The sequence below is a fragment of the Mesocricetus auratus genome, unplaced genomic scaffold (genome assembly GCF_017639785.1).
Source record: "Mesocricetus auratus isolate SY011 unplaced genomic scaffold, BCM_Maur_2.0 Super-Scaffold_100004, whole genome shotgun sequence".
Lineage (NCBI taxonomy): Eukaryota > Metazoa > Chordata > Mammalia > Rodentia > Cricetidae > Mesocricetus > Mesocricetus auratus.
In genome coordinates this window covers 54438152-54577381 of record NW_024429189.1, presented here as the reverse complement: position 1 = coordinate 54577381, position 139230 = coordinate 54438152, and the positions used below count along the sequence as shown (strand labels likewise).

The 139230-nt window shown below is 35.9% G+C and overlaps 12 protein-coding genes across 12 annotated transcripts; 9 read left to right on the top strand and 3 right to left on the bottom strand.

Annotated features, from left to right (window-relative positions):
* The first annotated feature begins 23238 nt into the window (after window positions 1–23238).
* On the top strand, window positions 23239–24189 carry LOC101833559 (olfactory receptor 8K1). The gene has a single exon (XM_005065048.1). The coding sequence runs from the start codon at window positions 23239–23241 to the stop codon at window positions 24187–24189; it is 951 nt and encodes a 316-aa protein (XP_005065105.1).
* A 9508-nt stretch (window positions 24190–33697) lies between these two features.
* On the top strand, window positions 33698–34624 carry LOC101833810 (olfactory receptor 8J3-like). Its single transcript, XM_013120545.1, has one exon. The coding sequence runs from the start codon at window positions 33698–33700 to the stop codon at window positions 34622–34624; it is 927 nt and encodes a 308-aa protein (XP_012975999.1).
* Window positions 34625–43597: 8973 nt separating this feature from the next.
* LOC121140417 (superoxide dismutase [Cu-Zn]-like) lies at window positions 43598–44209 on the top strand. The gene has a single exon (XM_040745727.1). It carries the CDS (start codon window positions 43662–43664, stop codon window positions 44124–44126), a length of 465 nt encoding a protein of 154 aa, XP_040601661.1. The 5' UTR covers window positions 43598–43661; the 3' UTR covers window positions 44127–44209.
* Window positions 44210–47905: 3696 nt separating this feature from the next.
* LOC101834065 (olfactory receptor 1044-like) lies at window positions 47906–48892 on the top strand. The gene has a single exon (XM_005065049.2). It carries the CDS (start codon window positions 47911–47913, stop codon window positions 48868–48870), a length of 960 nt encoding a protein of 319 aa, XP_005065106.2. The 5' UTR covers window positions 47906–47910; the 3' UTR covers window positions 48871–48892.
* A 7142-nt stretch (window positions 48893–56034) lies between these two features.
* LOC101834328 (olfactory receptor 1044) lies at window positions 56035–56979 on the top strand. The gene has a single exon (XM_005065050.1). The coding sequence runs from the start codon at window positions 56035–56037 to the stop codon at window positions 56977–56979; it is 945 nt and encodes a 314-aa protein (XP_005065107.1).
* An 8334-nt stretch (window positions 56980–65313) lies between these two features.
* Window positions 65314–66267, top strand: LOC101834597 (olfactory receptor 5AL1-like). The gene has a single exon (XM_021233871.2). It carries the CDS (start codon window positions 65323–65325, stop codon window positions 66265–66267), a length of 945 nt encoding a protein of 314 aa, XP_021089530.2. The 5' UTR covers window positions 65314–65322.
* A 9545-nt stretch (window positions 66268–75812) lies between these two features.
* Window positions 75813–76754, top strand: LOC121140196 (olfactory receptor 5AL1-like). The gene has a single exon (XM_040744893.1). It carries the CDS (start codon window positions 75813–75815, stop codon window positions 76752–76754), a length of 942 nt encoding a protein of 313 aa, XP_040600827.1.
* An 11335-nt stretch (window positions 76755–88089) lies between these two features.
* LOC101834862 (olfactory receptor 5AL1-like) lies at window positions 88090–89031 on the top strand. Its single transcript, XM_005065051.3, has one exon. It carries the CDS (start codon window positions 88090–88092, stop codon window positions 89029–89031), a length of 942 nt encoding a protein of 313 aa, XP_005065108.2.
* A 3186-nt stretch (window positions 89032–92217) lies between these two features.
* On the bottom strand, window positions 92218–93177 carry LOC101835116 (olfactory receptor 1038). Its single transcript, XM_005065052.2, has one exon. The coding sequence runs from the start codon at window positions 93175–93177 to the stop codon at window positions 92218–92220; it is 960 nt and encodes a 319-aa protein (XP_005065109.1).
* A 25869-nt stretch (window positions 93178–119046) lies between these two features.
* LOC101835377 (olfactory receptor 1038-like) lies at window positions 119047–120012 on the top strand. Its single transcript, XM_005065053.2, has one exon. The coding sequence runs from the start codon at window positions 119047–119049 to the stop codon at window positions 120010–120012; it is 966 nt and encodes a 321-aa protein (XP_005065110.1).
* Window positions 120013–132632: 12620 nt separating this feature from the next.
* LOC101835643 (olfactory receptor 5M9) lies at window positions 132633–133577 on the bottom strand. Its single transcript, XM_005065054.3, has one exon. The coding sequence runs from the start codon at window positions 133563–133565 to the stop codon at window positions 132633–132635; it is 933 nt and encodes a 310-aa protein (XP_005065111.1). The 5' UTR covers window positions 133566–133577.
* Window positions 133578–137487: 3910 nt separating this feature from the next.
* On the bottom strand, window positions 137488–138432 carry LOC121140195 (olfactory receptor 5M3-like). Its single transcript, XM_040744892.1, has one exon. It carries the CDS (start codon window positions 138418–138420, stop codon window positions 137488–137490), a length of 933 nt encoding a protein of 310 aa, XP_040600826.1. The 5' UTR covers window positions 138421–138432.
* Between the last annotated feature and the right edge of the window lie 798 nt (window positions 138433–139230).

The window sequence follows — 139230 nt, the reverse complement described above, 5'->3', positions numbered from 1 at the left end:
GGTTCTGGCTATTACAAATAATGCTGCTATGAACATAGTTGAACAGATGTCCTTGTTGTATGAATGTGCATCCTTTGGGTATATGCTTAAGAGTGGAATTACTGGGTCTTGTAGTAGACTGATTCCTATTTTCCTTAGGAATAGCCATACTGATTTCCAAAGTGGCTGTTTGAGTTGGCACTCCTACCAGCAATAGAGGAGTGTTCCCCTTTCTCCACATCCTCTCCAGCATAAGCTGGCATTGATATTTTTGATTTTAGCCATTCTGACAGGTATAAGATATTATCTCAGAGTTGTTTTGACTTCCATTTCCCTGATGGCTAAGGATGTTGAACACTTTCTTAAGTGTTTTGCAGCCATTTTAGACTCCTTTATTGAGAATTCTCTATTTAGTTCTGCACCCCTCTTTTTAATTGGATTATTTGGTGTTTTGGTGACTAGCTACTTTAGTTGTTTTTATATTTTGTAAATCAGGCCTCTGTCAGATGTGAGGTTAGTGGATATCTTTTCCCATTCTTTGGGCTGCCGCCTTGTCTTGTTGACTGCGTCCTTTATCTTAGAGAAGTTTCTCAGGTTCAGGAAGTCCCATTTATTAATTGTAAATCTCAGTGCCTGTGCTACTGGAGTTATGTTCAGGAAGTGGTCTCTTGTACCAATTTATTCAAGGTCCCTCCTACTTTCTCTTCTAAGTGGTTCATTGTGACTGGATTTATGTTGAGGTCTTTGATCCATTGGACTTAAGTTTTATGACAGATATGGATCTATCTGTAGTCTTCTACATGCCAGCATCCGGTTATGCTAGCACCATTTGTTGAAGATGTTTTCTTTTTTCCATTGTTATAATTTTAGCTTCAAAACTAATTTAAAAGGTTAAAAACAATACTAAACAAAACAATGAAACCACTTTTAACTTTTTTAGTGAATATAAATATAGGCATTGTTACTAAACAACAGAAATAATATAACAATGAAAAATCAGGAAAAGATGACAATCCCCAAATCAGTATATTAGAGCAATGACATGATAAAAGAGTTTAAGATCTGTGGTTTATACAAGCCAAACAGTTACATTAATTATTTCTCAACTGATTTGGGGTGTCTAACTGGCATAGACAGTAATTTTTCTTGATAATCTTTCTTACATCATTCTTCTAAGTAGATCCTTTGGGATAGTGTCACTGTTAAAAACCTGTATTTTGTTGCTGCCCAAACGTCACATGCAGAAGAAATAAAAACTCCTGCTTTTCAATTAAGCTCAACAAACATGTTTTGACATTAATTCTTCCTTCCTTCCTTTCTTCCTTTCTCAGCATGAGTATTCAACCCATAAGAAAATTTCACATCTATGCTTTAAGGAGGAGCTTATCTCTTATTTTATATTTCAGTATCTTAGCCAAGCAATTCAAAATTAGAAACAATATCACCAGTGCATGCCATTGCCCTAATGTAAACACTAGCCTTAATTTTAATGCTATATTATCATTATAATAAAAATAGAGCAGACATGCCAGTGCAGACAGAGGGAAGCCACCAAGGCCTCACCTCTATAAAAAGGAATACGGGTACCTAAATAATGCTGAAAGTAGGAGACATAGGCTCCCCAGTGTCCCGCGCTACCATCTCGCCAGCAAGAACGACGCAGGACACTCGGATCCTTCTGCAGTAAAGCTTTAATACATCTTGAGAGATAGATGATCAGCTTCTGAGAGGGAGACCCCAAGCTAAGAAACCCAGCCCCTTATATAAGCCTAGGAGCTCCGAGTGAGATGTGTAGAGCCGGGATTGGTGGTTTGCTCATCACCCCAGATGACGCCACGGGAGAGGCACAGCTTAAACGGTGAACTCCAACTGACAGCGGATGTCAGCGCCATCTTCTAATGGCGATAGCAATAGCAAGGGCGGCTCCTCACACCCCAGGAAACATCACACAAATTGGTTATCCAATAGCAAATACTTAGTAATGAAAACATATGCACAAATCATATTGTACAGATTTCAAAGGTTGTATTTGTGTATTCAGGAATATAAATGTATAATTATATATGCATATAACAAAAATTAATACAAAGAGAAGCCATAAACTGAAAAAGAGCAAGGAAGTCTATATAGGAGGTATTGGAAGGAGAAAGAGAAATGGGAAATGATATAATAATGTTAAAATTCTAAGTATATAATATTCCAAATAAATGTATAACTAGATATTGTGTAGCAGAATTAACATGTCAAGAAAGTCTACTAGTGTAGAAAGGATCAGTGATTTATCTAACTTATGTGTATTTTGTGAGGAACTACTGAGACTCTGTGTTATTGAAACACTAGGAAAAGATAGGACATTTGTATGTCTTTCTCTGAAGATGATATATTTTTATGGCTTTGATTCAGTATTAAAATATGCATATGTTCAAGCAAATACATGTGCAATTATGTAAATATATGCATATATATACTTCGGCACAGGACTAGAAGTTCAAAGCAGTCTGGGTATAAGGAAATGTGATACGGTATTTCAGAAAAGCAATAAAATAATCACCCAAGAAAACAGGAAATGGTTAAAGGGAAGCCAAGTACATTTGTGTTCCTAGAGTTGGTGGCAAGACTGACAGGCCTGGGGTGGAGAAAAGAAAAGAGCTAACAATGCAAAATGAGATCCTATGAGATGGTGAATATGCTGCACTTTTTTGGCAAAGAAAATAGTGAGTTCAGTAATCTTTCAATATTTGGACAACCACATCTCTATATATGAGGGTATAATTTTGGACATTTTCATTTTGTTCTGTGGTAACCTTTTCTCGTGTTTTCAAGACAGTGTTTTTCTGTGTAGCCCTAGCTGACCTGACACTCAGTTTGTAGACCAAGCTGTCGCCAAACTTGCAGAGATCTGCCTGCCCCGGCCTCTTGAGTGCTGGGATTAAAAGAGCATGCCAGCACTGCCCTGCCTGTTGTAGCTTTTAATACGTTTGCAACACTTGTTTATGGCTTAAAATATCCTCATACTACCAACAGGCAGATTTACAAACTAAAGCAAAATTTTCTTTTTCTTATTTGAAAATGTTTCCTTAAATTGAAGACTGATCTTCATTTATTCATATCAGAGCAAAAACATATACGACTAAAACTTTTTCTCCATGTATTTAAAAAATTTATATTCCCAAGCTTAATGATGGCATAGAATGAAGCCCTTGTGTGTGTGTGTGTGTGTGTGTGTCAGAGAGAGAGAGAGAGAGAGAGAGAGAGAGAGAGAGAGAGAGAGAGAGAGATTGTTGTGTGTGTGCACATGTTGGTTAGTATAACAAGTGTGTATAATTGTGAAGGTAAGAGATCACAACTCTAACTTCCTATCTGTCCTATTTTGGGACAGATTCTTCAAAAGATATGTTTCAGTTACACTGACTGGCCAATTAGCTTCAGGCAGCCTCCTGTGTCTGTTCAACCAGTACCTGGATTACAGGTGAATGCTGTCACTGTTCCTGACTCTAATGTGGGTGTTTGAGTTTTGAACTCAAACTTGTCTACTTGCTTAGCCAGCAAGTACTTTAGGCATTGAGCCATCTCAAGAAACCCTATAATAAAATTCTTTGTATAAAATATATTGAAATTGAAAATAATTACCCAAAATGTTGTACTTGCCCTATAAACATCTCAAATTAAAACAGAAATAATTTCATTGTCTGAAACACTTAAATACGTTAGTCAAAAAGAAAATTGTTACAGACTATTAGTTGAAGATGTACTACATTTGTTTATGCTGTGAAACTTTTCTTTAATTATGAAAGATGTATTGCATTCTTTTATGTTGCATTTCTTTAACTCTGTGACAATGTAATACTTTACTTTTTTAAAATACCTAATTGGTCTATTGATGGGCTGAATGGCCAATAGCAAGGCAGGAGAATGAATAGGCAGGACTGGGATGTAAAGAGAATGAATAGGAGGAGAAATTTGGGGAAAGAGGGGAGAAATAAGAAAGAAGAAAAGCAAACACCAGGGATCAGCCACCCAGCTTCAGAGCAAACCATAAAGTAAGAAATAAAGAAAAGATATACAAAAAATAGAGAAAGGCAAAATCCTAGAGGCAAAAGGTAGATGGGATGATATAAGTTATGAATAGTTGGCTAGAAACGAGCCAATGTAAGGCCACTCATTCATAAATAAAAATAAGCCTCTGTGTATTTGCTTGGGAGCTGAGTGGCAGGACAACCAAGACCAAAGAGTAAAAGTAAAACATAACCAATTACAGAAACCAGAAACTGCTAGTAGTTTTTTTGTATAATGTTTTACAAAAAATGCTATCTATAGAGCTATTAATGTATTTCACAAATTTGATTTAATTTTTCATACAGAGAAATATATTAAATTATGAGATTTAGTACCAAGAAAAATTCTGTATGTTATATTACCTTGTACATAGGAAATAGTCTAAAAAGACAGGCAACTATATGAAGACACAGCACTTAAAGTACAATACTGGTGAAATAACATAGATATACCTTGTGTGTCTGTGTGTGTGTGTGTGTATGTGTGTGTGTGTGTGTGTGTGTGTGTGCACATGCATACAAAGAAAGTGTCGTCATCTAAGTAAATTGACATAAATCCGTTGGGAAGCAGTAGTCCTTTTTAATAAATTATTTTTAAATGCATAAATTCAATGAGTGTGAGCATGTAATGTATCTCACATATGAAGATTACTATAACTATCTCACACAAAATCTGATATAAATATTTTATACATACAATGGTAGGAGTTACTGGTACAGATACTCTAAACACCTTTGATTCATTGTCTATGCTGTTATCATAGTCTTTTCCTCCCTTCTGGGCATCTTTCTTAATTTTTATTTGTTTTTTTTCTTTTGTTGTTTATGATTCTGTTTTTTGAGACGACTGAGTATAAATCAGCCCAGCATGTTCTTTCTATATAAACCAGGGTAACTTTCATTTCCTGATTCCTGCTACTTTCACTTCTCAAATTCTGGGATTACAGTCATACATCACCATCCTTGAATCTTTCCTTCTGACTATACTTACCTTTCATTTGTACATCATCTGTACCCTTCTTATTGCTCTGCCTGGGGAGACATGCAGCCATAATGAATATATATTCATGAGATGTTCTCAACTTTCTTAAAAAGCCTGTTTATTAATTCCAGCTGTCTAATCTCACTTCAGATACTGAACCTTTTCCAGAGTCTTCTCTTTCATTTGTAAAATGGATATTTCACAAGTAGAGTTTAAAAGCCTAATATAGTGTCTAACATCATTCTACCCACATGCATTTATAAAACTATTACAAACATTTGTAGGTGACTGGAAACTGTAGGATGAGGGTCCTAAACAGTGTGGTGTCAAGAGGAATGATACAGGATTGAGAGATAAAGAAGACAAAACAGTAGCTGGGAACAGGGCCTCTTGCAAAATGTGATGACTTACTCCAAGCAAGTTTATTAAAACATACAACATCTTGTGTACTGTTTGAAGTAGAAGGAATGAGGCAAGGGCAGCAGAAAACTAAATTAAACAAGTTGCCAAAGACAATCCTGTATGCTTCAGACACAGTTACCTCAGAACTGATAACCACAACCCAAGGAAAAGAGTCAGTTTCCAGAAAGGGAAGCCTTTAGTCCTTCCAGGAAGTGACTTCTGGCCTATGCTGGGCTTCTCGAGTTTGCTTCTAGATAAGGACAAAGACCTAAAGTTCACTTTGTCCTTTTAATTGGGCCTTTGAGAAAGCATGGGATCCATCTGACTCCCAACATGTCATTGGCTGTCATAATTTCTTCAGGGTATATAGTAGATGTAGAAATGAAGAAGAGAATTCTGTATGTTTTCTACAGAAGCGAAATGTAGCTTGTGTCATATAGTTATGGTGATGCCATTAGAATAGATTGTGGGGACACCAGACCTTGAGCAGAAACACACTTCCCCTTCGGCCTGGGAGCAGGCAGCTGTGTAATGTTTACTGAAAGCAATTCAGTGCTATAAAGCTCTTGATAGGGCTCAGATAAGGGCTTGCTCACTGAGATACCATGACTTTCACACCCCCCTATGGCTAGATGCCTCTTCCTGTTCCCCTGCTGTGTCTCCCCGACTGGGGCCGGAGATTAAACCACCAGCCAGGAGGGTGAGAAGTCTGGAAAGAATTGTATGTAGATGGATGGCAGAAGTCCTTAAAAACTATGTGGAAGGATTTGGCAATAGGGTGGGAGGGAGGGGGGAAGGGGAGTGCGGGAAGAGGGGAGGGAGAAGGAACTGGGATTGACATGTAAAACAAGCTATTTAAAATTAAAATAAAAAATGATAAAATAAAAAAAAAAGGGAAGCTCTTTTTTCTTGGAGAGACTTCTCCAGAGAGACTTTTCTCTCCTAAGTGGACTTGGAATCTCCTCCTAAGCTGACTTGGGAAGCATAAAGTTTTTCTTAAAGCAACCAACCGGTCTCTGTGTCATCTATCCCAACCACCTCGCTACATTCTCGGATGCAGGCCGCACAGCAGGTGCGACAATAGATTATTTTTTGGATTAATGTCAACACTTTGTGATAAATATTTGTATTAAATATTTAAAAGATTAATGTTGAGTTGTAACTAAGAAGTACAAACTTCAGGAAAATACTAAACCAGAGAAGTGCATTTTATCCTGATATGAGTTTAGTGTAAGAGAAATGTCTCCAAGAAAATACCTCCTCATAATCATCTCTTGCTCTTACTCCAAAATCGTTAATCAACTTACAATTCAACTATAAATTTATGTTAAAAATTCAATATGTTTCACTATATTAAGATAATACATTCTTGTCGAATATTGCATACATTCTTTTCTATTGATTTGCACATAGATTTTGTGAAGATTCATGGCTCATATAAACTGCAGTGCCTCAGATGCTGAGCTACCAGAAATGAAAGAAGCATAGCTACTAGATGTCCAAAAGACCTCTCTAAGGTGACTTTGCCAGTAATTATGACAGGAAGGTCAGCAACACGGAGGATCCAAGCCAGTTCCACTGCACATAAATGGGAACCTATTCCCATGAAATAATTGAAGGAAATTAAACAAGCTATGGTGGCTTATGGGGTTCACAGCCCTTATGTTAATGAGTTATTAAGCACCTGGGCAGCAAACAATAAAATTTCTCCCTCAGATTGGAATAACTTAATATCAGCGGTGCTGGACCAGTCTTCCCAAATACAGTGGGAAGCTTTGTGGGGACCCAAATTCAAGACCCGCGAACTTCAAAGTTTGAAGGATGGTTTTGAAGCTTCCCAAAGTAAGATTATGAGGGAGGGAGAATTTTCTGACCCACAAGTCCAAGCTGGCTATGATAAGCATACATTTCATTTATGAAAAACAGCAGAACTGAATGCTTTGAATAAGGTTCGTGAACCAGGAGAAAAAGTTGAATAATATTCAAAAATGATACAGGGTCTGAGAGAAAGATTCTCTGAATTCTTACAAAGATTATGCAGAGCTATAGACTTACAGATAACTGATCCAAATATTACAGAATCTTTGGCCTGTGAGAATGCAAACCCACAATACAAACAGATACTGTGGCCATTAAATATCAGATCAGCACCATTGGAGGAATGGGTCTTGTATATAACTAATATTGAGTATGACAATCCAGAGACAGGAATCTGGATATGAGAGTCCATTTCTAAAGGATTTAAGAGGAATCAAGATGAAAAATGGTCTAACCATGAGGAGATACAGACTTGGGTTGGAGAAGCAATCTCCAGAAGTTTCAAAAGACATTAAAACCCTAGATATTTTAATTGTGGTAAACTAGGGCATTTGAGTAGAAACTGTAGACAAAGCATTTCTAGAAATATTTCAAACAGAAGGCCTCAGCCTTCTGGTCTCTGCAAGAGTTGTGGTAAAGGCATACACTAGACTAAGGAATGCTGGTCAACCACAGACAGACAAGGTAAGACTTTGCAGCCAGGGATCGGGTCCAGGGACTTCCCCATACAGGACCCCAGATCAAAGGTGATTTGGTCTTTCCTAGTAACAGTGGAGGACAGCCTCTCTCAGGACAATTAAAAAATTCACAGTCTATTATAAAGGCTAATGTCACTGAGGATAACAGATTAGTTATTGAGGAGGAGCTAGTTGGTACTGGAGGAAACAAAAAACATGTATTCTGGCAAACTTCTGTACAAGATCACAGACCCAAATTACTAGTAATAATGAATAAGAAAGTATTTTACGGGGTCCTAGAAACTAGAATGGGTGTAACAATAATTCAGAAATACTGGCCTTTAGGTTGGCCCTTAAAAGAAGTAAATGTTCAATTTCTAGGAATCGGGACCTTATCTCATTTGAAACAAAATGCCAGATGGATAGGATGTATTGGACCAGAAGGGCAGAGAGGAAGTTTGAGGCCATATGTTGCACATATGGCTATGGATCTCTGGGGTCATGATTTATTACAGCAATGGAATACCCAAATTAACATTCCTCCTGTATCAGACATGAATCATAGACAAGCTCTTGATAGTAGAAAAATATTGTAAGGCAATACAGTAACCAGCTACCAAACATACAGGCTGTACAAAAACAGGATGCTAATGTCAAACCTACAGAGCAACCAAAACCTCTACCCTTAAAATAGCTAACAGATTAATTTGTCTGAGTAGGTCAATGGCCTATGACCTCTGAGAAGTTAGAAGCTTTAGAGAAATTAGTTCAGGAACAGCTAGATGCTGGACATATTGAAAAATCAACTAGTGCATGAAATTCACCTGTTTGTTATCAAGAAGTAGTCTCAGAAATGGAGAATGGTTACTGATCTCAGAGCCATTAACAAGGTAATTCAGCCTATGGGCTCTCTAAAACCTGGGATGCCACTACCTTATCTAATACCTAATGATTGCCCAATTATATTCATATATATAAATAATTGCTTCTTCACCATACCATTACAAGAAAGAGACAGAGAAAAGTTTGCCTTCACTGTACCTTTATATAAAAATTCTCAACCAGTACAGAAATTTCAGTGGAGGGTATTGCCACAAGGTATTTTAAGTAGCCCAAACTTTGTGTCAGAATTTTGTGCATAAACCTCTGGAAATAATTAGTAAACAATTTCCACAATCATTAATATATCATTATATGGACGACATATTACTGGCTGATTCAAATAAAGATACTTTGGAAAAGAAGTTTAAAGCAGTAAAGTAAACTTTACCTCACTGGACATTACAAATTGCCCCAGAAAAATACAAAGAGGAGATTCTATTAATTATTTAGGTTATAAAATAGACTCAAAAAAATTAGATGGCAGAAAGTACAGATCAGAAGAGATCGTTACCAGACTCATAATGATCTTCAAAAATTCAAAGATAGGAGAAATCTCTCAAATATATACAGTTATTGGAGTAGAAGGGCATGATTTAAAACATCTGAAAATGGCCTTATAAGTAGATAAGGGCCTAAATAGTTCATGAGTACTATCAGCTGAAGCTGAAAAGTAATTAGAATGGGTAGAAAAGAGAATATCAGAAGCACATATGGACCATGTAGATCCAAAACTGGACTGCATTCTGGATAATTTATTATCTAGAGAATACCCCTCAGGAATATTAATGCAGAGGGAAGGCATCATACTAGAATGGGTATTTCTGCCACATAAACAGAATAAAAACTGAAAACATGTATAGAAAATATCACTGATTTGATATTAAAAGGTAAGTTAAGACTTTGTCAACTGACTGGAAGAGACCCAGCAGAAATTATTGTACATTTAACTAATGAGGAAATATCCTCTTTATGGAAAGACAATGAATATTGGCAAAGGGCTTGCAGTGAATTTTTGGGAACGATAAGTAACAATTATCCCAAAACAGAGAGAATCAAATTCATAAAGAAAACAACTTGGATTCTTCTGCATATTGTAAGAAAAATGCCTATTTCTGGAGTTCTTACCTTCTATGCGGATGCAAACAAATCAGGTTAGGCAGGGTATAAATCAGAAAATATAAGTAAAGTAGTTCAAAGCCCTTACAACTCTGTACAAAAGGCAGAGTTATATGCCATTCTCATGGTACTTAAAGACTACACAGAGCCTCTAAATACAGTCACGGATTCTCAGTATGCAGAGAGAGTTGTCTTGCTCATTGAGACTGCCGAACCCTGAATTGGTTCATGATGGCACTTCTGGGTGTTTCACTTCCCAGAACTTGGCAGTTTTAAATATGTACACCGTACCATAGACACATTCTCAAGCTTCCAATGGGCTACTGCTCTCAGCTCTGAAAAAGCTGATTCTGTTATCACTCACCTCATAGAGGTGATGGCTGTTATGGGTATACTTGCACAAATAAAAACTGACAATGCTCCAGCTTATGTCTCCAGCAAACTGGAACAGTTTTTCAAATATTATAATATAAAACATATAACTGATAGAGAGAATACCTTACAATCCTATAGGAGAAGCAGTAGTTGAAATATCTAAGCTAACCTTGGAAGAAATGCTTTATAAACAGCCCGGGGGAACAAAGACCCCCAAACACAGGTTATATAATGCTTTACTAATGTTGAATTTTCTTAATGCTAATGAGAAAGGACAAACAGCTACAGAAAGACACTGGACTACAGAGAAAACTTCTGAGCTGAACCAACTGGTGTATTTTAAAGATGTTATAACATCAGTCTGGAAGCCAGAGTATGTGTTACACTGGGGAAGATGTTTTGCTTTTGTTTCCACAGGAGAAGAAAAACCTTGGATTCCATCAAAATTAATCAAGATTCTATCTGAACAGACGAACCCTCAGGAGGAAGAAAAATGACAGCACATCTATAAGGTCATATTGTAGTATATGCTACTATATTTAAGGAGACCTCATAAAAAAGGAAAGGGAAGTGTTTTGTTTTTGTCTTTACAGGAAAATCAGGTTCAAAGAGCAAAAATAAATACTGGACTTAGGGATACCTGAAGAAGAAAGGATAGCTACCAGGGGACCCATCAAACATGCAATAATACAACATGTGGTATCAATGTCCAAATCTCTCTATCTTGTGATTATATTTTCCATTTCTCTTTGCTTCTTAATATGCTTTGGTTCCAATTCATTTAATTGAAGCTGGCTTTGAGTTGTATTGGCTCTCCTACTTTAAACCCAAGCATATTGTTAAAATACAATTCAGAATTTCTGTATTATATCAAAGAGCCATTGATATAAGACAGAAGAAAACAAAATTAGGGACTGTCATCTGTATATACTCAGTTCCTTTTCTGAAAGTCTAATCTCCTTCATGTTTATTATCACCTTTAGGGTTGTCTTTCCCAGTATGCATACATATAAAAGTTGAAAATTTCTTTGCTAACATTATGTTTGAGTTTTCTAGAGAACAAGGAAATTCTTGACAGCAAACACTTCGAAAAAAAATGAGATCCCATGTTGGAGACTGCTAAGAACCTTGAACAAAATGGAGTCTGTCAGCCATTTCTTGGCCTTTTGCCTACGTGACTGCAGGCACACATGCCCTTGAGACAAAGGAAATAGCTAACCACAAAAGTTAAATTTACACAGGGCAGCCCACCTGCCTAGCCAGGGGCAAGTAACCCTTATAGAACAATTGTCTTTGTTAACAAAAGGTTGATGAGTTCCTTTGAATGCTTTTTATCCCTCCCTATTTACTGCACCTGGCTTATGCTGACAAGCATTTGCAGGATGCAACTGATGGAAAATTACAGCTTCGTCTTTACCTTATTTGGTGTATATTTGAGTTGAGATTTGATTGAAATGCTTGTACCGCCCCCTGAATTGCTCTACTATAAAAACTATTTCACCTCCAAGAGCTCTTGATCAGCAAAAGTTATCTTGAGCCTGTTTCCCTTAAACTCTTGAAGTTTGCTTTTTAAGATTGGATCTGCTCGTGAAGTCCCACCAAATTAGTAGCAACCCTCATCACTTCATCCCTGCGGGTCGGGGGTCCCCTCCAGGGGTCGCAATCCCACATCATAGACCACATTCCAGCCCTCCCACCCAATCCGCATATCATTCACCAGGAAGGGTGAGGCCCTCCTTGGGGGGATCTCCAGAGTCTGACATTTCATCCAGGGCAGGACCTAGGCCCTTCTCCATATGTCCAGGCTGACAGACCATCCCAATAAGTGGAATGGGCTCTCAAAGTTCATTCATATGCCTTGGTAAACACTGATCTATTATCCAAGGCCCCAGAGATTTCTGAGGCCTTCTCACTGACACTGTATTCAGAGTCTGGATCAGTGCCCTGTTGGCCTCTCAGCCATCAATCTGGGGTTCAACAGCTCCCCCTTTTCCAGTCAGCTGTCTTTGTAGGTTTCACCATCATGGTATTGACCCCTTTGCTTATCACTTCTGCATCTCTGTCACTAGGTTCCAGGAATTCAGTTCAGTATTTAGCTGTGGGTATCTGTCTCTGCTTCCATCAGTCACTGGATAAAGGTACTAAGATGGCATATAAGGTAGTCATCAAGCTTATCATCAAGGAGGGGCTGTTTTGTTTTTCTTTTTCTTTTTTCATTTACGAGACAGGGTTTCTCTGTATTGTTTTGGAGGGTGTCGGTCTAGCCTGGCCTCTAACTCACAGAGATCCGCCTGCCTCTGCCTGCGGCGCCAGCGCCACAAGCAAGTCCAGGGTATCAGGAAAAGAGAGACAAGACATCCATTTGTTTGTACTAAGAGAATGCATGGGTAGCCTTTATTGCCAGGAGAGTGTGTGTGTGAGTGTTCATTGCAAGTGCTAAGAGGTCTCTCCCTTGTAGGAGGGAGGAGTTTTTTATACAGATTTACAGCACAGTGGAAAAAACCCCAGGTAGAATAGATCATTGTTTTCCTCCTGCTAGATGTTGATGTCAGAGGGTCAAGGCCAGGGCAGCAAGCCAGGACTAGAAAACAGGAAGCACTTGGACTGGAAAACAAGTTGCACTCGTAGGCTGACCAGTGACTCACAGAGACCCCATGGGGCTGGGGCCCAACATCTGCCTCCCAAATGCTGGGATTAAAGGCATGCATCACCACCACCCAGCTAGGAGGAGCTGTTAATGTAATCTCTCCACTGCTTAGTTTGCCAGTTGGTGTTATCATTGCAGATCTCTGGAGATCTCACTAGTATCAACTCTCTCCTCAAATTGAAAGACCCTGGCCCAGTTTAAACAGGCAGCTGAGGCTTATGGAGAATTCCGTTCCCCCACAGCTGCATAGTCATTGCCTATCAGAAGGGAGCTCAGTCCCAAGGACACAGGCTGCTGGGTATCTGCAGGTGGCCGGATGGCCAGCTCAGCAGGATTGAGCAAACACAGAGACTAATTGTTCCTCAGATAGGGCCAAAGCCAAGACTTGAGTTCCAAGAAAAACCTCAATTGCCCGCGCTCTGAGCCCTAGCCTCATTTAAATTGCCCAATCAGGGTCCTGTTACTAGGCTTCTCGCTTCTGTACTGCGCTTTTTGCTATAAAAGAACCCCTGAGTCCCCAGCTCGGCGCGCTCAGTTCCCAGAGACTGAGACGCCCGGGTACCCGTATGTCACCAATAAAGCCTCTTGCTGTTGCATCCAAGCTCGTGGTCTCGTTGTTCCTTGGGTTCGGGTCTCCCTTCCGTGAAAGTATCCCTGCTGGGGTCTTTCAAAATCTATAATGACTCCATCTATCATGGTATCTCTCATCCTGCTCTCCTCTATTCTTACCACAACTCAACCTTCCTGCTCCTGCATGCCTTCTTCTCCTCTCTCCTTATCCCTCTCTCTTTTTCCTGGTTCCCTCTCCCCTCCTCAGATATTTCCAATCTGCTCAGGAGATCTTGGCTCATTCCACATCTCTGAGATCATTTCATATTTATCACAGGTAAAACACGTTAAGATCAAGTCTCAGTTCTAAATGTCTATGCACAAATACAAGGGCATCCACATTTCTAAAAGAAACTTTACTAAAGCTTAAATCACACATCAAATACCACATACCAATATTGGGATACTTCAACACCCTACTCTCACCACTGAACAGGTCTGCCAGACAGAATCTTACCAGACAAATAAAGGAACTAGCAGATTTTATGACTCAAATGAACTTAACAGACATCTATAGAACATTCCACCCAAACATAGAAGAATATACAATCTTTCAGCACCTCATGGAATCATCTCTAAAATTGACCACATACTCAGTAACCAAAAAATCTCAACAGAAAAAAAATGGAATAACCCCCTATATCTTGCCAGATAACCATAGTTTAAGTTAGAGTTCAACAACAAAATTAACTGCAGAAATCCCACAAACTCATAGAAATTGAACAAAGCTCAACATAATCAATCTTGGATCAAGGAAGAAATAAAAAAGAAAGAAAAGACTTTCTAGAATTCAATGAAAATGAAAACACAACACACACAAACTTCTGAGACACTATGAAACCAATGCTAAGAAAAAAGCTCATAACACTAATCGCTTACACAAAAGAACATGGAGAAATCTTACACTAGTCACTTAACAGCAAACTTGAGAACAGAAATCAATAAAAGGAAAACAAAGAGAACAACACAAATGATCAATTACACAAAGATTTGGTTATTTGATAATTTCAAGATAGATAACCCTTTAGCCAAACTAACCAAAAGGCAGAGAGAGAATATCCAAATGAACACAATCAGAAATGAAAAGGGGAACATAACAACAGACATGGAGGAAATCCAGAAAATCATTAGGTCATAATAGTTCATAAACCTATACTCAACAAAAGTGGAAAATTTAAAAGAAATGGACAATTTTCTGAATAGGTACCTCATATGAAAATTAAATCAGAATCAGATAAACAATTTAAATTGACCCATAACCCCCAAGGAAATAGAAGTAGTCTTCAAAAGTCTCCCAACAACAACAACAAGAAACCCAGGGCCAGATGGCTTTAATGCAAAATTATATACAGAGTTCTTAATTGGTCTAAGAAATAAAAACTGAGAGTGAGCCAGATATAGAGGAAAATACTGAGAATACCCAATGATGTGGGATAATGCTCTTTAGCACTGTAAAGACTTGTCACTCATATTGGTTTAACAAAACACTGACTGGTCAGCACTGAGGAATAGGAGAGTTGTGTGTAGAGGAACGCACAGAGAGATTCATTAGCCTGATACAAAGGAAGCAAGATGAGATTTTGCCATATTGAGAAATGGTATGAAGACAAGTTGTTAACATAGATAAGAAATATGGTTAATTTAAGTTGTAAGAGTTGTTAGTAATAAGTCTGAGCAATAGGCCAAACAGTTTATAAGTAAAAGAAAAAAAATAAGAAGAGTACATATATGATAGTATGAAAAGGGCACATTATTGAATCTACTATGAAAAGAAAAAAGGGAGGATAAAGATATCATAAGATCTAAGCAATAGCTGAGTGTTGGTGGCGCATGCCTTTAATCCCAGCACTCGGGAGGCAGAGGCAGGCGGATCTCTGTGCGTTCGAGGACGGGCTGGACCAACAGCCTCCAAAACATTACAGAGAAACCCTGTCTCATAAAACCAAAAAAAAAAAAAAAAGATCTAAGCAATAGTGGAGAGGCTACTTTTAATGCCCTTCCCCTATAATGAGATTGATGATTACCTTAAATATTATCCTCGAGCCTTCATCCTGTAGCTGAGGGAAACAGACGCAGAGAACCATAGATAAATACTTACCTGAACTCCTGGAACCCAGTTGTAGAGGGAGAGGACTGATGATCAGGGAGTCAAAACCATGCTGGGGAAATCCACAGAAACAGCTAATCTGAACAAGGGGAGCTCCTGGATCCCAGAATGATAGCTGGGGAACCAGCAAAAGACCGAACCAGGCCCTCTGAACATGGCTGTCAGTTAGGACGCACGGGTAGTATATGCGTCCTCTAGCAATGGAAACAGTATTTTTCCCTAGTGTACCAATGGACTTTAGGAGACCATTCCCTAGATACATTGGGGAGGGCCTAGGTCCTGCCCCCAAAAACACTGACAGTCTTTGATTATCCCCCATGGAAGGCTTCACTGTCCCTGGGGAATGGTTGGGGTTAGTATGGGAAGGTCAGTGGGGACATGAGAGGATGGGAGAGACTGGGAACTGGGATTCATATGTTTCTAACTTAAATAAAAATTTGCATACAAAAGATAAAAAGGCAGATTATTGAATACACTTTTAAAAACAACTACTAGCATTAAATATTTTACATTGGATTGTATTTTTATACATTGTATGCAAATATTTATTGATAAAATATTGATATTAATTTTGCTAAAACATATAGCATATAACTTTATATTGTTCATGGTATTATACCTATACAACTCATTTAGCAATGTGATTAAATTTCTAGTCCTTAAAAATTATTATTATCAACTATATAGGATAGTAAGGAAATATAATTTAGTAATTAGTCAAGTATTACAATTGAAGTTGTAATCATATTAGCTATGCTTATAATGTCAAATGCTTCAGAATTCTACAGAATATGGCATTAACATGTTTTAATAACATATTTTTTCTTTTTTTAAGTTAGAAACAAGCTAGTTTCACATGTCAATCCCTGCTCCCTCTCCCTCCCCTCCTACACATCCCTCCTCACCAGGCTCCCTAGTCCCCCACCAAATCTCCATTTTGATCCCCAGAGAGGGTGATGCCCTCCATGGTGGATCTTCATAGTCTGTCATTTCATTCAGGGTAGCAACTAGGCCCTCCATTAAGAGTCAAGGCTGAGAGAGCATCCCTCATTGATGGGGTAAATGATGTAATTACAATCTCAAAAAATATTAATTTAAAAACAAATTTTAAGCAAATATAAGCATTTAATGAATAAGTAAATACAAATTGATATATGGAAGCGACTTGTAGGAAGAGTTGATTATAAGAGTGGGAGGGTGATTAAAGCGGGACATGGATCATAGTTTCATAAATCTAAGAAATTATCAAAGAACAAGATAATTTAAGGTTGTAAAAGATTTCAAGATCAAAATTAAAGTAACAGTAAAATGAAAGCAAAATGGCTCCTGATAGTGTGGAACTAGTAACCTGATAAAAGGAAAGCCATTTAGTTCCAAGTGCAGACTTTTTTAAAAGTTAAACTCTTTTCATTGAATCCCCATGTGTGTACAGAGTCATCCATGAATAATAAAACCATTTCCAATTGATGTGACAGGAAAAACCAGAATCTACATGATATTAAGACTGATTATCATCTTGTTGCTATTGTATTCTAGGCTATTTGTACAAAATAAGATGGGCAAAAGCACTTCTATGAAACATATCCAATTGCATTTCACAATAAGGAGTATTTTGTGATTTAAAAATATTGTATTATTCTTAATTTTAATATTCTCAGTGAACAACTTTCATCTGTACACATTATATTAATTGAAGAAAGGGGCCTCTTGGGAAGGAAGGAGTGGGGTTGATGGCAGTTAAGAAAAACACAAGGCAACAGATCCAGGATGCTGATGTAGAAAGCTATGAGCAGGTAGGAAAAGAACTAACTGGAGATTAATTTCGAGGATCTGTGAGAGGTACCTATATAGAAAACAAAAGTCCAATATTTAAACGACTGAGATGTTGAACATGTGTACATGTTCAATGACTCAGTACTCAGCAAGTAGTTACCATTCCTACTTAGGTTGGTTTTGATATCTTACAACACAAAAGTCAGGCTCACTGATATACACATTCTCAAAGGTCCTTGTAATTAGAAATGGTCCACATTTTTTCATGGTCTTTGGCTATTATAGAGGAACTGTTTCAATCACAGCTAAACATCTCTTTTCTGTATGTTGAGATCTAGTTTTGCATACACTCATTTTTATGTTTTGGTTTATTATAGAAGTCATGATCAGTTTTCTGGCTTGTTTAACTTCAAGACACACTACATATACACAGCAAAACAGAATTATTCAATTGATTTCCTTGAGTCTTAAGATCTTTGACTGATGTACCATCTTTGGCAATCTTTCAGTTCCCTTGCTAAGTGTATTTTCCATGTAATATAAAAGTGCTTAATAGTGTAATAGTGGAAAAAGCAAATGCTTTATCAATCAGTTGGGTATATCAAACATAAACCAAAGTTCCTTATGCAACATTAACCAATATGCTCATTGCTCTCAAAACCTTATAAAACTAATCACAGTCTTTGAGAATTAGCTAGGTGCCTTAGAAATAGAAACCAATCTCAGAATTGCCACATGTTGAATTTCTACTTAAACTGTTATGATTTCAATTGATTGACTCCATTTCAGTTAATTTATTTATTTTTAAAACAATCTTTTTTATTTTACATACCAATCCCAGTTTCCCATCCCTCCCTGCTCCCACTATCCCCATCTTCCCCAACCCCACCCCATCCACTCCTCAAAGAATCAACAAAATATGTCACATCACATAGAGGCAGGACCAAGGCCCTCTCCACTGTATCTCAGCTGGGCAAGTAATCTCTCCATAAGGAATGAGCTCCAAAAAGCCAGTTCATGCGATAAAGCTTGGTCCCATTGCCAGTGGCCCCATAAACCACCCAAGCCACACAACTGTCACCCCCACTCAAGGGGCCTAGTTCAGTCCAATATAGGTTCCCCAGCTGACAACCCAGTGTCAGGAAGGTCCAACTAGTTCCTCAATCAACTGTTTCTGTGGGTTTCCCCATCGTGCTCTTGAACCCTTTGCTCATATTGCCCCTTCCTCGCTTCAATTACACTTGCAGCTCTACACAGGGCTTACTTAGCTGTTGATGCCTGCATATGCTTCCATCAGATATTGAATGAAGGTTCTATCATGGCAATTAATATAGTCATCAATTTGATTACAAGGGAAGACCAGTTCAGGAACCCTCTTCACTGTGGCTTAGAGTGACAGCTGGGATCACCTTTGTGGATTCCTGAGAATTTCTTAGTGTCGTGTTTCTTAATAGCCCCATCATAGCTCCCTCTATCAAGATATCTCTTTCCTTGCTCTCCCTCTTTTTGCTTCCCACAACTTGACCATCCTATTCCTTCATAGACTCCTCCGCCTCCCCTCTCTCCTCTCTTTTGTCCCCCCTCCCAAGCTGCTCATTGACTCAGGAGATGTTGTCTATTTCCCCTTCCCAGGGAGATCCATGTATATCAACATTAGAGTCCTCCTTGTTACCTTGCTTCTCTGGGCTTGTAGGCTGTAGGCTGGTTATCCTTGCTTTATGTATGGTATTCGCTTATGAATGAATACATACTGTGTTTGAATTTCTGGGTTGGAGTTACCTACTCAGGATGTTTTCTTCTAGTTCTATCCATTTGCTTGCAAATTTCTGGATGTCATTTTTTAAACCACTGAGTAGTATTTCATTGTGTAAATGTACCACGTCTTCTTTATCTATTCTTACATTGATTGACATTTAGCTTGTTTCCAGTTTCTGGATATTACAAATAATGCTGCCATGAAAACAGTTGAGCAAATGTCCTTGTGGAATGATTGTTCATCTATTGCATCTTGATATTGATTGAGTCCCAATTTTCTGAGAAACCACTATACTGAATTCCAAAGCAACTGTACAAGTTTTCACTCCCACCAGCAACTTTTCTTATATTCTATTCATTTAAATTATTTGGTGGAACGAAAAGCCAACTAATAGAGAAGCAAAATGTGGTATCTCTTTTCATATACAAGAAAATAAAAACACGCTACATATTGGCCAATATTGACAAAATTATGGTGTCTATTTGTTATAAAATACTCTTTCCTTTCATGAGGACTGCATTGTTAGATCATGAAAGTATTCCATGCTGGATCCAAATCACTGCCTAATTAGTCCTAATTACAAAATGCATTTGTATCAAAATATTAAGTTTGAAGTTGTTGATAAATACAAAGTGAAACATAACATAATCTGTTTTGACTATATGTGTGATATATCTTGTTAAAAATTCCTAGGTAAGATGATTTTTACTTCAATAGCAGACACTAAGAAACTAATCAGTAATGTTTGTATGTATAATTTAGCATTTAAATCTCAAGTTAATACTCATGATCTAAAAAGGTTTCTTTTTGTTCAGTAAAATGAAACAAACAAAACCAAACACAAAAACAGTGGCTTTCCAAATGTTAAATTACTACCCATGATCCTACACTATGTATGATATTAAATTTAATATATCCCTTTTAATAAAAAGCTAAGAATTTTTATGATCATTGATTGAAATGTCACAGTATATACTAGGTATATAGTCATAAAAATTTGCAAATAAAAATAAAAAAGAATAATGGATGACATTTTAGATTAAATTGTTAGCACTGTGCATGTGTTTTTGTATGTATTGTGTATATGAATGCAGGAATAAGTGCAATATAACATTGTGTGCTTATTATAAAGTTCATGGAAGGTCATGAGACAGTCTCTGTTTCCTTGCTTGCCTTCCATTGTGTTTAAAAGAGGGTCTTTTTGATGGTCACTGCTGCATATGTCAAGTTAGGTTGTCTGGGAATGAATCGGAGGTTCTGAGCTAGTTTGGGTTCTGGAAATTTAATTCAGAACAGTACTTATTTAATATGGTTTCTTGAGATTAAATTCAGTTTGCTACACTTGCAGAACAAGCAATTTTATCCACCAACTCATTTCCTAGTCCTTGTTAGAATTTCATAGGCCCTACTCCAAATGACTTAACAGAACTTAATGATCCCTCAAGGAAGGCTTTTACCCGTCCTGAGAAGTGGATAGGGGATGGAATGGGAGGGAGTCCATAGGGGGTATGGGAAGATGGAAGGGAGTGGGATCTGGGATTGATATGTAAAATAAGATTGGTTCTAATTTAAATAAAATGTATTTAAAAAGTTTTACATGTGTGTTAAACTGTTATTAGTCCATAGATGTGTTATCATTTTTGTATCCCTGATTGCTTTATAAAAGTAACATTGGCAATTATACTGCTGCTGGAAAAAAATTGCTTCATTTACATTTAAAAATAGAGAGGAATTAATGTTACTTCATTAAAAAATTGGTGAAATTCAGTAGTTACAACTATGGAAAAAATCAGGGTAATCTGAAGAACATAGCAGTCTCCCTAACATGGGTTTAATAAGTCAGACAGGAAAATGTGAGAAGAAATGTTGGCTAGAGTTTTATTATTTTGTAATGTATTTTTAATAGAAATACATCTACATATCAGCAAAGCTAAAGTAACTCCAATAAAAGTTTAAAAATGAAAATACAAGCAGGTGCATCCAAACTAGTTTTTCTGAAAATCACCTTTTCATGAAATATGTTATAAACATATGAGTCATGATTCACCATTATTCCTATTGAGTTATTATTAAAATCAATATATCTCACAGGATGTTTTTCCATACCAACTCAAATTTATGTATCTATAATATATGAATGTATTATTCTTTTTAATTGAGGTTGTGAAAGTATAGTGCAGCTAGTAATTCTATTATTATAGATACTGGTAAGATGTGCCTAAGATGCTAATAAAGTTCTATTTGTGATTTTTAACATTTAACAATATTGTATGGTTATGTATGTATGCCTGTATTACCTTCAGGCATGAAGTATTTACTTTTCCTAATAGTATATTCACAGAACAATTAATAGATGTACAAGACACTACCTCCCTCAGGAAATCATGTACAATTTGTTTACCCATTTGCATTTGAACCTCATTACAATGAACCTCATGGGACTAGATATGAAAAGTTTTATAAATTAAAATACGTTAAATCCATTCAGTTAAGAACTAAGAAGATCAAAACAACTGGATTCTTAATCAGGGTCTCCACACAGGTAAGAAGACTTTGAAAATTTTTAAGATAAATACATGAACTCAGCTATTACCCCCCAAAAACCTAAATATAACTAGTATTAATAACCAGGCAAGAACTTTTCTTTACTCACAAGGCTAGCTTTAAACTTGCTGCCTTGCTCCTCAGTCATCAATTTTAACATGAGCCTTTTTCTATCATATCTGATATTGTCTCTGTCTCATATCTCATGTTTACTCCCGATGTACTTCCTGGAGAGGCAGAATGATATAGCATTTTTGAGACTATATTCATATGTTAGATGAAGTATTTGAATCTTGACTTTACCACCTATATTTGAGTGACAGTTCATTAAATATTGTAGCCCTTTGAGCCTCAGTTTATTTGTATCCCATAAGCATACAGTAGACATGACTACCTACATCTTACTGTATTGTGAGGGTCATGAGTTCAGGTCCATAAAGAGCTTAGAAGTATATCCAGCACACAATAGTTTTCCTCTTTCTCTACTCATTTATATTCTTTCTATTGGCTTATTTCCATACTTCTACATAGGTGTTTATGTACAGCCAGGATTTTCAATTTGGACCTTGTTTTCACACAAGAGAGATGCATGGTTCAGAGATCATAAGAAATAGTGATTCATCATGAAAAAAAACAAATAAGTGGCAGAAATAAGACTGAGATGTTAGGAGATTCTGAAGTAAGTCTCTAGAATCAGGTTTTCAACTTTAGTAAACAACCTGAGATGTACTGAAACATGGATCCTTAGCCAAAGACTTAAGTAATAGTGAATAAAACTAGTGTGTAAAATAGTTGTTATTGCTTCTTTAAGCAAATACTCTAGTTGATATGAAAAGGTAGATTTCCAAATATATACATTCATATATATATATATGCACACACACATTCATATTAATATAGGTAATATTGTGTGCATATGTGTGCTTATGCATGCATGTGCATGTGTTTGTACATGTCTGTGCTTTAAACAGAAATAAAATATTTTTTCACATAATTCAAAACTTGGCAACAAATAAAGTAGGCATTTAAAATTTAAATTATTTAAAATATTAATATTAAAATAACTACTTTATTGCTAGATGTGATGACATGTACCTGTAGTCCCAGCTCTCATGAGATAGAAGTAGTAGAAGCTCTAGGTCATCCTCAGCTACATAGTTAATTTGAAGCCAGACAGAGCTACAGAACACTCTGTTGATGCAGAGAGAATACAAATATAAATTCCATGTTACCCTGGACTTCATAGCATGACCCAGCCTCAAAACAGAGAACAAAACAAGAAAAGAGAATCAAGACCATTCTTACACATTTATTATTATGCCATTTCAAAGCCCATGCCTCATAATTTTTGGAATACAAGTATTTTCATCTACACTTTTGAGATGGAGCAGAACAGGTGATTTCAAGTGAAGAAGCCATATCATCTATACCATGCTATAATTTCTCTGACATGCATCATTTAAAAACTGACTATTGTAAAACTTACTCCCTACACAGGTTGCCACTATTAAGACCAATGGAGAAACTCAACCACACTGCAAAGACCCAGGTTACTGAGTTTATTCTCTTAGGACTCACAAACAGCCCCAGCCTCAAGGCACCACTCTTTGGAATATTTTTAATCATATACTTGGTCACACTCATGGGCAATCTGGGCATGGTTATTCTGACTCATTTGGACTCTAAACTTCATACTCCTATGTACTTTTTCCTGAGACATTTATCAATCACTGATCTTGGTTACTCCACAGTTATTGGTCCAAAAATGATGGTAAACTTTGTTTTGCAACAAAATACCATTTCTTATACATGGTGTGCTGCACAACTGACATTCTTTGAGATTTTCATCATCACTGAACTATTTATACTTTCAGCTATGGCCTATGATCGCTATGTAGCCATCTGCAAACCTCTTCTCTATTTGATCATCATGTCAGGGAAAGTACGTTGGGCACTGGTACTGGTTCCCTATCTCTATAGCATATTTGTGTCACTACTTCTCACAGTTAAGTTATTTACACTTTCGTTTTGTGACTCTAATATAATCAGTTATTTTTATTGTGATTGTGTCCCTCTGATATCTCTCCTCTGTTCTGATACACATGAATTAGAACTGATAATTTTAATTTTCTCAGGCTGTAATTTACTCTCCTCCCTCTTGATTGTTCTAATATCTTACATGTTCATTTTTGTGGCAGTTCTCAGGATGAACTCAAAAGAGGGGAGGTCCAAAGCCTTCTCCACATGCAGCTCTCATCTGACAGTAGTAGTTGTATTCTATGGAACACTGCTGTTTATTTACCTGCAACCTAAATCAAGCCATACTTTTGATATTGATAAAATGGCCTCTGTGTTTTATACACTAATCATTCCTATGCTCAATCCATTGATCTACAGTCTAAGAAACAAAGAAGTAAAAGAGGCTCTTAAGAGAACTTTTGCCCATGGATTCAGAACCCCCACTTAATACCTCAATATTTAGTCACAAAGTTTGCGTACTTTGTAAGATCATGAAACACATGATATCATCAAATTGTAGAAACAAACAGCAAGCTAAAGTCTCTTCATAAAGAATTCCTTCTATGAAAACTCCAGCTTTTCTTCCAACTCAAAAGAATAGAACACATAATATTAACAAAGTAAAATCTTTGAATGTTATTAAAGATCACACCGGAAAGTATGGTATATAAATATGAGAAAAGGGTTGTTTTCTTGATTTAGCTTAGTATTGAAAAAGGAAAAATAATTTCTAATTAAAATGGATCAATGCAAGCTATATACTTAGTAGTATACATACAGTAGTCATTGAATATTAAAGTTAAATAAGATTATGCCATGAAGAATATGCTAGCTAAATAAGGAGGCAAAAAATAACAGAAGAAAATCAATATTTAAAATCTAAACTAAGTGCTAAATAAAGGATTAGCCCTCATATTAAAGTTTCTACCAACTAAAGATCTTATTTCATATATTAAGGATAAATTGTACATCCAAGAAGATTTTTTATTGGACATCATGGCAATTTCTCATGGGTAAGTTTGGGTTTATACACTCTTGATGAAATTCTTTAAAACTGAAAAACCTCAAATAAATTATGGTCATCTGACCACATAATGCTGTACTATGATTATGTACGGAAGATAACTGGTACTTTAGAAGTCCTTGTGTAACCATCCTATGTGTCTTATTTCTATAGAATGTTTACACGAAATGGAATAGACTCTGAAACACTGGTTCTTTCATCAGGATAGCCTCAGCTCTTATCTCACAATTTCTTAAGTCATATAGTAATATATTGTCTTCCTTTATGCATTTTTCTCAAACACATCTAATTTTCTGCATGGAATAGGAAGACATTTAGGTATTAATCTACTAAACACAAATGGTTAGGCAAGCACAATTCTGTTAAGACTTTATACTAAGTATTTACCTGGTTCATCCCTTAAATCAATAAAGCATGTTTGAAATCCAAGTTTGTTTTACTGTATAAATTGGTTTTAATAGTCTTGTAAAAACTACTGTCACAGGTGTTCACAGAGAATAAAATCAAAACTGCTTCTTTAGATTACAGAAAAGTGCTGGGAGTTGTGTACCACAGTTTCCAACCAGTATATTAGTTCTTATCCAATGGATGTCAAGAAGCCCATGTCACCCATGGCGACAATCTCACTCAGTAAGGACCAGGACCAGAGGACTTTGGGACAATGGGGAATACTGTTGTGATTATGTGGCCTACATTCTCTCTTCTCTCTGATATCCATCAATCTCTCGGCAGATTCATTGTATAGATGTGATCATTCCTGGAAACCCCACTTTTTTTCTCAAGTATCTTTCCCTAAAATTCTTTGGGAACTGATCCTTCTTGGGTTTCTAGAAACTCCTATTGGACAGTCTCCTACACGAAGTCAATTTCACTCCCTTCTTCCCCTTTCAATTAAGGCATTCTTGTCTGGGCATGCCATATGTCACTTCAGACCCCAGAAGCTGTCCTGATTCAGTGCTGACAGGATCAGAGACAGAAAACCCATAGTTCTGCAAATATGTTCTGAATGGGATTATTGTTCTTGAAAATATGTGCCTATGTCAATCACCTTTTAGTTGTAAAGACATGATATACCTAGCTCAATATTTGGGCAAGGTAGTAAAATGGTAAGTGTTTTTGGTTTAAAGATGTTTTGATGTAAAATTTGGGAAAAAAACTTATTTGACATATTTGTTTTTGTCAGAGGTTAACACTGGAGGATAGGAAAACATGTTTGTTAATATGGAAAATCATGCTTGTTTTTGGTGTATAAATAAAGACAGCGGGAGCTATTCAGGTTCAGTCACTGTGTGAAGCTCATCTGGTGGTAGGACAGTTCATCTCTTCACACCAACATCCCTTCCCTGTCTCAGACATGAACCAAGGCTGCAGGAGGAATGCAACAAAAAGATTCATAACATTTAAAGCAGTCTTAATTAATAACACAATCAAAGGACTCAAAGATATACCAAAGCTTCATTGCACAAGATCTGACATTTTAAATGAGACACAAAAATGGCAAAACATAATATTCCCAAATGCATGTACATATAGGGGATCTGTGGATTATCTAAAAATAGAATAATTAAATCATGCCTAACATGCTTATATCTTTTTACTTGTATGTATCTGTTTTACTAGGCAGAGAATAAACATGTTCATTACATTACATGCAGGTATACTCAAAATAGTATATAAAATATAAACTAAAATATATTCATGAAATGAAACACTACTCAGACAACACAAATTCAGTTATCTACATATTCACACACATAGATTAACACCAATATCATTAAACACCATGCTATATTTAGATTAATCTGTAAAACAATTAAATCAATCTATTATTACCTAAATTATGGTATGACAGAATTTATTATGAAGAAACACTGGGGTCATTTTAGGGTGATGCAATATTCTGTTTGTTGGAAAATGGTTTTCAAATTCCATACATATATACTAGTCATTTTTAGATATACTTTATAACTTTTAAAGTATTTTCATGAGTTTTTTAAAATAATTTTTACATGTCCTCTTCCTTTAACTCTTCCCCTGTCTATCTACCTTCATTTCCAAAAAGTTTGTGTCACTTTAAGGCTAGTTTCTGCTGTCTAAATATTCCTGGATATGTGGTCTTCCACTGGATCATGGTTGACTTATAAGGGGCTACAATTTTTGAAAAAACTAACCCTTCCTCTACCAGAAGCTGACATCTTCCAATAGCTATGTTATTAGAGGAAGAATTTGGTGACTAACTCGCTTTTTGATGCTAGGATTTGGCCTGTTTGGGGTTTTCACAGGTTTTGTACATGCTGTACTAACTGCCAAGTACTCAAGAAGTGTCTAACATTGATTTGTGTTGGTTTCTAGGCCATGTAATAAATGATATACATTTTCTCTAGTAAATATTTAAAAATATGTTTAAAAAATTGAAAACAAAATAATAAACCAAGGTATATGTTTATAACTTACTCCAAAAATTACAAAGAGAGAGGATGTCTGAAAAGCTCATAAGGAATAACACTATTAACTGTCTAAAACTAACCATAGTACAAGTAATTATGTATATAAATGCACAGGTACAGTTTAAATAAAAGTTTTTCATCTGAACTGACAATGTTCCCTCTACGAGACAAAGATAATGTAACAAAAACACCATTATGAGAAGCCCTCTTTGAGTTGTTGGTAGGGACTCCCAAAGCATATGGCTATTGCTCTCGAATGCCCCGGGAGGGGGAAGGTATGCCCCTATTGTTGAAGACATCATGTACTTTATAAATATTGCCCAGAAATTCCTTATCAGGAATTAACTCAAGTGACTCCTCCCTGAGAATTAGCTTTCAGGGTACTAGGAAGCAGTATGCAAGCTTCCAAAGAAAAGAAGAAATGTGCAGTCCCACCCAGCAACGATTAATAGGAGCCACAACAGCAACCAGCATGGAATGATAACCCTGAGGGTACAGTAATTGTAAGCACACACTGATGGAAACAAACAGCTCTCTCAAGATTCATTCAGCTCTAGGGAAACTATGCCTGGTACTGGAAATCTAGCTAGCTACTCAGAGATCGTAAAGTCGTGGATCTTGCAGGAGAGTCTAAAACTACCACTTTGCTAAATGAGCATAATCTGTAACAACAATCTAAGTATTATTCTTTACACACAGGGATAAGTATAATTCCCATCCCTCTTCAAATAAACCTCCCTTTGCAACAGAGGAGATCATTAGAGAAAACTGCAATCAATCACAATACACAGTTGTAAGCCCCACTTAGTGAATACATCTACAGAGCATTCTTGCACCTAAGGCTCAAGGAGCCTTTTAAAAGAAGAATGAGGAAATTGTAAGAGCTAGAGCATCATGAAACTGGCTGTGAGACTGTGCTTCCTAGTAATGTCATAGGTATACCTATAAAGACTTACGAACATCACTATCTAAATATTAATATGAAAAACAACAATAGGCATGCCAAATGAACAGGAGAAAATCCAAGAGACCTCAACCCTACAAAACGAAGTATAGGCAACTAAGGGATCCTGAGAGTGGGAGAAATAGTCTTCTTCATGAAAGAGCACAATAAATGGTTATCCAGTGGTAAATGGTCAACCCTGACAACATACATGCAAATAAAATTATACAGACTGGGCAGATTATATTTAGTAATATACACATGTACTTATATGCCTTAAATACTAATTAAGGAAAAAAAGCAAGCTTGAATTTGAAAGAGAAGAAGGAAGATAATACAGGAGTGCTTGGATGGTAAAAAAGGAAAGTGAAAGTAATGTAATTACATTATCTCAAAAATAAAGAAAAAAGTAAATAATAAAATAAATAATAAAAGTAAATAAAATGTGTACATATAATGTATTACATAAAGTTTCAACATTATTTTGTCTTCCAGTATTTCATCATTCTAAATAATGTTCCTACTATAATTTTTATTTATGTATTTTAAAACCTACATTGCTTTTCTAGAATAGATTTTTCAAAATCAAGTTTCTACATAAGGAAGCAGCCATATTTTTAAATTAGGCTTCAAGTGTGAAATTCAGAATAATTTGCATCTTTATTTCACTCTGTTATCTCAATTGGTCCATTAATGTTCTCCTTTGTATTTATTTTTGATGCATGAATTCGTGTTGTATCCCAAATTTTCTAAACTTATATATTAATAACTTAATCCCTAATATATCATAATGTAAATGCATATGGGAACTGAACCTTTGAAAGACAGTTAAATTAAAATGGGTTCATTGTTTGTTCTTAAAATAAGAAGCTCCTCTCATAACTCAGGTCCCCAATGGGAGAGGAGGCAAAAACAGTATAAGAGCAAGAGATGATGGAGGACACCAGCAGAACCAGGCCCTCTAAATCAACTGAGCAAAGCTATTATAAACTCAGAGAATGAAGCAACAATCACAGGGCTGGTGCACGACTGCACCAGGTCCTTTCAGTTATGTATTACAGATTTTAGCTTGGTATTTTTATGGGACTCCTGAATGTGTGAATGAGTGGGTGTCTGATTCTTGTGACTTCTCTTCATGCTCTTTTGCTTCTGTAGGCTTGCCTTGTTCAACTTTTATGTGATGGTTTTTGTTTTATCTTATTATATATTTTATTTTGTTATGTTTCATTTATAGAAATCTATTGTATTATAATGAGAGACAGAAAGGGAAACGATCAAGATGGGAGAGGAGGTGGTGAAGAACTCGGGGGAGTGAGTAAATGAGAGAAAACTATAATCAAGATATATTGCATGAAATAGGAATCTAGTTTTAATAAAACAGGAAAAATAAAAAGAAAAGATGAAAATTAATTTAAGCAAGAGAAGGCTGTCAGACATTTAATAATCTTGCTTTCTTTGCCTTGGATTTTTTCACATTGTCTGTAGACACAGATGTCTCCTGTTTATCCAGCTTCAATGTACTTTTCTTGAGAAAAATCACTTATAGTTAGAGGTCCAAAAAATGACAATGTTAATATTTTGGAGGTATATGTTTGAGAAGCTGTCCATTGAACTTTCCATAAATCTGTTCCCACATAAATCTAGATCTTTTCACTTCAAAATAACAACAGCAACAATAAAAGTGGCAATGAAAACATTGGCATCTTTTTTATAATAATTTTTTATTTAACTTTTTACCCATATTTCTCCCAGTTCCCTCTCCCTCCACTCCTCCCCCATCCCCCCAGTGTCTCAACCCCCACCCCACTCCATTCCACCTCATTAGGGTAGGACTTAAATCTAAATTGAAAAGGAAGTTGTTAGAGTATTACTCAGTGGAAGTCCATGTTTGTTTGTTTTTATTTTAAATAAAATAATAATATATTATAAAAAGAAAAAGAAATTAGGGCAAAAAGCAGGAGACATACTCAACACATAATCAGTCCAAGTAAGAGGATGTGAGGATTTTGAGAGGGCAGCTCTTTGCAAGACTGAGAATAAAGCCAACCCGAGGAGACCTATGCCTTTGAACTTGTACAACATGAAAGAATATGTGATTTTTCAATCTATAAGTCTGCTTGTCTGTGGTAATTATTCGGATACCCCCAATAACTAATATACCATTTGTGCTCCTTCTTTTCCTCCTTCCCTCTCTCCCTTCCTCCCATGCTTACCACCATCCCTCCTTCCTTCCTTTCTTTCAGTAATTCTTTCTTTCTTTTTGACAGTTGTTACTTTTTGTTTGTTTTGTTTTTAGGTAGTGTCTATCTATGTTGGTATGGCTGTCCTAGACTCCCTAAATAGACTAGGGTGAATGGCCTCAAATTTACAGGATTTGACTGCCTCTGCCTTCTGAGTGAAGAGATTTAAGGCCCGTGCCACCACCTCTGGGCTTGTGCTTATTTCTTTATGTAATCATCAATACCAGAAGGTAGCTATGTAAAAATTTCTAAATTCGTTGTTTCACATAGTCATTGAAAGTACATTTTATTATATAATATGCAAATACAAGCATTTATAATAAATATGCAAACAAATAAATGTGCCCATTTTTACTGATCTCATGGCTTTTAATTTTCAAATTGTAAATACATCTCTATTCTTAGATACTAGAAATTAGGATTTAAATAAGTAGCATGTTCACAATTCTGTATACCAAAACCTTATACATTCATATATAGAGGCCTTCATAGTCACAAAATATTGAAAATACACAGGAAAGAATGAGCTCATCTATAAAATGCGAATAGGATATTAAATATAAAAATATAAAATATAAATACTCAATGATTATAAAATGGAGTTTTGAATAAAAAAAGTATACTCATACTCAAAAGACAAGACTTCACTTCACAATTCTGTTCCTTTTCTAATAGTTATCTGCTTTAGTCTCAAGTGAAATGGAATTTTAAATAAGTAGTGAAAGAATATTTTTATGCATGAAAACTACATGTAGGAAGTTTGTATGTATGTGCTATGTTATCTGTGGGTGAAAGTGGGTGGGTATAGGTGGCTGGTGCATGCAAGGGGGTGTACAAGTATATGTACCCCTGTACATACACACTGAGGCCCTAACAATTCATCAGTAACCTCTTCTATGACTTTCCATCTATTGTCTTGAGTCATTACTTCCATGAACTGTGAACTTTCATTTTGATTAGGATAACTAGCTAGAAATCACCAAGGATCTCCTGTATTTACTTCCCTATGCTGACTGACAATCAAATGATGTCATTATCCAGCATTTTATGTAGGTACTGGAGTCTTCATACTTGCACTGCAAACACTCTTAAACATTCAATCTTCTACTTATCCCACGGATGTTGTAGTTTAAAATTCATTCATACCATTCCTAGAGGTGATGGCTATATCTATTCTAATTTTGAATTAAAGGGTACAAAGCATGTAGACACATGGTGGAATGATCAGCATGTTCCTAGGAGATACAACTTGTTCTTACTTTATGGATAGACTATTAGTTCTTAGGTTTTAAATAATCCATGTTTGCACAAAGGAATCTTAGCAAAGAAGGGAGGTCCTCTGACAGATATAATTTATTCCCTAAACCCCTGAGATACTATAGATTTGAATTCTATTCAATTCAGTATTACAGGCTCAGACTACATCAAATAAAAGTAAGTATTTACACAAAAGGTGGGAGGATAGAGAATTCCCAGCCATCCTTGAAATATACTGTGAGACTTTGTCTTCAAAGAGTTAGAAAGTACATGTTTATGATTGGATTAATTCCTAGAGGGGATTCTTGTTAAGGAAACAATCCTTGTAGCATCTTCCCCAAGGATGCAACAGAGTATTTATGGATCCTAACATCACTGTGCTTCATATTTTGAATCTCAAAGGTTTATGGAGCTGAATCAACTCACAGATGCAGTCATGAAGAGATTTTTAACTAAGAACATGAAGTCCAACATCCATTCCAGGTTGGTTAAAACTATTTCTTATTTTTGTATCAGGATTTTAAAAATCCACAAATGGTGCTTTTGGAGAAACAAGCTCCCCATTGTTTCACAGCAAATTATTCTTCCTGGTTGTCTCACTGAAACCATTCATATCTTTTACTGGTCATTCCTGTTACCTCCTGTGGTGATCTAGTTTAGAGCTTATTTTATCACTTTTGTTTACTGGATTTGTACTTGAAACATCAGGTGCATGAGGAAAGACAAGTGATTTATGTAAAAATTGAACATTCTTTGTCACAGAGCAGAAACTAATCAGATATGTGATTAACAAATTACAAAAAATATACAAAGAAACAGTATTTACTGTCAGAGACAAAGGAATCCTCAATATTAGGATTCAGTTGGATTTATTTATATGATTTGATTTTATACTGTATCCCTTTATTTATTTCCTTTAGTAATTGTAGCTTAAGTATCTATGTTTTTCCCTGTTCATTTTAGAAATAAAAAACATGTCAACAGCTGTTGGATTTTATCAGACATTTTTGGAAATATAATTATGACATGACACTCCAAACATTAAGTGCAAATTTATAGATGGAGGATGAGTGTGATAGAGAAGCACCATCAGCTGTGAATGCTGAAGGAACTCCAGTGGTCTAGTGAGGATAAATGGTCATCTTAAACAAGTCTAACAACTAACTGAGCATATGAAAGTGATATGAAATTCTGTTACAATATGTGTACTATTCCATAGGAATTGTATACAGATATGCAGTACTATAATAAAATATTAAAATATTCATATAAATAATTAAATTAAAACACAAATTTCATACATTATAAGATATCCAAAATTTAGTGAGATAATTATTGATTAAAACTTGTAGGACAAAAATGGGAAGTGTAGTTAAGGGTAGGCTGTCCTAGGATAATGTCAAGGTGTTACAAAAATGATGACATCTTGATAACTCTTTGAAGGTGAAAAGAGATTCAATACTCTGAATAATATGTCTAAGTGCCAAAGGACATATCTTCATGTGGTCTTTTATTAGGTAACAAAGCAGAAAATTAATCTGAAGATAACAGTTGTGGTGGCAAAAATGTAAGTTAAATTTTCATCTAATGACTTTATATGACAGCCAATAGAAAAATGGGAAGGACACCAGCTATAAATATGTATGCCTCAGATAAAAAGTCTCAGTATAATGATATTTTGTATTATTGAGTATCATTCAAATTATCATGCCATTTTCTTACTCAACAAGGCATACGATATGAATCATAGCTTCAAATACTGTATCCTAAGAGGATGTCTGAAATTCCATATGAAGGTAAAGAACTCTACAAACCTTACCTGATGCAGCACCATCTGTTTAATTCATTATTCTTGTTTTCATTTACATCACTGCAGCAAAGTACAGGTGGCAAGCCTTGAGCTTTATAAGTGAATTGCAACACACTAAAAATTCAAGAAAATTCTCACAGCAGAACCCTCCTATCTAATGTCCATTATAGAAAATGCTTCTTTCACTTTTGTGCAATTGTTTCCTTCTCCAAACAGATGAATTCATGGCATTTACATGGCTCCTAGAAATATAACTCATGTCACTGAGTTCATTCTTGTGGGTGTTTCAGATAGTCCAGAACTGCAGATACCACTTTTCTTTGTCTTCCTGATCATCTACATGCTGACAGCAGCAGGAAACCTGGGTATCATCACCCTCACCATTGTGGACTCACGACTTCAAACTCCCATGTACTTCTTCCTTAGACACCTGGCTGTCATCAACTTTGGCAACTCTACTGTCATTGCACCTAAAATGTTGATCAACTTCTTAGTCACTAAGAAAACCACCTTATACTATGAATGTGCCACCCAGCTGGGAGGATTCCTGGTGTTTATTGTAGCAGAGATCTTCATGCTGGCTGTGATGGCCTATGACCGCTATGTGGCCATCTGCAACCCCCTGCTCTACATGGTGATGGTGTCTCGGCATGTCTGCCTTCTGCTGGTATCTCTCACGTACTTCTATGGCTTTTGTACAGCCATTGTTGTTTCATCTTGCGTGTTCTCTGTGTCTTACTGTTCCTCCAATAAAATCAACCATTTTTACTGTGATAATGTTCCTCTGTTAGCACTGTCCTGTTCTGACACCTACCTTCCAGAAACTGTAGTCTTTATATCTGCAGCTACAAACTTGTTTTTTTCCATGAGTATAGTGCTGGTATCTTATTTCAACATTGTGTTGTCTATCTTAAGGATCCGGTCATCAGAAGGAAGGAAAAAAGCCTTTTCCACCTGTGCTTCACATATGATGGCTGTCACAGTTTTCTATGGGACACTGTTATTTATGTATCTGCAGCCTCAAACTAACCACTCACTAGATACTGATAAGATGGCCTCTATATTTTATACACTGGTGATCCCAATGCTGAACCCCATGATCTACAGCCTACGGAACAAGGATGTGAAGGCTGCTTTACAGAGATTTGTGACAAACTCATGAAATTCTTTCAAATCAATGTAACTGTAAGACACTTTTGGTTAATAAAGACATGGCTATGATCACTCAGTACTCTGTAATAAAAAGTTAGATGGCTAAGTTACATGTTTGAATTCAATCCTGGGCAACAAAAGGATCAAGGATTAAAGCAGAACTGAGATACAAAATAAATAGAAGCTCTTCTGATTATAATAACAACCTACACACATACATGTGATAAATGCCCATCAGTAATCTAGTGAGTTGGAAGAAATGTTTCCAACAAAACAAAGATACTGGTTTTTTTTATTTATTCCTTAAAAATTCGCATTACATTTAGATTCTACGTACTCTTACTCTTTCTAGCAACTCCTACTGGATCATCTCCCACATGAAGTCAATTTCACTCCCTTCTTCCTCTTGCAATTAATTGTTTATAACCCAGTGAATATTTTCAATTTTATGCTTAGTAAATGGAATGTTAGTAAGAAAGCATGAAAAGGAAGGAAAAAGGGGGAAGGGAAGACAGAAGAAAGAAGGGAAATGGAAGAGGATAAGGAATAAGGATAGAAAAGAGGGGGAAGCAAGGAGAGAGGGAATATGAGAGAAAATATGAATGGGAGGTCAAAATATCAGATAGTGCAGGAGGTTACACACAGGTTTTCAACAGATAAAGCCAAAACAATCTCAGTTAAAAAATATAAATATATAAATTTTAAAGTATTCTCTTACCTAGAAGATACAATCCCATGCTATTTTAATTAAATGTTTATATACTTTTTAAGTAATGAGTAACAGACTATGTTTCCACACATGATAATTATTGTTGATTTGTATCTAAAGTCTTTCCTCAGAGAATGAACTGATAAGTCATTTTATGTGAGTTTATCTCAGTGGTTTACTTCCAAATAGTACAATATTCAAAGTAAAAGTGCCACATGACAGTGGAGAAAATTGACGAGAACTAACTCAGCTAAGAAGTAGATTAACATGACCAATGATAAGTCAAGTCTCCAATGGATCTTACATCATGATGTAAACCAGTTAACAATCCATTGTGTGTATTTCTTTTTTTAAATTACACTTCTTATTATATATTTAAATCAGGAACAAGCTTACTTCCCATGTTAGTTCCAGCTTTCTCTCCCTCCAGTATTTTATTGAGTATTTTTGCATCAATGTTCATGAGGGATATTGGTCTGAAGTTCTCTTTCTTACTTGTGTCTTTGTGTGGCTTGGTTATCAAGATTATTGAAGTCTCATAAAAAGAGTTTGGCAAAGACCCTTCTGCTTCTATTGCATGGAATACTTTGAGGAGAATTGGTATAAGCTGACCTTTGAATTTCTGGTAGAAATCTGCACTGAGGCCATTTAGCTCTGGGCTTTTTTTCAGTTGGGAGACTTTTGATGACTGCTTCTATTTCCATAGGGGTTATAGGTCTATTTAAATTGCTTATCTGTTCTTGACTTAATTTTGGCAAGTGATATCTATCCAGATAATTGTCCATTTCCTTTAAATTTTTGAGTTTTATGGAGTACAGGTTTTCAAAGTATGACCTGATGATTCTCTGGATTTCTTCATTGTCCGTTGTTATCTCCCCCTCTTCATTTCTGATTTTGTTAATTTGCATGTTCACATTCTGCCCTTTGATGAATTTGGATTAAGATTTGTCTATCTTATTGATTTTCTCAAAAAACCATCTCTTCATTACATTGATTCTTTGTATCATTTTCCTAGTTTCTACTTTACTGAGTTGAGCCCTCAATTTGATTACTTCTTGGCATCTACTCCTCCTAGGTGAGTTTTCTTCCTTTTGTTCTAGAGCTTTCAGTTGTGTTGTTAATTCTTTAGTGTGACTATTTTCCAGGTTCTTCATGTTAGCACTTAGTGATACAAACTTTCCTCTTAGCAATGATTTCAAAGTGTCCCATAAATTTGGATATGCTGTGTTTTCATTCTCATTGAAATCTAGAAAGTCTTTAATTTCTTTTTTATTTCTTCTGTGACTCAGGAGTGGTGCATTTGTGCATTATTCAATTTCCATGAATTTTTAGGGTTTCTGCAATTTGTGTTGTTGTTGAACTCTAACTTTAAAGCATGGCAGTCTGATAAGATACATGGAGTTATTCCAATTTTTTGTACCTATTGAGGTTTTATATGTTGCCAATATGTGGTTGATTTTTGAGAAAGTTTCATGTGGCACTGAGAAGAACGTATATTCTTTTGTGTTTGGATGAAATGTTCTATAGATATCAGTCAAAGCAAATTGGGTCATAACTTCTACCAGTTCCTTTGTTTCTTTATTAAGTTTCTGTCTAGTAATCCTGTCCAGTGATGAGAGAGGGGTGTTGAAGTCTCCCACTATAAATGTGTGAGGTTTATGTGTGGCTTGAGTTTTAGTAATGTTTCTTTTATGAATGTGGATGCCTTTGTGTTTGGGGCATAGATGTTCAGAATCGAGACTTCATCTTGGTGGATTTGTCCTGTGATGAATATGAAATGACCTTCTTCATCTCTTTTGATTGATTTCAGTTTAAAGTCTAGCTTGTTAGATATTATGATTGCCACCTCTGCTTGTTTCTTGGGTCCATTTGATTGGAAAATCTTTTACAAACCCTTAACCCTGGGGTAACATCTGTCTTTGAAGCTGAGGTGTGTTTCTTGTATGCAGCAGAAGGATGCATTCTGTCTTCAAATCCATTCTGTTAGCCTGTGCCTTTTTATGGGCGAGTTAAGATCATTAATATTGAGGGATATTAATGACCTTTAATTGCTCATTCTTGATTGTTTTGGAATATTTGATGGTGGTAGAAGGGTGTGTGGATTTCCACCCCTTTTCTCTTTTGGTTGTTGTTAAAGTGGGATTATCTATTGCCTTTGTTTGTCTGGTTGTAGCTAATTTCCTTGGATTGGAGCTTTCCTATTAGAATTTACTGTAGGGCTGGGTTAGAAGATATGTATGGTTTAAATCTGGTTTTGTCATGGAATATCTTGTTTTCTTCATCTATATTGATTGAAAGCTTTGCTAGGTATAGTAGTCTGGGCTGGCATCCATGGTCCCTTAGTGTTGATAGAATATCTATCCAGGACCTTCTGGCATTCAGAGTTTCCATGGAGAAGTCAGGTGTAATTCTGATAGGTTTGCCTTTATATGTTATTTGGTCTTTTTCCTTAGCTGCCCTAAGTATTCTTTCTTTGTTCTGTATGCTTGGGGTCTTGATTATTATGTGGCAAGGGAACTTTTTTGTGGTCCACTCTATTTGGTGTTCTGTAAGTTTCTTGTACCTTCATTGGCATGTCTTTCTTTAGGTTGGGAATGTTTTCTTCTATGATTTTATTGAATATGTTTTCTTCCTCTTTGAGTTGGGTTTCATCAGCTTCTTCTATACCTATTATTCTTCGGTTTGGTCTTTTCACAGTGTCCCATATTTCCTGGATGTTTTGTGTTTTGTTGGATTTAAGATTTTCTTTGGTCAATGAATCTATTTTTCGTAGTGTCTTCAACACTTGAGATTCTCACTTTCATCTCTTGTATTCTGTTGGTTATGCTTGCATCTGTAGTACCTAACCATTTCCCCAGTTTTTCTATTTCCAGCATTCTGTCAGACTGTGTTTTTTTTAATTGTCTCCATGTCAGCTTTCAACCCTTGCACTGTTTGAATTGTTTCTTGTAATTTTTGCTTTGTGTTTTCCTCCCTTTCTTGCATTTATTGGATTTTTTGGTTTATTTTTTTCTTCCATTTCTTTAAGGGATTTTCTCACATCCTCTTTGATGGCCTCTTTCATTTTCATGAAGGTGTTTTTAAAGTTATTTCCTTCTGCTTCATCTGCACTGGGGTGTTCAGGTCTTGCTGGTGTAGAATCTCTAGACTCTGGTGGTGTCATATTTGTTTTTCGGTTGCTGAGTGTATTCTTATATTGCCTCTTTCCCATCACTTCTTCCAGTGGGTGTAGAAAGAGCCTCTTCCTCTCCTGGTGGGTAGGCGACCAATGTTCCCTTTTGGTGGGTGCAAGCAAATCCAATTCTCTCTCGCCTTTGCTCTTTGCTGTCTGTCCTCTGTCCTCTGTCTTCTCTCCTGAATGCCAGCAGAAGTGTACCTGCTCTGCAGGCTCCTGGTCGCTTGGTCCTTGGTAGTCTCTCTGGGGCAAGTCTGGAGATCCAAGAGAGGGCAAGTAGGAGAGATTCAGGTCTAAGATGGGGACCCAGAGCTTGCCTCTGCCCTCAGCCCTCTGCCTTCTGCCCTGAGTGATTAATTTTGTCATCTATGTAATGAACTACTTTAGGGGCTAAAGAGGCAGATAGGCAGCTAAAAACAGTTGCTGCTTTTCCAGTGGATCTGGGTTTAGTTCCAACCACCACATAGTAATTCAAACCATGTACATGCACAACACAGTTCCAGAAGATATTATGCCTTCCTTTGAAATCTGTGAGTATTACACACACTGTATACATATTTACATGCAGGTAAACACCTATACACATAAAAACAAATATTGTTTTCAAAGACAAAATCCTCTTTAAAGAGGCAATATGGCACAGGTTATTTTCAGCCTAAAATAATTCAAAAATGCCTTAGTATTTACTGTGTACAAAGTATTATTTTAGTTTCTTTTGATAAAATCATAAGCTAAAGTAATATGAACCAGCAGTCCATGCTTGAATTACAGGGTCCTACAGTGAGAAATCCACATGTGTCTATTTAAGGGGTAACAATGATTTATTAAGTTATGAAAAAGTTAACAAATACTCTCATGAATACAAGATATGGTAAATCCTGTCAGAGTCCTTAAAAAGCTGGGTACTGGTCACATGTTATTTCATGCCATCTGACCTGGTCTTCACCACCCAAGGAAGCTTGAGCCCCTCCGCCTTTCCTTTTAAGAGGTCTCCTGGGCAAAAAAAATGCATGGAAAAGCATAGCCTCTGTCAGGCCAGATGGCCCAGACCATGAATGAAGAAAGGTCCTAACTGGGAAATCAAGGATAAGAGAAGATAAGGAAGACAGAAAATTGGGATCACAATGTATTCATAAATTGATGTCTTATGCTAAGCAAGCTTATTAAGAAGTGCAACTCATTATATGTCACTTGCAGTAGAAAAATGGGAGAGAATCAACAAAAAGGCATCATACAATGGCACAAAATCAGTAGGAAAACAATCAATGTTTTACACAGAAAATCAGATAGTGTTGTACAAGGGGAACAGAGGACACCTCTGTGAGGGTTTTTCTGGTCCAAGTGCATCTTGGCAGTCAGGAGCCAAAGAATATTACAATGTCACACCAAACCTCATGCAATAGACTTGTTGGGAAAAGACAGAGAAGGTTCAGAGTGCAGGTCAGTCCAGGAACAGGGTGATTTCCAACAACCTGTTACACTACAATTTCAAGGCCGTAGAGACCAAGTGCACAGTGGCCTTAATATTGATAACTCTAGTCCCTTATGGTAGGAACAGTTGGGATCTCAGTACCTGAAACCAAAACTTTCCCAAGTCCCTGGCCACAGTCCATTACTGGCTCTGCCAAGCATTTTCTTGATTTTAAAGGAAGAACTGTATTCCTTCTCCACACAGGAAAGTGTAGAATGTCTCTATCTCTGGACACATTCTTTGTGGATCTTTTGCTGTTGTAGAAAGATTAATGAAAAGCTATGCAAGATGACATGAGGAAGTTAGCAGGCATATGACTATGGAGAATTGGTGGTCCTAGCAAATGGATTCAGGTACACAAAACAAGAAAAGAATGAAATTCCAAGTGTTCTATCAGTAGTTAGAATAATTCGGTAAGAGCACCATGTTGCTGGGAGAGTGTAATGTATGAGTCTGATAATCTGGCCAGGAACAACAGCCCAGATTGGTATGCCATGCCTTCCACTTGTTGGTAATCAAGATTATACAAATGTCCTGGCTTCCTTCAGTGATCCTAGGTACATCACCATAATCCCTAGACATTGTGTCCTGAGTTGACCTATTATGTTGAAATGATTACACTGAAGAACATCACTGACAACTGTTGCTGTTTCTCTGGATATCAAGGTCTTTTTTGAAGTCAGTAATTTCTTCTCATCCTTTCTTTCACTCAAACAGCTTTAAATAGGAAACAGTGTGCAGATAATGGAAACAGTTGAAACTAGCAAAAGAAAGGCAGTTAGTGGGACCAGGACTTGTCCCTGATGCATGAGCTGGCTCTTTGGAACATATTCCCTTTTGGTGGGATGCCTTGTTCAGTCTTGATGCACAGGTGAGGAGCTTGGTCCTACCTCAAGTTGATATACCATGCTTTGTTGATTCCCATGGGAGGCCTTACCCTATCTGAATGGAGACTGAGGAGAAATGGATGGTGAGTGTGGGAGTAAAACAGAGTTGGGGAGGATGGGGAAACAGAAGAGAGAATAAACTGTGATTGGTACATAAAATAAATTTTAAAAATTATGAAAACAAACAAACAAAAGGCAGTTAGCAAAATATTTTCTACCAAATGATAAGAAACCCAGGAAATTTTCTTTTAGATTCAATTTAAACAAATGAATGATGAGCTCCACTAACAATCTAAGCAATAGTGGAGAGACTACCTTAAATGCTTTCCAATAATGAGATTGATGACTACCTTACATGCTATCTTAGACCCTTCTCCCTGTAAGAAGCAGAAAGATTTTTTAAATTTTTTGGTAATGGTATATTGTTGTTGCTGTTAGTATTTTTAATCACATTAACCCTGTGCACTATGATTGTGTCTTTAGTTGATATTGGATTTCATTTCTGTACTTCGTTGCATAATTACATCAAGAATAAACATAGGTATCATATGTCTCAACTACAAAGGAGGCCCTACAGACAGCCCAGTGGGCTCCATTCTCTTGAAAGTTAGTTATTGGGTAACTCTGAAAGTCTCTCAAATTAAGAGTGAACTCTGTTTTTAGACATGCACCCACTCATTAATAATGCAAATTTGCTTTCATTTTACAAAAAGTAAAGCTATAATTATGCTTTAGCAGTCTGAGCAGCAGTGTGATACAGTCTGAACTTAATTACATTTTTGTTATAGAAACAAAGCCATACATTTTGTGATTAAATATAACTGTGAGGAATGTGAGGTGCACCATGGACTAACTCATGAGTTAGTACTTAGGCATATACAGTGGTTGCCACAGTTTTGAATTCAAAATATTAAATCTTTGTGTTTTTCCAATCAGCATATAACACTATGGCATTTTCTTTTTTTCTTAATATATGTTTTTATTTAAATTAGAAACATGAATGTTTCACATGTCAGTCCCAGCTCCCTCTCCCACCCCTCCTCCCTTGTCTCTCCACCAACCCCTCAGACTCCCCACACAACCCCCACATCATTCCCCAGGGAGACTGAAGTCTTCCTTAGAGGGAACCTCTAAAGTCTGTCATTTCATCCTTGGCAGGACATAGGCCCTTCCCCATGTGTCCAGGCTGAGAGAGCATCCCTCTATTTGGAACAGGCTCAAAAAGCTCATTCATAAACCATGGTGAACACTGATCTACCACCCAAGGCCCCAGTGGTTTCTGTGGCCTCCTCCCTGGTACTATATTCATGGAGTCTGGATCAGTCCCATGTTGGCCTCTCAGCCATCAGTCTGGGGTTGAAGAGCTCCCCCTTATCCGGTCAGCTGTCTTTGTGGGTTTCATCATCATGGTCTTGACCCCTTTGCTCATCACTTCTCCACCTCTGTCACTGGGTTCCAGGAGTTCAGTTCAGTGTTTAGCTGTGGTTATCTGTCTCTGCTTCCATCAGTCCCTGGATGAAGGCTCTAGGATGGCATATAGGATAGTCATGATCCCTATCATCATGGAGGGGCTATTAGTGTAGTCTCTCCACTATTGTTTTGTTTGCCAGTTGGTGTTATCCTTGGAGATCTCTGGAGATCTCACTAGTGTCAGCTCTCTCCTCAAGCCCATAATGACTCGATCTATTATGGTATCTCTCATCCTTCACTCCTCTATTCTTACCTCAACTCAACCTTCCTGCTCCTCCATGCCTTCTTCTACCCTCCTCCAGACACACACAAAAAAAACCAGACATGGTATGTACTCACTCATATATGGATTTTAGATATGGATCAGGGGAGTGTCAGCCTACAATCCCAGTGACAGTGAGTCTGAGAAACAAGGAGATTCCCAAGAAAGATTCATGATACCCCAGAGAAGTGGAATGAGGCAAGAATTCCTGAGCAGATTGGGAATATCGGGGGAGGGGAGAGGGAACACTATGGCATTTTCTATCATGTGCTTTTGTAGTTATCTTTCATGTCCTCTCCCTAATTGCCTGCTACCCTAATTACCCTCCTGTAGCTTCCATCACTGAGATATTTTATTCTTTTCATACCCTGCATGTACTCATGCCTACCTCCTCACTCTTCCTCATATCTTATACAAAACAAGTCCATCAGCTGAAATATATAGAATACTCGCTACATTAAATTTTTATGTTCTCAAGTAAAAGATAAACAACTATATTGTGCACTTTCATACCCTTCTATCAAATAGCATGTATTATCAATAATTTAATATTTACTTTATATCAAACTATAAAAGAAAATGTGAGAAGCATAAAGAAAGCAATTCCTTTCAGTCCTATTCATTTTATGTTCATAACAAATTTGTCTTCTTGTGGGGTGCCTAACAGAGGGAGTAGGGGATGTCTATTTTTGGGACCCTTTCCTCCTACTAGGTTGCCTGATTCAGTGTCAATAGCAGAGGAGGTATCTAGTTTTACTGCACTTAATATGCCATGGATGGCTGATATCCATGGGATGCCTGACCTTTACTGAAGAGAATGAAGTAGGAGTGGAGTAGGAGTTTGGGGAGGGAATAGAGAATGGAAGGAGGGACTGGGAGTTTGGATAAACTGTGATTTGGCTGAGAAAAAAAATAATTAATTAGTAGTAAATAAAAAAGAAATTGGCATTTCCACCTTCTTGAAAAAAGTTGGGCGCCGGCATCTCCTGTGACGCCTTCTTCCGTTGTCGCCGGGTGTGTCCTCGCCGTCCTCCCGTTCCCGGGGCTGCCGCGCGTCCCCTCGCGAAGCAAGCATGGCGATGAAGGCCGTGTGTGTGCTGAAAGGCGACGGCCTGGTGCAGGGCACCATCCACTTCGAGCAGAAGGCAAGTGGTGAACCAGTTGTGGTGTCAGGACAAATTACAGGATTGACTGAAGGCCAACATGGGTTCCACGTTCATCAGTTTGGGGATAATACTCAAGGCTGTACCAGTGCAGGTCCTCATTTCAATCCTCACTCCAAGAAACATGGCGGCCCAGCGGATCAAGAGAGGCATGTTGGGGACCTGGTCAACGTGACTGCTGGGAAGGATGGTGTGGCTACTGTGTCCATTGAAGACTCTGTGATCTCTCTCTCAGGAGAGCACTCCATCATTGGCCGAACGATAGTGGTCCATGAGAAGCAAGATGACTTGGGCAAAGGTGGAAATGATGAAAGTACAAAGACTGGAAATGCTGGAAGCCGCTTGGCTTGTGGCGTGATCGGGATTGCCCAGTAAACATTCCCTGTGTGGCTGAGTCTAACTCATCTGCTCTCCTGCTAAACTGTAGGAAAAAACCATTAAACTGTAATATTAAAAGTGTAAAAAAAAAGGAAAAAAAAAAGAAAAAAGTTGTCAGACAGTTTGTAAAAACACAGTATAGAAGGCAGTAGTACACATAGAGAGTCACTTTTTTGAATTTATCTCCCAAGGGAGTATAGACTCACTTATCTAATAACCTCATTTTCTTATTCTCTGGAGTAAGAGCCTCTGGGACAGAGACACTACAAAGATCTTCGCCCACTTCTCTGTACACACACTATGAGGAGACAAAGGAGCACTTCCTATCTGGGTAGGTTGAAAGAAAATCTCTGTGAGTTAGAAAACTACTATATTGATTCAAGAAGAAGCTTACGTAGAGTGATTGGAATAGACCTAGTATTCATTTTGTTAGATAATAGCAGTGCTTTCTCTGATTTGTTTAGCCATTTATATAGGGTTAAAAGTTATAACATGAAACATTTTAAGTATAAACTGATCAAATAGATAAACCAGTTTATAAGCTACATAGTTAGGGAAAACAAAGCTCACATTCGGTCACAATACAATCCATTCAAATTGTCTTTTATTCTTGCATACCTATAAATTTTCACTGAAAATTAATGATTAGTATATTTGATACACAAATGTCATTAATATGGTCCTAGATATGCTTTGCAAGGTTAAAGAATAAGTCTTCAAAGTACAGGAAAGAAGTATTCAAATATTCTTGGTAAAATTCATTTTCATTTCCTCCATTTTCTATAATTATAAATGGTTATATTAAGAAATTAATGAAAATGCTCTTACTCTCAAATGTAAAGTACCTAAAGTTGAAGAAAGGAAAGAGTGTGGGAACAAATGAGAGGGTCATAGATACAGATGAGATATTTCAACAGGGCTTCTATAGGAAAAATATAAAAGACAGTGCACAACAGGAGAGGGGAAATAGAAGTACATTACTCTAAGGTATATTTCAACATAGATGGTAGATAATTGATGATTGTTCCTTACAATGCCCATGGTTTTTGGTAGCAGAGTGAGCTTCATATTATAAAAACAAAAATATAAAGAAATGTATAGGGAGGGCACAGGAGGAGGGGAGGGAAATGGAGAGGGACCTGGAACTGACTTGTGAACCAACCATGTTTCTAATCTAAATTTAAACTTAAAAATAAAAAAATTTAATAAAAAAAGAAATGTATAAAACAAAGGAAATATTATCGACAAACAGATAGGGACCAAATTAAGGTTTGAATCCATACAGGGGATCAGTAGGTACAGTTAGTGTTGGTGAAGTTGAATAACAAAAAGAATATAAAAATGCAAGGTGCACAGTATGAAAAAAATACATTCGCTTTGGAAAGAAAAAGGTGTATGGTACATTTTGGGGGAATTTCATATATGAATACCATTTTTCCCTCCCTCACTTTCAACTGACAACTTGCCATGCCCCTTTCCTCTCAAATCAATTGCCTTTTTCTTTGGTTATTATTATTATATATACATGTAAATTGACACATATATATTTAAATATATTATATGTGAAGAATTCAGTGTTTTGAATCTCAAAAGTGGAGAAATACAAATGACCAGAACTATAGTGGAAAGGTACAGAAAACCCTTTATTATATCTGATCTGATTTACCGTGTCTTTCCCTGAGCTCCTTTCAGACTCATGTTCTCTTGAAAATTAATAACACCTTGGCATATGATGTGTTGAATGAGATGCTACCCTTTAAAGCATCTATCCCTGGAATTAATACCTTGACACTGTCAAGGAAAATGTGAATCAGAGTGTATAGGATTGTGGTTACAGAGCACAGTGGAAAGATTCAGACCTCTATGCAGACAAGTTGCTTACATAATGTATTAGCTAAAATCATATGACGTAGAGTAGGCCAGAGTATTTGAATATTTGTTTATATCTGATAATATACTGTGAATTCAATTGTTGGAACCTCAACTGGTGGTATTTGGATTAAATATAGAATCTTATTATAGAACACAGAACAACTGCTGGGCGTTGGTAGCGCACGCCTTTAATCCCAGCACTTGGGAGGCAGAGGCAGGCGGATCTCTGTGAGTTCCAGGCCAGCCTGGTCTACAGAGTGAGTTCCAGGACAGCCTCCAAAGCCACAGAGAAACCCTGTCTCGAAAAACCAAAAAAAAAAAAAAAGAACACAGAACAACTTACAAACTCATAAATGAGAATAATACTGTTTTAGAGTTAATAATCTTATGGCATTTTGCAACATTACTTATTTCTTTAATTTGCAACAAAAAGAATTGACACTGAGAAGACTGACAAAAATTACGTTTTCATTTATCTTTATTTTTGATTGTCTGTTGCCTGTGGTGCAAAATTACTTTCATAACATGTAATAGAGATTAGAAACATATGTGTCCCCAGAGAATTATCCTAAATATGTTATTTCTGATGTCACTGGAAAACAGAACTTGATCGGTTTTTATATGTTTTAGGATCCCAAGATGAGAACTAAATATAATTTTATTTAGTAAAAAGAGAAGAATCAAAGTAATTCATTATTCTTTGTAAGTTATTAATTTCTACACGTACTGGCTAGCTTTTATATAACAACACATACTACATTCATCTAGAAAAAAGAAATATTACTAAATGTCTTCATAGGATTGACCTGTAGGCAAGCTTGTATTATTATTGTTATTATGAAATTTTTGATTGATGATTGATGTGGCAGGGACCATATTCTTGTTGTACTGGATGGTATAACAATGAAGGTTGAAAAGCCATGAGGATCATACCAGTATGCAGACCCCATCTTGGTCTCTGTAACAGTCCCAGTCTCTACATGTCTGCTCTGAATTTGTGATTCACTGTGATCTGCACACAAATGATGAAACAAACCTTCTCTTCCAAAGCAGTTTTTAGTTATGGCACTTTATCACAACAATATAAACCCTAACTTGCTTGATACACAAGTGTTTCAAAATAATGAATATATGTTCTAGTGAGTTGAATAGTAGTTCTTACCACACAAAGGTATTTCTGTACTCTTAAAGAAACACACACTTATTTTACTAATGTATTTTTAGATTAATTTTAGAAAGAGTAAAACAATTTTTAAGTATTCATAGGGAAATTTTATATTTTTAGGTATAAAATTAATAGAAAAGGGAACTGTGAGGAATAAAAAGTGACAAATAGCAAAAGAAATAAAATACATGATCTTATTTAGATATGCAAAAATTCAATTATGAAATTAAGGCAATATTAATAGGTAAAACAAATATTTTCAACTGCAACAGAAAATAATAAATTCACAGCACAGCTCAAATATTCCTTTTAGAATATGACATTAAAAACCATGGAAAAGGAATCACTTGTAAAATGATCTGTAAAGAAATGTGGAAAACCAAATGTAAGTGCTATTCCAGAATACTGTATTGTTACAAGAATAGCTAATTTTTTAACCATTCTCTTTCTTGGTCTTTAGAGATGATATTAGGTGGTCAAGGTTTGTGATCCCAACCTAAATATTCAGAGCTGGGAGTAGCATGGGCTAAATAACAACACCTTATCTCATAAGAAACCAAAAAAGAAGGAATAAAAAGAATAGAAAAAGAAAACATATGTTGGTGTATTCTATATAAATAAAAGCAGAGTAGAAAACACACCTCTTTTTAGGATATAGTAAATTATTAAGTACCACTTCTGTAACATAAAGTGTAAATACATCCTTTGGATTTTTCCTTATTCCTATAGGTGCCCTGAAGATTCATGGATCAGACAAACTGCACCCACGTCACACATTTCATTCTTGTGGGCCTCACAGATCGTCAGGAACTGAAGATGCCCCTCTTTGTGGTATTCTTATCCATCTATCTTTTCACAGCAATAGGCAACCTGGGACTGATTCTAGTCATTAGAGCAGATGCAAGACTCAACACGCCCATGTACTTTTTCCTTAGCAACCTGGCTTTTGTTGATTTCTGCTACTCTTCTGTCATTACACCCAAGATGCTGGGGAATTTCCTGTATAGCAAAAATTTCATATCCTTCAATGCATGTGCTGCCCAGTTAGGCGGCTTTCTCACATTCATGGTATCAGAGTGCTTGTTACTGGCTTCCATGGCATATGATAGATATGCAGCCATTTGTAACCCTCTACTATATATGGTCACAATGTCCCCCGGAATCTGCATTCAGCTTGTAGTTGTGCCCTATAGCTATAGCTTCCTGATGGCATTGATTCACACTCTTCTCACCTTCCGCCTGTGCTATTGTCATTCCAATATCATCAATCACTTCTACTGTGATGACATGCCTCTTCTCAGACTAACTTGCTCAGACACTGACTACAAACAGCTGTCGGTTTTGGCCTGTGCTGGAATCACATTCATTTCTTCTGTTCTGATTGTTTCTATCTCCTACGTGTTCATTGTTTCTGCCATTCTTAGGATGCGCTCAGCTGAAGGAAGACGCAAAGCCTTTTCTACCTGCAGCTCTCATATGATGGCTGTAAGCATCTTCTATGGAACTCTTATCTTTATGTACTTACAGCCAAGTTCTGACCACTCTCTTGATACAGATAAGATGGCCTCTGTCTTCTACACAATGATCATCCCCATGTTGAACCCCTTGATCTATAGCCTCAGGAACAAGGATGTGAAAGATGCCCTGAAGAAAGTCATCAACAGTAGAAACCGGACTTCTGTGTTTAGAGAACTAAGAAAATAATTTCGATAAACAAACATAGACATTCAACCTTGATCATTTCCCCAATATGTGTAAAATGAGTTTACTATCTTGTACTTAATTGTTGCTCAATGGAGTTACATTCATTATAAAATAAAACATTTGTATGTCCTTTCTCATTTTTATTTTATTGAAATGGATTATTTTTCATACAGTATATTCTAATTACAGTTTCTCCTATCTCAACTTCTCCCAGCTCTTCCCCACCTCTTCTTCTATCTGAATCCAACCCCTTCCTACCCCTCATTAGAAAGCAAATAGCTAATTAAGATAATAATGAAATGTAATAATATAAAAGAAAAGCAAACAAATTGTACTAATATATAACAAACCAACATAAGAGAAAGTGTACAAGAAAAAGCACAAAAAACAGACATACATGCAGACTCACTAGTTTTTGTCATGGTGCAGATTTACCTTCTGAATGTTTATCTTATATACACAGACAAATACTAAATCCTGCCCTAGTAAGTCTTTTTTGGAAGGACACTAATCTCATCACAAAGACATCATCTCCATGTCTTACAGAAACCATCTTAAAATACTATTTTATTAGGGGTGGAAGTTTCAACACATGATCTTCAGGAAAACAAATCAATCTATTGGGGCATCATTGTCTGTAATATATTAAAATAATGTTCTTTCCATGGTGTTTCCTTGAATTGGCCAATAAAACAATCTAAAAGATGATGCTTTGGATCATATTGTTATGGAAGCAAGGCAATATCAGAAGCCAAGAGTCTAGAATAAGAAACACATAGTTATTGAATATTTTAAAACATCAAATAAAGAGTGCATTATGTTTTATAATTCTTTGAAAGAGATTCTTAGAACTTAGTTTTTTAATCATATGTAAATATTATACATAACTATTTTATTTTGTTTCACGTTTTTTGTAATGTTTTCCTTTTTTTACTTTTATTGATTCTTTGCGAATTTCATATCAAAACTAATTTATCTGCCCTTCTCCTTGCATCTGTCCTCTGCCCTTGCAACTTCACCCCAATGAAAACCAATTTTAAAAGGAACACCAAAAACTAAACAAAACAAAGAAACCGTTCTCATCTTTTATTAAATGAAGATAAATATAGGCATTTACACTAAGCAACAGAAATAATATAACAATGAAAATCAGGAAAAATGACATTCCCAAAATCTGAATATTAGGGCAATGATATGATATAAGAGTTTAAGATCTGTGGTTTCTACAAACCACATATATTAATTATGTCTCTCCTGCTTTGCGGCGTCTATAGGGTATAAACTGTAATTTTTCTTGATAATCTTTCTTGCATCATTCTTCTAAGTAGATCTTTTGGGATAGTGTCAAAGATTAAAAAACCTTAGTTTGTTGCTGCCTAAATACTACATGCAGAAAAATAGAAACTCGTGCTTTTCAAGTAAGTTCAACGAACAGGTTTTAACATTAGTGACAAAATAAGTATTTTAAAATTGAAGACAATAATGATATTTATACTGAAACATTTTAGATGACATTTTCTGAAATAAACCTTAAGTTTCTTCTTGTTTATTTTAGTTGCATATATACTTAATAGTACATAAAATGTGTAATTAGAATGAAGTGGGGAAAGATTTGAGAATTATAAAATCTATTATTTTGTAAAAGGTACATACACAAAGGAAACATTATAATGTATTTCACAATCTCATTTCTTAAAATTCTGCCTTTCTATAGTTAATTTTCATTAGAAGAGTAATTGTAATTAGGGAATCAGTATTTATGCCTAGACTTTAAAACTCCACTATTTTCCTTTTTTGTTTCTTCCTTCCTTCCTTCCTTCCTTCCTTCCTTCCTTCCTTCCTTTCTTCCTTCCTTTCTTCCTTTCTTCCTTCCTTTCTTTATTTCTCTCTATTTTAGCATGAGTATTCAACCCAGAAGGAAATTTCACTTCTATGTTGTAAGAAGGAACTTAACTCTATTTTGTATTTCAGTACCTTAGACAAGCAATTCCAAATAAGGGACAAAATCACCAGTGCATGGCATTGCCCTAATTTAAACACTAGTGTTGATTTTAATGTTATTATTATGATAAAAATACAGCAGATATGCCAATGCACACAGAAGGAAGCCATCAGGGCCTCAACTCTATAAAAAAAAAGTACTGGCCTAAATAATGCTGAGAGTGGGAGACACAGTTTACCCAGGAAATATCACACAAATTCATTGTTCAATATCAGACACTCAGTCATGAAAACATAAGCACAATCACATTATACAGAGTAAGAAGGTTGTATTTGTGTATTTATGAATATAAATGTATAATTATATGTGCATATAACAAAAATTAATGAACAGAGAAATCGTGAAATGAAAAAGAGCAAGAAAGCTTATGTAGAAGGTATTGGAAGGAGGAAAGAAAAATGGGAAATGATATCACAATGTTATAATATTAAATATATAATAAATAATTCAAAGTAAATGAGCTAACTCTCAAAGAAGACTCAAAGTGTCAAGAAAGTCCACTAGTATAGAAAGGATGAGTGATTTGTCTAACCTATGTGTATTTTGTGAGGAAATACTGACCCTTTGTGTTATAGAAATACTAAGAAAATACAAGACATTTATTTGTATGACTTTCTTTGAAGATGATTGTTTTTTATGGGCTTTGATTCGGTATTCAAAGATACATGATGTTCAAGCAAATATATGCACATACATGTAGGGAGAGATATTACTAGGCACCTGGCACTGACCATTTCCTTTTGGGCATGGCCACAGCTGCATATGGGACATATGGGATATAGGCCTGAGGAGGGGCAGGCAATCGCTTTCTCAGGATTCCAGTCAGGTCTTGGAGAGCAGCGAAGACTGCATGCTCTGAGCACTGACCATTAGTTATCGGTTTCTCATGTAAATGATCTCTCCCCAATAAAAATACCTATGACATCCCTATGCCATGTATGGCAATCTTCATACTATATCTCCTATACATACATATCTCTTCTGCACAAGAATCTAAGTTCAAAGAAGTTGATGGAATTTCTGAGTATAAGGAAATATAATATGGTATTTCAGAAAAGCAATAAAATAAATTACCCCAGGAAAACAGGAAATGGTTAGAGGGAAGCCAAGTATGTTTGTGTTCCTAGAGTCGGTGGCAATACTGACAGGCCTTGGGTGGAGAAAAGAACAGAGGTAAGCATACATAATGAAATCCTATGAGACTGTGAATATGCTGCATGTTTTTGGGAAAGAAAACAGTGGGTTCAATAGTCTTCAATTATTTTGACAGACATAGCTCTACATATGAGGGTATAGTTTTGGATATTTTCATTTGTTCTGCAGTAGCTTTGTTTTGGGTTTATCAAGACAGGGTTTCCCTGAATAGCCCTGGCCGATATGGGAACTCAGTTTGCAGAGAAGGCTGGCCTCAAACTCAAAGAGATCTGCCAGCTCCTGTCTCCTGAGTGCTGGGACTAAAAGAGTGTGCCACCACTGCCACTTGACCATGGTTAAAAATGTCATCATGTTACTATCAGGCCGATTTACAAACTAAAGCATAATTTTCTCTTTCTTACTTGAAATGTTTCTTTAAATTGAAGACTGATCATCACTTATTCATATCAAAGCAAAAACATGAGACTAAAATTTTTCTTCTTTGTATTTTCTCCATGTATTTAAAAATTTATATGACCATGCTTAAAGACAGTATAGAATGAAGTCAGTGTGTGTGTGTGTCTGTGAGAGAGATGTTGTGTATGGGCACATATTGGTGAGTACAACATGTGCATACAATTGTGAAGGTAAAAGATCACAACTTTAACTTCCTTTCACCTTATTTTGACACAGATTTCTCAAAATACATAGAGTTCTCAGTTTGAGCTACAATGACTGGTCAATGAGCTTCTGGCATTCTCCTGTGTCTGTTCACATAATTCCTGGTTTACAGGTGAATGCCGTCACTGTTCCTGGTTCTAATGTGAGTGTTTGAGATTTGAACTCAAACCTTCCCACTTGCTATGCTAGCAAGTACTTTAGACATCAAGACATCTCAAGAAACCCTATAATACAATTCTTTTGTATAAAATAAATTGAAATTGAATACCGTTACCCTAGCTCTATAAACATCTCAAATTAAAACAGAGAAATAATTTCATCAATTGAGACTCCTAAATATGTTAGTCAAAAAGAAAATAGTAAACTATTAATTGAAGATGTGTGACATTTGTTTATGCTGTGGAACATTTGTTTAATGATGAAAGATGTATTACATTATTTTAAGTTGCATTTCCTTAACTCTATGACAGTGTGTTACTTTACCTCTCTAAACACTTGATTGGTCTAATGAGGAACTGAATGGGCAATAGCAAGGCAGGAGAAAGGATAGGCAGGACTAGGAGGCAAAGAGAATAAACAGAAGCAATTTGAGAAAAAGGGAAAAATGAAAATAGAAGGAAAGCAGCCACCCAGATACACAGCAATTCATGGAGTAAGAAATAAAGAAAAGATACAAAAAATAGACGAAGGTAAAAATACAGACGCAAAAGGTAGACGGGATAATATAACTTAAGAATAGTTGGCTGAAAACAAGCCAATCTAAGGCCACACATTCATAAGGAAAAGTAAACCTCTATGTATTTATATGGGAGCTGGGTAGAAGGCCACCATAGACCAAAGGGTAAAAGAGTAAAAAAAAAAAAACCAACTAACTACAGAACTAGGAACTACAAGCAGTTTTTTGGTACAATGTTTATGAAATATGATATCTACAAAGCCATGTTTTTCTCAAATTTGATTTAATTTTAATAGAGAGAAATATATTAAACTATGAAATTTGGTAGCAAGAAAAATTGCATATGTTACATTACCTTGTATATAGGAAATAGTCTAAAAGGACAGCCAAATAAATGAAGACACTGCACTTAAAATACAATCCTGATGAAATAATATTGATATAGTTTGTGTGTGTGCTTGAGTGTGTGCATTTGTGTGTTTGTGTACAACAGTCACAAAGAAAGTAACATGATCTAAGTAAATTGACATAAATCAATTGGGAAGCAATAACTCTTTAATTAAAGTTATTTGTAAATGTTTAAATGCAATGAGTGAGCATGTAGTGTGTCTTACATATGAAGATTGCATTAATACTTTATCTCACACAAAATCTAATAGAAACATTTTAGACATACCATGGTAGGAGTTACTGATACAGACACCCTAAATAGCTTTGGATCACTGCCTAAGCTTTTATCGTATTATTTTCCTACCTTCTTGGTATCCTTCTTAATTGTCAATTTTTTTTCCTTTTTTGCTTATTATTTTGTTTTTGAGACTGAGTGCAAGATAGCCCAATCTGGTCTCTCTATATATAAACCAGGGTGACTTTCAATTCCTGATCCTGCTGCCCTCAGTTCTCAATTCTGGGATTACAGGCATGCATCGCCACACTTGGATCCTTCCTTCTTACTATCTTTCTCTCTCATTTGTACATTATCTGTACCCTTCTTAGTGATCTACCGGGTGGAGATATGCAGCCATAATGAGTATATGTACATAAGATGCTCTGGACCTTGTTGGAAAGGCTGTTTTTAAATTCTAGCTGTCTAATCTCACTTCAGATACTGAACCTTTTCAAGTATCGTCTCTTTCATTTGTAAGATGGATATTTCACAAGAGGTTAGATTTTAAAAGTAGAGACAAATAAATATGCTGCAAGTACTATTATGGTGTCTGACATCATGCTGCTCACATGCATTTATAAGACTATTACCAGCATTTGTAGGTGAATGGAACCTGTAGGATGAAGGTCCTCAACAGCGAGGTATCAAGTGGGATGATACAGGATTGAGAGATAAAGAAGACAAAACATGAGCAAAGGGGTTAACACTGGGCTGGTTTAACTCCCAGAAACAGCTGACCTGACAAGGGTTAACTCTTGAATCCCAGACTGACGGCTGGTAATCCAGCATGACTGATCAAGACCCCCTGAATGTGGGTGTCAGTGAGGAGGCCTAGGTAATTTACTGGGCCTTGGGTAGTAGATCAGTATTTATCCCGAGTACACAAATGGACTTCGAGTGCCCATCCAACAATTAATGATGCACTCTCACCCTGGAACCTTGGGGGAGGGTCTAGTCCCTGCCCTGCCCTGGATGAAATGACAGACTATAGACACCCCCATGGAGGGCCTCACCCTTGCTGAGGAAATGAGGGGATATTGGAGGGGTTGGTGGGAGGGCATGGGAGGAGGGGATGGAAATGGAGAGGGACCGGGAATTGACAGGTGAAGCAACCTTGTTTCTAATTTAAATTTAAATTTAAAAATTAAAATTAAAAAAGAAGACAAAACAATGACTGGAACCAGGATCTCTTGCAAAAGCTGATGACTTATTTGAAGCAAGTTTATTAAAACATTCAGCATCCTGTATACTGTTTGCAGTAGAAGGAATGAGGCAAGGTCAGCAGAAAACTAGATTTAAGAAGTTGCCATAGAAAACCCTGTAGACTTCAGACATGGTCACATCAGAACTGATAACCACAACCCAAGGGAAAGAGTCAGTTTCCAGAAAGTGCAGCCTTTAGTCTTTCCAGGCAGTGACTTCTAGCTTATGCTGGACTTGCTGAGTCTGCTTCTAGATAAGGACAAAGACCTAACGTTTCCTTGATCCTTTTATTGGGACCTTTGAGAAACCATGGGATCCATCTGACTCCCAACATGTCATTAGCTGTCATAATTTCTACAGGGTATATAATAGATATAGAAATGAAGAAGAGAATTCTGTATGTTTTCTACAGAAGCAAAATGTAGCTTATGTCATATAGGTATGGTGATATCATTGGAATAGATTATTTTTTGTATTAATGTCAATGTTTTCTGATAAATATTTGTTTTAAATATTCAAAAGATTAAAGTTGTAAATAAAAGCAGCAACTTCAGGAAAAGACTGAACCAGTGAAGTGGATCTTATACTGCTATCAGTTTAGAGTGAGACAAATGTCTCCAAGAAAATGCCTCCTCATAATCATCTTTTGCTCTGATTCCAAAATTGTTAATCAGTTTACAATTCAACTATATTTTTATGGTAAAACTTCAATTGTGTTTCACTATATTAAGATAAAATATTCTTGTCGAATATTGGTTACATTCTTTTCTATTGATTTGCACATAGATTTTGTGAAGATTCATGGCTCATATAAACTGCACCCAGGTAACAGAGTTTATTCTTGTGGGCCTCACAGACCGCCAGGATTTGAAGATGCCCCTCTTTGTGGTATTCTTATTCATCTATCTTTTCACAACAGTTGGAAACCTAGGTTTGATTCTGGTCATTAGAACAGATGCAAGACTCAACACACCCATGTACTTCTTCCTCAGCAACTTAGCTTTTGTTGATTTCTGCTACTCTTCAGTCATTACACCCAAGATGCTTGGGAATTTCTTATACCAAAAAAATGTGATATCCTTCAATGCATGTGCTGCTCAATTGGGATGTTTCCTTGCCTTCATGACAGCTGAGTGTTTGTTACTGGCTTCCATGGCCTACGACAGGTATGTGGCCATTTGTAACCCTCTACTCTATATGGTCCTAATGTCCCCAGGAATTTGTCTTCAGCTTGTAGCTGCACCCTATTGCTACAGCTTCCTGGTAGCACTTTTTCATGCCATCCTCACTTTTCACCTCTGCTATTGTCACTCTAATATCATCAATCACTTCTACTGTGATGACATGCCCCTCCTCAGGCTAACTTGCTCTGACACACACTCCAAACAGCTATGGATCTTTGCCTGCGCTGGGATCATGTTCTTATCCTCTCTTCTCATTGTTTTTATTTCCTACACATTCATTATTTCTGCCATCCTGAGGATGCGCTCAGCTGAGGGAAGACGGAAAGCTTTCTCCACATGTGGCTCCCACATGCTCGCAGTGACCATTTTCTATGGAACCCTCATTTTTATGTACTTGCAGCCCAGTTCTAACCATTCTCTAGACACAGACAAAATGGCTTCTGTCTTTTATACAGTGATCATTCCCATGTTGAACCCCTTGATCTACAGCTTAAGGAACAAGGAAGTGAAGGATGCTCTGAAGAAGTTAATTATCAGCAGAAACCAAAACTTTATTGCATGAAATTAAGAAAATGATTTGAAAAATCATAATGGACTGTGAGTTTTCCATCTTTTACCAATAAAATACTATTAACATGTCTACTTATTAATACATTATATATATGTGTGTAGAAAAATGTCTTTCCTATGTAGAGAATTTTAAATGTACAATGTAATTTCATATATAAAGCTAGATGCAATGATTTGAAACCCATTCTTTCATTTCTGAAATGGGAAACATACAACAAAAAAATTATTCTGTTAGTAAGAATTTATATCACTTTTTGGTCTGAGGAGTCTGAGAGGGTTGATGAATTCATAATATTAGATGAAGATAGAGACCCACTGCACCTCCAGGACCAGGTAGCAGCAGCTGCTCTTGCAACTATCCAGGCACTACTCCACTTGCCAGCCTGCCAACTCACCAGCAACCACCAGAACTTCACCTGCACCCAAAGTGGCAGCAACCACTAGAGCTACAGGTCCCCCCTATACTGATTGGAGGAAGAGATGCTAGATGTCAGTTTAAGAATACATTCAGCAACACTGAGTGGAATATGGAAACACTAAAAACCAGTGATCCTATATTAGTAAGATCTGAACAGCCCAACATAGATGAAGGAGAAGGAAAATGTCTTTAAAATAATTTTAGGAAGATAATAGAGGTCCTTAAAGAAAAAATAAAAATTGCCAGAGAAAATGAAAGAAAAGACAAACAAAAATTTGAAATAAATCCCCTTCAAGAAAGTGAAGGTGAAAGCAATAAAACAAATGCAAGACTTGAAAATTGAGGCAACAAACAAAACACAAACCAAGGGAATTCTGGAAATGGAAAAGCTGGGTAAACAAACAGGAATTATAGACACAAACATAACAATGGGAATACAAGAGATGGAAGATAGAATCTCAGGCACTGGAGTTACAATGGAGGAAAAATATATATCAGTCAAAGAAAATGCTAAATCCTTCAAATTCTTAGCATAAAATATCCAGGATATCTGGGACACCATCAAAGATCAAACCTAAGAATAATAGGAATGGAAGAAGTCTAGCAGAAAGGCACAGAAAATATATTTAGCAAAGTCATAAAAGAAAACTTTCTCAACCTAAAAATGGATATGCCTATGAATGTACAGGAAGCTTACAGAACACCGAAAAAATTCCCCTTGCCACATAATAATCAAACCAATAAGCATACAGAATTAAAAAAAATAATACTAAGACCTGCTAATGAAAACAGCCAAGTAACATATAAAGGCAAACCTATCAGAATTATACCCAATTTCTTAATGGAAACAATGAAAACCAGAAAATACTGGACAGGCAATATGCAGACTCTCAGAGATCATCCTGGATACCAGCCCAAGCTACTATACCAAGTGAAGCTTTCAAACATCATAGGAGAAAACAAGATATTCCATGGCAAAAACAGAGAGTATCCCTCATTGTGGCATGGACACTCAAATTCTATTTGTACATCAGGGATAATACTTCCCAAGGCCCCATATATTACCTAGGCCTCCTCACTGACACCCACATTCAGGGGGTCAGGGCCAGTCCCATGCTTTCCACACAGCGATCAATCTGTGGTCCAAGAGCTCCCCCTTGTTCAGGTCAACTGTTTCTTTGGGTTAAACTAGCCCAGTCATAACTCCTTTGCTCATCAGTTCTCTCTTTTTGTCACTGGATTCCAGGAGTTCAGTTCAGTGTTTACCTGTGAGTATCTGTCTCTGCTTTCATCAGTCACTAGATAAAGGTTGTTTCCCAGACTCTATGGTAGTGGAACTGTATGCTAACACTTGCCTGACTCATGACTAAAATCCATAAATGAGTAAGTGCATACCATGTTTCTCTTTTTGTGACTGGGTTACCTCACTCAGGATGGTTTATTCTAGTGCCATCCATTTGCCTTCAAATTTCAAGATTCCATTGTTTCTTTTCTGCTGAATAGTACTCTACTGTGTAAATGTACCACATTTTCTCTATCCACTCTTCAGTTTAGGGGCATCTAGGTTGTTTCCAGGTTCTGGCTATTACAAATAATGCTGCTATGAACATAGTGGAGCAGATGCCCTTGTTGTATGAATGTGCATCTTCTAGGTATATGCCTAGAGTAGAATTGCTAGGTCTTGTGGTAAACTGATTCCCATTTTCCTGATAATGAAATACGTCTGTTCCTGGAAGCACCAATTTACTTCAGAGAAGATGATGGGCATCGAAAAAACTCCAAATAGAATATACTTTCTTTGTGGCAAAAGTATGCCACTGGACAAGAAAGTGTCCTTGCCTCACCTGCTGACAGTATGCTGTTCAAATTGTGCAAACAGAACACCAAAAAGAGTGACTGCAAACCTTGCTAAGAAAACGTTGTCCAGTCATTCAGAATATCCTGCTTCACAGAAATGTCCGTCAGATACACTAGGACTATAGGACACAGATGGATACCCCAATGTTGCAGATCAACCTTGGATGACTGACTAGTCAGCCAACTGTTTCTGTCATTTTTTACATATTTTAGAAGTTGTTTGCTTGCACTTCCTGCTTACTCAGTTAATATTATTTTCTTCTTGGGTCTCTGAGGGAGTTGAAGACTAGATAGTGTAGTTATAGTTTTCCTTGTTTACCAGACTCAAAAGAAAAACTCACTAAAGAAATTTAAAGTAAATAATGTTGTGATAAATAAAAATATAATTTGAGAGTGCAAATCAGAATAGAAAGCAAGTTAGGTACAAGACTTTGTACTCACCAAGACAGAACAGAAAATGTAATATTTTCTCTGAATTTTTCAAATGCAAATGAGCTAGACATTTTTGATGTAATTATTGCCTATGTATTGTACATATTTATCATACTTATTGCATATAGTTTTTCCTATGCTAACTGCAGATTTCATTTTTCATTTAGAAAAAGGGGGAATTGTGGTGATATTTTATTTATGATTATTAAAGTCATTGGAGGTCAATATAGCAAAGCAGCCATACTAATTTAGTTATAGAAGCTAGGCAGTGGTAGTACACACCTTTAATCCCAGGATTCAGGATTAAGAGGTTGAGAGATCTCTGTTTGCTCAAGGCCATACTGACTACACAAAATTGATGCAGTCCTAAAAGAAACAGCTCAAACAAAGGTGATCTCAGCACCTGGGATCACCTGCCTTTAATCCCAGCACTAAAGAGGTATAAAAGATAGGAGAAGGGTCTTCAGTAGTCAGTATCAGACATTGAGTCTCTAGCCACACTGAGGAAAGCACAGCACTCTGAGTGAAGCTGAGAAGCTGTGAAGCTGGGAACAGTCTGAGGATCTCCCTTTCAACCCGAGGTAGAGGTAAGATCAATTGGCTTGCCTGCTTAGCTTCTCTGATCTTCAACTGGAAACTTGAAATCCAACATCTGTCTCTGGATATTTTATTTTTTGCAACACTGTATTAAATTCCTTTCCTGTTTTTAAAGACCCTGCCCTTCTCCCATTTCCCTGATCAGATCACTTGTACCATGCTACTCTCTCCATGATTATTAATGTTTATATGGTCAGAGCTAGAACTCAGAGAAATGCTCAAATACCTCTCCCACTTCAGTACTCTTATTCTACACTAGTAATATTCCACGTGAAAAGCTACACCCCATTTTTTCTCTTTTTCTAATTTATTGGATAAAATACATGAAATTCTAAAACTTGTCTTGTCTTTATGAATTTAGTAACCTGTGCTTATTGATGGCAATACTACTACATTCTACTTTCATTTATGTCAAGGATTGAACAGGACTGTATATTGTCATAGGTGTCTTGATTGGTTACAAAGTAACTAAGTAAAATATTTTAATATGACTCTTAGCATATGCTATATAATTCCAATTCTGTATTTCAAAATATTATTCAAAGACAGAATCTCTACGGAAGAACATATCTTAATCAAATGTGTTCATAACAGTTAAAACAATAAAGACCATGGAGCCAGAATCAAGGTGAATCAGTCATTACTTATTAAAGTATGTTATAGGCAGCATAACAAAATGTAATGCGGCTTTGTGAAAGAGCATCATGTTTCTGTTAGTAATCTCCTATAATCAAAAGGATACAATAATTTTTAAAATTATGAAATTATATCTTGCATTTAATATTTTAAAGGATTAGTCTAGTACAGTTTCATGAATAGTGACAAGAGACTTAGCAGTTCTACAGACAATAAATTAGTTACTAACATTTGTCAATATGAGCTCTGAACTCACTCCATTTTCCATTGCATTGAAAGTCTCAAGAGCATGCAAATGAATTTGGTTGCCACACAAACAGTGAAGTCATGAAGACTCTGGGCTGATGCAACACATGTCTTTTACAATGAGCTACAAGCAAACCTGTTCACCATTTGCCTAGCAATACAGACACAGAGAAAGTTCTGATGCTTACAGTACTGAATACTAAACTTCCTCTTTCTAAAATTAATACTACCACCCTCTCTTGGCAGCACATACATAATGTGTGAAAATACCTTCCTATTAGGCTAAAACATTTTTCTTTTGTCTCAATATGAAGAAAGCTTATACACTAGAAACTGAAACTTTGAGTTATATCATCATGCTTTCAGGACAAATCCAAACCCAGTATCACTGAGTGGTACTGTACTTCAGTGTGTTAAGCTATTAACCTCTATGAGTCAAAAAAGTACCTAGTTTGCAATGGATAGCTTAAATATCCTGAAAAACATGGTATCATGCACCTAAGTTTTCAGCCTCTCCAAGGGCTTAATACCTAGTCAGAACCTATACTCTCAGAAGACAAATAATTGTCTATTGAAAAAATTACCGCTTTCCTCCCAAATCATAATTACTTCAACTGCAATTCCCTTCAGGGTTGTAATAAACCTTCATATGAAACTTGCATCTTCTACATATCAAGATTTACACCCATGCTGTGAAATACAGGTTCTCTCTGTCAAACCAACTGGAAAACTGGATTTCCTTTTCTTATTGACTTGTTTGATCATTATTCTGGATCACTACTGAGTCAGGTATTCTTTTGAATTATTCAACAGGTGGTAAGAACTGTATAGAAAAATAAAATATAAGTCATCACCAAAAACAAATGCCATAATTTTTAAAGATTAATCAATGTGATCCATATCCCTAGATCAAGAGAAATCTCAAAGGCTGGCATGTATGCATATGCTGAGATTATTAAACTACACTTGGCATTCATATTTTTTTACTTTCTATTTCACAGTAGAATAAATTTCTCCCATGGCCCAATTATTGCTTAATCTATGAAATGTTAACAGTATCTAGCACTTTGTTATATGATTTGATTCACAAGAATTTAGAGGGTTTAAAATCAAGAGAGTGGCATGGCTGAGAGATTAATGAACTTTCTTTTATGTATCTAAAATAAGATGTGAATTTTCTGTGACTGTTCTACTGGAAAGGGATAAGATAATGTTTTAAGACTATGAGTGAATTGCATTTTGCAATGAATATTCTTACATTTATTTGAATGCCAAATGTTTATAATGAATGTGTGGTAGTACTGAATTGACAGAAAAAGTAGATGTCTAATGTATGCTTTCATTTGGAATCAGAGCTTCTAACAGAAATAAGAAATAGTTATTTTTCAAATCTCTTTCTGTAAGAGTTCTAACTAAAGTTTATATACAGGGAATGTTTTAAATCTGAAAGACTCAACTAAATCCGAGGCCTTTTCACAGCATTTGGGGGACAGATGTTGAGATGGATGATATTCACAGTCCATAGTTTTTAAAGATGTCTCTGAAACTTACCACTCTATCTATAGACACTGTCAACTTCTTCGTTTCTCCATAGTCAAAGAATTAATCTTCATGCTTTTCCTTCACGTTGGTGTTATGTTATCTGATGGGCCAGCTTCAAACGTGTTGCTTTCCTTTTCTGTTTCTTAAAAAATTGCTATTAGTCTTACTAGTCATTTATATTCCTTAATTCAGTATTTAAATGATCTGGTTTTCTTTACTGAAGTAAGATGAGCCAATAATAGTTATCTAGAAAGTATCTGTTAAAGGATTCTTAATGTTTCTAAGAATGAATCTGTCATCTATCTACCTATTATCTGTAATTTCTCATCATTTTACAATCTGTTCACTTATCTCTAACCTATACATAAGGGGATGGCCCATTGATAATTTATACATATGCTATTATATGTATAATATATGACCATTTTTCCTAAGGACCCTGAAAATTGCTTGTAATGGAGAGTCATAGAATATTACAGTGTAAAAGAAGACTATCTATAGATTCTCATTGATCAGATAGTCTCATATTGAATAGTTAAAGAAGAGAAAAAATGTTGGCAATATGACAGTCTTTAATGATTTTAATAACTGTGAATAACTTGTACATCACATTGATGACCCTCATAGAAACAGACGCAGCAGAAGGAAGAAACTTTCTGTGGGGTATCACAAGAGGCCAAAACAGTAATTTTCTATATTTATGGAAAAAGAGCAATAGAGATTCTCAAGTATGTCTAGGTTTTCATAACAAAAATAACATTAAGAATATTAATGAATGCTTATTGAGCACTTAAGTAAAATTTTCATCTTATTTCAGAAGGAACAAATGATTTCATTTTTATAAATCTATTCACACATACTGAAAAACTAATCTATATAATGATCAATTAGTATTATATAGAGCATACAGAAAATCAAGCTCTTAGTTCTCTCTCACTAACATGGTGAGTGTTGCAACTAGGTCAGACCTTTAAAAAATGCAAGCAATATATACAGACAGAGCAGGTTATGTATAGGAATATATATGCCTTTACATGTGATAAAAATTAATTTAAAATGACATGAACTTGAGAAAGAGCAAGAAGGGGTGCATAGAAAGGTTGGGAGAAGGCAAATGAAGGGAAAAATGTAATTATGTTATAATTTCAAAATAGTGAAGTAAAACAATTAAAATTTTAAGAAATTGGGAAAAATGGGGCTTCTAACCCAGTAGGATCTTCATAACATACTGTTCTGGTTGTAGACTATAAGAAGGTATATGGTTAGCTGTCATACCTATGCTTTAAACCGCAGAGTGTGTGTGTGTGTGTGTGTGTGTGTGTGTGTGTATGTGTATGTGTGTGTGTGTGTGTGTGTGTGTGTGTCTAGGGAATGAGACAACCAAATGTTTTTCAATTGGGATTGTGCAAACTACCCTACCACTTGGATCATAGGAAGCACCAAGAGCTCTTTAGCTTCCCAGGCAACAGCTACTAGCCTTTAACAAGTCCTAATAAAATAAAAAGTCTCTGGGCTTTTCAGACATTTTTAGGTATAATTTCAGTTAATCTTTTCTTTGTAATTCAAAACTTGAAAGCAAGCAAAACTTCTAGCCTCAAAAGAAATGTTTTTTTTTCCTCTCAGTTATACAGAGGGATCTGGCATAATATTGGTTATGATTTCTGCTATAAGTGTCTTCATGGACTCACACCCTCTCCTTCTAAGCATTGCAGATGCTGTATCAATACTATATGCACCGTCAATCTAGAAGGCTGGTGAGAAGATTGTTTGAGATGATGCGATAGTAGAATAAATAGAAGCAGTACCACCTCTACTGTGCTTAAAGACAAATTTTAATCTGCCATCTTTCCACTAACCAGAGATCAAACTAGAAGAACAAGACTCCAAAAAATATTGATGTTATTTTGTTTCTTCTGATACTGAATGCTTGAAGGTATAGGGTAAACTAATTTTACTGAGTTAACTAAAGAATTTATTTATCTATAGTAGGAAAACTATTTATACATATTCATTTGTGTGTATATTTATGAATATTTGGTATATGGTTTTCATATTGGGTAAAACAATTATTTTTATTTTCTTCTTTTTTGAAATTCAAAGATAACACAAAAGATAAGGAAACTCAGAGCTCTTACACATAAGAAAGAAGATGTTCTATAAATGTCCCTATGTACCCTAGAGATATATTTGGTTAACACTTTGTCTCAAGTCCTATACTATTACTTAATGGTAAGTATTTCTATTTACAGAAGTATTTACTTTATTTTTAAGATGATTACCGAGAAGTTCTGTAGAACAGTATTTTCTTCATGGGTCTGATTTTTTTCCAGTTTAAAGTATACACATTACTGCGAAATTATTATATCCAGTAATGAAGCAGTGAATGTAGTTTTGAACTTATGCTTTACTCCCTGAAGGATTGCTAATCTTTGAGTTCCTATTTAGACCATGTGAAAATTACCATGCAAGGAAAACCACACAGAGAACAGACCAGAGTTCTCGTTTGAGTGAAGGCAGTATATTTCATTCTTCTCTTTTAACAGAATCAATATCATTCAGAAGGTACCATTTGGAGGTTTTGATCATAAAACATTCTACATGTACTGAATGGCCAAAGGCAACCATTCAACAGTGACAGAGTTCATCCTCTTGGGGCTTACAGAAGATCCTGAACTTCAGGTCATTCTCTTCATGATCCTTCTAATCATTTACTTGTTTAGTATCATGAGCAACCTAGGATTGGTTTTGTTAATCCAAATCAGCCCTCAGCTTCAGTCTCCCATGTATTTTTTCCTCAGCCACCTGGCTTTTGTTGATTTTTGTTACACCTCTTGTGTCACTCCAAATGCTCTGGTGAATTTTTTGCGTGAGATTAAAAGCATATCATTTTATGGATGTGCAGCTCAAGTGTGTTTCTTCACCACATTTTCTGTGTGTGAAGTTTTCCTGTTGTCTGTCATGGCCTATGATAGGTATGTGGCTATCTGCAACCCTTTACTCTATGTAATTATCATGCCAAGGAGACTCTGCTTCCAAATAGCCACTACCACATACATTTATGCATTTGTCACAGCAGTTATTCAGACAGTGACAACGTTCCTTTTGTCCTTCTGTGACTCTAACCTAGTGAACCAGTTCTTCTGTGAGGACATTCCTCTCATGGCTCTAGCTTGCTCCAGCACTCAAGTCAAGGAACTGATGTTGCTGAGCATGGCTGGGTTCAACATATGCTGCTCTCTCCTCATCGTCCTCATATCCTACGCATTCATTGTGGCTGCAATCCTAAAGAAGCACTCGGGGGAAGGGAGGCAGAAAGTCTTCTCCACTTGTGCTTCTCACTTGTCTTCCATTGCCATATACTATGGGACGATAATTTTTATGTACTTACAACCTGAATCTAGTCATTCCCTAAATACAGACAAATTTGCTGCTGTTTTTTATGTAGTGGTAATACCCATGCTAAACCCATTAATTTATAGTTTAAGGAATAAGGAGGTGAAAAGTGCACTAAAGAGAAGTATAGAGAAGATTACTCTGAGTATTAGTAAGTAATCTAAGTTGCCAGTGAAATAACTGAAGCAATAGAAAATAAAGGCAGTGTGTCTAAATTTGCCTGGCATCACAGTGATGACTCCATTAGGAGAAAATAATGACAAACACTTTTCTTTTGGGCTTAATATCTGAGATATGATGTACATATATGTATGTGTGTATGTATAATGATCTCATGCTTACTTTTAAATACTATAACCAAAGGAGATAAAGTCCTTGAGTAGGTTTAACTGCAATCCGTTGAGCATTTCATGCATGTGTATACTGACACTGCACTCATATCATTTATAGCACTCTTTCACCATGCTTCAAATCTGCCCATGGTATAGCACACTGGAGTCTATATGTTTGTTTAAGGAGTTTTTTCAGTATATGTTTTTATTTAAATTAGAAACATGAATGCTTCACATGTCAATCTCAGAACCCTCTCTCACCCCTCCTCCCTTGTCCCTCCAGCAGCCCTCCCAGGCCCCACCCAATCCCCACATCATTCCCCAGGGAGGGTGAGGCCCTCCTTGGGGGGGATCTCTAGAGTCTGTCATTTCATCCATGAAAGGACCTAGGCCCTTCCCCATGTGTCCAGGATGAGAGGGCATCCTTCTGTTTGGAATTGGCTCCCAAAGATCATTCATACACCATGGTAAACATTGATCTACTACCCAAGGCCCCAGTGATTTCTGTGGCCTCCTCACTGGCACTAAAATCATGGAGTCTGGATCATTCCCCTTTTGGCCTCTCAGCCATCAGTCTGGGATTCAAGAGCTCCCCCTTGTCTGGTCATCTGTCTTTGTGGGTTTCACCGTCATGGTCTTGACCCCTTTGCTCATCACTCCTCCATCTCTGTCACTAGGTTCCAGGAGTTCAGTTCAGTGTTTAGCTGTGTGTATCTGTCTGTCTTTGCTTCTATCTATCTATCTATCTATCTATCTATCTATCTATCTATCATCTATCTATTATGTCACATAACAGTCTAAGAAATTTGCTTTGCTGATGGAAGATCATTGCACAGTACACCTCTGAATCTTCCTTGAAGTTTAGTTTTGCTTAGGGATATGAATACCTTCTCTGCACTCATGCACCACTAGAATTTTTCCATATTGCTAAGTGAATGAATATTTTCTATTGGCACAATAACAATTCAAAAGTAATTAAAATTTAGAAAGATACCCAGAGTTTATTACTTATCATGATTCATGCATAGCTTCTTTTCTGGACCATGCTCCAAAGCCTTATATGGAGCCACTTTTGAATTTATGTCAGCTAATGGGTAAACTGTAAACTAGCTGGTCTAAAATAATTCTTCATTGGAAAATTGGCTCAGATCCATGTGATGCCATTGACCAACAGTATAGCATAACTCCGCTCCTGACAAAAATAGACAACCTGTAACATGCATTTTTTCCCACCAGCTGCCTGGGTCCTGCTGCTGTCTCTGCCCCTAAATAACAAACAAGACACTATATTAATTATGAAGGTATTAGCCGTGTGCTATGGTTTCTTAATGGCTAGCTCTGACTTAATTATTAACCCATAGTTACTAATATGTATTTTTATAAGGTCTTATCATACTGAGAATGCCAGACTAGTGCCTTCTTCTCCCAGGATCACATGGTTGCTCTCTTTCTTGACTATATTTCCCAGAATCCTCCTCAACTCCTAGTTCCACCTATCTTGCTTCCCTATTGGCCAACGGTGCTTTATTTATTAACCAATCAGATAAATTTATACACAAGAGGACTTCCCCCATGAGACAACCAAAACAGAAAGTTGAAAATTTACTTTTTCCTATTTTAAGACAAGATTTCAGGTTCTCAGGTGATTTCAGATGTACTATATAGCAGGAGACAACCTTAAGTTCTGACTCTCTTTCTCTATCTCCAGAATGCCAGTTTTAAAAATGTGCACCACCACACTGTTCTTTATAGGTGTTAGAAATAGAACCTTGGCTGTAGTATGGTAGACAAATATCATATCTACATCTCTGTACTACATTGTCACTCTTTCAATCCTCCCTTTGTGTCATGTTTCTTACCAAGAAATTAGCTAAAAGTAGGAAAATGGATGTTGTCATTGTTTAAAGTTATAAAAAATAAAATGGATTATTATGGTACTTTTAGTCACAATTAACTCAGTGTTGGGGAAGTCCTGTGTATATGTTAATAAATTACTGCTGGCCAATAGGAATCTAGATAGGTGGGGCTAGGAGTCCAGGAGGATTCTGGGAAGGAGAAACACAACAGAGTCAACATGTAATGTCATGGGGGTAGGAAGCCTGGAACTATTCTCTGGTAAGAAACATACTTAGATTAACAATTATGGGGTAATTACTTAAGTCAGAGCTAGCCAGTAAGAAACAAGCAAGGCCAACAGCTTCATAATTAATATAGCCTCCTGTGTGTTTATTTGGGACTGATAAGGCTCTAGAACCAGGCTGGCAGGAAAGCGGCTCTGGAACCAGGCGGGCAGACCGGCTTCTCTCAAGGAAAAGGCTTCACTTTAACAAAATGGTGATCAGGAGTGGGATGATGAATTTCCACGCAGAATAACAAAAGCTTTAAAGGAATTTTAGAAACAGAAGAACAGAGAGAAGCAGATTTTTGGTAGCAGCATTTTTCTCAGGTGTGCTCTGTTTTGCTAGCAACAAGCCGAGATTCACATGGCGCGCTTACCGGAGTCTTCCTGACTGGGCATAAAAAAAAAAAAAAACCAACAAGGTTGTTTTAAGAGACTCTGCTAACGATTTAAAGGGGTGTACGGACAGCTGGAAGTGGCAGCTTTTGCTGGAGGTCAGCATGGACTGAGGCGGTAAGCTGGAATCACGCTTACGCCCGCCATCTTGAAACGGCGGTTTTACAGATAAGACACGTGGCCAGAAAAACATAAGGATTTACAGTAAAGTCAGACTTGGATGAAGAAAATCTCTAAAGGTTTACAGTATGTTTAAAAATATACGTGAGATTGAGAGAGAAAATGAAACGACAAAGTGGTAAATAAATACAAAAGCTGTCTGTGGTGGCGCACGCCGGTAGGAATTACTCCAGAGGCAGAGGCAGGCAGGTTTCCAAAGAGAAACCCTGTCTCAGAGAAAAATAAATAAAAGTGAAAGAAATAAAGTAATAATAGATAAATAAATAAGCCACATAAAGATGGAAAATACACAGAGAGTCTGGATACAGTATGCTATTGTGTTTTTCAGTTTTTTGATTGCTAAGGAAGGAACAAATGCTAAAGTACACTTGATTATAAATGCTGCTGAATTAATTCAACTTATATCTTTTGAAAATGCCTTGACTTCAAAATTTAAGTATAAGGATATGTTACTCGGAAAAGGAGTTTTTGCTTATGTTTCTACAGAAAATGAAAAGCTGAGGATTCCTTCCAGACTTTTGTGGTTTCACGAACCAAGACCCCCGGAAGCAGTGGACTAGGTGTTCCAACTATTGAGACAGCTAAGATGATGCAGCTTTACAGACCCCGAAAATACAGACTTATACAGGTTTCTGAGTTTTGTCATGATCCCCATGGTATGAACAGCGCCCCCTTCCAGCAGGAAGCAGTTTGGAATGAGCGACGTCCTAATTCCCATCTTGTTTATAAATCTTTGTTTTCATTTAAATGGGATTGTTTATAATTGGCTAGTGATCACAGCCAATCCTTTTAATGGTTAAAAGGGGAATTATGATATAGGTATTGTTTTTTCATTTATTGATACAAATTCAAGGTCAATTTTGTGATGTGTATATTTCTCCTCTTGATTAAGTATTGTGCTTATACTGATCTTTTAAAATGTAATGCATAATTGAATACAGACTACAGATAGTTAATGATAATAGAATTTATAGTTAGGTTAGTTAGGTTTTCTAGATATACAGAAATATATTTGAGATAGATAAACAGTCTTCAAACCTCTCAAAGACCTTCAGAAAATGGCATTTAAAATGGTTTAGGGTTTTTCTTGACAATGAGAAATGTCTGCTCCTGGCAGCACCAATTATGCCTGAGAGGAAGATGGGCATCGAAGAGACTCATTATGGAGTTTGCTTTCAACATGGCAAGATTAGCCATTTGGGCAAGAAACTGCTCTTGCCTAGACTGTTTGACTGTTGCTATATAAACTGGACATGCAGGACCCACAGGAAAGTGAATGCTGAACTCAGTCTTACAGGGTTTCTGCTTCATGGAAGAGTCTATGAGACTTTCTGCAGGACAAAGAAAAATGACTGACAGACTGCCAACGCAGATGGACAGTTTCAAATTTCCTGCTTTGCTGAGAAGTGTTCCAGACACATTGTGGCCTATGGGCTGAAGATGGATGCCCCAACGTTACAGAGGAACTTCGGGTGACTGTCCAGGCAGTAAGATGTCTCTGTCAATCCTAGTGTTTATATATTATCCTTCTGTGGTCTTTGATGGAGTTGAAGACAGATAGCTATAATTATAGTTTTCCTTAGTTATGATAAGAGATAAACTACATATAGAACTTTGGACTTACAGGAATGAGATAGATGATTTTTTCTTTAAATCTTGCTAAAATATTGTAACTATGTTCTTACTTGATAACTGTTCTGTCATATGCAATTTGACTATGTGAAAGTTAAGACCTTTCTTTTTGTTTAAACAGAAAAGAGGAGATGTTGGGGAAGTCCTGTGTATATGTTAATAAATTACTGCTGGCCAATAGGAATCTAGATAGGTGGGGCTAGGAGTCCAGGAGGATTCTGGGAAGGAGAAACACAACAGAGTCAACATGTAACGCCATGGGGGTAGGAAGCCTGGAACTATTCTCCGGTAAGAAACATACTTAGATGAACAATTATGAGGTAATTACTTAAGTCAGAGCTAGCCAGTAAGAAACAAGCAAGGCCAACAGCTTCATAATTAATACAGTGTCTTGTGTGTTTATTTGGGGACTACAATGCGGCAGAGCCCAGGCGACTGGCGGGTGATAAACCAAAGCGTCTAGCAAAGAAAAAGCTTCTCTTAACAACTCAGTCAACCCACTGTAATTCTTTAGAATACTATTTTAAATGGCATGCATACAGCTCCATATCCACATATATTTATATAAAAATATTGTGCATTTTCCATTACACCAGCATGTATCCTCAAATGCTAGACCCGACCTGAAACTAATGAAACCAGAATATGAAATTTACCTTGCTGATGTTTGGTGTTTCCTTGGTCCCACTCTTCTTTTCTAAACAATAATGTATTTGTTCTAGAATGGGAATGTTTAACCTGTACCATTGTATGGTCTATAGGTTTAAGAAGAACTTTAAAGGTGCCAATAACTAGTACTTTACTCATAGCCTCCTAAAGATTTTGGGTTTATTCTCAGTTAAAAATTAATCCATATTAATTATCAAAATAGTGAGTTTCATTATGCTACTTTTTTATACACACATGTATTATTCAACTTGGGCTTTTGTGTTATGCTGGAACTGTTAAGACTATGGGGATCTTTGGAGGTGAAATGGATATAATTTGCATTTTAAGATGGGCGTGAACTTGTAGAGAGCAGAGTCAGAATGTTATGGTCTGCATCTTAAAATTCCCCCCAAAGTTTGTGTGTTACAGACTTGTCCCCCGGCATATGACAATATTGGGAGGTGGTAAAAATTTTAGGGGGTGAGTTTTGTTAGTCGAAGCAGAAACATTGGGTATATGATCCAATCTACTTCTCAGAAGATAATGTGCATCATTGAAACTCCATATGGAGTTTGCTTTTAATGTGGCAAAGTTAACTACTGGGTAAGGAACTGTACTTGTCTCTGCTGCTGAAAGCATGCTGTCCAAATTAAACAAAGAGAACACAAAAGAAGGTGTCAGAACATTGCCAAGAAAAGGTAGGTCAGTCCTTCAAAATCCCTGCTTCAAAGAACTTTCTGTCAGATATTCTACACCTGTAGGCAAAAAAAGAATCCTTATGAATCCAGAGGAAGCTTCTTCAGTCATTATCTAGATAGTGATCCATCTTTATCATTTCTATCATTTTGGAAGTTGCTTGTTCTGCACTTCCTGTCGACTAAATTAATATTTTATTTTTCTCAGGTCTCTGATATAGATGCAGACTAAATAGTCATAGTTTTACCCCTTTCTTTAACCTATTTCAAAAACAAATAAACAAGCATACACCCCCCAAAAAAACCCTCACAAAAGAGAAGTAATTTTTGTAAATATTGGGAGAAAGAAAAGCTTAAGTTGTTTATCAAAAAATGTTTTAAGACTGAAAGGTTATTTTTAGATTGGTAATATTAGTTAGGATAGAAGAGGTTTAGGTATAAAACTTTGGACTTATCACGATAGTATACATAATAGAATGCTTTCTACAAATTTGCCAAACACAAATGGACTGGATGTTGTGAATGTAATTGTTCTTATTGTATGTAGTTTTACCATGTTAGAGTTAAAAACTTTCCTTTTTATTTAGACAAATAGCAGAAGGTTGTTGGATAATATTTTTGTACAGTGTGAAGATGTGTTTCTGCCAAGGCATCTTCTGATTGGTTTAATAAAGAAATAAATGGTCAATTGCTAGGTAGGAGAGGATAGGTAGCATTTCCAGAGATAGGAACACTGGGAAAAAGAGACATATAATTTTTAAGTGAGAGATATGGAAATCTAACATAAAGTATGGAGGAGAGGTGACAAACCATGGTGCAGAATGTACTCTAATATAAATAGGTTAATATAAATTTTAACATAAGCTAAGACCATTCTTTAATAAATAATAATAAAATCTCAATGTTATTTTTCAGGAGTTAATGATCCAAAGAAAGTCAGACTACAGTGGCTCAAGGCTTCTCTAACCCTAGTTCCAAGAGATCCAAAACTGCTTTCAGCCTCTATGGTCACTGCATGCACTTGGTGTATAGACATAAATGAATACAAAACATTCATTTCTATAAAATAAAATGAATCTTAAAAATAAACTCAGCTTCAGGAAAAAGTATGGCAGCATATTTTTGATTTTGGAAAATGAAAAAATTTTAAATGAGGCATGACAACAGACACCTCTAATCCCAGGATGAAGGAAGACCCAGTCTGAGCTATATAGTAAAGATCTGTCTCAAACTCTAAGTAAATAAATAATATGAAGCATTCCTATTGAAATGATTATACCATAATTAATTTACAGATTCTCAGAGGTCCATCTAATTTACTTAGAAATGCGATATGCAAAGGTAGCTCTCAAATCTCTCAACTGTAGTAAAACATATTCAAAGTCTTTAAAAGTACATCACAACTAGATAAACATTGGTTTTCCCTTGTTTGTTTTACTTATTCTCCACATACTTGAATGAAATTTATTATCCTTTCTCTTCACAGTAGTTGTCATCCAAGTACATATTTTTGCCTATGAAGTAAATTACATCCCAAAAGATCAACCATACCATAATTGCTTAGGTTGCAAACTATCATTATATTTCTAATTTAGAAATTAGTTAAATGATGCAATCAGAAAAATATTCTAAAGGGAGCAAGAGGTCATATAAGATAAAGTCAAATATAGAAGCTATGCTAAGTGCTGTTGGCTACCACACAGTTGCTTCAAAGTATACTAGATTTCCTTGGGCTTGCTGTGGATTATGTGAAAGCAATAAGAGGTGGGGATGAAAAACAAAGAACTAAAGTTGCAACAGGGTTGTTTAATGATGTTCATAGCACAAACTATTGAAGTTTGTTAGGTATGTACTGAATTAAGCATATTGAAATTGCTGTAACTAATACAATAGACAAGGATTATCAATAGAAGCTTTTAATAATGATAATAAATTTTGGCTTTAGTCCAAGCCAAGAATCTTGTATTAGAAACTACGCACAAAATAGGATATTCACAGGAAGAGGCAGACTGGAAGCCAATGTAACAGTGATTATCCTACATTTTATTTGTGGCCTAAATAAAGAAAATGTTACGTGTTAGAAAGAGACATGTTTCTCAGTGAAATTTGAATGATTATGTAAAATGAACAAGTCAACTTGCTATAAGGAAGATTGTATGGATGGTAGCATCATTCACTGAATCATAATAGAAATACTGCAGTGTCACTGATTGAAGAGAAGGTTAGCTATAATTGATGAACCCTCTTTGACTATTTTTACAATTACCTGCTTATAAAATGACTGGTTGAAGTGGTATGAGAGACAATTAGATATGAGTACCCAGAATTCAGAGAAGAAATTTGGCTTAGCTTGATTGAAAACAGCAAATAATGTGCTTGAGTAATATAAGTAATTAAATATAGGCAAGGGAAGGAGAGCTACCAGAGAAAGTGAAAGTAAGGAGAAACATAATAAAATCCATAGATTCTTTAGACTTGCAGGACAAAATATGATGGCTTCACTCATGAAAGTTGATGGCAATTTTATTATGCTTCATAGTAGTCAAATAATATAATTCCATCAGATCCAAGTGGAAAGGGAATGGTTGTGAACATAGAATAAATATATTGCAAAAGAGATAAAGATGGCTTCTTATTAGGCTGGGAAATGGAGATGAAAGAACTGAGCTCCAGGAACTTTCTAGAATATCTGTTACACAAGGCACACAGGAAAGCAAATGCAATAGGCACAGACTGTAAGAGAAGCCAGAGATCATTAAAGAGCTTTTTAAATATCTTGTTCTAGGTTGATAAGGATTGAATAGTTCAGGAAAGGATGAAAATATAAGATATAAAAGGGAATACAGAAATAAAACATAACTTTAGTATTAAAAGTAAAATACTACTCAGGGCCCCCACCATAGCCATGGGAAATTAAAATAGAAAAAAAATTACTTATGAGAGTATACATGTTTTTTGGAACCCATGGCTATGAGTAAAATCTGTACTAGGAGTAAAATATCATGAGTATCTATAAAATCTGTCTCACTCTAATGTCAAAAAATTTAACTTCTAACATGACTTAACCTTAACCTATTAATTTTTAAAGCAAAAGAATACATTTTGTGATTTCCATTTTATACTTAATTTATAAATACTGTACTTGAACTGAAAGGAGACAGTGGTCATGGGTTTATAAAATACCAAAGTAAAAAGGCAAAACTGTCTGATTGTGATGTGTAGAGATGTGTATTCAAAATTTTGCTAATAATCTTGCATACATCCCCTTCCTAAAGTCAACATTATAAAGCATTAGATCAGATTATTAAAATTTTATAATTTTACAATATTTTTGTATAAATCTTTCCAGTAATTACAAAATCAGTTTATTATTATTTCAAAAAACTCAGCATTTTATTCTCTCTCTCCATTCCCCTCTGCCCTTCCTTCCCTCCCTTCCCCCTTCTATATTCATTAGAATATGCATGTGCTTTGCTAGTTCAATTGAACAAAATTTTGAAAAAACACTTTCTGTGTTTGTAAATCCCTCAGAGTCCCATATTTTGATAAATTTGCCTGTGACGTGCCATTTTGAAAGCTGAAGCCATATGAAGGTCTTCTTATGACTGTCCAAAATGAAGATCAGTCAATGGGAATCTGCTTCTCTCTGTAGCTGCACATTGTGATCTCTGAAGTCTTTTAATACAGTAACACCTGTCTGTAATGGTTAAGAGCAATCGTTCAGAAGTGTCTGATTTCATCCTCGTGGGACTGACAGATGACCCAGAGCTTCAGGTCAGCCTCTTTCCTGTGTTTCTAGTCATCTACTTAACTAGTGTTTTGGGTAATATTGGATTAATTGTGGTAATTCAAGTGAGTCCTCAGCTTCACACACCTATGTATTTTTTCCTTACCCATCTGGCTTTTATTGACTTCTGTTTTACCTCCTCTGTCACCCCAAATACTCTGCTAAATTTTCTCCGTGAAGTTAAAAGCATAACCTTCTTTGCATGTGCTACTCAATTGTGCTGTTTTGTCACATTTGTAGTTTGTGAACTCTATTTGCTGTCAATAATGGCCTATGATCGGTATATGGCAATCTGGAACCCTCTCCTCTATGCAGTCCTCATGCCTAGGAAACTCTGTCTTCAGATGATCACCAGCACATACGTTTATGGATTCACTGTAGGGATTGCACAGGCAGTGGCAACCTTCCGCTTGACTTTCTGTGGATCCAATGTGGTCAACCACTTCTACTGTGATGATGTTCCTTTAGTTGCTCTGGCCTGTTCTGACACTCATGTCAAGGAACTAATGTTACTAATCATTGCCGGCTTCAACACCCTTTGCTCTCTGGTGATTGTGGTCATTTCTTATGTCTTCATTGTCTTTGCCATCCTGAGGATTCATTCTGCTGATGGAAGAAGGAAAGCCTTTTCTACCTGTGCATCTCACTTGACCTCAATCACTATATTTTATGGGACAGTTAGTTTTATGTACCTGCAGCCCAAGTCAAGCCATTCTTTGAACACAGATAAATTTGCTTCTGTGTTTTATGTGGTAGTGATTCCCATGTTAAACCCACTGATCTACAGCTTGAGAAATCAGGAGGTAAAAAGTGCCCTGAAGAGAATAATAGAAAAGTTACCTTTAGCCATAAAATAATTTAACAAATACTGGATATAAAGGTCAGGTGTCTTCCAACTGTATGTCACATGAAGTCACAGTGCTGGATAAAGACAGAGGCCCCACCAATATGATGAGTTCTCTGATCTGCTTATCGCATGTATCATGAATCCTCTTTATTCTGTCATTCTTAGTCCGTGACATATGAGAGGGATTTTGTGAATTTTATAGCATCTATTTTAATTTTTTAAAAGGAGTGAAAAGAGAATATTTAGCATCAAATCTTCAATATTATCAGCAACTGTGGGAAAGTTGTAGTTGTATTGAGGCTCTGTAATACTGCTTAATTGCAGTTCTGTATAAAATAAATGATTGTTTTCTTATATTTCAAATTTTTACATATAGAAATGATTTTATAATTTAATGATGATAATTATATTTATTCATTTTAAGTCAAGATTCCACAACCTTTCCATTTCATCCTTACTATTCTGAGAAAAACTGAACTACCAGAGTACTCTTAACTTCAAATACTTGATGACTAGCACTTTAACAGAAGTGACCACTGGAGTGCCTCATCCCTTTGAAATTTACCACCTGATAATATCAGTATACTGTTATGAACTAGACTCTGAACAATTTACCTAGCAATTTTGCCATGAGCAGCAATTTTTATAGTCTATATATTATTTCACATTTGTATACCCTGTTTACTCATCTGAAAAAGCAGTAATATTTCATGGACTGATTCAATGTTTATGAATGGTAAAAATTTTCTTTTTGTTGTACTGATATTTCAAACTAGAACCTCATCTAAACCATTCCAGCAATGAGCAGCACTTCCAGTCTGTGAGTATTAAGGAAGATGATAAACATGAAAGCGTTAACCGTCACCAGCACATAGTAGACCTATTAAGCATAATGTATAATTTCTTTACTTAGCATACAGCTATAGCAGTGACTCTTTTACTTTAGGTCATTGTGCTTGAACAGCATAAGAACAGTCAGGTTGTCCTAGTCTCTCAACTCCTCCCCTGAGAAGCCTCATTTGAGAGTAAACAAATGGCTTCTTCACTTGAAAATGTTTTTACTCCAAAGATACAGCTTTTCCTAATAAGAAAGGATCCTGATATGTAAAAAAGCTATGTTCCTTGAGAGGAACTAGCTTATATCAATTTTTTAATTTTTTTATTTTATATTTAAATTAGAAGCAAACTTACTTTACATGTCAGTCCCAGCTCCCTCCCCATCCCCTCCAAGCCTGCTTCCCCCAAGTAGCCCCCCATCCCACCACCTAATACCCACTCCATTCCCCAGGGAGGGTAAGGCCCTCCATGGGGAATCTCTAGAGTCTGTCATTTCATTCCAGGGAGGGCCTAGGCCCTCTCCCAAGTGTCCATATTGAGAGAGCATCCCTCATTGTGGGATGGGTGCCCAAAATCCATTTGTGTGATCTACTACCCAAAGCTCCATACATTGCCTAGGCCTCCTCACTGACACCCACATTCAGGTGGTCTGGATCGGTCCCAAACTGGCCTCACAGTCATCAGTCTGGGGTCTGAGATCTCCCCTTGTTCAGGTCAGCTGTTTCTCTGGGTTTCACCAGCCCAATCTTGGCCATTTGCTCATCACTCCTCCCTCTCTGTCACTGAGTTCCATGAGTTCAATTCAGTGTTTAGCTGTGGGTGTCTGCCTCTGCTTCCTTCTCTCACTGGATGGAGGTTCTAGGATGGTATACAAAGTAGTCATCAAAATCATTATCAGCAAGGGGCATTTAAGGTAGTCTCTCCACTGTTGCTTAGTTTGCCAGATAGCTCAGCCATTAAAGGCTAGGCTCACAACCAAAAATACCTTAAATCAATTTTTACAAGACCAAAGGTTACATTATAAACCCCCCTTGGCTATCACCAGGTATGATGTGAAGTCATCCTTCATGACTTTAAAATTCCTACACTCCTTACTTTTGCCACCAAGAATCTTCCCCAGGCAGGAGCTCTTGGTCAGCAGACAAGAATACTCAACATAATCTTAATTGGCTTAATAAAATATGGTAATCTGTAACTTTCTCCTGTGAATTATTTCAGTTTGACAGTAGCCTTTTAGGAAATCCTTGGTAGTGTGATATTCTTAATGTTAAAATGCACAAAATGAAAGTACAAATTTCATTAATTATTTCATTTTTACCTTATATGCAATTTAATCATTTGTGAGTATTTTATGAAAATAATTTTAGGTCCCACTATCACAATCACTTATAAAATACAAAGATTTTTTGAAGGATGAACAGGAGGAGGAAGAGGAGGAGGAGGAGAAGAGAGAGAAGGAGGAGGAAAAGAAGAACAAGAACAAGAACAAGAGGAACAAGAAGAACAAAAACAAGAATAACAAGAACAAGAAGACGAACAAGAACAAGAAGAACAACAACAAGAAGAGAGAATGATCATCAGGAGGAAGAAAATTTGAAGTTGGAATAGTAGAAAGATGACAATGATTCTAGATGGAGTTGGTAAAAGATGGTGAATAAGATCACAAGACATGAACTTCTCAAAGTATTATATTTTAAAAAATCAGAAGGCCAAGTAAACCTCATTCTAACACAAATAATTTACCTACTTATGCTGCAAACCTTTGCTTTATAGAAAGGATACAAAGAAAAACCAACAAACAAAAGGCAACTTATTTTTTCTCTTTGTTATTAATTATATTTTTTAGTTTTTATTTTAGAAACAATCTTATTTTACATATCAATCCTCCATTCCCTCGCTCTCCCATCCTCCCATGCCCCTAACCAACCTACCAACCCATCCTCCACCCACTCCCCAAAGATAGTGAGGCCTTCCATGGGGGATCATCAAAGTTTGCTACATCATTTAGGGGAGGGCCTAGACCCTCTTTCATGTATCTGGGCTGCACTAGTGTTCCTCCATATGAAATGATTCTCAAAGTCCATTTTTGCACTAGGTATAAACACTGGTTCCACTGTTAGAGGTCCCATAGACTGCCCAGGCCTCCTAGATGGCACTCACATTCAGAGGGCTTGATTCAGTGTAACGCTGGTTCCCCCAGCTTTATGACTGGGGTCCCTGTGCTCTAACTAGGTCAGGTCAACTGTTTCTGTGGGTTTCTCCAGCACAATCTTGGCTCCTTTGCTCATCCCTCCTCCTTCTCCACAGCTGGATTCCAGGAGTATGGCTCACTGTTTAGCTGTGGGTGTCTGCTTCTGCTTCCATCAGCTACTGGATGAAGGCTGTAGGATGACAATTAAGGTAGTCATCAATCTCATTATAGAGGAATGGCATCAAAGGGGGCATCTCCACTACTACCTATTTTCTTAGTTGGGATCATCCTTGTGGATCTCTGAACATTTCCCTAGAGCCAGATTTCTCTTTAAATCATTACTGGCTTCCTTTATTAAGGTATCTCTATTCCTCCCCTCTCTCAGTCTTCTTGATCCCTCTTGTTCTCCTCTCACCTCCTCTTCTCCCATTCTCTTTTTCCTACCTACCTCCCCTCTACTAACCTCAAGTATTTATGAGACTAGTTCATGTGTATGAAAGTCAGAATCATATCTAATTCCACAATGTCTAATTGTATTTCATTCCCAAACTAGGAGAAAGTACCTTTAGTGGTCCTCAACTTATATAATTATTCATATCATAAAATACTAACTTTCTTTCCTTAATAACACACTTGCAATTTCCAAAAATAAGGATTGGAAATAAACTATGTAAGTTATAATTATATAAATACTAATGGTTCTGCTTTATAAAATATGTAATTTAAAGTGAATACATTATGAAATAAAACATATGGGCTAAATCTGAATTTTTATTCAATAAATAAATTTAAGGATACATTAGAGAATTATTAAAAATCACATAAAATTATACATTAACATAATTAAAATATAATATGCATGAAATCTAAAATAGTTATGCCCTAACACAAGTGAATTTTGCACTTAAATGACTTGACAGATGAAGGGTAATTTTTAATATTTCTGAAATATAAACTTGACAGTTCTCAGAATCCCATAATTACCCTGATTGTACAGGTACATTTCCAACTAGATTGAATTTATTTCAGTTAAACCAGAAAATGTATTATTATGGAGGGTTCAAATTAATTAAAAATAAAAGTGAAAATATAAGGAATTGTGGACACACTTTTCTTTGGGGTGCCAGCTCACACACACGATAAAATAAAAACAAACAATCCAGAGACATATAAATTATGAAAGCTAGGCTTATGTTAGGCTTGTTTCTAATTAACTCATAACTTAAATTAACCCAAATCATATTAATTTTCCTTTTGCCTAGAGGATTTATTACTTCACCTCAGTGATATTCTCTGCTCTGATAAGCACAATGATGTGATGAAGAATTAGAATTGAAATATTCACATTCTATTACATTGAATTTCATGTCTTTTAGTTAAAATTAACAAGTTTATAGTTGATTTTTCACTTGTATATATTCTTATGTATCATTCATTCTATATCTAGTTAAAAACTTGAAGAAAACATTGTCAAATTTTACACAATTTTCATATTTTTACTTTTCAGTATATTTAAAAGCATAAAAATGTCAAGAAATCAGAGAAACACCACACTTTACAATTGCAACAAACAGCATAATATACCTTGGGGTAACCCTAACTAAACAAGTAAAAGACCTGTATCATAAGAACTTTGAGCTTTAAAGAAAGAAATTAAAGGAAATACCAGAAAATGGAGCGATATCCCATGCTCTTGGACAGGTAGGACTAACATAGTAAAAATGGCAATCTTGACAGAAGCAATCTACAGATTGAATGCTATCCCCAATAAAATCCCAGCATAATTCCTCACAGACCTTGAAAGAACAAGTCTCAACTTTATATAGAAAGACAAAAGACCCAGGATAGCCAAAACAACCATGTTCAACAAGACAATGTCTGAAGACATCACCATCACTGACTTCAAGCTCTGTCCTGAAAACAGGTTGGTATTGGCACAAAAATAAACAGGTTAACCAAAGAAATGGAATTGAAAACCCTGATATTAACCCATACACATATGCACACTTGGTTTTTGACAAATAAGCTAAAATTATACAATGAAAAAAAGAAGGCATCTGTTGGGGAACTCCTGTTATTTGCCTGTGCATTTGTCAATAAAGTACTGTCTGGCCAATAGAAAACCTAGATAGGAGGGACTAGGAGTCGAGGAGGATTCTGGGAAGGGGAAACACAAGAGAGTCAACATGTGACACCATGGGGGTAGGACGCCGGGAACTATTCTCCAGTAAGAAACATACTTAGATTAACAATTATGAGGTAATTACTTAAGGCAGAGCTAGCCAGTAAGAGACAAACAAGGCCAACAGCTTCATAATTAATATAGCCTCCTGTGTGTTTATTTGGGACTCATGCGGATCTAGAACCAGGCTGGCGCGGCAGAGCCCAGGTGACTGGCGGGGGATAAACCAAAGCGGCTAGCAAAAGAAAAAGCTTCTCTTAACAGGCATCTTCAACAAATGGTGCTGGCATACCTGGATGCCAGCATGTAGGAAACTGCAGATAGATCCATGTGTATCTCCATGCAAAAAACCTAAGTCCAAATGGATTAAAGACCTCAACATAAATCCTGTCACACTTAACCTTTTAGAAGAGAAAGTGGGAGGTACCATTGAACGAATTGGTACAGGAAACCGTTTTCTGAACACAGCACCAGTAGCACAGACAGTGAGATCAACAGTTAATAAATGGGACCTGCTGAAGCTGAGAAGTTTCTGCAAGGCAAAGGACACAGTCAACAAGACAAAAAGGCAGCCCACAGAATGGGAAAAGATATTCAAGGTATTCAATAACCCCACATCTGACATAGGGCTGATCTCCAAAATCTACAACGAACTCAAGAAGCAAGTCTCCAAAGAACCTAAGGATCCAATTAAAAAGTGGTCTACAAAACTCAATAGAGAATTTTCAATAGAGGAAACTAAAATGGCTGAGAGACACTTAAGAAAGGGTTCGACATCCCTAGTAATCAGGGAAATGCAAATCAGAAGTCACAACTTGTTAAAATTACTTTTTGAAGATTTCACACACAAGTACTATATTTTCATCATCTCCCTTTCACTCTCTGTTCTCCAGCTACCTCCATGCCCTTTAAATCCATGGCTTCTTATTTCATTATTATTGTTCTATATATAATACATTATGGATGCCATGTGGTATTGTAAAAGTGCCTAGGGCCTACTACTTAGGACTGTACAACATTTAATAATACCTGTAAGAACTAAAATATACAAAAATTAATCAAAACACATGTTTTGTGTGTTATTTCTCATATGTTAATCATTGTTATTATTTTCTAATATATTATCTCACCTGGGATCAGTATACTGATCAATCAATTAATATGTTATTTTGCCAATTTTAAACATTAGGTCCCAAAAGATCAACCATAGCATAATTGCTGTCTGTGGAATACCATTATATTTCTGGCTCAATTTATATAGAATTATGTCATTAATGGAAAATATTGAATAGTGCCAAGATATTCATGAAATACATTTAAATAGTCAGTAAAATTAAGAACTTCTGGCATACACACAACTTGCCTCAAGGTACACCAGACTCACTTACTGGGAATTTTTTAAAGTATTATTTATAAAATAAAACATTCAAAGATAGCTGGATAGGCAAAGGGGGTTTAAAGGAAGAAACATTTTCTCATTGGTTAAAGAGGTCCAAGAATTTATTTAGTGTTTCTATTGATTGCTTGTTACATGTTAAGTAATGGGTCACATCTAACTATTAAATTTTCTTGGTAGAAGTTAGATGTATTTCAGAGTTGCACACCAAACTTAGAAGAATTATCTGTGAGTATTCCAGTGTATACTATTGGGGTAGGTTTATTTTCAATCAAGTGCTTGTCTTTGAATTTGCTTATGATAAATTGAGATATCTGTGGAATATGGAAAATTAAAAGTATATGTAGTCAAATACATATGTATGCTTGAAGTTGGAGCAGGCATGTAGTATAGAAATCTATACCTTTGCTTCACCAGGAAAAGAGTAGCTGTTGTCTCCTAGTGGTACATTACAATCTCTAAAAAGAATGTACTGTATAATGTGAATTGGTAGATGAATATAAGGGTCTTAATCAAAACACAAATAAAAGAATCTGAGCCACTAAAACAAAGATGCTAAGAAAAAAGTAAAAGTGCAGGAATTTAGGTAAAGAATAACCAAAATAGTCATTGTTTCAGTGTGAAAGGTGATGTTAATGGCCTAATCTAATAAGCTTCTAATAAGAAACCATATTGTAGTTGGGAAGAAGGAAAGTGATGGTGAACTTGGAGATGACAATTACTTGAACTTCTGAGAGCAAATGCTGGACTATGATAGACAGAGATATGTGGTGAATTATTTCTGTTGTGGACTTGATTAGACTTGGGACTGGTTATTACAGTGTTTCCAACATGCGGAACCTAAAGAAGGAGGATCCATCTCTAATATAGTGATACCATTCCATAAACTGGTATGCCAGACTGAATAAAATGGTTAAAATGTGACAGAGACTTGCCTTTTTATGTGCTGCACAAGAAAAATAATGGCAACAATGCACAAATTTATTTGAGGGATATAGATTTGAGATACATTGGCTTTTTCTGGAAGACTAGGACTAAAAGGGTAAAAAGAAGAACATAGCTGTTAAGTGTAAAAGTAAAATGATGCATGGAAGGGAATACTGGGAAGATTTTGTGTATAGTTTAAGCTAATGAAAAAAACTTGAATAATTACAATAGGAGAAAAAATATAGGGACAAATATAAGAACAAAATATAGGTGCACGAATAAATTTTGTTTAAGTACATGCATCTTTCCACCACAAGAAGCTGGAAAGAATTCAGGGGAAGTGAATAGTTTGTGGGATGTCTGACAGTAAGATGTAAAGATTGAAGTCTCTTTCCTCCTATTGGAAGTGATTCCATCTACAGAGAAACCAGAAGCTGACAATGACTGATTCTGAAGGTAGAAAGTGTAGAACAGTTCACTTTTGGGCAAATGTTAAACAACGTTCTTGCTTGCTCAAATAAAACGTGAAAGCCATGAACAATTATACTGAAGTTCGGCTTTAGTAGAGTTCAGGTCCCAAAGAGGATGTATGGAGTTGGTGGGGGAAGAAAGGGACAAATGCACATCTGAGAGTTCAGAAGCTCTCTCAATCACAGAGATTCTTTATTTACATTGCAGATTGACTACATAAGTCATTTGGCAAGCATCAGAGCCCTGGCTTTCTTTTCCACTTTTTTGTTAAACATCTAGGGTGTAAAGCAAAGTGCAAAATAGACAGCCTTATCTGAAACAACATCTTTAAACTGCATCTGTCAAATCAGGAAGTAACAAGTTTTTCAGGGTCTGCATAGCATAGAACCTTCTATTTTTACAGCCTGTGTCCATCTTGGCTATCAGTAGGGTTATGATATGTTAGGCAATCTGCAGTTATTTTTAAATTAACCAAGTTACATGTAGAATCATTTCATATTTTCTAAAATGCAAGATTTACAAAATGTCTCCTAAAAAGTATTTAACTGACTGATTATAGCATTTTCTGTTTCTTGGTCTTATAATAGGACCCTGTTCTTTTTATACATTCCCAGAAAGGTTCTGCTATCTCATTCATTTTGCCATCATTATTCCTATTCCTTCTATATAGGCTCCAGGATAGGCCAGTGGATATATTTGTAACTGCTTGTATTCAGAGCTGAGCAAGACACAAGGAAGATTATTTCTATTGTGACTCTCATTTTAGGCTATAACTCCATTTCTTCAAAGTTTTCTCTTGGGAACATGAATATATTTCCCCAGAAGCTACATAATCAGCAAACTCCCCATTTTACATTCAACTGCTCCTAAAAGTGAAAGCAAAAACAGCATGCCTGTGACTGAATGACTTAGTAAAGTTTCTCTGGAACTCAAGGACTTGAGGACTCAAGCCATCCTTGTGCCATGGCCTGCACTACAGTTCAAATATCTGACAAACATCTGAACTTGAGAATCGTGGAGACATGACAATTTTATATACTGGAAAAGGTATTTGCAGTAATTAGTCATGTACTTAAGCTGTGTAGTGTAAACACTAAGAAAAGGAAGCAACTAACTAAAAGTTAATGGAGTTCAAAGTATAAATATGAGCAAATGAAAAATACACTATCATAACTAAAGCAAAAAGAGTAGGCCAAATATTGTGAATATACATTAATACTTTAATTTTGAACACTTATCGTTTGACTATTTTTCAGACAACACATTTCAAAATGGAGGTCTGGAAACGGGAAGGTCAGACAGAATTGTGATGAGGTTGCTCAGATGAAGGTATCAAAAGCTTTGTTTTAAACAAGAGCTGTGTGTGTTGCAGATTGTAGACTTGTGAAAGAATAATCCACCTTGAAAGAGGTAAGTTAAAAAGCAAACAAGATTTCGGTATAAACCATCTATACACTATAAAATAATAGGTGTGAAATAATGCTTCAGGTCTCAGGAACACATTAGGTTAGCCTGGGGCAAAACCTCTGTGTTCACAGAGGTTTACAGCCTCTGTGAAAAGGACTTTTATCTTCAACTTTAAATTGGGATTGCATAATCCAGGTGTGATGATTCCTATTTAAATGTTTTATGAAGGCAATCTATAAGGTTGTCCTTCTGTACACTGTGTGAATATATGTTGCTATGATTGGTATAATGAGCAAGCTGACTGACCAATAGCAAGGTAGGATGAAGTTTGGTGGGACAATCAAATAGAGGATGCTTACATGAAGATGGGCAGAGTCAGAGAGATGCCAGCCAACCTCTGAGGTAACAAGAAGTAAGCCATCTGGAAGAGGTTATATAAGAAATATGGGTTAATGTCAATGTAAGAGCCAGTTAGTAACAAGTCTGAGCTATTATTGGCTGAGAATTATAATTAGTACAAGCCTCTGTGAGTTTATTTGAGAGCAACTGAGCTACAGGAAGAATCCACCTATATTGGAGTGATAGTGCACTTATAGCCTCTGTGAAACAGAATCTTTGTCATCAACTTTAAACTAGGATTACAGAATCCGGATGTGATGATTCTTTTTTTACAATAATCTAGTGAAGAAACTTGAAAACTATTAGCTTTGTGTGTTGTGCTGTGCTGTGTGTGTGTGTGTTGTATTCATATGAGAGTGACTGTACAGTCCTTCAGTGAACACACATTCAGAAACCAACCAGGATAGCAGATGGCTTTGTCTATCTCTCCCCTCCTATTACCCAGGGGCAGGGTTTCTCATGGAACCACAAGATAACCAGTTTTTCTTTTTTGTTTTTGTTTTTTGTTTTGTTTCCTTTTTCTGCTAGCTTGACTAGGCAAAATCTCCATGGATATTACTGCTTCTGCTTCCCAGTTCTGGTGTTAGAGGCATGCAACACTATATGCACTGTTTGTTTTTGTTTTGCTTGTTTTGTTTTGTTTTACATAGGTTCTGTGATTTGAATTCATTCAACAATTTACTTATCCCTGGCTCATTTTAAAGAGTCAGTAATCTGCTTCTACATTTAAAGGTTCATTAAGAAAGTTCCTATTTGCTGCTTTGTAGTCAATCATGATAAATATGATTTATTTATTTTTCTTTCTAGTAACCTTAAAAACATTTCATTGTAGCAATAACACATGCATACTATATAAATATATCTGAATGCATACAAACACACATATAAATATAGAACATACATACACACATACATTTATGATATATATTCATATCCACTTAATATGCAAATTCTGCATAATTGTTAAATAAATTTGAGAATAGTAGATACAAAAATAATTTTAAAATTAAAAAATCGTCCAAGACATGTGGTAATGATATCATCAATAACTCAAAATCTGTTGAGAGTCTTTCATATAACAGTTTCTAAAGTCAATATTTTAAATGTGTATTTACAATTAAAATATTCCAGAGGAAGGGATGGAAATTTCTAAAAATATGTTCAAGTTAACATCAATGGCATATATTATATTCAAATAACTGTAATTTTTCTTACTATGAAGATATAGATAGAAGACAGATTATTGATAGAGATAGATGATAGATAGATAGATAGATGATAGCATATCTATACAAAACTATAAAAGACCATTTTTCCTCCTATAAAAAATCTCTGTAGATTCCCACTTGGAAATTCTAAACTGGAAAAAAATTTTTCTGTAAAAGATGAATTGATGTGAAGATAGTCCTCAGAATATCTTGAACATAAGATCAATAAATCAGAGTTAACTCCTGGCTTCTACAAGATTATAGTCAAAGGAAGACAGTCTGGAATACTGCTGTGTGGGCTCTTTAGCAGGAACATTTGTACAGTCTATGGCTCAAGGCAACAGTTCGGAAGTGTCTGTATTTATCCTTGTGGGGCTGACAGATGATCCAGACCTTCAGGTCATCCTCTTTTCTGTGTTTCTAGTCATCTACTTAACTACTGTCATGGGAAATCTAGGACTGATTGTGTTAATACAAATCAGTCCTCAGCTGCACACACCTATGTACTTTTTTCTCAGCCACTTGGCTTTTGTTGATTTCTGTTATACATCTTCAGTTACCCCAAACATGGCTATAAATTTTCTTCGAGAAGTCAGAAGTATAACTTTCTATGCATGTGCCACTCAGGTGTGCTGTTTCATCACCTCTGTTGTTTGTGAAATGTACTTGTTGTCAATCATGGCCTATGATCGGTATATGGCAATCTGGAACCCTCTCCTCTATGCAGTCCTCATGCCTAGGAAACTCTGTCTTCAGATGATCACCAGCACATACGTTTATGGATTCACTGTAGGGATTGCACAGGCAGTGGCAACCTTCCGCTTGTCTTTCTGTGGCTCCAATGTGGTCAACCACTTCTACTGTGATGATGTTCCTTTAGTTGCTCTGGCCTGTTCTGACACTCATGTCAAGGAACTAATGTTACTAATCATTGCCGGCTTCAACACCCTTTGCTCTCTGGTGATTGTGGTCATTTCTTATATCTTCATTGTCTTTGCCATCCTGAGGATTCATTCTGCTGATGGAAGAAGGAAAACTTTTTCTACCTGTGCATCTCACTTGACCTCAATCACCATATTTTATGGGACAATCATTTTTATGTACCTGCAGCCCAAGTCAAGCCATTCTCTGAACACAGATAAATTTGCTTCTGTGTTTTATGTGGTAGTGATTCCCATGTTAAACCCACTGATCTACAGCTTGAGAAATCAAGAGGTAAAAAGTGCCCTGAAGAGAATTATTGATAAATTATCTTTGTCTACCCATTAATCCAAGAAAGACTGGGGAGTAGTCAGAAGACAAATTTAATCTTGTCTTAGTTGAAGCGACAATGTTCATTGGCAGAGCTTCGCAGTTCATACTGAGCTTTGTGACTTATTGAAATGGCATTGATATATGTATATGTGTAAGTACGCATATTTGTATGTATCTGTATGCTTGTGTGTGTGTATTTTGTATGTGTACATGTGTGTATGAGTGTATCTGTGTATGCATATATGTGTGTGTATCTGTAACCTATGATGAAACTCAGTCTTGCATATGATGTAGTAGAGTTTTATTAGTGATCTACACACATCTCTAACTGTCAAAATTGATGTCAATCTTCATTAGCCATATCTTCATCATTAACTGTAAGTTTACAATGAACATATACATTTACACATGCACATGCACACACACACACGCACACACACACACATGTTTCATCAGTTTATATACTATATGGAACTGGGTCCTTTTTGAAGTTTGTACAATATTGAGCACCTCAACTTGCATTGTAACAGATCAATATCTTTCATGTATTCCAAGTTAATATGTAGATAATCTCAAAGTAGTAAAAGTAGAAATATAAAAATATTTCTGGATCTTTTGTTTAATTACCATGTAATTATATAAAGCATGTATTTTGCCTGGCTTTAGGTAGTTGTGTAATAACTAGTTGTGAAGTAGTTGGAAATGGTATTCCTCCCTTTAAAATAACATGAAAGCATTAAATTGTAGGCTAAGTTTTAAACACTAAGGGAATGGAGAGATGGATACATATGAGAGGGCAATATACTTGGGAGGATGGGGCGGGCTCATTTTACTCATCGCATCCACCTATAGAAATGGTTCAGTCATTAAGAGCATTTGTTACTCTTGCAGAGGATCTGTGCTCAATCCTTTGCATCCACATGGCAGGTAACAACCATCACAACCATCAGTTCCAGAGAATCTGATGTTCTTTTTTGGTCTCTGAAGACAACAGGCACATATATGCTGGACACATATTCATTCAGGTAGAAAGCTCTCCCAGGTAAAATAGAAATAAGCCAGTATTTTTAAATCAATATACTTATGATGCAATATCAAATAAAGTAGTGAGTGAATTGATAAATGTTCAATAATTGTAGCAAGGCTAACATATAGTAATGAGTGAATAACTATCAAATATTGTATAATACTGTAATTTCTATAGGGAAATTTGATGTATCATACAGGAAGTGCTCTGTTCTTTTCATGTCACTACAATCCACCTAATAAACTGAAAAAAACACTATTTGTACATTGAAAATCTTACATAAAGTACATCATTTTAACATAAAGATGCACAAATGTCTGCTCTGTATTTTGCTCAGATTAGACTACATTTTCACTTGCAGATAAAATAAAGCAAAACAAGAGGAGATAAAGTTTGTTACATGAAAATGGACTAAGGATACTTCATATCACTGACCACAGCAATTTAATATTGAACCATTAAGATGGTTTATTCATCAACATATTTATTCATTATTTAAATCTTCATATTGTTCATGGTAAAATGATTATCTTTGATTCTCTTGTATACAACTGTACCATTTTATAATGTAAGCCTATGAATAGAAAATTAGCATTCAAATCTTTCTAAAAGAAGGTATCCTGACCACAAAAATTGTTCTTCCTAAAAACTCACAATTTTAGTGTTTAAATGGGCTGTATAATTTTTCTTCATGGGACCTGATTCTCAGAAATCAACATCAAACCCCCACTTGTGTCATATATGCATCTATATTGACATATGCACATGAACTTACAAATAATGATAATAATAAATTAATATTTTATATTAAAAACATTAATAGTGCCTCATGCAGGGGTATAAAATGTTAAGCATTTATTTAAATATACATTGAGTCAAAATGAGAGTGCTAATTTTGATAGTTTGAGTAAGGGGCCACTTATAAAGTTAAGCTTTGCTCTTAAGAAAAATTCCAGACACAATTTAGGGACTGTGTCACCTGCTCTGGAATAAGCTTAGTAATATGGCTATTAAGTAGCTAAGGTCTTTTGGAGAATTTCCAGAAAAATCCTTGGTTTACATTAGTATGTGATTGTTAACAAATGGGACCCAAATATAAAAACTCCAGCCCAATGTTTAAGGATTACTGAGGAAAGTAATTCTATGAAGATAACAGATACAAAAAGACTAAGAAAACCAAAGTCTTCAATTAGCAATAAACACTGTGAAGACTTGTATCTCTGTTAGAAACCATGTGAATTATTTAGCTCTGTCATATTTGTAACAAGTAAATGTATTGTGTTCATCTGTCCATATAAATAGGTGAAATATCAAACAAAGTAATAAAGGTAACCAGTTCCTCTGTTGTGACTACTTAAAAACCAAGTCGTCCATGGTGGTTGAGCCTGAATCCAAGAGCTTAGAGGTTGAGGCAAGAAAATCACAAGTTTAAAGTTACTTCGTTGGAAACTACACTGGAATACATGGATACATAGCATGTCTCAATAAATCATGCAAAGTAAAGCAAATGGGCTCAGAGAATTGGTTGAACTCACAATGATGACAGCACTTTGTAGAGGGGTATCTGACTCACCTACAAAGTAAGTACAGAAGTTACTACCAAAGGTTAGTAACTTTCAGATTACCTTATGAAATGGCTTTTAGTATGATAATCTTATAAAATGGAAAATGATAGGACAATAGTAACTGACTGCTATAATTAATTTTCTGAAATATGTGAACATTATATACACATTTACTGAATCACTGGTTTTCATTTCATATTATGATCTACAAGTGTATGTGGAAAAATATACCTGTATTCACTCTGTGGAGTGTAATTTGAACATGTGCATGCCACTTGGTTTGTCTGTCCAGACTTTAAGAACTTGGATAGTGTCCTTTTTTGTTGGTGGTGGTTAGTTGGATTGATTCAGGATCTCACTATGCTGCCCAAGCTGGCTTCAAAAATACAGTCTTCTGGCATTTGTATCCTAAGTGTTAGGTTACACTTATGCACCACCCCATCTATCAGTAAAATATACCTATAATATTAATTTCCCATGATCTACTTGGATCCTCACAAAAAAGTCTAAGTTTGTTCAAATAACAAAGTCATTTTCAACTGCATGGGAAAAAATACAATTTAAAGTGTGATTTATTTTTCTGCTCATATATAACAAAACATGATGTTATTATTTTCTTAACTTCAATATTTTTAAGGTTTCATATCCTTTATCTAAAGCTTTCTTTGAGGCTTCTTTCACCTCTTTGTTTCTTAGACTGTAGATGAGGGGGTTCAACATGGGGATCACCACTGTGTAAAACACTGAAGCCATTTTGTCTGTGTCCAGGGAGTGGTTTGATTTGGGCTGCAGATACATGAAGATGAGAGTGCCATAGAAAATAGTAACAGCCACCATGTGGGAGCCACAGGTAGAGATGGCCTTTCGTCGACCCTGGGTAGAGCGGATTCTCAGGATGGCAGCAATAATAAAGAGGTAGGAGGTGAGGACTATGGATGAGGAACAGATCATATCAAAGCCAGCAAAAGCAAAGATGAGAATTTCCTTCATGTGTGTGTCTGAGCAGGACAGAGCTAAGAGGGGAAGATCATCACAGTAAAAGTGGTTGATTACATTAGGCCCACAGTAGGTCAAGCGGAAGGTGATGATTGTATGGAAAAGGGCAACTAGAAAGCTGTACACATAAGGAACTGCCACTAGTTGAATGCACACTCTCTTTGACATCAGTGTTGAATAATGCAGGGGGCTGCAGATGGCCACATAACGATCATAAGCCATAGAGGCCAGAAGGAAACACTCTGTGATCATGAAGGTAAGAAAACAGCCCAGCTGTGTAGCACAAGCATGGAAAGGGATGGTGTTGCACTCCACCACAAAGTTCACCATCATCTTTGGTGTGATGGCAGATGAGTAACAGAGGTCAACAAAGGCCAGGTGACTGAGGAAGAAGTACATAGGTGTGTGGAGTCGAGAATCAACCCTGATTATAACAATCAACCCAAGGTTGCCTAGGACTGTGACCAGATAGATTGTCAAAAACATCACAAAACATGGGGCTTGGAGTTCTGGCCGATCTGTAATTCCCTTGAGGATGAACTCAGTGACATAGGAGATGTTAACTTCTGCCATTGATTCTGGAGGATGGTGTGGATTTTACTGCAGGTGAAGAATAAAAATGACATTTCTCAGTGTCCCAGTCAGTCTTAGGGGCAGTGTGTTCTTGCTTTGTAAAGTGTCACCATCACAGCAGTAAACACATACTTCATTGACAGTTCTCTGTTCTTGCTTCAGGGATAAGAGTCATTTTGTACAGGACAAACTTCTAAAGAGTTATTCTGCTTTTTATCTTTAAAAATAATGGAAATGATTGTTAAAATAAACATAATATGTTATAAAATATGTGCAGAAATGAATAAAAGTTCATATTTTACTGTCAGTTTGGTTTTGAAAAGGTAAAAAGAAGGCATTAAAAATACATAACTTGAAAGTAGAATTTAATTTATTGTCTCTAATTATTATCCTGTACTTTCATCATAAGACATATAGAGGATATATCAAGATAATTTTTATACTAGTAAATAAATATGGTTTTATATATTGCATAGTTATTCATTTTCAATATCCTTTTAATTTAGAGATGAAATAAGTTATCCTATAGAAATGGAGAGAAATTTCATCAGAAATTTGCACATTGGACATTTTAAAAATGCTGTCTTCAAATATTTCACACATTTATAGAGTATATCTTAATCATATATATGCCACCTACACTTTCCCTTCAAATTTGCCCTGTCCTCTCAACACATCTTGCCCCTAAATTCATATATTCTTTTTTCCATAAGGCTCTGACTCAAATTAACTCTGGGGTAAATCTCTGCTGCTTGGATAAACTGCCAGAGGCTTGTTATTATAGTAGTTAGTATTTTGCATGGAGTCATAACTGATCGTGTTGGAAAGAGTAATGATAACATTTTTAACACAGAAATGTAAAACATGCAATTTCATTCAAATTTAAAATTCATCATATTCTTAAGCCTATCACCCACAAAGTAAATATATTTCAGATAGTTCATAAAATAAGCTATTCTAAATTATATATGCATATGTGCATGTGTCTTTATCCATAAATATGTGTCAATGTACTTAAATAGTTAAAAATACCCCTAAAACTTGACTTGTTGAACATCTAACACATGTCAAGTAAATATTCCATTGTAAACATTTCATGACAATATGTTTAGTTGAGTGAGCACTTTTGATGTAATTTGAGAATAATGCAAGAAAAAAACCCTGAGCAGTAACTCCAACTCATTTATGTTGTCTTCATTTATGCACTATATTAAAATAAAACATCATGACCAAGGTAACATAAGAGAAAGCATTTAATTTGGGGCTTATAGTTCCAGAGGGTTAGAATCTAAGACCATCACAGAACAAAGAATGGCAGCACTCAGACAAGCATAGAGCAGGAGCAGTAGCTGAGAGTTTGTATCTCATCCATAGCATGAGGCAGAGTATTAAGTGGAATGGCTTGAGCTATTGAAAACTTAAATCCCACTCCCAGTCCCACATTTCCTCAATGAAGGCCACATTTCTTTAATCCTCTTAAGCAATTCTACCAAGTGCCAACTGTGGACCAGGCATTCAAATATATAAGCCAGCGAGGACCATTCTTATTCAAAAACCTCAATATGTCAATCTTAAGTGACTACAGCTTTTTCTATTGTAACTAAGGACTATTTCTATCTTATATTCTATTTAGCACCTTACATGAATTTGCTTAAGTATGTAAATTCATCCGAGTGTCTTGCATTTTCTGGACTGAAGATTGTTAATTGGCCCTGATTCACAATTGAAAAATAAAAGAAAAAGAAAGCAGGTAATATTAGTGGTCACATAGAGAGGACAGTTGAGTACTGGTATGGCTGTAGTCATTGTTTCCAGTCAACATTGTGCTTCACAGAGAATAGTGGCTTTCTCTTTCAGCTTTAATTTTGAGAAAATGGAACAAAACTAACATAAATTTTGTTTTTGTGTATCGTCTGATTTACAATTCCAGGTCATCTAAATCAATTCTAACTTTAAAAGAATTCTCTTGTTGTTGTTTTTTTTTATTCATTTCTTATACTGAAACAAATTGCCACTTCATTACTGTTTTGCCTAGCATTTCCAAATCTCTGTCAGTTTTTGATGTCATTGATATATTTTACATGGATTTTATGCAAAAACGAGTCATGTGTCATGCTATGTTGCAACATTCTTATAGAAACTTTTTCCTGCAGGCATTCCTGCACAGTAGTATTGCCTATTTTCTTTTTTAGGGAGCAGTGCAATACAACAGGAACCCTGGTCTTGAGGTGACATCCAGAGGTCATCATCTTTAAAATCCCCAGAATGTTTTATAAAGTACAGTGAGTTATATTTGTGAACCACAGCCTGTAGAACACTAGCTGGACTGGAAAGCAGGACTAAACCATGTTTTCAATTTCATTGCTTCTATATTTTTGTTATTTTTCTATCATATATTGGGATTATTTATGTCTCTACCAGGCTAGTGTTGTTCAAGTCAAAGATATGATAATTGTTATGAGTATATGATTAGTTTTGAGAGAGCAAATTACTTTCATTCCCTCACTTTCTTTATGAAACTGATTAACCAAAGAATATACTAGTATCTGTAGTATACATCTTTCTTCCATTTTGTACAACCCACCTTACTCTGCTTTAACACACAAAGTTCATATTTCTCATTAACCCCTAATTTATCTACAATCTATTTTTGTTGTTACTTTTCTTTTTTTTTTCTTTTTCTTTTCTGCTTCACACTTGCTTTGTCACTCAAGTTAGCACAACAAATGCATGATTCACATGCCCCAGTCTCCAGTGGGTTGAGGATGCATATATGTGTCACCATGCCCAGTAGCAAACCTATTCTATTATCTGTCATCCATCAGTCTGTCTATCTATCTATCTATCTATCTATCTATCTATCCATCCATCCACCCATCTATCATCTACCTATCCATTTGTGATTATGTGCATGCATATGTGTTTAGGTGCATCTCCCATAACACATTGTCTTAGAGATGACAGAACAAGTGGTTAAGAATCTGCATGGTTCTTCCACCTTATGGGTCCCAGGGATTGAATTCAGATAATCAAGTTAGGTGAAAAGCACTTTTAGTTGCTGAATCATCTGCCAGTCCCAAGGTCTATAAATATTTTTGTTTCTAAAAACTAAACATTTGGTTAATTCTTTTGGTCAAGGTATCAGAAATATGATATATATTTAATGAATAAGACAAATTTCAAACACACGTTAATTTTGGCTTTAAACATTCATGAAATTGAAAAGTCAGATTATTTTAATCAATTTAATTTATGCTTTTCTTTGTCCCTTTTCCTCTCATATGTATGTCTAAATGTATAAATATATATATCACATAAGAATTACCTATTATATGTTTCCTAAATTGTATTATAATTAGTTCACTGTATACAACTAATACTTAAAAACTCTAACTTATTTTTCCAGTATTGATTTACTTTGTTATTTTCTGTTCTCTACAGATTCTGTTTTGTCCGTTTATTTTCTCAAATATACATGTTGGGAAAAATAAATTTCACTTTAAATTAATTGCTCAATGATGTCAATTCTTTGGGACTTTTGCAAACTTTTAAATCTAACATAGCAGTAATTTTTGCACAGAAAAGTTACTTACCAATTTAAAAAAGAGGAAGTGACAACTCAGACAAACGCTTCTTGTTTTATGTGCTGTTTAGTATTACATCTACTCCTGGGGCTCTGATAGCATTTTCCAGGTCTCTACACACTATCTTCTTTCAGTGCTCTTTCTGCCTTTCCTTCTCGGGAGACTAGCAACTGAGTTACAGATTATATGCACAATGTAACAGGTGTTCAGTCTCAGTCAATTCTTCAACTCTAGCCAGCTCTACATAAGCCAAACATCTATGTATTATACTGACTGCCATAAAACATGCTGGAAAGCCCCAAGGTGAGATTTAGTTCTCAGTAGCCTTCATGAGAGCCAATAACATCTGACAGGCAATGTAAGGGTAAATAATGTCTCAATTAAATTATTTCACTTCAGATTTCAAAACTCATAACTTGAATTAATCGTTGTTTGAGAACTAAAAAAAAATAATTCCTCATATAGTCATGTATGCCTCTAATTGCAGAACTCAGAGGCCAAGACAGGTAGATTGCATGCTTGATGATTTCTTTCTTTGAAAAGAAAGAAGACAAAAAGATTAAGTAGTTTCTATCCCAATTGCTATAGGAATAAAGACCAAATATTAAAGTGATTGCTTTGTAAATATCTTTTCCAGCATTTAAATGGAAAGCTATGGTACTTATAACATGATTTCAGACATACTTCCTAATCATAAATCTCTCCTCCATTTATCACAGAATGCAAATTCTCTTTGATGAACATTATGGCAAAAAAAATATAAATTCTAAGAGATTACCCAGTTAGTTAACTTTAGGTCATTCAAGGAGTGTGTTTGGTGGGGAGATAGCACAGAGGAAGTGAGGGAAAGTAAGAGAGAGACAGAGAAGGGGTTAAAAAGTTAATTTAGGTAAAATGCACATTCTTATGAAAACTGCACAGACATGAAACTCGGAACTCAATTTGACTTCATTTACTTACACAGCTCACCAAATAGGAAACTTTTTAATGGGAAACTGGTGTGTACTGCTGAACTGGTTTTCACAGTGGTACCCAGACTCCATCCGACTTACCTCTTTGGCAATAAGCTTGGCTTCCAGGGAGCTCATTCTGAAGTTTTCTTGGTGATTTATTTCCTAGATCCCTTTAGATTTCAACCTCTCCTGAGGTACACTGAAGTTATTAAATGTCGTTATGTTTTTCACAGTGGAAAACAAGCTGTACAAATTACATAGAGGATTTTAAAGAAATCCCTTACCTAGAATCTTGAAGGGGCACTCTTGCAACATACCAATTAAATATTTCCTTTAAAGCAAATGTGAGCTCTACTACCAAAGAAAGCATAATGAAATGCAGAGTTTTGCTCATTATTGTTATGAAATTTGGCTCTATAAAATGAAAATTAGTAATTAGATTTTAGAAAATTCATATTTCCACAATTGTGAAATCAAGTAAAAGCATTACTTTTTTCAGGACATTTTTTGAAAAGAGTGAAGTAGTCAGCATATGTAAAGGGTTTAGTAAACTATAATTCATACAAAACTAAGAAAGTGGTAGTGTTATAAATAATAAGATAAGTCTAGTAATAAATCAAAAAAAAACAATTTCTACCACATTCAATCTCTAGCATGGTGCCTAGAAAAAATATTAAATATTTCCTATAAATATTCTATTACCTTTAATGATAATATTTGATGATTGTCTTTGAATGTTCCTCAGAATTAATTTGTATGGCTGTCTGTTTTCCTCGTGTGTGTGTGTGTGTGTGTGTGTGTCTTTGTATCTGTGTGTGTATGTCTATATCTGTGTCTATGTGACTTACTTTTCCAAAATGCTTATATTTTGTTAGCGTATATGCTAAATAAAATGTTCAGTTCATGTTTGAAACTGGATTTATTATCTTTTCTGACTAATTTGTATCTCTATACCTTCTTTATACAAATTCATTATAAAAATGCTACTTTCTTTACATACACTCATTTTGTAGGATGTTAGAGACTGCTATCTATCCATATAGAGTTTGTTTTTATAAATCAAAATTTTAAAGTAGAAATTCTGACTCATGGTAAACTTCAATTACAATTTTAAATTAAATATGTTATAAAATATGTACTAAATGTATATGTATAATTTTGCAAAGCAGATCTCAAACTGCAAATGCATATTGTAGTTATTTGCTGCCATTTCTTTCTCATAACCTCTTGCTCTTTTTAACTCCGTGGTCTACCTCTAACAAAAGCCAGCCCTGTCTACATTGTTAGGTTCTATTGAAAAACAAAATACTTTGCATTCTTGGCTGAATCCCACCTGAAATATAAAAATGTTATGGCTGGCTGTAGAAAAATGCAATTATATGCATACTTTTTACCCTGCACAAACTCAAACATAAATGGATCAAATACTTCAAATACAGTCAGACACAGTGATTTTGATAGAGAAAATGGGGAACAGTCTTGAACTTAATGGTACAGGAACAGACATTATGAATAGAACAGACATAGTACAGGTACTAAGAACAACAAATAGTAAATGGGACTACTACATGAAACTGAAAAGCTCATGAATGGTAAAGAACACTGTCATTTGGACAAAGTGGCAGCTTACAGAATGGGAAAATATTTTTTTCACCTACACATCATATATAGGAGTAATAAATAAAATAAAGTACAACCACAACAAACCTGGATGTCAAAAAAACAAATAACTCAATTTAAAATGTGCTACAGACATAATAGAAGGAGAATTCTCAATACAGGAAACACCAATGGCAGACAATCACTAAAGAAATGTTCAACATCCTTAGTCAAATGCAAATCAAATGATTTGTAGGGAAATGCAAATCAAACCTATTTTAAGATTCCATCTTAAATCAGTCTGAATGGAAAAGAAATAGATAGATGGATAGATAGATAGATACATACATACATACATACATACATACATACATACATACATACATATACACATACATAGATACTGCAAATTCATTCTACTGAGGATGTGATGTAAAGAGGAATACATCTCCATTGCTCGTGGTACTACAAACTTGCACAGCCTTTATGGAAAACAGTGTGGTAATCCTTCAAGAAGCTGGAAATACATCAAGATCCAACTATACTATCTTTAGTAATACACCCAAACATTTCATCATGCTACAAAGACACTTGTTCAGATATGTTCTTTGCTGCTATACTCCAATAGCCAGAAATCAGAAACAACCCACATGTCAATAAATGGATAATTCTATAAAGAAAATGTGGCATTTTCATACAATTGAATATTTCTCACCCATTAGAAAATTATGACATTTGCTGGTAAATAAATGAGCTATAAAAACATCATCCTGAGTAATGTATTCCAGACTCAGAAAGAAAAATATGGTTTATATTCATTTGTAGTGGACAATAGCTGTTAAATCTTTGAGAGGCAACTACCATGTATAGAACAACAGAAGTCAGGAATAGAGTAAATGGCTAGATGGGAAGAATCCCCTTAGGAAGATGAACTAGAATAAATAAATAGCTATGGATGGACAAGATGGGGTAGAGTGGGGGAGCTTGTAGAGGAGGATCCAACAGGCAGGATGAAGGAAGAGGGGAGCAAGGGAGTCAATACAGAGAGGGACAGCTATAACTAAAGGCCATTTTAAAGACTATGGAAACCAAATACAGTAGCTGCCTCCTAAAATATACACATGTATGAAGGTGAACTAAATGAAATCAGAAAATAATGGAAAAGATGAACATCTCTCTTCAACAAATGAAGCTTCCAGTACCAGGAATGATTATTTATATAATCAAGTTCTTTGCAAAAGAGCCTTTATCAGAAACCCCCCACAATACAGGCTATTCCCATGGTTATTGGTTGCTCTCCAGAAAATGACAGTAAGGCCTGATTGCCGAAGATAACACCTAAATAACTCATAAACATTGAGAAGTCTAATCTGTGCTTACCTAGGGCCTTCATTCTTACTGAGAATCATTAATGATACTGGAAGGTACTCTGTGTCCTACCAAAGGAGAAAGGTAATCACCAACTCAGCTATAAACTCTGATCTACAATGTTAACATTATGGAAGATGCATGAGAGCATAGTGGCACAAACTTTGTGAGAATGATCCACAAATACCTGAATGGATTTAAGGTGCACGCCATGATATCATATCCACCCCTAACACTGCTTCGGTGTCCAGGGACCTAAGAGTAAATAATCCAGTGACCTAGTTGAAAACAAAACACTACTCTTCTTGTGTCATAGCAAAAGAAAAAATGCTCCTGACAGCATCCTGCTATACTAATAAATGTCTTACTCAACCATCATCAAAGAAGATTCCTACTAAAGTAGATGAGAATAAATATAGCAGAGTCAGAGACATTAGAAGTCTCCATCAAATCCCTTACCTCAAAGCTCTAGGACCCTTTTGGAAGAGGAGGCAGAAAGAATGTAAGAGCCAGGGGCATAGAGAATACCATGGAAACAAGGCATTCTAAACAAAACTGGCCCAATTCATAGAGACAGTGATCACATGCATAGGTTCTGCACTCATCTGGACCTGATGGGGTGCCAGCACTAAAAGCAACGTAGACTCAAGTCCTCATCCCTAGTGCTATCTCCAATTGAAAAGTGTTTGAAAATGATAAAATAATTTTTCAAAATAGACCTCCATTGAGTATACAAACCACTGTTAAGGCTAGACCACATGGCATGCAGTAGATGACCAAAACACGTTAATTTAATTTAAGTTTTGGAGGATTTTTTTCTCATAACGCCTTGCCTGGGCATTTGTTTTCTTTTTTATCATAAAGGTCTTTTCTTATATATTTCAGTTTCTCATTTTGTGGTTTTAGGGGATATTTTTTGTATGTCAATATGTGTCTCTGTGACTATATGAGTTTCTTGTCCCTTTTCTTGTCTGTTAGTTTGTTTTGTCCTATTCAGGTTTGTTTTTTATAAATATTCTTATTTTGTGACTCTTTTTTCTTTTTTCTTAGATGCCTATTTTCTATTAAGAGGCAGCAAGAAAGGATGTGGATTTGGGTAGGTGAGTATATATTGTATGAAAAAAATCTATGTTCAATAAAAAATGTAAGATAAACATAATGAAATTTGCTTATAATTTTGATTAAATATTTTACTCTATATAATATATTAAGAGTCTCTGAGGCTGGAGGTGGGAGCCATGCTCGCTGCTGCTGCTGTGCTCCAAAGCTGCTGCCATGCTGCATGCTTACTGGGGCTATCTAGTCCTGGAGCTTTTCCTCCCATGGGACGCGAGAGGTAAGTATGGCCTGTTTTCAGCCTGCCTTCCAGTGCCCTGCACAGAACCACTGGAGACCTAGGGACTGTACACTGCAGATCCCATCCAAAACACCTAAGGATCCAATTAAAAAGGGGTACAGAACTAAATAGAGAATGATAAAGGAGTTTAAAATGGCGGAGAGACACTTAAGAAAGTGCTCAACATCCCTAGTCATCAGGGAAATGAAATCAAAACAACACTGCCATACCATCTTACTCCTGTCAGAATGGATAAAATCAAAAACACCAATGACAGTTTACTCTGAAGAGGATGTGGAGAAAGGGAAACGCTCCTCCACTGCTGGTGGGAGTGGCAACTCATACAGCACTTTGGAAATCAGTATGAAGATTCCTCAGGAAAATGGGAATCAGTCTACCACAAGACCCTGCAATTCTACTCTTAGGCATATACCCAAAGGATGCACATTCATACAACAAGGACATCTGTCCAACTATGTTCATAGCAGCATTATTTGTAATAAGCAGAACCTGGAAGCAACGTCGATGCCCCTCAACTGAAGACTGGATAGAGAAAATGTGGTATATTTACACAACGGAGTAATATTCAGTGGAAAAAAAACAATGGAATCTTGAAATTTGCAGGCAAATGGAAGGCACTAGAAGAAACCATACTGAGTGTGGTAACCCAGTCACAAAAAGAGAAACATGGTATGTGCTCACTCATGAATTTTAGACATGAATCAGGGGAGTGCCAGCATACAATCCCACTGTCACAGAGTCTGGGAAACAGAACCTTCATCGAGTGACTGATAGAAGCAGAGGTAGATACCCACAGCTAAACACTGAACTGAACTCCTAGAATCCAGTGACAGAGAGGGAGGACTGGTGAGCAAAGAGGTCAAGACTGGAATAGTTTAACCCATAGAAACAGTTGACCTGAACAAGGGGGAGCTCTTGCAGCCCAGACTGATGACTAGGAGGCAAGTATGGGACTGATCCAGACCCCTGAATGTGGGTGTTGGTGAGGAGGCCTAGGCAATCTATGGAGCTTTGGGTAGTAGAACAATACTTATCCCTGGCATACAAATAGACTTTGGGTGCCCATCCTACAATGAGGGATGCTCTCTCAGCCTGGACTCTAGGAGGAAGGCCTAGGCCTTCCCCTGATCAAAATGGCAGACTCTGCAGATCCTCCATGGAGGGCCTCACCCTATCTGGGGAATGGAGAGGGGATTGGGTGCAGGGCTGTGGGACCTGGTGGAGGGGGTTCGGGTGGAGGGAAGGGAGATGGAGTTGAGATTGACATGTGAAGTAAATTTGTTTCTAATTTAAATAAAAAAATTAAAAAGAGTGTCTGACAATTCATAACACATAGAAGGAACAGTGTGGCCAGCCTTTCACATGAAATTCTTAGTGTCTCATGGTTCATTATTTGTGTCACACTCTGTCTTGTTTACTATCTTAGATATTTCAATGTAAATGACATAACCTGTAGTGGCATCCTGTTCTGTCAGTGGACTTGGAATAGTGGTCACACCTTAGGGCATATCTTCAGGTGAGGATCTAACTCACATCCTTTGCGTTGTCCTGCCTTCACTCTCATATAAGTATCACATGCTAACTGATTGCCAATAGATAGACACCCTTTCAGGATTTCAATGGGCTACTACTTTGAGCTCTGAAAAGGATGAGCCTGTAATTACACACCTATTAGCAGTAATGGTTATTATGGGTATACCTGCACAAATAAAAAGTGACAATGCTCCAGCATATATATCCAGTTTAAAATATTATAATGTGCACACCTTTAATACCAGCACTCAGGAGGCAGAGGCAAGCGGATCTCTGTGAGTTCGAGACCAGCCTGATGTACCGAGCGAGTTCCAAGACAGGCTCCAAAACAATACAGAGAAACCCTGTCTCAAAAAACCAAAAATAAAAAAAAAACTAATATAACATAAAACACATTACAGGTATACCACACAATCCTATAGGACAAGCATTTTTTAGAGATCTAATCCCACCTTAAAGGAAATTCTCTACAAACAAGCAGCGGAAACCAAGATCACCAGAACAGGTTATATAATCCCGTATTAATCTTGAATTTTTTTGAGACAGGATTTCTCTGTATTGTTTTGGAGGCTGTCCTGGAACGTGCTCTCTAGACCAGGCTGGCCTGGAACTCACAGAGATCCTCCTGCCTCTGCCTCCCGAGTGCTGGGATTAAAGGCGTGCGCCACCAACGCCCAGCTAATCTTGAATTTTCTTAATGTTAATGAGAAAGGAAAACCAGCTTCAGAAAGACATTGAACAACAGAAAAACTTCTGAGCTAGATCAGCCAGTATACTTCAAGGATGTGTTGACCTCAGAATGTAAACCAGAATATGTGATATGTTGGAACACATTTTGCTTATGTTTCTACAGGAGATGAAAAGTTATGGATACCATCAAAGCTAATCAAGATTCGATTGGAACAGGAGAAACCTATTGATGAGGAGAAATGATAGGTCATCCACAAAGGTAAATCCCACAATTAAGGAACCCCCCAAAGGTAGGGGGAGTGTTCTGTTCATGTCTTTACAGGAAAACAGAAAACACCCATCTTCAAGAAGGCAAAAGACATTGGACATCTGGATGCCTAAAGAAGGAAGGATAGCTATCCGTAAAGAATCACCAAGCATAGTATCTGACTTATGTTGATAATATCTATACAGGGGAAAATCTCTCTACCTAAACACCTGTATCTCTTTACTTCCCAGTATAGTAGTAGTATCAATTCCCTTAAAAATCAAAGCTGGATTTGGGGTTGCACAGTGTCTGTCTCCTTCTCTAAATCCAAGCATGTTCTTAACAGAAAAATTCAGAGTTTCTGTCTCATATCAGAAGAACCAACTGGTGTGAGACAGAAGAAAACCAAAATCTAGGAACTATTACAGTCAAAATTCTGTTATCTCTCAAAAATCCTAATTTCCTCCACAAATACTTTCTTTTTATTGCTCCATTTCCTTGTATCCATACCTATAAAAGTTTAGGCTTTCCACTTTTATATTAATGTTTAAGTCTTCCATAGTGAACATTAACATTTGCTAATATAAATCTCTGAAGTCTCCAGAAAGAAGATGGGGTCCCACATCATTGATTCTACTTGGTTCAAAATGATGTCCTTGAGCTAATAAACACCACTGAAAGATTGAGCTAAACTGCTCTAGACAGTTGGAGATTAGATAGCTATGATTAGATAGTTGCAGATTATATAGCTTCTTACAACACTTTGTCTAGATCTTCAGATAACTTCAGATAAACCTCACCTGCTACTTGGAATTCTCTTGAGACTTTGAGACATAACTATTGGTTTAGTTATTTGGGTTTTTTAATTTTTTATTTTTTCCAGATCCCATAGAGATACCTCCTTTACCCCCATGACAACTGGAATTAATTCTAAGAAAACAATGCTTCCTTTCCATACAGTTGGCTTAGATGGTGTTTTGGTTTTTCCAAAGGATATGAATAATTGTCAACTGCATAGGGTTGATTTTAAGTTGTTAAGGGTTGGGGATAGAATATGAAGTTCAGACACAGGAATGTCTTTGGAAAAATATAATGGGAATGGATGGGATGGGATAGAGGTAGATGAATATAGCTTCTTGTGAACTATTTAGCAACTATTAGCTATAGACAAATTACATTGTCTATATTGATACATAAAATTAATTTTGTGTTCCTGTTTTGGATAATTGTGTATTGTTTCAAGCTTGAAATGATATTTGTCATACTTTATAACTTCCCTTTTCTGTTTACAATGTTTCTGCACATACATGTAAAGTTATTTTTATCATATTTTATGTATGTATGTTCCTACATATGGCTAACATATTTTGTGTATTGATACAATTTAGGATATTTTTATCATTTTGTGCTATACAGTTCAACCTCTAATCAAGATACTTTAGTTCTATCTCTGATTGAGATATTTACAATTAAATGTATATAGTTACACTTAGAGGTCATTGTCCTCATGCTGCACATCTATTTAAAGATTATTTAATTTATATATGGGAGGCTTTGGTCAGTAAGCAATATATGTTTTTTTGAGAATTGCATGTCATAGTCACCCATGCTTCTTTTTCCTAGTTGTGTTAGTCAGGTTCTCTGTATGCACAGAGATGTAATCAGCATCAGACATTTGATTTATAAACACTTCAAAGACCTGCATAATGTGACTCTTAAATGTTTTAATAATTTAGAACAACGTTGACATGAGACACAATTGCTCCTGACTGGACCTAGCTACTCCTGAGCATATGGTGGGTACTGGTAACAATCCATTTGGAGTTCATTTTCTTTTTGGAAAAATGGCCTTGTGGACAAAGAACTGCTCTTACCTCAACTGCTGACTATGAAAAATCTTTACTAACTGAGCAAGCGGGAGATAAACAAAAAGAGACTTCTGAAACTTGCCAAGTCAGGGTAGGTGAGGCTTTGCATTTTCCTGCTTCTTATATGGTTTGTCAGATACACTAGGCCTTAGCCAAAGTCATGTGCCCCGACATTTCTGTGAGAGCTTGGGTGGCTGTCCATGTAGCCTGCTCTTTCTGTCATTTCTTGTACTATTAGGAAGTTGCTCACTTGCACTTCCTGTCTATTCTAGTAATGTTATGTTCCTTCTCAAGTTTTTGACAAGGTGAAGACTAGATAGTCACAGCTAATAAACTCTCTTAACCATAACTAAAGAATATTAGGGACAAGACTTAGACTTTCCAGAGTAGGACAGCTATCAGAATAATCTCTGTTGTATGCCATTACTCTTAGACTGGACATTTAGTATGTATTTCTTGCTTAATGTTGTTCCTGCTGGTTGTAGGTCTAAATGTGTGTTTCTTTCTCCTAGACTATCATTGTATATAGTTTTCACATCATGTTTCAAGCCCTCTTATTTAGACAAAAAGGGGAACATAGTGGCATGTTTTTCCAACAGTGGACCTTAGGGCTTGGCTTCAGGTGTATTGATGTGACCCCTTGTAGGGAAGAGGAGGGGCTGGCTCATGCTCTCTTGGGTTGTGGTCAGAACATTTTAAGGCAGAGGTTTCACCTCAAGGGACAGGAAAACCATGCCAGTTACTTACCATCATGATAAATACCTGTTGTTGGGTAAAGCCTTCCCGCCAGCCTGGTTCCAGAGCCGAATCAGTCCCAAAAGAACACACAGGAGGCTATATTAATTATGAAGCTGTTGGCCATCTGCTTGTTTCTTACTGGCTATCTCTGACTTAAATATTTACCTCATAATTGTTAATCTAAGTATTTTTCTTACCGGAGAAAGGGTCCAGACCTCTTATTCCTATGGCGGCTACATCATGACTCCCTGTGTTTCTCTTTCCCAGAATCCTCCTTGACTCCTAGTCCCACCTATCTTGCTTCCCTATTGGCCAACAGTGCTTTATTCAACAACCAATAAGAGACAGATTTTCAGAATGGCATCTCCCATCAACCTGTTAATTCTTTATCAGGGTAATTGTGGACTCCTTTAAAACCAACTTCAATAACCCCTGGTGTAAAATGGGTATGTAGACAGCTGAGGAAGCATTGAGTCTTCCAGTTGATGAAATTATCTTAGCTATCCCTCAACATCAATTGTTGTGGAATACAATGAAAACATGCTGTTAATAGCAACAGCATCCACAAGCGGTTTATTATGTCACTCATGTTTTGCCAAGCAACATTTCAAGAGATGTTGAGATTACAGCCTTTAGTCATTATAATGATACTACAAATATTGCATTTATCTCTATTTTCAAATGTGAAATTGAAACTTACATAGTCAAGAACCTTGAGATCATCACATATCAACAAACCAGTAAAGCCTGAACATTAACTTCTTGATTTTTAAATACAGAACTCCTGATTCCCATAGACTATATCTGCCAAGAATGCCTTATAGCTGAGCTACATTGGGTTTGGTTACAGGAAAATTATATCAGGCCACATGACATCAGGAAAGTAAGTCAGGGTACGTTATAGTCTCACTATTCTTTGACAGATGTTTCTAGCAGGAGGCTCCCTTCACAGAACTCTTTCCAGCTAAATTTCACCTATAATACATTATCATCAAGTTTCTACTCTCTGCATCCCCTAAGCCACTTATTTAAGATTCTGAAGTACTATACATTGATCCTTCTCAGAAATCTGACAAGTCTCCAAGTGCACTGAAAGTCATCTTACTTTTGCCTTGATGGTCTCATACTCTGACAATTTACTTGAAAGGGGAATTAACTCTTTATACTTAGGTGAAATTCTAAAATGTTTGGGGGAAATGAATTGTTAACGTTTTAAAAAAATTGATAGGGTTGGGGGCAAGAGAGTTGACTCATTGTTTAAGATGTTCTTCTAGAGAATGCAAGTTTGACGCCAAGCACCTACATTTGTATCTTCATTTTATAGGATCTTAAGCCCTCTTCTGAACCCCACAAGCAGCAGGCCTTTTGTACCATATAGTATAGATGCAGTCAAAACACCCAGGCACATAAAATAATAAAAGAGAATTATTTTTAAAGTTTGTAGAAATTAGTACTTTAAACAGTGAGATACTTGAAACATTACTTTGATAATTACAATTTAGGATATTTATTCTTCAAGTGGGATAATTTGGGCTTTTTGTACATTGTTCGTTTCATGCAACCAAACATGAACTTGATATGAAACAGGTTTGGGTGAGCAGGAATAGAAAGTATCCACTAACTAAACTGTGGGTGTGTGAGTAAATTATCTTGATGTTATTAAAATGAAAAACCTGAAAAACTGAACTTTTAAAGAGAAATGTTAATTTTAGTTCATGGTTAGGAGGCTCTGACTGATTTGGACCTCCTATGATTGCAGGAGAGCATGGTTCAGCAAACTGTTTACTTTGTAACTCAGAAAGAAAAGGGTTTCCAGGCTTCTACAATTTTCTTAAGGTCCCAGTACCTTATGATTTTGAAACAAGGCCCTGCTTCCTAAATATCCACAATACCTACATGAAGATCCTATCTCCAAGTGAGTATATAAAATAAAGTATTTTAAATTTCTATCAATTTGTCTTCAAATTTCATGATTTCATTTTTCTGTGACATTAAATAGAATCCCACCGTGTGTTTGTAGCACAATTTCATTATACAGTTAAAGGGCATAGTATATATGTATGTATGTATATATACATATATACATTTGTGTATATATGCATATTTATGTGTATATGTATGTATGTGTATGTATAAAGGAATACAAGGAAAATAAAAATAATTTTAGTGTCATAGTTGGCTGAAAAGGCACAAAGTCCAGCTGCAACCAGTGAATCACAAATGAGGAAAAATAGCCCACATGAATAGGCCGTAGATTCATGGAGCCTTTTAAATCATTCATATTGTATATAACTCCTATAGTAGAAAAAAATTAATAGAAGTGCTTCGTAAGAATATTACCAGAGACTGTTTTCCAAAATGTCCTTTAAAATTAAAACTTAGTGCAATGCTATATCATAATTTGAAAAGAACTAAATGGTAACATTATCATAAAATGAATAAAATTCCAAAATAAAGAAAAATTCTTGTATGTATGAACCTATAAGAAAAAGAAAAGGAGTTGGGGAGATGTTTCGTGGTAAAAAGCATTTATTGCTCTCTCAGTAGACCCAAGTTCAAAACCTAACACCAATATAACAGTTCAAACCATCCAGTTTCCAGGTGGTCCAAGGCCCTCTTCTGGCCTCCATGGACACTAGTCACACATTAGCATACATACATACCTTCATACAAAACAATCATACACATAAATACAAAAAACCTGTTTTTTAAAACAGAAACAAAAGAATGAGAAATTGGACTGTTTCACTATATTTTGTGGGTAAGGAAATGGGAATCTTGGTTGAAAAATAAAAGTTGCTTTGGCTAGGATAACTAATCTTAATAATTATACAATAGAAAGAAAAAAGATATATAAAACCATTCTGCTTTGCATGCACCTAGTATGTTTGGGTCAACAAATGTATTCTGTGGCACTTGTGCAATTATTTCATTTAGCTTCATCACAGTAGGTACAATGTACATGACTTTTTTCCAATGTGGTAGACATCAGGCTCTACACTAAAATAAGATTGGAAAAGTGGGGCCCCAAACCCTAGGATTGAGGGGGTATGAATGGATTTTAAATGACTGTAAGGAAACAGAAGGAATAAAGGGGATTCTGGTTAAACAAAACTGACTGAACTATTACTGAAAATAGGCCATGTTTTTCAGACATCACTTAATATGAGAGAAGAGTAAGTTGATTGCATATTGAGAGTTACTTTTTAAACATAGATGATTGGAGGTCCTTGCTAAACTGACTTGGCAGGTTTCTGTTTAAAACTGAGTGTTACAAACATAGATGGTCCCAGAAAGAAGCATGATACCACAAGTACAGTTTAGTCAAACAAATAACCGTAATCTATCTTTAATTTATCTTCCTATGCTTCCATCTGTGTATCATCTACTTAAGCACTACAATATTTATTTATTTATTTTACTACTACAAATGACATTAGTATATACAAGTTTGTTATAGTTACTAAAGGGATAATATATATATATATTGTGTGTGTGCTTAATTATTACTAAATAAATATAGACATATAATTTCATACATATATATAATGTGTGTATAGTAGTACCTAAGAGCATCAATCCTGCTTGTCGACAAATTATATGTATAACTTGAGACTTCTTTTTCTTATCTGATATATTAAGAAATTTAATCAAAATTATGTAGTTCTTGTGAGGATTAATAACACAATGTATAGGACACATTTTTAATAACTTGTTTAAGACATATCATAGGCACTCTTATTGGTAATATTGATATTAAATAGTCCTGTGTTATAAGTAATATTTTCATTCTGTAATTGAGGTTTGGACTTTATGATCATCCCACGAGTGCCCAGGTAAATTGTAAAAGACTCTGAGCATATACTGAGTAAAAGCCAGCTCAAATATTTCCTACTAAACTGTTTCCTTTCCCAGAGGAAAGTGTTTCAATGTAGTAGAAAAAACTGTCCCTCGGGAGTGACAATTATCTCAACATATTCAAACTAAATTCATTAATCTTAATGAAAAAGTTGAAACTTTGTGTTTGCTGAAACTGTTTCAGATAATATGTCCCCAAGAAAAAGCTAAAGAACCATTCAGTCTAATAAGGCCCCTGGAAACTGATTAACAAGTAAAATGAGGCTACAGTATAGGGAATTATCTTTGCAATGAAGCATTTTATAATAAGACCCACAGAGACAATTGCATCATCAACACTGAAACAAACTCTGGCTTCAGTTTCTTTTCCCAAATGATCAGTAATTGTGTAATTAGAACCAAGAGATGAAAAACTGCACTTAAAGAAAATGCCACTTTGCTTGCTATCTTAGGTCCTCTGAAGTTTTGAAGTCTGACTAGAAATAGAATCATCAAACTCTCTGTTTTCATGTTTTACAGTAAGGACAACAGCAGGGACTTAGGATTCCTAAAATGTTTGTGTTGAGATATTACAGAGCACTGCATAATTAGAGAACATGAGCACCTATTAAAATATTTCACATTGACTGGGAACTGCAAACTACTCACCTAATTAAAATGTTTGACATTAAGTATGACTAGAAAGTACTGATATACAGAAAACATTAAAGGAAACTAACAGACACACCCTCCTTTACTCAACAGAGAAATCAGGAGTCAATCATTACAGGCCTAATTCACCTAGAGATATGAAATAAAATTCATATATGCTCATGTACATCTTAACAATGTGAGAAGGGATATTCTGTGTAAACAGTTTGAATAAGTGTAGTAGTCTGAAATGATTAAATTGATTATTAATTCCTGCTTAACATAATAGCATTTTGAGCTGAGCTTAAATATGGTGCTTATGACTATAACTTGATCATTTTCTGAAAACAAAACAGCCTCAAACACCTATGTTTCCACGTGTCATCCTAGATAAAAGATCCTAACATAAACTTGCTTAATTAGGAAGTATGAAAATTTTGCTATCTTATGATTCAGAAGTAATTCCATGCATGCTTGCTTACAAGGGAAAGCATCACAAAGAACCTACACACGGGCACTTAGAGTCTCCCTGAATTTTAAAAGAAACACTGAAAGTAGTGATAATAAGAATTAAGTAATGGATTTAATAATTAAGTATGGATTTTAGACATGGATCAGGATAGTGCCAGTCTTCACTACCACAGATAGAGAGTCTGGGAAACAGGAAAGAACCTAAAAGATAGGCATATTTGCATAGTACCCAAGAGAAGAGGATGGAGACAAGATCCTCTGAATGGATGGGGAACACGGCGAGGGGTGGGGGGGAGTGGGACCTGGGAAGAAGAGAGGGGGTGAAGAGGAAGGGAGTTGGTCATGGGGGAACAGGAAGTTGAGGGGGTGGGGGTAGAATAGGGGGAAGAGGGAATCATAGGATTGAAGACAGATCAGGCACCAGAATGACCTCGAGTGATCTAAAGGGATAACACCAATTGGCAAGCTAAGCAATAGTGGAGGGACCACCTCGAATGCCCATTCCTGATAATGAACTTGATGTCTATAACCATCCGGGAGCCTTCATCCTGTGACTGATGGAAGCAGAGGCAAACACACAATTAATCACTGAACTGAACCCAAGGAACCCAATGACAGAGAGAGAGGAGTGATGAGCAAATTAGCAAAGAATGGGCTGGCAAAAGCAGCAGAGACAGCTGATCTGAACAGGGGAGAGCTCTTGGACCCCAGACTGACAGTGGGGAGGCCAGCATGGGACTGATCTGGACCCCCCCAAATGTGAGTGTCAGCAAGAAGGCCTGGGCAACCTATGGGGCCCTGAGCTGTGGATCAGTGTCTATCCCTGGTATACAAACTGTCTTCGTGTGCCTATAGCACAAAGAGAGATGCTCTCTCAGCCTGGACTCTTAGGGGAGTGCCTGGACCCTACCAAGAGTAAAATGACAGACTCTAGATATCCCCTATGTGGAAGGATTTGGCAATAGGGTGGGAGGGAGGGGGGGAAGGGGAGTACGGGAGGAGGGGAGGGAGAGGGAACTGGGATTGGCATGTAAAACAAGCTATTTAAAATTAAAATAAAAAATGATATAAAAAAGAATGTAAACTGATAGAATTAGATAGTGAAAATTTTAATTTTTGTCAAGAAAATGTGTCTATTTGTTTCATATTTATGTTATAAATATTATTCTAATAAACTTTTTACTGTTTGAGTATATTGGCATGAGCCAATACATTAGGAGCAAAAGATAAAGAAAGGGGACCTGGAGAGAAGGCTAAGCACTTGCTTCTCTTCCAGACCTGAGTTTGGTTTTCAACATCCACATTAGGTAGCTCACAATCTCTGTACCAAGCTCCAGGATATCTGACAGCCTCTTCTGGCCTCTGTAGATACCTGGACACATGTATATATACATACACACAGACACAAGCACAGACACATAAAAATAAAAATACTAAATCAAAATATGAATAGGGAAGACATTCTTTCAATGAAAACTTTTAATTTTTTAGTATTTATTAAAATTGCAATATAGAATTAGGAAAGCTACAATAAGAAAAAACACCATAATAAAGTTTATGTGTTATGAATCAATTTCAATTACCATGTAAGTAAATGAAATTGAAATGTAGATGTTCCTTTTATCATCACATTTTTTCACTAATCTCTAGTGAAAGGGTCCGTAGGAGAGTAGCACATTACAGGAGGCATATAGAAGAGGCAGCAAGCTAGCAAGGAAATGAAAGTGAAAAGACTAAATTATTAGCAAAGAGAAGACAGTTTTCTACTATTTCTGAAGATTGTACAAGAAGAGCCAATAAAAACTATTTAAATACTTACATGTATTTATGAAGTCAGTTACTACTTGTTTATACAAACAAATGCACCCATGCTTAGCTGTTTAATCACCCACCACTGTCAGTCATAAAACCCTACTGACTATAGCACAGGAAAGAAAAAGTAGATGCTGGGGAAATGGTTGAGTTATTAGAGTGATTGCTGTATAGCTAAGGAGCTAGGTTCAAATTCCCAAACCTCATGTAAATGTCCAGTGGACATGGTGACCCAATAATGTCAGAACTGAGTAGGCAGAGACAGCAGGTACTTGAAATATGCTGGCTAGCAAGACTAGCTGAATTTGTGAGTTTGGAGTATAGAGAAAGACTCCACTCTAGTAAACAAAATGGAGAATAAACAAGGAAGACATTGGGTATCAACACCTGGCCTCTATACACAAGTGTGTATACATGCTCATGCACTCACTTAGATACTAACCACTCATGGAACATGTACAAACCCTCATACACACCATGTACACATATACATTTATAAAAAGAGAAGGATCACAGAATTGTTATAAAATTAAATAATTGAGAAAATTCAGTATAAGGCAATTGAATATTCATAAATAATAAGTTAACATAGTATATTTCATAAAAGAGGGATTTCTAATATTTCAAAGAAGTCAATTCTACCTTTAAAGTAAATTACAAATATGCAATTAAAATCAAATGACCAGTGGTTTTTCTGTTTAAATGTATGTTCTAAACTTTTGTGTACACACACACACACACACACACACACACACACATATATATATATATATATATATGTATATCAGTATGGAATGTATATAATCTATAAAATAGATGCATCATAAAACATAAATGATTTTACTCCATTTTTCAAGAATTCATAATATAAGAAAATAGTTTCAGTCATAGCAAGAGACGTTAGTTCTATAACAATCTTAACAATTAGGCTCACAATAATGAATAAAAGCTCTATTAATGAACCAATGAAGAAACTAGAGAAATTCATTAAATTTATACTAGTAATACAAATTATTTCAACAGTGTTCTTTTAATCCTTCCTTATATTTAATTTCAATAAAATGACAATTTCTATTTTAGAGTAGGTTCCCATGCTGTCATTTCTCCTATAGTCATAGATTTTTTTCATAATTGAATATAGTCTTGGAAAATCTTCTGCACTGTGCATTTATATCACACTGCTCCACTAGCACATACTCTTTAAAATTGTTTATTTTATCTGTGTTTGTTGACTACTTTGTCTCAAGGACAATGGATACTATTTGGAACTTGTAGTTTATTGACATTTTAAATAAATGCCCTAAAATAAGCTAATCACTAAATGAAGTCTTAGTAACAGCCAACTGTGTGAAGAAAGGAGACCCATGCCACAAGAGTGAGCTCACTCCTGAAACTGCCTAGTGTGCCCCGACTCAGAAGCTGGATGATGCAGAGACCTAGGAGAGAACCAAAAATGATTGGAGGAGGTGGAAGAGGAGGGGAGGGAGAGAGAGCTGGGATAGGCATGTGAAACAAGCTTGTTTCTAATTTAAATGAGCAAAAAACCCTGGAAACATATGTGGGCATAAACAGTGTACTATGTGAATGGAGGATGTGATGAAATTATAATCAGCCAAAAATCCAACAGAATAGATGTAATGGTTATGAGCCCAGAGAAAGGATTTTTGTTCAGTAAGGCTTCCATGCACTATTCATCAAAAAGGAACCAGATCGAAATAGAAACAGTAGATAGAACATGATAGTCTATATTCAGAGGAAGGCACTGTGTGAGTAGGTACTTCAAAATATATGTGTATTATACATAACTGTCAGGTAACTAAAATTAAGTAAATTTAACAAAAATTAATTTAACCAAAAAAGAATTTCATCAAACTATAACAAAATAAATTGCAACTAAGTAAAACAAGAGAAATCAACAGAAAAAAAGAGACCAAGAGAAAAACCAAGAATCAGTGACTCACTCATTCACACACTCAGGAATCCCATAAAAACACTAAATTATTTTTTCTTCCTTGCTTTATTAGACTGGATACTAAAAGACTAAGAGAAAATCTTATATAAATAAATGCTACATTTGTTACTATTTTAAGAGTCGAAATAAATCATATCAAAGGTCAAGTTACCCCTAATTAATGAGTATTTACAGGGAGAGGATGCTTAGTACACCTTTTACGCTGTCTTTTGAATATAAACTTACATATATTTTATGTCATAAAAGATTGTTTGCTTTTACAAAATTCTTCAAAATCAAATAGCAAAATATCATATCTATTAGTGTTTTTAAAATTCCAAGATTTTTTAAAAGTTTATGGATCTAGCTAGTAGATTTTAATTGCTCTTGGAGATTATCATAAAGACATACTGTTTCTCACTTCCTTTTCCTCCCCACAAACCCTCCATATAGCTTTCCATGCCTTTTTAAATTCAAGAGCTCTCTTTATTAATCATTGTTACATGCGTATAAGCACAAAGTTGATTTTGTTGAACTGTTTTAGTAAAAACAACCTTGTCTAAATTCCTATTGTGAGTGAATAACAAAGATAACTTATATAATTCCTTAGCTGGTCAGTTAACTAGGCAGTCATTTTAAGCTTGCCCAGACATGACTGCAAGTATGAAGAATTAAAAAAAAATGTAAAGGTAAGTGCTTAAATATATTTATATATATGCATATATATGAATATAGGTATAATAAAATTTCAAATTATAAGCGATGGACTTAGGAGGCAAAGAACACATAAGAATTGGAAGTGGATGAGCTAGGTGGATGTTATATAAATCTAGGGCTAATACATAAAGTTCTCAAATAATATTTTTAAGATAAATACTTAAAATAGCTATGCATATGTTAAATAGTGATAATTTTGTCATTTTCACTTTTACACTAGTAAAAGAAAAAATGACACAAATTATCTATTTAAAAATCCCTAGCTCACTTAAAAAAAAACACACAAAATTAGGAGCTATTGAAACAAATTATTCAACTGAAACCCTCTAACTAAGCTGGAAACAAAGCAAGAGATGAACGTAAAAAGCAAAGTCACTGCCGGGCGGTGGTGGTGCACGCCTTTAATCCCAACACTCGGGAGGCAGAGGCAGGCGGATCTCTGTGAGTTCGAGGACAGGCTGGACCGATAGCCTCCAAAACAATACAGAGAAGCCGGGCGTTGGTGGCACAAGCCTTTAATCCTAGCACTTGGGAGGTAGAGGCAGGCGGATCTCTGTGAGTTTGAGGCCAGCCTGGTCTACAAGAGCTAATTCCAGGACAGCCTCCAAAGCCATAGAGAAACCCTGTCTAGAAAAACCAAAAAACCAAAACAAACAAACAAACAAACAAAAAACAAAAAAATACAGAGAAACCCTGTCTCGAAAAACAAACAAACAAACAAACAAACAAACAAACAAAAAAACCAAACAAACAAAAAAAAAGCAAAGTCACTGCATTAGAAAGGGATGCGTTGCCTCCATGGTTTACTATTCATTCAAATCTGGTCTTGTGCTTTTGACACAAATTATAATTCATACATGCAAGCAAATCCTGCTACTCCATGGTGGATGAGATGATTCTTATTTACTTATGATCTCGTGATACCTTTGCCTTCAGAGACCAGCATTTTCTTAGAATTTCCAAATGCCAGTTAGACCCAGGAGAGGCAGTGACCTGGGAGACTACTGTTTAAAAATACTAGGAATTAACACTTAATAAGAAACATCACAGTCACATATATATATAGTAGTATCAATCCCTAACTTAGAGAAGATCCTTAAAGAGAATGGCAATACTCAGGACACGATTTCTTCCATAGCCAAGTAAGAAAAGACATTATTCTGATTGTTTTCAGTAGAACTCTCCATCAAGTCCTCCATTAATTTTCCTACTCAGAACTTATCCAGGTACCCTGAAGCTACAGAAAACTGATGCCCACACACAAGTAACACTTCCACAATCCTATGCACAAAGTACGTATGCCTTCAACTGATTCTTGGTTCTTGCAAATGCTACAGAAAAATTGATTAATAAAATCATCAGTTCTTGTGCAAAAAGAATATTTGTTTGACTGAGAATTGTCTATCTTGTAACAAAAAATTTGAATGGTTTGAAAGACAGTATATGTCAAATAGAGACTTGTGATTGAGGTATTACACACAAATGAGGGTAATCTTCTTTTAGAATTGAAATAGAAAATAAAACTGTTTTGATCGGACTTCATGTGTTTTATAATTTTTCCTTTTACTACAGATATACCAGGAAAGAAAATAAGATTTATCTTGGTGAAGCTTTAAATGAAAGTATCCTGTGCCAACACAGCTCTCACTGTTTTCTTCACAGCATCCTAAAAGAGTTTTGCCACAGAGGACCGGAAATGAAGTGCAGTCTTTACATTCCCATGTCTGAAACTGTACCGGTACCGGCTAGTATTCATCTTAGTCTGATTTTCTATTTCATCTGTCTCCTAAAATGCTGATCTAAGTTATTAAAATTCTTTTAACTTCCCAGGTGAGTTCATTAGCTTCATTTTCACACCCTTTTTTAAAAATGGGCTTTGACACTATCAATTAGAAATTAAATAGATGAGTGAGAAAATTTATGGCAGCAGATAGACAGACAGACAGACAGACAGACAGACAGATAAATAGATAAATAGATACATAAATAGGTACATATGTACATAGATAGGTACCTAGATACATAGTTACACAGATACATAGATGGTTATATTTGTATTTATGTAGCAAAATAGGGGTTGGTATCTATGTTTTGAAGAATACATTGGGTAAAAAATGTTCAAAAGAAGGAAAGTAAATAAAAATGACAAATTTTCAGACCACCCACACTGAACTATTAGTAATTTGTCTAATAGACAATAATATTATGAATGAGAAATTATATATGCTAGGGAAATAATTAACTATTGAACATTAACCACAGCCCAATTTGTTTCTGTTTCTAATATTTGCCTTTGTTTGATTTAAAAAATTAGAAGCAATTGTGAGAGTTGAAAATTGATATATTTGTTTTACCACTGTATTCAACAACATTGTCCCAATAACAATAATACAAAACAGTTGTGTTTTACATCAATATCTTTGTATCCCCCAATAATTTGTCTTAGTCTTATCTTGCTTTGTTTTTGCTTTTCAGCTGTTAACATTTGAAGAAATGCCTGAAAGCAACAATACTGCTGTGACAGAATTCATTCTTTTAGGGTTTGCAGTCTGTAGAGAGATAGAAATCATTCTCTTTCTGCTCATTCTAGTGGTCTACAGTCTCACTTTGGTGGGAAATGTTGGAATGATTTCATTAATTAGGTTGGATTCTCGACTTCACACCCCCATGTACTTCTTCCTCAACAATCTGGCCTTTGTGGACCTTTGCTATTCCTCTTCAGTAGCCCCCAAGTTCCTGGAGACCCTGCTGACCAATAGAAGGACTATATCTTTCTATGCTTGTGCAACCCAGCTTGGTTTTTTCCTGAACTTCTTGATTTCAGAGATGTTCCTCCTTGCAGTAATGGCATACGATCGCTATGTTGCCATTTGTAATCCTCTTCTGTATATGGTGGCCATGTCCCAGAAGGTATGCTTTCAGCTTGTAATTGGTCCCTACATTTACAGCTTTGCTGTTGCTTTGCTCCACACAATAGTTACTTTCCAGTTGATTTACTGTGGTCCCAATATAATCAATCACTTTTATTGTGATGATGTCCCTCTGATGGCTCTTGCCTGCTCAGATACCAGCATCAAGGAGATTCTATTATTCATCTTTGCTGGATTCAACATGATCAGTTCTTTGACTACTGTCCTGATTTCTTACTTATTCATTGTAGCTGCTATCTTGAGAATCCAGTCTACAGCAGGGAGATGCAAAGCTTTCTCAACATGTGCTTCTCATCTTACTGCTGTGACTATATTCTACGGGACACTCATCTTCATGTATCTACAGCCAAAATCAAGCCATTCCCTTGACACAGACAAAATGGCCTCAGTATTTTACACAATTGTCATCCCCATGCTCAATCCCATGATTTACAGCTTAAGAAACCAAGAGGTAAAGAATGCTCTGAAGAAAACCCTTGAAAAATGCTATTTCCTACCTCTAAGGCACCTCAAGAAAGGAATTTCTTGACTATGGCCAATGCAATGTACAGACATGTCTTTTTTATCTGTGAAATAAATTCATTGTTTTCATACTTCTGATAAGTAAAGTCCTTCCATTTGCTATGTATTTGCTAGCATGACAAACACAATGGAAGATAGAGAATTAGATACATGATTGATATATGATAGATGATATGCATAAAGACAGATTTATGATAGATGGATGTATATGTATATATAGTTAGATGATAGATAGATAGATAGATAGATAGATAGATAGATAGATAGATTTCTAGGGAATGGTATAGTCAATAAAATACATGAAACCATAAGGTTCTTACTTTGAATTCACAATTCCCACTAAATGTGAACATGGTAATGGACATCTATAATCCCAGTACTCCTATGGGATGCTAAAACAAAAGAATCTCAGAACTTAAAGGCCAACTAACATGGTGTAGGCAATGATTAACAGTAGGAGATCTTATCCCAAACAAAGAGGTGACAGCCAACACCAGAGATTGTTCTTTGACCTCCACACAGATGTCATGGCACAGGTGTAACTGCGTTCACACATGAACACATGCACACACACACACACACACACACACACACACACACACACACACACACACACAGAGAGAGAGAGAGAGAGAGAGAGAGAGAGAGAGAGAGAGAGAGATTTCAAAAGAAACTAGTTACTAGTTTAAGGCTTTAATAAATTATTATTGACTGTAGGTGTAGCTCTGATGTCACTGAAGAGAAAGCTCCTATTCAGTTAGTAAATCTAGATTCTGACTTTCTACTTTTATGCTTAGTACATTAGTAGAAGATAATGTGTGAATGAAATGTGTGAAATTCTAGGAAACCCTTTTTGGTGGGGCCTGTATAATATTTTGGAAATATATTCCACCCAGCCATGAGTTCTGAGAGCTCAGAATTTCTATTGTCTTTCAGATTTCAGCTGATAGTCATTAAATGGCCTAAGCCTTGGTGGGGAAATGACTCCTATTCTAAATAACAATAGCTTTGGCCCAGAGGGTGTCTATACCCACCCTGAAGGCTAATGAGACCTGCTGATGTGGAGTGCCTGAGGGCTTGAGCACAGTGCTGTAAAAGAGTGTCTCTGATTAGGGGAAATATTTGCTATCAGCCCTTTATACATGATAACAGATGCCTTCTGCCCTTCCACTTTTGGATGAACTAAAATGATGAAAGTACTAACAGAGAACCCTCCTGTTATGACCAGGTGTCTCTATTTCATCTTTAAAATCATTGGATAGTTAGCTATCCCACTTCCACATTCCCCCATTCAGGATTGGACCCAGGGTTGGTTGGGTGGTTCTAATCAGTCTGTAAAAATTGGCCTCTGCAATATGGGTATAATATGGATGGCCAGTAATACCTTTTAATGTTTACTTCTTTTTTACTTTGATTTCTTTGCAAATATTGGTTTGCCTGCTTGTATGTAAGCTCATCATGTGCATATCATGCATGCTTGATAGGTAGAACAGTGTCAGATTCTCTGACCCACCAGTTGGTGCTGAGTCTCTAACCTAGCTTGTATGTAAGAGAAGCAAGTACTCTTAATCTGGAACCACTTTATGTAGCAATTAACTGTATGTGCCAAGTATACAATACAATACGTACATAGTTGGTAATGCTTTATTTCTAGGTATGTAAATGAGGGTGTTTCTAGATGTGGTTAACACTTAAAATCAGCAGAGGATTCAATCCTCATTAATGGTGGCAAGCATAAATTGATCTTTTGAAGACAAAAACAGACCAAATAATGTAGTGAAAGACATATTTTTTTCTTGTCTCTTTGAGCTGAGGCATAGGCATCCTCTCAGGCACCAGATCTTGGTTTTCAACCCTTTAGACTAGAATAATGGAAGCTCATCCTCATCAGCCTCAATTTGCAACTCTTCAGCCTAAGGTTGGAAGATTTTTGAGCTCACAGGATGTTCAACTTATATTGAATTAAATTGTTATCTACAGATGTATATGATATTTCTTTGCAAGTAACATATTTTGGTATATTCTAGAATATATCAGCCAATAGTCACATGAGGAGACACCTATAATGTAGCTGCCTGTATATCTAGGTGTCCTATCTATCTATCTATCTATCTATCTATCTATCTATCTATCTATCTATCTAACTAACTATCTACCTATCTATTTTTTATCATATTTCCTTTAGGTTAATCACAATAGAAAAACTCATATGGAACCAATTAACACATCCCTTTACAAGTTGTCATTTTCATTGTGGAAATGTGAAAATCAGTTTCTTCAGACTGTATTTCTTTCTGTTACCTATCTCAAGCAAAACTGAAGACTTATATCTCAAAAAGTAGTGATTTCCAAATTATTTTTATTCTTGAAAAACAGAAGATACTGTAATACAGTAGATGTAAAATATAGTGTCTTAAAACTAAGTTACAATATTGTAGCTCTCAAGAGTCTAAGAGTTGAGCTCTGTTTGGGAGTAGTCAAGGGAAAGTAACACAAAACCTCCATAAACAGATAATGAGGTAACTCGCACTTATGAGAATTTAATAGTGCATGACTTCTAGCAATAACATCTACATGGGAGGACATATGTACAAACTACATGTTTTAAATCATGTTTTTAATTATTTTACAAACTAGTAGTTCTTCAAAAGATTGTCCATATATGGTTGGTTTTGTTTAACACACCACTTACCTTGTCCTATTCTTCATCACACTGACCTCTGTCTTTCATATCTGAAATATTCTGTCTCCTCCAAAGATATTTTAATTGCACTTCAAGAGAGTAAACTTCCATAATCTTTTACATTTGTAATTCATTTTATTAACCCTTCTTTCATTCTGCCCATACATTTTCTTGAACTCTATGCCTACTTCCATGCTTACCTACTCCCATAAATCCCCCTTTCTATTTTCATTTTACCTGTCTGCTAGTATGCAGGCCTCCTAATGAGACCTCCTTAGTTTCTTAGTTTTCAAATATGCTCATGTCAAACACACAAAACAGGAGATCTGAAATTGCATTTCACACATGAAAGAAAACAGGCAGTATTTGTTTTAAGGGGTCTGGATAGCCTCATTAAGTGTCTTAGGTGATGTTACAAAAAGGATTAGTTTTGTCTCTCTGGGATATCCTGGTCTGGGAACTGCAGCCAGATCTACTCACCCCCAGAGGACCAAGCAACCAGGAAACTGCTAAGAGTGCCAGTCTACTCCTACCCCCACTCAGGGCAGAGGAGAGAGAGTGCCTCAGACCCACCTGCACCTACCTTGAGACCCATCAGAGTATTGGACCTTACTGCACCCAACAGAAGAGAACCTTGGACCCATACCCACCAGGAAAGGAAGAGACCCCACCTTTACCCACTGGAAGAAGGGATGGGAAAACGACAATATAAGAACATATGCAACAACAGGAAGACCTATATGACGCCACCAGAGAGTCTAGGGACTGTATACCAGCAAGACCTAACCTCCCAAGAAAGATGAAGCAGAAGAGATCAACCTTAAAAGCAACTTCATAAAGATGATAGCAATCCTAAAAGAGGAAATGAGAAAATTCTTTGAAGAAATGGAAGAAAAGACAAAACTAAAAATTGCAATAAACATCATAGAGTGCATTATTTGAAAGTTGAAATAGAAACAATAATAAAACATGGTCTGAAGTAATGCTGGAAATGGGAAAGCTGGGTAAGTGATCAGGATCTACAGGAATAAGCATATCCAACAGAACACAGGAGTTAGAAGACAGAATCTCAGGCACTGAAAATTCACGAGGAGAAATATATTCATCGACCAAAGAGAATCTTAAATCCAATACATTTATAACACAAAATATACAGGAAATGTGGAACACCATGAAAATTCCAAACCTAAGAATAATAGAGATAGAAGAAGGTGAGGAAATCCACCTTATCCTGTGCAGAAAACATATTCAACAAAATCATAGAAGAAAACTTTCCCAACTTAAATAAAGACATGCCAGTGAAAGTAGAATAAGCCTACAAAATCACCAAATAGAGTAGACCACAAAAATGTCCCCTCACCACATAGTAATAAAAACCCGAATAATACAGAAGAAAGAAAGAATACAAAGAGCAGCAAAGGAAAAAGACCAAGTAATACATAAAGGCATACCATTCAGAATCCCTACTGACTTCTCCATGGTAACTATGAAAGCCAGAATGTCCTGGAAAGATATCCTAGCACCACTAAGAGAGCAGAGATACCAGCACAGACTAGTATACCCAGCAAAGCTTTCAATCACTATGCAAGGATAGAACAAGATATCCCATGACAAAACTAGATTTAAAAAATACATATTCACTAATCCAGCCCTACAGAATGTAATGGAAGGAAAATTCCAACCTAAGGAAGGTAACTATATTCAAAAAATATAGGCAATAGATAATCCAGCTTTACCAAAGGCCAAAAGAAAAAGAAGGGTAAATCCACAAACAATAACACCACCAATAATAAATCAAAAACAAACAAAACTAACACTAATGGTCCTAAATATCCCTCAATATATATATATATATTTTGGTTTTACCAGACAGGGTTTCTCTGTATTGTTTTGGAGGCTGTTGGTGCAGCCTGGCCTCGAACTCACAGAGATCCGCCTGCCTCTGCCTCCCGAGTGCTGGGATTAAAGGCGTGTGCCACCACCGCCCGGCAATATCCCTCAATATTAATGGTCTTAATTTGCCTATAAAAAGACACAGGCTAACAGAATGGATATGAAGACAGAATCCATCCTTCTGCTGCATACAAGAAACACATCTCAACTTCAAAGACAGACATTACATCACAGTAAAGGGTTGGGATAAAATTCTCCAATCAAATAGACCCAAGAAACAAGTTGGTATAGCTATGCTAGTATCGAACATATTAGACTTCAAGGTAAAATAAATCAAAAGACATGAAGAAGGTGATTTCATGTTCATCACAGGAAAAAACCATCAAGAAGCCTCAATTCTGAACTTCTATGCCCCAAATACAATGACATCCATGTTTGTAAATGAAACATTACTAAACCTCAAATCACACTTAAAACCTCACACAGTTAACAGTGGGAGACTTCAACACCCCACTCTCACCACTAGACAGGATCACCATACAGAATCTCAACAAAGAAACAAAGGAACTAACAGAAGTTCTGACCCAATTGTGTTTAACAGACATCTATAGAACATTCCATCCAAACACAAAAGAAGATAACTTCTTAGCACCACATTGGACCTTCTCTAAAATCAATCACATACTTAGCAACATAGCAAACCTTAACAGGTAAAAAAAAAAAAATGGAATAAACCACTGTCACCATGTTTTAAAGTTAGAATTCAAACGCAAATTGCATAAACCCTACAAGCTCATGGAAATTGAATAACACACAATTGCACTATTCCTGAGTCAAGGAATAAATAAAGAAAGAAATTAAATACTTCCTAGAATTCAATAAAAATGACAACACAACATACCCAAACCTATCAGAAATTGAAAGCAGCACTAAGAGAAAATTTCATAGCACAAAATGATCATGTGAAGAAACTGGAGAATAGTCACAGTAAAGAATTAACATCACAACTGAAAGCTCTAGAACAAAAAGAAGCAAACTCACCCAGAGGCGTAGATGCCAGGAAATAATCAAATAGAAGTCTGAAATAAAGTGAAAACAAAGAAAACAATACAAAGAATCAATGTAACAAAGAGTTGGTTCTTCCAGAAAATCAACAAAATAGGAGGGAGAAGTAATAACAAAAACTGAGGAAATCCAGAGAATCTACAGGGCATACTTTGAAAACCTGTACTCCAAAAATTCAAATATTTAGAGGAAATGTACAATTTTCTGTATAGACAAGACTTACCAAAATAAACCAAGAACACATAAGCAATTTTAACAGACCTATAACCCCTAACGAAATAGAAGTAGTCATCGAAAACCTCCCAACAAAAAACAGCTCAGGCCCAGATGGCTTCAGTGCAAAATTCTACCAGAAATTGAAAGAAGAGATAATTCCAATGCTCCTCAAAGTGTTCCACAGAATAGAATCAGAAGATTCATTGTCAAACTCTTTAAACGAGGCTACAATCACCTTGGTACCCAATCTACACAAAGACACAACTAAAAAAGGGAACTGGAAATCAATCTCCCTCTTGAACATTGATGCAAAAATACTCAATAAAATATTAGCAAATCGAATCCAAGAATATATCAGAAAAATCATCCACCATGATCTCTATCCCAGGAATGCAAGGATGGTTCAACTTATGAAAGTTGATCAATGTAATCTGTCATATAAACATACTGCAAAAGAAAAACCACATGACCATCTCACTTGATGCTGAAAAAGCCTTTGACAAAATCCAACATCCCTTCATGATAAAGGTCCTGGAGAGATCAGGAATAACAGGAACATAAATGAACATAATAAAAACGATATAGAGTAAACCAACAGCCTACATCAAAATAAAAGGAGAGAAACAAAACAATTCCTATAAAATCAGGATAAGACAAGGCTGTCAACTCTCTCAATAACTCTTCAATATTGTATTTGAAGTTCTAGCTACAGCAATAAAACAACAAAAAATCAAGGATTTACAAATTGGAAAGAAGTCAAACTTTCACTATTTGCAGATGATGTGATAGTTTCCATACGTGGCCCAAAAAAATTCTATGGGGGAACTCCTACAGCTGATAAACACCCTCAGAAAAATGGCAAGATTAACTCAAAACTATCAGTAGCCCTATTATATACAGATGATACATGGGCTGAGAAAGAAATCAGAGAAACATCACCCTTTAAAAAAACCACAAACAACATAAAATATCTTGGGGTAATGATAACCAAACAAGTGGAAGATCTGTATAGCAAGAACTTTGAGTCTTTAAAGAAAGAAATTAAAGAAGATAGCAGAAAATGGAAAGATCGACCATACTCTTGGATAGTTAGGATTAACATAGTAAAAATGGCAATCTTGCTTAAAGAAATCTACAGATTCAAAGCAACCCCATCACAATACTGGCACAATTCTCCACAGACCTTGAAAGACAAATAATCTACTTTATATGGAAAAACATAAGACCCAGGATAGCCAAAACATCCCTATACAATAAAGGAACTTCCAGAGGCATCACCATCCCTGACTTCAAGCTCTATTATAGAGCTATAATAATGAAAACAGCTTGGTACTGGTACAAATATAGACAAGTAGACAAATGGAATCCAATTGAAAACCCTGATATTAACCCACATACCTATGAACACTTGAGTTTTGACAAAACAGCTAAAATTATACAATGGAAAAATGAAAGCATCTTCAACAAATTGTGCTGGCAGAACTGGATGCTGGCATGTAGTAGACTGCAGATAGATTTTTGTCTATTTCCACTCACAAAACTTAATTCCAAAAGAATCAAAGACCTCAACATAAATTCAGCCACACTGAAACTCTTAGATGGGATAGTGGGAGGTACCCTTGAATGAATTGGTACAGGAGACAACTTCCTGAACATAACACCAGTAGCACAAACACTGAGATCAAAAATTAATAAATGGGACCTCCTGAAATTGAGAAGCTTTTGTATGGTAAAGGACACAGTCAACAAGGCAAAATATTTGCCTATATCTGACAGGCTGATCAGCCGAGGACTGATCTCCAAAATTTACCAAGAACTCAAGAAACAAGTGTCCAAAATACCAAAAGATCCAATGAAAATTGGGGTACAGAATTAAATATAGAATTCTCAATAGAGGAGTCTAAAATGGCTGAGAGACACTTAAGGAAGTGCTCAACATCCTTAGTCATTAGGGAAATGAAAATCAAAACAACACTGAGATACCATCTCACTATTGTCAGAATGGCTAAAATCAAAAACACCAATGCCAGTTTATGCTGGAGAGGATGTGGAGAAAGGGGAACACTCCCCCATTGCTGGTGCGAGTGTCAACTTGTACAGCCACTTTGGAAATCAGTATGAAGATTCCTCAGGAAAATGGGAATCAGTCTACCCAGAAATCCCACTCTAAGACATATGCCCAAAAGATACACCTTCATACAACAAGGACATCTGTTCCACTATGTTTATGGTAGCATTATCTGTAATAGCCAGAACCTGGAAGCAACCTAGATGCCTCTCAACTGAAGAGTGGATGGAGAAAATATGATACATTTACACAATGGAATGTTACTCAGCGGAAAAAACAAGGGAATCTTGAAATTTTCAGGCAAATGAATGCAACTAGAAGAAACCATCCTGAGTGAGGTAACCCAGTTACAAAAAGACAAACATGGTATATATTCATTCATATATCAATTTTAGGCATAGATCAGGGGATTTCCAGCCTACAATTCCATTGCCAGAGAGTCTGGAAAACAGGGAGTACCCTAAGAGAGATATGCATTGTACCCCAGAGAAAAGGAATGGGACAGGATCTCCTGAGTAGATTGATTTCCTGGGGAGAAAAGACAGCTATCTGGGGTAATGTGGGTGGCAGAGAAGGGGAGAGGAGGACATGTGGAATCAGGAAGTTGGAGTTGGAGTAAGAAGAGATGTGAGCAGGACGAGCGATAATATAATAGAGCGAGTTTTTTGGCTTGAAGATAGATCTGGCACTAATGAGATTCCCAGAGACTTAGGATGACACTAACTGGCAATCTAAGCAATGGTACAGAGGTTACCTTAAATGTCCTTCCCCATAAAGAGATTGATGACTGTCTTGTATGCCATTCTAGAGCCTTCATCCAGTGACTGCTGAAAACAGAGGCAGACACCCACAGCTAAACACTGAACTGAACTCTGGAAACCAGTAGCAAAGAGGGAGGAGTGATGAGCAAAGGTGTCAAGAATGAGCAGGTGAGACCCACAGAATAAGTTGACCTGAACAGGGGGGAACTCATGGACTTCAGACTGATGGCTGAGAGGCCAGCATGGGACTGACCCAGACCCCCCTGAACGCAGGTGTCAGAGAGGATGCCTTCAAACATATGTCAGATCAAATTTGGATGTTATAGATTAATGACATGACATTTTTATCACATTGAACTGTTTTCTGATTTTTAATTAAAAAACTTTTGCATGTTAAAATTCAAATTTCATATCATTTCCATGTGATATTTAATACTACACTCATTTCAACCATTTAAATATCTATTTTAGTGGCCAACCTGCATGAAAACAGAATGAACAGTGAGCCAGATTTAGCCCATAGGCAGCCCTTAACCAAATCACAATCTGGCTGAATAATGTCAGGAAATTTTCTGGCAACATATTTTTTTTGTTTTCTGGACTATTATTATTTTATTAAATTCTTTACATTGTACAAATATATATTTGATTGTAATGTTTCAGTAGATGCATGCATCACGTACTCATCAAAACAGCATAATTATCACAACTGTAACATGAAACACTTGACTTTTCTCTGAGTTGAAACATTCAAAGCATTAATGATGATATTTAGTGACATAATTATGAATGACTGCAATCATCCTGCTATCCAATAAAAAACTAGGAATTATTAGTGCTTTCTGACTACTGCTTAATTTTTTTTTGAACAGTGTTCTTTTCTCTCATCCTTTCTGTACCTCATTTGAGCCATTACACATTTTTGGCAAAAAAGTAAAATGGTATGGACTTTATGGAAAACCACAGGTATATTCTTCAAAAATTACATATTAGATGACTACATGACCTAGCAAACCCACAGTTGGTCATAGACTCAAATGAAATATCATCAGTATACCTAGTATATTTCAACTCTCTTCAAAGCAGGAAAGGCAAGGAACTAACAAACTAAGTGTCCATCACTGCATGAATACATCATAGTTGTATGTCTAAAGCAATAAATGTTATCCACTCATTATAATATGAAAATTTGTCATTTTCTCAGTAAAGACACAAACATGAAAATCACAATTAAGTGAAAGGTATAGACACGACAATAATTGCATTACCTGAGTTTACTCCCATACTGACTATAGGGAATGAATTATTATATGTTAATCTTCAAATTTTCAAAGTAATAGAGAAGATCAACCTAAAGAAGGACCAATGTATGTAGGCTCATAGTCTCAGATGTCTTAGTGCATTATTCTCTGGGCATATTTCTGTGCACCTGTAGTGAACATCATTGTTGGAAGTGTGTAATGGAAGCAAGTAGAGGAGGAAGGCACTAGAATTAAAGTGCCCCATACAAGGCATAGTTCAGTAACATACTTGTTCCATCCAGGCCCATATCCTAAGTTTTAATAACCTCTAACAATGCTAACAGTTGATAGCAAAATTCTTTTCACATGGTTTATTTGGAGATTCATGATTCAACCCATAATAGAGAGCTAAATTATGGTTTTATATTTTAAACATTATTTTACATATGTCTAAGCTCACTTCAATAATCACCATCTTAAACATTAATCATCCATTCAATGTTCTTCGTAAGGTACTAATCTGACCATTAGTGAGTGGGCATCATTAGTTCAAGGAAGAAACACAAAGACATAATGTTGTGTTAGAATAAGATAATCAACAGAAGGGAGCATTAGGATGCCCTAACAGTAATAACAGATTCATCTTTAAATGCAATGATATAATAAGAGAGAAATTAAGCTGATGATAATATGTGAACTCATGTCTTTATCTAGCACAACCATTTCAGTGAGGACACTTTTTATTCTTTGATAATTTCACACATATGTATAATGAATTTTAATTACTTTCACTGCCATTATCATCTTGCATGCCCCTCACTCTCGTACTGATACCATACTCCTTTTCCAGAAGTTCCCTTCTTACTTTCATATTGTGTGTGTGAACATGCGAGCACATAGATTTGCTTGCATCCGCACAGGTAGGAGCAGCTTTATTGGAAGAAAGGAGAGGATCAGTGGTGATACTGCTAGAGTACACAATTACCATTTCTTCAACAACTATTTACCACCATCAGTCTCTTAGAGAGCAGAGGAACATTTTATAAAGATGAGGAGAAAGTCTATTGGCTGAAGCTTTGAATAGAAAGTTTTAAGTACTGAACACAATTCTACTGCTAAAGCTTAGTATCAAAACTACACCTAACTGAAAATGAAAAGATGGAAATTAGGTTACACAGCTTGGTTATCAATATTTTTCCCTAAAATAGAAACAGAAATAATGTATACTGAAGAGATTCCTTAGCATGACTATCACACACACACACACACACACACACACACACACACACAAATATGTTCACTAAGTTACAGTGCAAAGACTAGCATGACAATCTATGAGTCTACAGATTTTCCATGAGCAACTTTAGAACTGATATTTCATCCTAACTCTTAAGAAGCTAGTATAGGAAATTTGAAAACATAAAGAAGTTACAAGCTAATCCCAGTTAAAACTATGAATATCCATCCTAACCTCAGGGTCAAAATTTAGGACTGTATACAACAGCACATTTCTTAAGATACATTCAAGTCTTGGGATAAGAATCTCTTGACAATCTTTAGGAGTATCATTACTCTCTGTGTTCAAATTACTATCATTCTCTTGCTCTGATTCCTCTCCCAATACTTGATTATATAATCTCTGTTATTGAAACAATAGTTACTCAAAAATAATCTCAACCGTGAGGAATGACTCCTTTCTGTTTGGCCATGTGCTGGCAACATAACAGTAATTACCAAGTACTTATAAATGAAACCTCTGCCTTCAGCAAAAGCAAACTAAAAAGAAGTAAGTGTGAATAGACCCATCAAGATAAATTAAACTTTTAGGATTTTACATGAAGCCTTAAAAGACTATCATTTTTAACTGTACTGATCACATTTGTATGCATGCTTACTCTAATGGAATTTTAGTGGCCTGGTTAATTACCTGAAGCAGCTTTTTTTAAAAAAAATTAATCTGTTAATTCAGTGTTTTAAATTCAATATATTGTTAGTGTGAACAGGGTAGAAACAACAATGCTAGGTGTAATATAGTGATACTTTATGCCTAAATGTCTGGTTAACATACCACAGAACTTATCCTTTATTGCCCTTTGGTTTGGTGAACAAGACATTTTATCATTTAACCCACAAGAAAGCAAATTACTGAAACATGTACTAAGGAAAAGTAGATACTGAGGGACAATCTTAGATTGTACTACGATACTTGCCTACTCTCAATGCAGTTTCAGTGCTAAAATTTCATTTGAGTAAGAACATTCTATAATATCCTTCATATATGTAGATAGTCAAGTTTATAAACTGCTTGGAAATAAATGAGCTCTGCAATTCCTGCTTCAAGTATAGCTGTTACGGGAAGTCTATATTGAAGACAGATGTGGTTTTCAAAAAGCCTTAAGAGGTAACATTCAATTCTGGTAAAGGACTTCCACTTTAATATTTATTAATATTTATTAACCAAACATACTTGCAAATGTCTCCAATAATTGAATTATCACACGTTTTGAAATCATATAGGTTTTCATGATATAGTTGAGAACTTCAGAGAAAACGTACTTAACAAGGGACAGTCACGCTGTGAATCACTATTGTGCAAAGCCGGATCTGTCAGTTTGTATGCAGAAAGATATCCAAAGTAGGGATTTTGTGCTTGGTCACATACATTAGAATTAACAGGGCTATAAAAGCTCCGCTTCGATGTCATTTCCTCAAGTTGACCTTGGAGACTGCCTTGATGACTGCTTCTTTCACATCTTTGTTCCTGAGACTATAGATCATGGGGTTCAACATGGGAATCACAGTGGTGTAAAACACAGCCACCATCTTTCCCTGCTCCACGGACTCCTCCGTTGGCCTTCTGAGATACATGAATATAAGGGTTCCGTAAAACATGGAAACAGCTGTCAAGTGTGATCCACAGGTGGAGAACGCCTTTTTCCTGCCATCAACAGAGCGCATGCGCAACACAGCAACTACAATGAGCGAGTATGAAATGAGAACCACCGACAGAGAATATGTGAAGTTAATTCCGGCAATAACAATCATCGTGTACTCTTTGATATGCACACCTCCACAGGCAATCTTGATGAGAGGAGGATCCGCACAATAGAAGTGGTTGATTTCAAAGTTCCCACAGAAATATAAACCATATGTCCACAGTGTGCAAATGAGACTCACAGAGAATCCATAGACATAAGGCACAGAAATGAGGCGGACACAGACAACCCTGGACATCTTGCTGCCATAGAGCAAAGGGTTGCAGATGGCCATGAAGCGATCGAAGGCCATCACGGCCAGGATATAGACCTCCACGTGTACCAGGGCAATGAAAAAGTAGCACTGTATCAGACACCCTACATAAGAAATTGTTTTTGTCTTTGATAATAAGTTTTCCAGCATTTTGGGGGTAACATTGGAGGAAAACAACACATCTACAAAGGATAAATGACTTAGAAAAAAGTACATAGGACTCTGAAGCTGAGGGCTGATGCTGATCAAAATTATCATACCAATGTTGCCCAAGAGAGTGACCATGTAAACGACCAAGAACACCACAAAAAATAGTACCTGTAATTCCTGACGCCTTGTTAAGCCCACAAGAAGGAATTCTGTTACATCTGTAAAATTTGGCATTGCCTTAATACTGAGTATATGCTTCCTGCAAAGAAAAACATATTTATAAATACATGTTTTCATTCTTAAAAGTTTTGATTGAATTTCCTATCCTAGTGTTTGCACTTTATAGAATGATGCACATTTTTTCAAGTGTCTACTGCTGGAATTAAATACACTATATGCAAAATGATTTGTTTGATCATGTAACAGGAAAGCTTCTAAATTTTCAAGTCTGATATAGGGTGGCCTGGTATACACATCCAGGATTGTAATTAATCTGTTGTGAAGGAATCTTAAATGTTATAAATTGTAAGAATGATAAAGGCTCCAGAAACTCAAAGATCCAGTTTTCCATAGTGATGTTTTACTACATGATTACTCTTTCATATAATGAACACTGACATGTAGTCACTCAAACTGTAAGGAATTTCTGTTAATTCAGTATTATGAGGTAATTTACAGATTAATTTGAACTAACCCTAACCCTAACTTGTAAGAAGAGGGAGGAAAAACTGTGGTGAGGATATATTTTATGAGAGATGGAGAAATAAAAAGAAAAAGAGTTGAATATTAACACTTAGGACAATTAATATGCAAATCTTTCCTAAGTCATAGATTTTGGAAAATCATGACTTCAGCATGAATAGCAGAATCATAACAGCATGAATAACAAATTCCATATTCATTTTGAGGAACATGAAAATTTGATGATATTGATACAAAAAGCATATGGTAAAATGTTTATATACAAATGAATTTTTATCACTGAAACTACATTGACAATATACAAATATCTTAGTGAAGTATAAGGTTCCTTAGTTTACAGAATACAGCTGACGTCATGCCCTTTCCTATGTAAAAACCTTGGCTTAAAGTAAATAATCCATATTTTCTCCTTAGAATTTAACTTGGCAATACTTGGTAAATAGCACACCAATTTTACATATGAATATATAATCTACAGCATCAAGACATTTAATAAACATACACTGACTCAATTGTTCAGTCAGGATCAAATGTGTGTTCTTTCAGTACAATTACAGCTCCGTTGTAACAGGGATTCTCTTGATTGAGGAATTCCTTACTTCCTAACTTAGTGACTATATGGGACTACACACACACAAACACACACACACACACACACACACACACACACACACATACACACACACACAATGTCTAGTGACACAGTACCAGGTTTAAAATATTCATATGAAAAGCCAATTATTTTTCATGAATAATGCTGTAAGTTTTCTGTCTGCAACTCTGTTTTATAAATCAAGGAATGGAAGCAGTTAGAGATTTAGATCTTCTTGGGTCAGATGTCTACTAACTGGAAAGATCATGGGGCTAAGGAACTAACTTAATACCTCTTTTGAGCTTTTAATGAACTGTTTTCAAACTTATTTGATAACATATCCTAATAACACTTTAATTTTAACTGAAATTTATTGCTGATTATTCTCTAAGACAGAACAAAACATTAAATTTAAGCTTAAGTGTCTATGAACTAATTTGGGTTTCTATAACTCTAAAGATGTCTAGGCTTCAGAGACAAAAGACATTACTCCTTTATTCTGCCCTGAATTCTGATGACAACTGATGTCTTTGGAAACATTAATTTATTACATAAGTGAGTATCATCTAATAAAACAGTAGAATGTGTAATTTATAAACAGGAAATTTGATTATATTAACATTGTATTTTTCTCATAAATATAAACAACAAAATTATAAATAACTGGATTATTTATTACAATCACTTTCTAAGTCCATTCATGTGTATTAAAAAGTAATGAGTATGACAAATTTCTATGTTAACAAGTAAGTCAGTGAAAATATTATTAATTTTTCCTTGAAAGTATCACCTAAAATTACTATATCCAACTATCATTCTAAATGAAACTGTCCTAAAACATATAGCCTTACTTACCTTGAAGGGGGAAGAGAACAGAAAATGGTAATTTCTCAATATATATGACATAGTCTTGCTCATTAAGAACATTAAAATAATCTCCCAAAATAATTATGAAGGAACTAGGGACTGAAACACAAACAACATCTCCTGGGTGGAAAATGAGTAAACTTCATAGAGTAACAGTTCTCAAAACTGAGGTCAGCATTGTTGACATCATCTCACTTGTTTCCCACTGGCACAAGATTTTGTCCACTTTCCTCCACAAAATGTCAATTATAGATCCTAAATATATGTGTGCAGATTGATGACTTCAACAGTGGATGCTAGATGTATCTTTGTGTCAGTTTCAGATGTCAAAAGAGGTTAGGTTCAAAGTGTAAGTTACTTGGCAGAATTTGGACAAATGGATAGCACTACAAGCATACAGTAAATTAGGAAATGAAATATGAAGTGAAGGACATCTATAATCAAAATAGTTTTAATGCATTCTGTGAATTTGTACAAATATCTATTTTCATAACTGATATTTTGTGAATTTGTACAAATATCTTTTTTGTTACTGATAGTCTTATTGATAAAGATTAGAGAAAGCTTTCATAGTGTTGGCATGATGAACTCAGATAGCACAGGACAGCCATCTCTATTAACACTAATTGCATTATGAAGAAATTAAAAATATGTAATTATTTGTATAACCTCACTTCAACATATTTTAACATTAGAATTTCTTTATGACATTGTGATTAGTATTATCCTCATGATGAAGAAAATATTCACATGTAAAATAATTATGAGGGAATATCTTTATACCCAGTTTAGATAGTTGACAAGTTGAAGAAAATAATAAGGTCCATCAACTCTAAAATATATTCTACATCAATTTGGTCTGCTAAGTTGAGAAAAGAATTGTACATGGGCAAATTGTGCTTCTGTATGCTTCAACAACCAAGAGCCCACATGTCTTAAAATTCTTCATACCTATTATGAAGAAATTCCATTGTAGGAACACCTTTGCAGAAAAATATATCATTTAATATATAATAGCTCAAGAAAATGAAGTTTTGAAAAGAAGTAATACTTGTTCAGTTGGACTTTTTCTATACCACAACAAAGTTGATTTTCTAAGAAAATTAATTGTAATAGAGTTAGTTCTTAAATTAACCATACACACTTGTACTATATAAGTTAATACATAAAAACATATATCATCATTTGAAAGATTCCAATACAGTTGTTAAAACACAGATAATCCTGAAATTTTTCTTTCAAATGTAAAAATCATCTAAAATACAATGGGACCATATCATACAAATACACAGCCAAAATATTCTAGAAGACTGCCAATTTGGTTTAGTAAGTTAATTCCAGAGAACTGATCTCACAGGGACAATTCAATTCTACCTGTCCTTTAGTCAGTCTAAACATAGTTCAAGAGAAGAAATGTGAGAATTGTGATATTTGACCACATGAATATTAAAATTGGAAGTATGGAAAAAGAGTGAGAAATCAATTATAGCTAAAACAACTGAGAGAATTTTAGAAAGTCATGATTTTATTTCAAAACTCATTACAAATGATTTTTCACTTTTTAAGAAGTTGTGAAATAGAACAATCAAATAAGGATAAGACAGAAAAAAACAGACTTGTATTCTCCTTAGTATTATAATTTAAATATGTTGTTTGATGTCTCCAAAAATCAATATCTAAATGGATAAAAATGCATAGACTCACATGATACACATTTAATATGAAAGAACATATTCTAGTTCCAGCAGAGCAAATTAACATTTAACCAAGTGAACCTCTAAGTTCAATATTGTGCCATTTCAAATTTTATATACACTTGAATTTATTTTAATGCATTCATCAGTATTTCTCAGTTCATTTTACTTTTATCTGATCTGTGTGAAATATTTTTCTTCCTATCCATATAGTCTTAAGATTCCTGTTCTATTTTGACATAATAACATGCATTTTTCTGACAAATAATACAAAACAAAATAAGAAAAAGATTTTTTTAGTTTATTTTCTTAAGAACTTCCTGCTAATCACTTTGTCCATGGCTTCCTTGACATCCTTGTTCCTCAGACTGTAGATCATGGGATTCAACATGGGGATCACTGTGGTATAGAACACGGCCACCATCTTTCCTTGTTCCACTGACTCTTCAGTGGGTCGTCTGAGATACATGAAGATGAGGGTACCATAAAATATGCCAACTGCTGTGAGATGAGACCCACAGGTGGAAAATGCCTTGCGCCTGCCTTCTGCTGAGCGCATTCTGAGAATGGCAATGAGAATGAACAGATAGGAGATGATGACAACAATCAAAGAATATGTGAAGTTAATGCCTGCAAGGAATAACATTGTATACTCTTTCACAAAAGTCCCTGCACAGGCCATCTTGATGAGAGGTGGGTCTGCACAGTAGAAGTGGTTGATCTCAGTTTTCCCACAGAAGTACAAGCCATAAGTCCATAATGTTGCAGCTAGACTAGTCAGAAACCCATATACGTAGGGGAAAGAAATGAGGCGAATGCAGACCACCCTTGACATTTTGCTACCATAAAGCAGAGGCTTCCCAATGGCCATGTACCTATCAAAGGCCATCACAGAAAGAATGAAGATTTCCACATGCACAAGGGCAATGAAGAAGAAGCACTGTACCAAGCATCCAGCATAAGAAATAGTTTTTGTCTTTGACAGCAAGTTCTCCAGCATCTTCGGTGTGACATTTGAAGAAAACCACACATCAATAAATGACAAATGGCTGAGGAAAAAATACATTGGGCTGCTAAGTTGTGGACTGACTTTAATTAATATCATCATGCCAATGTTACCCACCATAGTTACAATATACACCAAGAGAAAAACAATAAATAAAAGAACTTGCAGTTCCTTTCGACTGGTTAAGCCCAAAAGGACAAATTCAGTCACATCTGTGAAATTGAGCATCTTCTCACTTCTGCTAATATAAATCATAAAATTCTGTAAAACTAAAATGAAATAAATGAGTTAGAGCTACTTGCAGTCATAAATACTTTCTAAACACAGCATTCTTTAGTATAGATTAATATTTTTAAATAATTAACAGAGCTTCACATATAATTCCTATATATTTTGCAAATTTACTTTAAAATGTATCTATTACTACTCATCAACACAAAATATCTATAGTATGAATAACTATTTCATAGAAATTATTTCACATTTCACATCTTATTTCTTCTTTATGGAGCAGAGATCAGCTTTCATGCAGTTCAGGCAAGCCTCAAATTTAGTGTGTAGCTAATGATGACCCTGACCTTAAAATCTTCTTGCCTCCCCTGACCATGTGATAAGGGTTACAGGCTTGCATCTTCAACACAGGTTTACAGTTTATATTTCTAAAGAAACAGGAGCATCTTGGCTGTTGTAACTAATATTTTGGAGGGCAAAAATTCTGCAGTTTTTTTCATTGAGTAGCAGTAGGAGAACTTACATTGTCTTAGTTTCTAGAGAGACACAACCCACCTAGACAATTTATAAGACAAGGAGTTGGGCAGAAAAGAACAGCATTTCTCTTATTCTTCCTGTTTAACTGAAAAACTTATAGCACACATTGATACATACATGCACTTGTAGAACTACATATAGACAATATATTAATGATGGATAGTCCACTAAAGTAATGGATATTCATATTAAACAAAGTGTAATACCAATTCCATCTAATAAGAACTTTAAATAGCTTTTAAGGAGGATGATGAATGGAATAATAGACTC

Coding starts and splice junctions, on each gene's coding strand:
- LOC101833559 (XM_005065048.1), top strand. CDS start 23,239: ATGGAGAAACTCAACCACACTGCAAAGACCCAGGTTACTGAGTTTATT.
- LOC101833810 (XM_013120545.1), top strand. CDS start 33,698: ATGGCTCCTAGAAATATAACTCATGTCACTGAGTTCATTCTTGTGGGT.
- LOC121140417 (XM_040745727.1), top strand. CDS start 43,662: ATGGCGATGAAGGCCGTGTGTGTGCTGAAAGGCGACGGCCTGGTGCAG.
- LOC101834065 (XM_005065049.2), top strand. CDS start 47,911: ATGGATCAGACAAACTGCACCCACGTCACACATTTCATTCTTGTGGGC.
- LOC101834328 (XM_005065050.1), top strand. CDS start 56,035: ATGGCTCATATAAACTGCACCCAGGTAACAGAGTTTATTCTTGTGGGC.
- LOC101834597 (XM_021233871.2), top strand. CDS start 65,323: ATGGCCAAAGGCAACCATTCAACAGTGACAGAGTTCATCCTCTTGGGG.
- LOC121140196 (XM_040744893.1), top strand. CDS start 75,813: ATGGTTAAGAGCAATCGTTCAGAAGTGTCTGATTTCATCCTCGTGGGA.
- LOC101834862 (XM_005065051.3), top strand. CDS start 88,090: ATGGCTCAAGGCAACAGTTCGGAAGTGTCTGTATTTATCCTTGTGGGG.
- LOC101835116 (XM_005065052.2), bottom strand. CDS start 93,177: ATGGCAGAAGTTAACATCTCCTATGTCACTGAGTTCATCCTCAAGGGA.
- LOC101835377 (XM_005065053.2), top strand. CDS start 119,047: ATGCCTGAAAGCAACAATACTGCTGTGACAGAATTCATTCTTTTAGGG.
- LOC101835643 (XM_005065054.3), bottom strand. CDS start 133,565: ATGCCAAATTTTACAGATGTAACAGAATTCCTTCTTGTGGGCTTAACA.
- LOC121140195 (XM_040744892.1), bottom strand. CDS start 138,420: ATGCTCAATTTCACAGATGTGACTGAATTTGTCCTTTTGGGCTTAACC.